The sequence below is a fragment of the Brienomyrus brachyistius genome, chromosome 8, assembly GCF_023856365.1.
Source record: "Brienomyrus brachyistius isolate T26 chromosome 8, BBRACH_0.4, whole genome shotgun sequence".
Taxonomy (NCBI): Eukaryota; Metazoa; Chordata; class Actinopteri; order Osteoglossiformes; family Mormyridae; genus Brienomyrus; species Brienomyrus brachyistius.
The window spans coordinates 29,577,231-29,684,506 of NC_064540.1; the positions used below are offsets into that span (position 1 = coordinate 29,577,231).

Consider the following 107,276-nt stretch of genomic DNA (forward strand, 5'->3'; position numbering starts at 1 on the left):
GGAGGATCATCTGTTCATAACAACAATGTTTTACAGACAACAATCTGTGATAATTCGTTTTTTTTATATATTACTTGATATGTTAACTAACTGCGGAAGTGGGATCAAAATATACGTCTTTGTGGTCATAAAATTTTCTCAGAAATAATATGGCTGTTATCTGACATACATTTATAGGTATATGTGCTCATAGGTTTCTCAGGTTTTATTGGTTAAGTTGCACTCTAGTTCTCCTGTGCGGTTTGCATGTTTATCCACTCTCCTCTGTGCTTCCATATCATTTTGCATGTTGGTAAAGACATCTTGGTTTTCTAATGCTTGCATAAGCAGAACTGACATTTAGTTTTGAGCACGTAGGGAAAAAATGTGGTCTGACTATATTGCTGGTGTCAGCTTTGTAAGGATGTTTTTGCCTTTTATTTGCAGGATTTTTTAATTTTTAAATTATCTGGTCACTAAATAAGCTTTCCTGGAGATCAGTAGCTTTCTTTGGGGATTTCTAACAACCAACAGTGAGGAGTTTATTTACATAATTTAGTAGGCATAATGATTTATCAATAATGGTAAACACAAGAAAAACAAGTCTAAACTGTATATGAACTTCCATTTCAGTAGAAAAGTACTGTGTGAAAATTATAAAATGAAGTAAGGATGAATGTATTGTACAAATGAATCAGTAATGTTTAAAAACCTGCAAATAGATAAAATACAAAAATAAAGGAAATTTTCAGTGTCTGTGGTTTGATAAAGATCTTTACCCACTAGGGGGCAAAGAGGGGGTGGGTAGGGAAGTAAAAAAAAAATGGGTCGGAACTGAAATAGCAAACAGGAAAAAAGTGGTTATAGTTCTAGAGGAGTTACAACAGTACCCACAGAAAAATACATATGAAAAAAGTGTCTTGTTGCAAAAAAGTCACAAATACATTTTATTTTCTATTCTGGGATTGTTTGATTTTTTAAAAAGGTTTCCTACTGTCACCACATCTCTGCAGGCACATTTTAATTCATCATTAGAATATTTTTGCGGAACATTCAGATTCACCCAAGCCTTCAAGAAAAAAACTGCATATAATTAAATGCTTACTAATAATGAAGAAATAATTATACTACCATCAACTAGTGAATTCCTATTTTCTCCATACAACAGCTACAGAGAGGAATTGTTAAGTGAATTAACAGTAAATTGCCCATGGTGAGTCACTATGCGGGTATCCTGTCATGGACAGGCATCCTTTCCAGTGTTCCCCATGCCTTGTGGATGGAATATATAGCAAGTTAAATTAAGAGGTATTGCTGCATTTGGATGTGTGCTACATGGGAAACACTTTCATTACATGACTGTTATTGACTTAACCCAAGCTTATTTCACGTGCATATGTATTTCCCTTTTAATGATTAAATAATACTCTGTTGTCCACATTCACTGAAAGGCTTCTTACATCAGTTGTCTCACTGATACTTGAAAATAATTTGCTGAAAATAAAATCAATATATTATGATGAATATTACTGATAACACTATTTTTCTTGCCAAAGTATACTGACCAATAATGTAATATTAGCCATAAAGATTAATACACACTACCGACAAATTTAGACCTTTTTTCTACCAACTAAAATGCAGAAAAGCCTCAGCTATCTAAAATGGTTTCCCTGGGCTCTAGACAAACAGGTGCTTCATAACTGCTGCTTCAGGTTTAACAAAGCCTGTCCTCAATGAGCTGTCAGGCAGTAGGCAGACAGAAGCAAAACAATCCACACACGTCACCTTCACTCTGCAGGGAAGACAAAGGTAGAAAGCCTGAAAGCAGAGGGGAAAAGGTGCAGAAGCTTCTGTTGGCTCCTATAGTTGCTAGGTGACAAGCAATTGACAAAAAATAAGAATTTTAGACAGAAAATAGTAGGATGGATTGGAAGAGAATGTGAGCAAGAAGGGGAAAGAGGAAGAGCAAAAGGAGAAAAAGAAATGGAAAGGTCCCTAATCCCAGAACAGAGGTAGTCGGATATCTCCATGGAAACAGGCACAAAGCCCTGTGGTTTCCTATTGATGGCTAATTGTATTCTTCACAGCTCTTTTGTTAATTGTTGTCTGCCCAGCTCCCACTTCCTGCTGGGTTGTTACACAAAGGCAGGAACAGAGGGGATTAGAAATGGCACATCGGCTTTAGGCTCTCACCCTGAGCTGCAGTGGCTCACTATATACAGGGAAAAAGGAGAGAAAGACGTAAAACACACATTAATGCTTGTAGGGCTGGGACATATTTGGCTTTATCCTGTAAAAGTTTCTTTAATGGGTGCGGTGGCCACATAATACTGAAAATGGACAAAATGTGGAACCATTTTTGTTTTAAATTTTGAGATAAGTTAATGTAGCTTTGCAGTTTCTCCGCTTTAGGATTACATCGTTAATTTTACAGTTTATTATGTTCATTGGTATAATTGACGTAATTAAAAATCAGATCAGTACAATCAAAAATATGCAGCACATGTTGGCGTAATATGCAACACATAGTGGTGAAATATAAGTAACCAATGAGGAAAGAAAAAACTGCTAATAAGCTGTTTTTTTAGATACATCCATCCATCTTCTATACCCACTTATCCTATGCAGGGCTGTGGGGGTCCAGAGCTTATCCCAGAACTTACAGGCTCCAGTCAGGGAATAACCAAGGACAGGGAGCCAACTCATCACACATACGGACAATTTGCCAACTCCAATTCACCTTAGTATATTTTTGGACTGTGGGGGAAACCACACTAATGAAGAGGAACCCCCACGATTACATGGGGAGAACATGCAAACTCACAGGCCAGGCCAGAAACTCAAGCCCTGATCTCAGAGGTGTAATGCAACTATGCTAACCACTGCATCACTGTGCCACCCCTGATGTAGTTAAAACTAAAGGACTTTAAATTTAACTCCCAGGATTAGGTCTAACTTCTTGTATTTCTGAAAAAGAGGTCACTAACTTGCATTGCTTCCATATACCATATAATTCGACTGTATGCATAAGAAATCTTTTTTATATACAGTATATAACGAAAAATAGTGCTCCTGAAGACTTGAATTTTTAATATTAGAAAAAAGGCTTTGTACATTATATATAATTCATACATATAATATGAATCTTGTGAATTACAAAAAATAGGGGTAGTACTGAGACGACTAAATCCAGCGGAAAAATGTCGCGGATATCACTGTTTAGAATGAACTTTCTACATTTTAGCCTGGAGTGAAAAGTCCTGCCCCTTTAAGAGGGAGGTGAGTCGTTTGGAGAGCGAATGTGGGAAACAAAATACCAGAAAGTCTGGGGAGGTTGGGGTAACTGGCTGTGTGTGGCGAGCTGATGTTTGTTAATAAGAGCAGTTACTGTCAGTTGCTTTCTGGCTGATAGGAGTTGAAGGGACATCCAGGTGTTAGGGGGATCTTTGTTTTGCATGTTACAAAATAACAGCTCATTTAGATAAACACCGGGGGAAACGACAGAACGGGTTTCTCAGGAGTGGTAAGTTCAAACGCTGGAGTAGCAGCGATAGTCTTAACTTCTCCTCTTGTTAATTATTTGATATCAGTCACTCGCAAAAAAAGAAAAGTTTTGACTAAATAGCTTAATATAGCTTTAACATCGCGATCACAAAATAATGATGAGTATTCGTAAATTAAAATGCTTGAAACCATTCTAGACAGTTTTCTTGCATGGAATTACTTTCATGTTAGGCTTATCAGTTTAAGGGGACATCGCTTACTGTTTAAGAATGCAAATAACGATTAATCTCTGCTTTAAAACACAAACATCTTTGTATTCTGTTTTCATTTGTAAAAAAATGTGTCGGATACTCTAACCAGTTAATCAGCAATACCATCATAATTGCAATAGTAATTGCTGTAAAATACTCTGAACTTTAAATGCAAGTTTTTTTTCTAGAATTCAATCTTGCAATAATATAAACTGGTTTCACGAAGATAAACACAGATCAAGTGAATGACTAAGTATCTTACAGAATAAGTTATTTCTAACGACAGTTGCTATCACTTGTTTAGGTAACTGCGTTTGAAACAACACCAGCTGTAGATTAAACATCCTTGTGACGAGTTGTTTTAATGTGTTATTTCGAAATGTTATTTGAAATCATGTGCAGCAACAGTCAATATTTTGCCGGTCGTATTGTAGCCTACTATATATAGCATCACGTAAAAAATGTGACGCACTATTGAATAACGTAGCCAATACGAAAGTTGTAGCCATATTGAGTGCGTAGATGGCGAGGCTAGTGAGTTTGTTACAGTCTCGTGATATACCGCGCTTTTCACGTTATTATGTATTCATATTGACGAGTTTGTACCAAGAGGTGAGTAAACAGAAACGGGCTAAAGCTGGTGGATGGTATGTTTCTGACCCGATTGACAGTAATGCTCTCCCGTCAGTTTTGGGTAAACGACTCCGGCACCTGAGTCTCGCGCTCCTACTGTTCCCGAGCATGTTGTCGGCTTTTTAAAAAGGAAGTTGGCAAAGTGGCTGCAAGTGTTGGCTTTACAGACTCTGGCTGTGCACAGAGTGAGCTGTCACCGGGGAGTCTCTGACCTTTCCCCACCACTCTCATTTTCAGTCATTCCCTATCCCTTCCCCTGCCTTACGTTTGCTTGAAAGCAGAAACGCAAAATATAAACAATGCAAGTATAGCGAAGCAGCCAAGCGGGACTTCAGTCCCTCCCTTTAGATCAATACCAGCCTTTGTCGTGCTTGGTGAATATGAATATGTCTAGACCTAGACCACGATGAAGAAAGAGTTTAACGTTATGATTTTTTTTGCCTGAAAATGACAAAAGGCTACTCGGACTGCAACCAGTGTGATTAAAATGTAAACTAAGAAATAAACATTTTATCTTTCATATAGATTTCCAGATGTCCATTGTTTCAACAACTTTTGTGTCCCTATATTTCTCTTACTATAGATGTGACACTTTTTAAATAAGAACAAGAACGTTCAGTGAGTGACGAACTGAATGGTTGTTGATTTGGGTTATTGGTTCGAAATTCTTCCAAAACAGTTCTTTCCAGTAGATAAAACTGACAAAGATTACTGAACATATTGTTTGTTATTCTGTTACTGAAACCTGTATATGTCATTCAATATGAGTTCTCATACATGTTTTGTAATTTGTACTTAGGTTTATTTTTTTAGTTTACAGTGCAAAAAGAGTAGACCGTGTCAAGCAGACTAAGTAAGATCTCTCTGCTGCTGTCTATAGCAATGTCCATTTCCAGTGCTCTGTTGAAATAAGAAGGAGAGGATGAGATCTACAATGATCAGAAGTCCAAATCCCGTGGCTGGTGGACTGATTTCACAATTGGGCTCTTGAGAAGTGCCCTTAACCCCAAGTGCTCCAGGGACTGGTGGAACTCTGTCACTTGTATGTCATTTCAGACTAAAGTGCAAAAATTAATAAATGGAAAACCTGGCTGTTTGGCTAACTGTAAATTTATATTAGATATCACTGCAGGGCAAAAGCAAAATGGCAAAAAGACAAATTCTGCAATCATTTAGATTCTAAAACTATAGTTTATTATCTTTTGTTGTTTAAACACTGCAAAAATGACGTAGGTGGTATTATTGTCTACCTTTCTCCATTATTTGGAAAAAAAGTTTTTGTTAATGACTGCATACCAGACTGAATAAATATTAGGAGCTAAATCCTCTACCTTTCTTGATTTGAATGGAGAATGCATATTATTATTAGCCTAGTATTTAAAGTAAATATATACATACACACACACAATCATGTCTGATACTTTTAGCCAAAGTAGATTGTTTAGTTCATAATTCTTTCTTTAGTCATACATATACATCTTCAGCCACTTGTTGGTTGTGTTTAATTTCTTTTGCAAGTAATCTTGATTGATTGCATTTTGAAGTAAGATAAAATATTTTGTTCTTATTCCATGTCTACAATCTTTTGCATTCTAATGGAAAACTTTGCAATGTGAAGAACCACTCAAAAAGCGCAGCAGTTTGTGAATTTGGTGTTTATGGCATTTTTGTAGCTGGAGATGGAAAAATTACTGGTGACAATTCCTGCATGTTCTCACTTGCTGTTTGATATTTGTTAATTGCCTTCTGTGTGTGTGTAGCAAGCTCTTTTGTGGTAAGGCTTATCATTGTGGCGTTTTTTTCAATAGCAGACTCTAAAGGCTGATTTATATTTCTGCGTAAAAGTTGTATGCCATAGGTATGGCATAGCTGCATATCCTACGTTGTAACCTGAGGTGCACCTCCTCAGAAATGTAACTTCAGGCATCAAGCGTCAGGCTACGGTGTAGGGTACATGGGTACCAATTAGCCTTAAAAGAGCAGTTAGGACACAAGCTACTATTGTTGGTAAAAGTATAACAATTTAGAAACACTTAAGAATAATTAATGGCAGTAATGGCATAAAAGTTTTCTGTAATAAATCTTCAAAATAACAAATCATTTAAATTCACAAAACACAAAACTTTTAACTAAAATATAAACTATAAATGTGAAAACTCAATCCAAAACATGTATAATTGAAGGTTTATTATGCAGAACAGATAACCATATTTCCTCTTTGTATTAAAAAAATTAATTTACTGATCAAGAGTGAAACTTTGTGTGATGATAGATGTTAGCATTATCTTTATATCTTTCATTTCCTTGTTTACTAACAGAGAAACAGATGTAAAGCAATTAACACAGCTTAATAGATACATTTTTGTTATTTATCAGGCTGTTCACAAAGTGCTGAAAATGTGGAATAATCACTGATCCTGATTTTGATAAGACCTAAAAAGATTTGCCCCCCCACCCCCACCTGCTCAGTCACCCACCTCCCCTCTCCATTTATAAACCAACCCCCACCCAAGAATTACACAGGAAATCAGAAACAGTGTGGTAATAATGGAACATAGTCTTTAGACACATTGTAGCAAGCAGAAAACAAGTACAGCAAGGTATACATAAGTTTGCTTGCATTGTCCTTGAATATATACTTCCCTCAGTTTTATCAGGTGAGTAATATTTAATGGCATGAATAACCATGATAATTCAGCGGGGAAAAACAGCGCTCTTTCTAGGTTGTACTAATTGTGACGTATCTTTAGACAGCATTAACTATATCATAAATATGATGTACATGTCTTAAATTATTAAATTATTGCATTTACTGCAGTGAATTTCTCACACAATATGAATTAGTTGCATTGACAGAGATTCTTTATTAATTGCAATATTATAATGCTTGTTTATTTTTTTTTATTTATTTTATCCTGAATTTGAAATTGCATTTCAGCAATTGGACTTTAGTAGTAGTAAGTTCAATACAAAGTCGCACCAGTATCTTCAGACAGATATGCACATTACGAATAATATGTACATATAGATAAACACAGTACGAATAATACATGAACAATGGAATCACTGAAATTTTGTCTCCAGTTTTCCTTTCCAAAGTGAAAAGTATTTACAGAATTTAAAGAATTGACAGTTTTAATTGTTTTTTGTTTTAATAAAATTAGGTGATTTAAGAAATAAAGCAGCATAGTTTCTTCAGATACTGTACGGCTTTTCTTGCTGTGTAGGAAATTGGGCAAGGCAATGCAGAGCTACACTAAACTTCTGAATTAATATACTTAAGAATGTAGGACTTTCTAATGTCTGACATCGCGCAAAGGTTTTTTTGACAAATGAAATACATTATCTAATATATTAAATTATTAGATAATGCATTATTTCATTTAATTAGCCAACTGTAAGTTGTATTTGTAATTTCTTATTTCAGTATATTATACTTGCAAGTGATGTCAAAAATTAGACTAAGTCAGAAAATCTACACAGGAAAGGGGGTTATTTCACATCATATGCTGTTTTTGAATTAATTTCCTTTTTAAACTACATAACTGCTTTTGACTGAACAGAAATGTAGAAGCTAAAATTATTAAAATTGTTTTTGTAATTAAATGGAGCATACATTTTTGTAAAAATTATATATAATTTTATTTATAGCATCTCGACCTTAAATGTTATTTCTATAGTTTCTAGATTATAATTTATTAACTTCAGATATTATTGCTAAGAGAAAAATAGACACTAAAACAATAAAAAAAATTTTTGAAAGAAGTAATGGTTAATTATGCTGGGCATTTTATGTAATGGTAGGTGAGCAAACTCAGTTACTGAGGTTGTACAGCAACGACTGTAGCAGGTTCATTACAGACTACGCTCATTCTTTACAGGTTTGCATAATCGGTTAAGCGTCTAAGGAAACAAGCAGAAATGTAAACACTGGTGTAAATGCTAGTATGGATCTTTCAAAACATGTCCAAAAATTGCATCATGCAAAAATGCATATTTGCAGACAGCATAATTTAATGTGGTTTTACAGTAACTCTAAATGCATGCCTTTTAGAAGAAGATTGTTCAATTTTAAATAAATAAAGAAAAAGTTTTTAAAACGTTTCAGGTAAATGCATCATGTTTGGCAAGGTTTATAAAATGTTATTTCATTTTTATTTTTGTTTTGTTGATTGCCGCTTAGCTGAGAATAAATTATTAGCATTACATTTTTTTCAATATACTTTAGCATTTCTGTATTCACTAATTCATTATTCTCTTAAATTTAATATAATCCCTAGACCTACAGTAATTGCATTTAATAACTTTCAATAAGACAAGGATATTAAGTTCCATGAATTTTTATTTTATATTTCAATGTTTTATATTAATGTTTTGTTTCTTTAAATGTATAGCATGGCAAACATCCCTCTCACATTTATATTGTAATGAAATGTATGATAACTTAAATATAATTGAAATTAACCTTTGTTTCTGTTTTTAGCATATCAAGGAAAAACTCACTTTTTCCTCTCTGTTATATCTTAGTCAAGCTGGTTATGTGTAGCTTTTCAATATTATCATTACGCTTCTATTTTAGACGGATCAGTGTTATCTTATATGCACAATTTGCCTATTTATGCATTTATAAAACAGTAATTAAAGGCCTTTTATTTCAGACCATGAAAATGCTATATAAATAAAAGATAAAACACATTGTTTAAACTGTTAGTAATTTAATTTTTTCTAAATTACAATTTCATACTGAACCTTTTGGCAATTTAATAAGCTTTTGTAAGTAATACTTATCTCTATAAGACAACAGTCAATGGTAAACATTTTTTATTCAAAGTGTTTGCTGTGCTTAATTAAAATTCAATTCATACTGTGAAAATTACATATCTATGACTTTAATTCTTAAAGCTTAGATTATTGAAAATATATAATATAATATACAATAATGTAATATATAGTAAAATATTCAGTGAAATATAATGGAAAATGTAATGCATTATGTTAGACAAATGTTAGTCCGACCCTATCTCTTTCGCTGCTTTCATCTCATGTACATGACACAGTTCAAAGAGATATACGCTCATTTTAGATGCAGAATAATTAGCACCAAGAGCAAGATGTAACAAATATTTTGAACCTGTTTATGTGTTTTAGTTGGAAAAGTTTGAAAAAAGCATTTTTGTCAGCCCTTCCATTTTTGATGCTTGGTTATGAATCAGGTGTGGCTGGGACATGTCTGTTTCACAACATCTACTATAAATCTACTTGATTAGCATGATACGATAAGGGCAGACATAAAAAGTCCCGGTAATGAAATTGAAAATGATTTATTTGCACAATTTGACAAAGCCTGCCTGCTGAACAGTCACTGTTCCAGCTGCTACTTAAAGGCTGCTCACTCCCAGCCGCAAAATGTATCCAGGAACCTCAAACCTAAAATTTCAAGAAACAATAAATCTTGGAAAAGTTTCTGATTATTGAAGAATCCATCTTTCAACTGCTTCTCCTGGTCAAGAGTGCGGTGGCTGGAGCCTATCCCAGGTAGCAAAGGACATGATGCTTTGGTACTTGTACCCTGTATGGGATTATTTAAATATCCAATATTAAATACTTAAGTCATCTAATGAACAGTTAGTAGTGTTATAGAATTGTGCATATTTAGTTGGATGCCATAGCGGAATATAAATTATAGAAAAGGCTGCATGATATCTTGAAGAACAGGAGAGATTCCGGATACTACAATTTGGATTTAGGAGCCCATCTCTGCTCATTCAGTAATGATGTTTGTGTACAGTACACAAATTTTTGAGGGTGGTAGTTTGCACAGGAAACCCTGTTTTTTAACACCATATGGTGAAGTGAGAACACTTTGACAGCCAGCTGCCCCTGCCTTCTCTGATTTTACTGTTATCATTCACACAGATTTCTTCATGTCACAGCAGTCCCATATTATTTTAGAGAAGCAAAATTATAGACTAAGAAAACATATTGCCTCTTGTTTGTGTTAGGGTCATAATGACAGTTTCCTTAGCAGGTAGTAGAAGTTGAAGTATAAATATTAAGGGCATGCACAGGCTTTTGGTTATTTTTCCATGTGATGTGAACATTTAAATGTATGTAGATGAAAGTATGTAGATGAAAGATGGATAACTGACTGATAATTGCCTTATTCACAATGAGGAAAGCAAAGCTGAAATATTGATGTGATATGACTTTGTTTAACAGATAATCTTTTATTTTCCATTTATGATCTCCAGCTCTGATTTTTTGACTGGTCAAATGGCATAGTAATTTATATTTACAGAACTTGAAATGTGGCTGCACTTGTTCTTGTTATAAAAAGATGGAGCTAAAAAATAAACTAAGGAAATGTAACAGTTACAAAATGAATGTAAGAGCCAACCTTTCTATCAGATTAACTAAAATTCTGAACAATAATTATGAATTTTGATTCAGTAAAGTATGTTTTCCAAATAGACTTGTGCTCTTGCCCTGGTTTTTCATATTTGTATGACATAATCAAATTAATACTTATGCTAAACTTCTGGTCTTGTCTTAATCTACTGTATTTATAATAATTTAGTAATAGATTTAAACATGGGAGGTGTTCTTCTGGCCCAAGAAGTAGAACCGGTTTGTGGTTCTATGTTTATGCATTATTTTTTTTTTTGCCTCCTGCCCGGACATGTAGAGCCTGTGCTTATCCTCTTCAGCAGTGAGTCTCCATGAAATCTAGGGAACAGTCAATAAGTATACAAGATTAATTTGCTGGTTGTTCTGTTCTTATTATTCTGTAATTTATACATTTCCGAAAAATGAATGTCATTATCAATATTAATCATTGTAATCATCATTGTCGGTATTTTAAAGATTATAGAAGGTCAAGTTCTAAAGAGTTTTTTCCCAAGACTTCTTATACACACAATGTGATGTTTCACTCATATATTGCTAGTACTTTATAACCATAAAATACTAAAAATAAATTTCAATAGAATATCTGATAGCATGACATGATATTCATGCTGTCTATCATCACTGTAGCACTAGAGTATAATTATAAAATTATTTTAATACCAGAGGCCACACACACAGAGGTCAATTCAGTCTTTATTTGGAACATTATCCTCATGGATGTTATGTCATCAGATTTGACCCTAGGGTTAAATTTCACATGTTTAAGTAAGTCAAGTGCATGTATTTTATACTCGGTAGTGTGATTTGATATGTCTACAGTACCAGTCAAAATACACTCAATATTCTTTGCTAACATATACATTTGCAGTATGTATACCGTCTGAGTGCCTTTATTATCAAGAAAATGTTATCTTTTCATCAAAGTAACCTCCTATTACTTTCTACAAGGGATATTACATACTACTCTGTTTCATGGGAAGAAACTGTTAATTTGTGTATTTAAAGTTAAAGGACAGCCTAGAATTTGACTGCCATCACCAAACAACCAGTTAATAGGATGTCAGACATGCACTGTTACATAGTCTTTCCATGTTATAAAGGAAACTTGTTTTATTTAATTAATAATTGATACTTTATTGATCCCCTGTAGGGAAATTATCTTTACGCCTCCCCTCAACTTGCTCCAAGTTGACCGCGAAGGGCTGCCACCCGTAGCCGCGCCCAGGGAGCTGGGGGTTAAGGGTCTTGCTCAAGGACCCATAATTATTTAAATTATGTTTTAATTTATAGTTGTTCACTCAACTTTCCAATGCTTAACAAGAATTTAAAAAATCTGCCATTTGTGAAATAAATGGAAAAGTGATAAATCCTGGGTGTGCAAAAACTTCTGACTGATAGTTTATGCCAGTGATAAATGGTAAAATATATCTGGACCAAAATCGACATATTCAAAATGGTCACTATAATCACAATCACTATATACCCAGATTATCTCTTGTTCCATTTCCAACTCTCATGAGTTCTAACTGTTATGAGCTACCATCTTAAGTCATCCTACCCTTCATTGCAGAACATGGAGAATTAGGAAGAGCAGTAGTTCAGAAGTACCTGTTGCATTCCTTACTTCATAAAGAGCTGAGCTGGTCTCCATGGAGATTCAAAGACTACTCAGGCTCTGTCTTGAAAGCTAATATTTACTTTTCTAACAAGGTGATTATCATTGTCATCTTTCAGTTTATGACCCATCTCCACCATATTAAATACACAATGCTGCATGCATATACAACTCACTGAAGAAATGACCCTGAATTTTGATTTGATTTGAAGTCTTAAAGCATTCATATTCTTTTTTTCTTTAAAAAAAAAATAAGGGATGTGGCAGCTGGAGGGTTGTAGACAATCACAAACATGTTCTTCAGGCACATGCTTTACGCCTGTTCTTTTGTTTTAGTTCTTTATTATAAGTTTATTTAAGTTCTTCATTCATATCCCACCTTGAATCTTAAATGAATGGCCACAGTATGTTTTCTGGAGCACAGTAAACAAGAAAAACAGAAGGGTGAAAAGGTGTTTGTGAAAGGCAGAAAAGACACAGCAGAGAACTATTTTTCTTATGAGTGCATATCCACAAATGTATGTTATATACGGAAATACCTGAGCTGAACTTGTTTTATTTAGATATATCTGCATGTGTTTTTATTTAGGCAGACCACATAGAAGAACTGAAAACTTGCTGAAATTAAAGTTTTGTATGTTTATCATACCTTGGTGTCACTTTACACAGAGGTTTATTTAGTTAGAAGGAAATTTGGGAGGTGTGGTTTATTGCGCAGTGTTTCATCTATTCAGTTTTCCTTTTGTCAGTCATTTGAATTTTTTTTTTTTAAATTTTTGCTACATAGGGAAAACGGAATAAAATTATTACAGGGACTATTCTGGGGCTGTCCCCAAAAGTGATTAGGAAAAAAGATAACCAGTCTATTATTATCACCTGAACCAATGTTTCCAGTGTAAACTTTTGTGTTTGTGTGTTACTAGCCACATAAACATCGCTGATTTTTTTCCTTTATTGATTCATGTAGTATATTTATGCCAGGGCATAGATTATATTTATTAAGAACTGAATGGCTTTCCCTTTTTGCGCTAGCCCATACTTATTTGCTTAGGCAGTTTTTTTTAACTAAAGCTTGTGCATTTATCTGAAAAATCATTTTTGTCTACCTATCTTAGCATGGTGACAACAGAAAAATTCTAAATATGTATAGTATGTATATATATGAAAATGGAAGTTTTAAATATATAGGAGCAGCACATATAAGTGTATATGTTTTGCTCTTTATTCAAGGGAGTTGAGATCAGTAAACAACTGTCTAGATCAGTCTTCCTTGTCAACTCTATTTCCTGGCATGCAATTGTGTCCCCTTTTTTGTTTATATATTTACATAAACAGCTTGTAAGCACAGAATACACTAATGTTTAGTTGGTGAATTGTTTGAGTGGTGCCTACTCATTTCATGCAAATGGTTCTCTGTTTTCTTTGGGGCTACTCTTCTTTACCTTATTCCTATGCTATCATCCTTTTTAGGCAAGACATTTCTAGCTGACCATGATGCAAATTCCAACTCCCCCCGTCTCCCTGACTTATAATATACCAAGGAGGAACCATCTACAATGTAAAATAAATACCTGGGGGTATACCCCCCCCCCCGCCAATCGGCATACTATAATGAAGGGAATCTTTCCCCCCACCACCTTTTGGCAAAATATACAGTTGCCATTTTGTAGCTTTTCAGAGTATTAACTTTATAAAAGTAGCTCTCAACAGATTGAGACTATTTTCAAGAGATCATGATATTGTGTTGTATTACAAGCTCTGTTTGGGGTAAGGGGTAGATAAAATGAAATTACTGATTAATAGAATGCACTGCCATTTTGAACAAATCTTGGAAGGCAGAAGTTTCGTGGACCCAAAATAAATAATGAACTTTATAGGTTTGTTCAGATTTTTATGCCGATCTCAACTGGATATTGTCTATTTTAGTGTATGTAGTAGTGATGAAGCTATAGTTTGTCAGCTGGTCAGATTCACTTAGTTTGGTATAGACTAATACACCATATAAGGTAAGTATTAGGCATTTCTATGCTTGAATGATTTTGGATTTATAAGGAGTGTACCCCAGAGTTTTATGTCTGGACAGCGCATGTGGAGGGAAATTCAACAGGTGACAGCACTGACTTTCACAGAGCAAAGGTCAACCAAGAAAGAGTAAAAGAAGAACAGGAAGTAGTTGTTATAGCAGTTATAGTGAGCAGTTGTATGAGGAGGTGCATCGGTACCCAACTATCTAATTGTCCATTTTTTATACTGTCCAGACACCATATCACAATATATAATGCATTTTGAAACTGTGACGATATAATTCATCTAGCTGTGGACAGGGGTTAGCCTAAGGGTGTTGCAAGGATTCCAAAATATTGCGGTATGCCATATTACCTTTATACCACCCAAGCCTATTAGGAACTTTAAAACCGTTCATAAAAAGTTTACCTAAGTCATGACACTGCTTGTATTTGTGTTTGTTTCAATGTACCTGATGGATGTGACCATCCATGTGTAGTATGAACACGTGGATGGTAAACTCTTGCAGATATGGGAAGTATGAATTGCCCTTTAGTGTCGCCATCTCTTAATGATATCCCCACCTTTGATCCAGCTATATCTGTGAACCGTCAAATGCCAGACAGTCTCAGTAAAATGTGTTAGTCTGCAGGGAGTTTGTAAAGGACTATTCTCACAGGCATGCCAGGCCTCCCAAGAGGCACAGCCTCTGATAACAATCAGAAGTGGTCAAGCGACACAGGAAAGGGTGGTACAGCCCTGCTCCCAGGTCCCCACAGACTTTGCAACTGAGATTAAAGACTGACTGTGGTTGCGATTAAAAAAATAACTTAAAAATGTTGTTAGTTCTCATTGCGGGCTAATTTTGCTTGGGCTGTCTGTTGATCATAACCACTTTCGTCTGCCTCATTCTTAGGGATGTAACGATACACTCAACTCACAATTCAATATGATTCACGATTCTGAGTTCACGATGCGATTTTCTCACGATTTTTTAGCAGAATGAGCTGCAAATAAATTTATTAAAAAATATGACTTTATTTTTCTAAACTGTGCAAAGCGTCTCCTCTTCTTAACAGTGCAACTGAAATTGAATAAAATACTGTTTTAAAAAAATCCCAAATCAAATTAAGTAAATAAAAAGAAAGCTTTAAATGAATAAACTGCTTTTTAGTGTGATTTTCCCTTTTAATAATCTTCGCTCACTGTGGTGCTGTTGGACAGCCTGAAATATGTTCATTGTGCTACTTATGTATGGTATCAGTCTTTTACAATGTTTGCACACAGATTTTTTCTTGCCTGTGCTTTTCCTATGTTTTCGTTTGTGATTACCGGAAAGCTAAAATGCTGCCACACCGACGATATAAGATCAGGCGGTGCGTCCATCCATCCATTCTCTGAAACTGCTTAATCCCAACTGGGGTCGCGGGGGGGGACCGGAGACTATCACAGGAACAATGGGCACAGACAGGAACCAACCCCGGGCAGTCGCCTACATACCACAGGGCGTACACACTCACATGCACACAACTACAAGGCCAATTTAGACTCACCAATCAACCTATCCTGCACGTTTTTGGATCAATGGGAGGAAACTGGAGCCCCCGACAAAAACAGGGAGAGCATGCGAACTCCACACAGAATGGACCCTGTTCCAGGCGCTAACCACTACACCACCATGGTGCCCGATCGTGCGTCCTCAATTTCAGATTCAGATTCACTCGTCATCTCGCATTCGGTCAAAACCAAAAATTGACGTCGACGTGAATACGCGGTGACATCTAACGTCAAACTGAAGTTGTGAAATCAAATGTAATATTAAACCAGTTTTTTATGTAAAAGTACTGTGAAGTACTCCTAAAGTAGCGATTCATTTTCCACATCAGCTGTATATATATTTAAATTGGCATACATTTACATCGATTTTTAACTGATTTGCGATTCATTGTTACATGCCTACTCATTCTGGAACACACTGAAGGACAGTTAGGCTGGCTTCAGAAATTGAGCTGAATGGGTGTATGAATTTATGCAAGTCTTATGTATTGTTAATTAAGAATGTAATCACTTTTTCCTGTTAAATTCAAATATTGTTCAATGTGATCAATACATTTTGCTCTGCTGTTTTTCTTCTCCCCTTTTGACGTTCCACTTGAATTGTTGCACTACTGAGTTTTCTGCTGTTTAATGCTTTTGTCCATCTTATGGCTATTGATCACACTTCCTCTGTTGGTTTTCCATGACAATTATATATGCAGTGTTTTATTCTGTAGTCTTTTCTCATAAAAAAATAACGGAGGGATATTGATTCGTACATTTTTTCCCACCATTGCTTTTTAATTTTAGGCTTTCATAGGGAGGTATTTTATACCCAGCACGGTCCAGCTTGCTAGATCTGAGGCACCTGATCACTAAGCTCTATGACAGAATTTGCTTTTTCTTAAAAGTGGCCAGGTTGAGTCTGCCCAGACAATGCATTGCTGTTTTCCATGCAAAATAGGCAACTGATGGGTTTCATAAACAAACTGTGGACCATATGTAGAGATAGTGAGTGCTTCAAGGTTCATCAGATCTGATAGAGACAGCAGTGTATTTGGGGTGGAGTCTGTTGCCTTATTATCACTCTTCATATAGCAGAACTTCTGCCAAGTATTATTTTAATTTCTAGATAATTGTAAGAATATTACATTACAGGTATATTCTTTTTAATATACCTGTTTCAGTGTTTTTCCACATAGTTTCTTTTCCTTTTAAATCGGAACGGTGAAGAAATAAAAGATAATTCTACATAAATTACATGTTTTTTTCGCATGATCTCTTGCTGACTTGCTGACTTTGCTACTCCTAGGAAAATAAAAAACTAAAACATTGACACATTTTAGGTAGCCTTTGTCTGGTCAGCAGTACTAGCTTGGCCTGCTGAATAAAGTACTCCGGCAGGAGCCAGTTGTCATCCACTTGTCAACAGGATGATATTGGTGGCATTTGTAAAACATGCATTTCTGTGGCTTGACAGGAGATCTTTGGTTTTTATTGCAGGATGTGTGAGCCCAGTCCCTCAGCACTGCATCTCCTGGCCAGTAATGATGTAACCATGGTGGGCATGGGTGTGAAGATGGAAGAGGAAGGCCCAGGTGATATCAGCAGCGGAGAGGTTGGGAGGGAGCTCCAGAGAGCTTCGCCCTGCAGCTGGCTGACACGCCCACTGGCCGAGCAGGCAGATTTTCAGCTGAGGATGTTACACTCACCCTCGGTAAAAGAGGCAATGTCATCATTCTAATCTAGTTCAGATTTCACTTTAAAATGAAAGACTAGTTTATAAAGATATAGAGATTGATATGTTATCTATAATATATTTTTTCTGAAGGTAGAATTGTTTGTGTTGTTTCAAAGGCCATCACTGGGATTGTCATGAAACCACAGGGGACATCACTGGGCACATCCCCACAAGGGGACGGCTCTCCTAGAAAAGAACGGACCCATGGACACAGCCCTCCTGGCAAAGATGGAGGCATTCGGAGTTTTGACAAGTTGGACCTCCAGCATAGCGTTAGTGAGGGTGAGCTATCGACATTCCATGCACTGTTCATGCTACATGTAACATACAAGGACCAAACCTTAGTGCCTCAACATTAAAATTTAGCCTACTTTTTTACACAGTAGTACAAAGAAATGGTTCCCACAGCTTTGTCAGAATAACAGGTTTTTATCACACTGTGGGGACATGTGGTCCCCATGGTGTAATATATACATAACACTCACTCACTCACTCACTCACTCACTCACTCACTCACTCTCAGACACACAGACACACACACACACACACACACACACACAGGATTTGTTTATTGTGTTTTTACTCTGATATGGAGATAAAAGTTGCTTGAAAAAAAGACATTTTTATTTTTGATATAATTTTCTCTGAGATTTTTCTCATTCGACGAGTTTGACCATTACCCTAATTCCTGTCCATTTTATGTGCTTTTACTTTCATTCTTTTGCTGCATGTGGCTGCACAGTAATGCCCACGATTGAAAAACTTCTGAATTCAGACTTGAGAGAGACATTTTTGGTGAAGAATGCCCAGGGTAGTACAAGTTTGAAAGGTGAGAGGCCACCGCACTCCTCAAATATGCACCAAGGTCCTCCTGGAACACAGGGTACACTGAAATGATTTGTCTGTTCTGTCTGATTCTCTGTATGTCAGCTTATTTTTCAGACTGATTGTTATCTGATCTTTAACTAAATATGAATGTTAGATAAAGGAACCTGAGTGAGTAAATATCGCATAAATGTTAATTTTCCATATGAAGTCATTCAACAGCTAATATTTCCATGCAACTAGTTATACTGACTGTTGGGATTCACTGCATCTGTACTCATCAATCAGTCTCCCTCATAGCCAAACAAGTGACATTTGTAGGTTTATATAAAAGACTTGCTTATTTTAGGTGTTGCTAAAATATCTCAATATAATTTGTGTTTGCATTTTGACAGTACATTATTCTCATGCTGATAGAAGAACCTTCTGCTCAGGGCACTGGCCAGATATTTCCCTGCAAAATTAATAATTTTAATCATATCAAGTTATCCAGGTTCGAATGTAGCACAGCGTCATCAAACCCTGCTTCATTATTGCCATGAGGTTCTTACTGTGTTTGGTCTTTATTAGCAGGGCCGTTGCATTATTTGTATTATTTTGTCTTTGCTTCCATTAACCCAACTATGCTTTTCTGTGGGAAGGTACTCCAGAGAGTCTAGCGGAGAAGGAGTTGCAGCTGCTGGTGATGATCAACCAGCTGTCAAGCCTGCGGGACCAGCTACTGGGTGCTCACTCTGAACAAAGGAACATGGCGGCCCTGCTCCTCGAAAAACAGCAACAGCAGATGGAGCTGGCCAGGCAGCAGCAGGAGCAGGTGAGTTTATCTGATACCTACTGGCCTATCCCTGAAAGACCTGGGTGACGTTTATGCTTAATTTTGGCCAATCTTGAAAGTGATTTATTCAGCTTTATCTGTGCTATTGGGGCAAATAAGTTTAACCTAAAGCTTTATTTCTGCCACAGTGAATCCTGCATGTAAAATCCAAGCAGTGGAGAGTGATGAATTAATCCTTGCATTTTCGCACAGATTGCCAAGCAGCAGCAGCAGCTTATCCAGCAGCAACACAAGATCAATCTCTTACAGCAGCAGATTCAAGTAAGATATTTTAAAATGTTAAATAATTTTTGCTTATATTTTATCTATAGCACTTTACAAAGTATACTATACATTTACATATACTATACATAGAGTCAGTTCTGCTACCATGTGTATCATCACACCGCAAATCAGTTCCAGCACGATTATTATTTTTTGTAACCACGTCCAATACAATGCAGAATCGCATTTGTATTTGCACAATTTTCAGCCACAGAGAAAAGCAATGCACGAACTGCAACATATGGTCTTGGCGAGAAACACTACTTGAACGCAAAAACAGCTATCCAAGTGAACTATAATGATGTCCAATTCATAACAAGTCATTCTTTTGAACCAGTTTTTCTCGGTGAAAAGCTCAAACTGGTTTTCAAATCTACAAGAATCAAACTTTTTTTACATTCACATACTGCAGCAGTCAAAATCTTCAGATTCTAAACATCAAAAGGAATCATAGGAACACCAAGCAACCTTTTTTGATTCACTTGCATTTATTTTTCATAGACAGTAGACATGTTGCTTTTAGTGCTACTTTGCGTCTACCGCCTGTGGCTCACTACTCCCGGCTCTCGACACGTCAGCGAATTCAGCATGTTCAATTGAAGCAATTATTAGGAAATTCTAATGAGACCCAAGGGAGATGTTTATGATTTAATTTATTATCAAGTATTATTATTTCTTATTTAAAATCCATGTAATTACATCATTGACCACTGGTATCACTGTTTATTATTATTTAATTAATTTCATTTGGTGTAATTTTAATTTTAATGAGCGAGAGGCTTTTCAGGAGCACTTTAGTTGTGTTGTAGCAGGACTGGCTATATATTTTGTACTTTTTTTGTATATATTTTCCCATTCATATCGCCAGGTATTTAATGTGGGTTTACTGGCTTGTGAGTATAACATCTGTTCCACTCTTAGGAGTTTTAGTCCTAGTTCCACCTATGGAAGAGAGCTATGAAATGTGCTATACTTATGCCTTATGCAAGCAGAGGCTACTGAACAATTGCTTACTCGTGGGAAAAACTACTATGGTCCAATAGATCCATGAACCTGGCCACTTTGTCTGAACTGAGGCAGTTAGATCCACACTCCACCATTGACAGCATCATGACATTTGTTAATGCTCTTCATGTTATGAACACAAGGACTTTTGTTTTGCTATGCTGTCTGGCTTGGCCCTTTGGGACCTTTTTGTGTGACCATGGACCATCCTGCTTGTCTACCCTCTTCTAGCAGGTGAACATGCCTTATGTGATGATCCCTGCCTTTCACCATAACTCGCAGCCCCTGTCAGTCACCTCAGAGCCTCAGATGGGCCTTCCCCTGCAGCCCATTCCCTGTAAACCAGGCAAGTAGTCCTCTGTATTCTTCATATCACACACAAACACACACACAATTAATTCATTCATTCATTCATTCATTTATATTGTGGAACCTGAAAAGGTATTCTTTTGTCAAATGCACATACTCCAATGAAAATTTTGCCTTCTTCAGACAATGCTCCTCCCTTAAATTAACCATAAAGGTTTTCTTATACTTTATCGTTATGATGAAAACAAAGTTTACTTGAAAGCATACACATCCTTCGTGGTGCTTCGTGATGTTAAAGTTACCTAGAGCTTGTTATTTAGGTTTAAGCAGCAGTTTATTTTGGTTGTACTGTTGTGAAGTGCAATTTTTTTGATACTGGGTTGTTCCTTGTAACCAACTGTCACGATGATTAGATCAGGCTGGCAAATTATTTGACATTAAATAACAGATGTTGGCACAGTTCCTGTAGAACGTCATGAAAATATCCATTTGTTTATATATATGTATGTGTGAGTAAATTATTTTACTATATTGAAATCCCAGGGATATTTGTCCTCACGAACTTAAAAAAAAAAACAACTAAAGAAGCTGAGAATTTCAGAATATTTTTAAAAAGCTCTTGATTTTTAAAAATCCTTCATAATCAAGTATGTGATGCAAACAGATTCAGAATCAAACTAGTCTTGGACGGTATACCGGTTCATACCTAAAATTGTGTTTTATTATTGTTATGAACTTTTCTTACACCGCAGTACCGGTTCAAATGGCCTACACAGCGTTCAGAAAGTGGCGCAGCTGGGAACTTTTTAAGGGGGGACCTTTTTCACTGCTGCATCACTAAATATGTACCGCAAAAGATCAGAAACGGAAAATATAGCTGACGCTGAAGTTGAAATTTATGAGATACTGGGACTGTCAAAAAATCGATTCTCAGATACAAATTTTTAATATCGATTAGTATCTGATTACTCTTTCACTATTATTGATACCAACAGTGCCGTTTTCGCCTCATTCGCCACACTACACACAGCACCCCTACAGCGCAGGCATACATGCACACACTCGCTCAGCCCCTCCCCTCCTCTCAATAGCCGCTGAACACATTCGTGCTGATTAATACACACATATCGAGTTGGCGGAACAATGCATATGGTGCAGTTGAAGGCACTTCGAAGCTGCTTTAGTAAAAAAATAAAATAAAAAAGAAACACAGTAGTACCATTTGGAAGTACAGATGCTCCTCTACTACGAACATTCAACTGTCAAACATACCAGCAAAGATGACGGTAAGTCCAAATCGTGTTCATTGGGCTCCCATTTCCTGTCCGCAACATCACCAGTTCCGCCTAGTACGACTTCTGGCCGCTACTCCCGCCACGCAGCAGCGTAGCGTGCGTACTCCCAGCATCCTAGTTCTTTGTACTTGTGTATAACCTTAATTATGTTGAATAACGACTTACGAACATTTCAAGTCACGTACGGCCATTCGGAACGTATCTCATTCGTAAGTAGACGAGCGTGTGTGTTTCGCAGACAAGCATGGAAAGGCTGATATCGATACACTTATACAAACAGTGCTACAAAGTTGTGGTGACAATGTCAAGTAGCACGTCAAACTTGGCGAAGCACCTTAAAGACCGACATCCCAGTCTTTATGAGAAATTTTGCGAGGTCAGTTAAGTTAAGTTCGCGTTCCAGCAACACTGAACTATTAAACACTTATCAAAAATGTTAACTCGGATTTAACATTAGCAATTTATCTATAAGCAGTTAGCCACCAAACATGCTAGCCGTATGTTATCATTAAGGTAGTGGATAGGCACAATGGCTAATAATAAAATGCATTCATCCATCCATCTTCCAAACCGCTTATCCTACTTGGTTGCGGGGAGCCCAGAGCCTATCCCGGAAGCAATGAACACGAGGCAGGGCACACTCACACACCAATTACTCACACATGCACGCCTATGGGCAATTTAGCAAGTCCAATTAGCCTCAGCATGTTTTTGGACTGTGGGGGGAAATCAGAGTACCCAGAGGAAACCCCACAATGACATGGGGAGAACATGCAAACTCCACACATATGTAACCCAGGCGGAGATTCGAACCTGGGTCCCAGAGATGTGAGTCAACAGTGCTAACCACTGCACCACTATGCCGTCCCCTAATAATAAAATAATATAGTTAATGTTGGAACAATGCAAAAACGTAAAACAAAAATGTGTCCTGTAAAATCCTGTTAAATGTGATAAATGCTCAGTGGTACTTTAAAAAAAATACTGACTTATACCGTGAAACGGATACAACTTTGAAAAATACCGTGATAAATTTTTGGTCATACTGCCCAGCTCTAAGTCTAACTAGTTCAGCACACAATAAAAGGACTGGGTCAATTTCATTATTTGTTAGATATTTTTCTCTTTCTCCAAAATTCATTGGAAGCAGAATTGCATATTTTTAAAGAAACAGTGGAGGCTGTTGGTGTCCAGCAGTTCCACTTAATTTTAGAGGAAGAGCATTTTACCTGAAGGCACTGATTAGGTAAGTCACCCTGAATGTGTTTCATGATATCCTTTTCTAGCAGAGTTTTTATTACAGGAAAAAATACAGTTCTTCATTAGTGTGTGATGCTTTTAAATTTTCTCTGCACTTTTCAGTTGACTATCCAGTGCAGTTTCTTCCTAACCCGCACTCTGCTCCTGCAAAGCGGTCCAGTGGTGCAGTGCACAAACAGGTATTATTATAAATTATAATCAGAAATCGTAGCGGGATATGGCTCTTGGTTTCTGATATTTTGTGCAATATATATGCAGTTTGGGAAGAACTATGTACAGTACTTTGGATCATCAGCCTGGATAAATGTGTCCATGGCAAGCTTGTCTGTGTCCGTGATAAAAAAAAAATTATAATAATAAAATAAAAAAACATTAGATAGGACATTTATAAACACCATATCCATGGTAAAGGTTTAATTTTGAACAATGTTCATCACAATTTGTCATGGTATTAACACCTAACACCAGAATGCATTTGAATGCTGTGTTACCTCACTATGCTGGAGGAGTGGTGGCACTGAGACTAGGGATCTGTGCCAACAATCGCAAGATTGCTGGTTCAAATCCCGTGAATGCCTCGAGTGATTCTACCCCACTGGGCCCTTGAACAAGGCCCTTAAACTGCAACTGCTTCATTCTGGGTATGATGTTAATTTACATCCAGCACTATAAGGAGATCCTCCAACTCCAACGGGGAAAAACTTGGTGGTTGGTGGCCACCAGAAAAAAAACTCACACTAGTGTGGTGCCAAGGTATCACCCTCCACATGGCTGCATTCAGGTTCTCATCCCTGAGGTGGTTTGTTGTGTGGTGGGTGCGGCAATGCACTGTAATCAGTGCATGCTCCTTACTTCCTCCTCCTTTGAATGAATGCTATGAATTAACATTTATATGACACTTAAAAGATGCCCAAATATACCACCAATTCAAAAGCTATCAAATATCAAGGGCCCAACAGCAATATTAATCTGCCAGCCACAGGATTCAAACCTGCGACTCCCGGACACACACACACACAGAGTGCTGAGCCACAGAGCCACACACCACCTTTTATTAAATTGCTGCTTTATAGATTTGTTTATGCAAATGACTGTCAATTAATAATGGAATACTTCCAGATGAATCATTGGGCTTAATGGCCTACAGAAGCATACAATAACCATACAGATTGTTGTTGTACATTTGGTAGCATTTATATAGAATTATGGGTAGTGACAGAATTTCAGAACGTGACAGGTGAAAGTGGTTGTTCTTGAATGTGACATGAATTGACACATCCTCAGTTTGGTTCAAAGGAAGCTAATCAGCCACTCAACTTGACCTCCAAGCCAAAAGGACTCGATATGGGCAAGACAACTAGTGGGCAAACCCTGGAAATGGCCTCCATACCCCTGCAGAGCAGCTTTGGACCGCGTGACCTACAGCTCAGCTCCCCTCGATCTGGACTCAGCCTAAGTTAGTGTCGGCACCTCTCATTTGACCCAGTACCTCCTGAGTTTCTTTACTTTTTAACTTGATTTAGAAGTAATGTTCCTTTATGCTACATTGATTTATTTTTTATGCTGTACCGTTTTGTTAAAATACAGCATTGAAAAGAATTCAGATAAGACAGAATAAAATTTCTCTCACAGTGCATACCCAATTGCTTATCGTTGCTTGCCACTTTCATTCAGCAATTTTAATTCTGCTATTAGAGCGGCAAGTTGTTGTTGATGGACCACTGCCTGCCGCATGAAATATGAATTTGTCATGCAGGCTTCTTGGGTGAGGGAGACGTAGTGAGCCAGACTCTACACGATGCTCAGCAGCTTCTGAGGGGCCATGTGGCTTTAGGGAGAGACACTGATAATGGCAGAAAGGTGAGTTGGTTATTTGTAGGCTCTTCTCACTCCCTGCCCTCAACAACAGAGCTCTGCCTGACAGTTAGACCACCATAAGTATCACATTGATTTCATCATAGACATACATATGTAACCTGTGAGCTGATCATAGAACCTGAAGTCAGTATATATCACTGTCAGGTGAAGCACTTCATTTTCATATGGCCTCATCTGAAGAACAGACTGACTCTAGTCTTCTATTATCAAAGAGTACTGTAATGTATAAAATAATGTTTGTGTTTTTTGTCCATGCCTTACTTCCTTCTCTTGTCCTGCTTTTATCTTTTCTGACCACTAGTACCAATATTGAAAAAACTGTGTGAAGTACAGGTTTCTCTTGCTATTCTCTTTTCCTGCTCAATAGGATGAGAAATAATCAGTTTCAATTAAATGACTATAGTGGTTCTGTTGACACCCACACTGTATATTTTTTTATCCCCATTGCCTTTTGGAAATGGCATTTTGGTGTCCCTGTGCTGCATATGCTACAGATTTCTCGAGGTGTACAGTTAACACATGAAGAGAGAAAGGAAGATGACCAGGTTCACCAACCCAAAGAGGACCATCCCAGCAGTGATTCGGAGGGTAAGATCTAAACATTGTGCATACAGCCAAACAGTTTTGGATGCTAAATGTTATTTTAAAAAGAATAACATGAAGATCTAAATCAACTATGAGTGTTGAGATAAAAGAAGTATAGGAAATTTTAGAAATATTAGTAGTTTTCCTAATATATAGCACTAATGAACCATGAGCTAAAAATGTGGACAGTTAGTGCTTATCTGAATAGTGAATTGAAAGTGTTGTGGCTGTGCCAGGATACAAATGAGATTGTGTGGTAGGGGCCGTGTCTGCTCCAGGAGTCAGTGGCTTTGCTGAGGTCCACACGCCCTCCTCAGGACACATCAAAAGACCTATGAATGCCTTCATGGTTTGGGCGAAGGATGAGCGCCGCCGCATCCTGCAAGCGTTTCCAGATATGCACAACTCCAGCATTAGCAAGATCTTGGGTATGTTGGTAGCCTGATTCTAGCTGGACTTCTGCCTAGTTCCACTTCTTTAGCTCTGGCAAAATGGCACAACTTACAAAAATCAGCATTAGTTACAACATATTCAATGATTCTTTTTGTTAAGGATACTTTCATGTTTTTAGTTTTCTCCTGGTCCTTTGCATCCATGCTGATCTATCTTTACTATACACTGCTGTGTTGCCCACACCACATAGGCTTCATACGCCTTGTTCTCTGCTCCTTTCTCACTTTTGGTTCCTGTCTTTGTATTTTTTGTATTTTTTTTGTTGATGTTGGTGTTAAGCTTAAACAGTCCATTCTGAATGTCGCTTCATGCCTAATTGTCAATACAGCCCTATTCTGAGTGTAACACCTGCTGCTATTGTGGGCACAGTAGGGCATGCTAGAGCATGATCCTCCACCTGCTTCCCCGAAGCAGGCAAACTGTCAAGATCAGTTATATTCAAACTAAGGCAAAATATGACTTTTTTATGCATCTCTACCATACTTATCTATCTTAAATTAATGTCATAATGTTCAGTTTATTTTAAATAAAACCGAATATTTGTTAGCATGAGTTTTACATACTCAGCCTAGCCCAACAGTGAATGAAGGATTTTCAGATTAACAGCTGTGCAAAGACAGTCACTGCATATTTGTCTGTGAAGTCAATTATAATGTACAACTGGGTTCTCAAAGATAGCACATCTGCCCAGACAGTAGTGTATGTTTGGAATAAAGGTGCATCGCTTGCTTCTCTGAAGAGGAAAGAAACCTGTGCTGCTGCTAGCTAAAATTTCCAGATTATCTTAAACTTTTGGTTCTCTGTAATGAGGAAAGTGAGCTTCCTGTAACTGGTAGAATTGTAGAGTAAACTACTTGTAAAATACTTCAAATTTAAATACTGGTCCACAGGTCCACTGCCCCAGGCTGCTCGACTACCAAACACTGGCCCCTGCCACTCTTAAACTGAGTCTGCTAAATGGACTGACTCCCCAGTCAGCACACTGAAACTAAAGTCTATTTTGTCTGCATTGCACATTCCTCTCACCCATTTACATCTTTCCCATCTAATCATCGGTTTAATCATGTATTTTTTTTTTGCTGTATCTTATATATGTGTCTAGATTTCACTGTCATTTATCTTAGTATGTCTTATGTTTATATACCTTGCATAGAGGGCTGAGTTTTGACAGTGATGGCCTCATATGATTGGATTCCGATTCACAATCACAAGCTAATGCTTCGATTCAATTCAATTCAATTTGATTTGATTCCAATTTGATATCAATTTCATGGGAATGATGCACGAAATATAGCAGCTTTCCTTTTTTGGAGAAATTTATAAAAATCACTAAATGAAACAATTTTGCAAACGCAGTGTCATTGGAAACAAACTGAAAACCAATAAGGAAAGGTCAAAGGCTTGTATACCAAAATCTTTTTTATGTGAGGAACATATGGGTATAGCTCTTTAAAAGCAGAACTAACCTCTCTTTCAAAGCACAAAAAAATTATTGAAAAGAATAGCTTAAAATCAAGTCTAAAACTAACATGCTTCAGAAAGATTTTACCTTGAAGAAATGTGCTAAAGTATAAATTAGAACATTTTTATTTGAAGGATTCATGGGTATTGCTTAGAACAGGGAATTGGCCCTGACCTCATAATTCAATATGATTTAGATTCTCACGTGCCTGATTTGATTCGGTTTCAGTTTTATTCGATTTACGTTTAAGACACTAATGTGCGATCAAACCAGATATGTTGTAAAAACAACAACAACAGGCACACCACGGTAGCATTAACATTGCAGAACAAAGCAACATACCAACAAGACAAAAATAAGATAATGAAAGGCAATATGTAATATGTAATTAAGATTCAGAGTACTTTATCGATTAAAAATACATATATTTTTGCATTGCATAAATGACATTAACACAAAGACACAAGATAGGCAATAAGGTAGACATAACACAGAATTACAAATTAGAAAAACTCCTATCAATTACAAGCTACAATAATAGATTAAAAATGTGCTAAATAAATATACATGTTATAATAGCATTAAATTTATTCTTGTACGTATCCTGAACACACTAAAATATTTTGTCCACACTTTTCCCTCTGCAATTCTTGTACCCAGCCAGAAATAAAATATACCTCCAGACTTCTAATCACTTTCATTTGCTTCCGTGTTACCCACCACATTTGAAGAAACAGATTATTAATATTCTTGTAACTGACATCGGCTCATATTCAATAATATCCATTTTCTCTTTACATTGTTTGTTGTTTTCATTTTATTTAATAACGTTATTTTGCATCAACATAAGCAGTGTACTGAATATAACAGGTGTGAGAATAAAGGCATACTTGACTTGCTTGCATTCACGTGCTCAGTGTAATCCATTGTCATGACTGATGATCACCAAGATGGTGACACAAGGTAAATACACTCAATACTATTGCAACCCTCCTATAGGTGAGAGTGAAAATAGCGTCAACAGAACTGATAAAAGAAAAACTGAGTGAAAATATTTTCAGTCACGAGGAAAAGACTTAAATTCACAAAATCTCAAAACTGATCTAGTTAATCAACATTGAATTGTGAAAATCAGGATCGCAATTAATCATTAAATCAATTGTTCCTCACCCCTGCTTACATGTCCATATGCTATTTATTACTTTTGTTGCACTGTGACCAGTAAGTAATGATGCTTAATCTTGGTTTAATATCCATGTATCATAAAGTTGATATGATACTTTAGCTTGACTTTTGACTTTGATCCTCACACTTTTGATTGATATTGCTCAATATTTGTTTTTTTTTTTTTTTTTAAACAACAATTTGCAGCAAGTAATGCTCATTTTTAAATTAGTCATATAGAAGTGGATGAGTTTCGGTGATAGTGACTTTAGTCTGTGCGAATAACCACCAACCTGAAACAACCTGCAACCCTTAGGCTCACGCTGGAAGGCTATGTCCAACCAGGAAAAGCAGCCTTATTATGAGGAGCAGGCTCGGCTCAGCCGCCAGCACCTGGAGCGTTACCCCGACTACAAGTACAAGCCTCGTCCAAAGCGCACCTGCATAGTGGAGGGCCGGAGGCTACGTGTGGGCGAGTACAAAGCCATGATGAAGAGTCGTCGTCAAGAACAGCGTGGCACCTACACAGCCAGGTGAGGTTTCTTTTCCTATCTGCAACATGTGGAAAATAAACATACAAAACAAATTATTACATAGGACAAGCTGTATCCGTTCATTTTCCAAACTGCTTGTCCTACTGGGTTGCGGGGGGTTCGGAGCCTATCCTGGAAGCAATGGGGGGGGGGGGGGGGGGGAGGGGAACCTGGAACCTGGAACCTGCAGTACCTGGAGGAAATCCCAGGACGACATGGGGAGTACATGCAAACTCCGCAGACATGTGACCCAGGCGGGGACTCGAACCCTGGTCCCAGAGGTGTGAGGCAACAGTGCTAGCCACTGCACCACCATGCCGCCCTGGGAAAGCATCACTACACTTATTTATGTGTATGCATAGTCTGAACTAGAGCTGTATCGATAATGCAATTAATCATTATATTTCAACTGTCATGTGTTTTCATTGGTATTTTGAACCTTTTCATCGATTTTATTAATTTATTGCAGCACCACTGAACTGACCAAGTTGAATCTTTTATTTTACACGGATTTTTTCAATATTTGTTGAATTCTTTGTGTTTTCCCCCCACATTTGCTGTTTTAGAAACAGATATGCGCACTTTATATATGCACAAAGAAATGCATAGTTTATACAACTGAGTGAAAACTTTAAGATACTGACTCATCCTTGGTAGTTATAGGTATTTAATGTTTTTAAGTAAATTTGGCCTGTTTTAAATTTTAGTAGTTCTGTAATTTCAATATTGGCGTATTACCCATCGAGACACAATGGTAATATTGTGATGCATCGTGATGAATTGTGATACAGGTATCATTTTAAGTATTGTATCACGAGCTAGTTGGCAACACCCAGCACTGGTCTGAACTTATACCCAAAAAGTAACACTAAAAGGAATTATCATTTTATTTTCTAATGAATTTTTCAAATATTTTGAGCATGGTATTCAGTCTTTAGCTAATTTTAATATGTCATTTAACAAATAAGTTTAAGCAATATGCTTTTTTTGTGGATTAAAAACCATTATGAATATACACTATGTGGACAAAAGTATTGGGTCACACCTATTAGTCTTTGAATTCGGGTGTTTTAATTAAGACCAATTGCCACAGGTGTATAAAGTCTAGCACCTAGCCATGCAGTCAGGTCTATGAACATTTGTGAAAAATTAAGTCATTCTGAAGAACCCAGTGGATTCAAGCACCGTACTGTCATAGGATGTGGCCTTTGCAATAAATAAGTTTGTGAAATGTCTTCACTGTTAGATATTCCACGGTCAACTGTGAGTGGTATTATTTTAAACTGGAAGCTTTTAGGAACAGCAGACCACAAAGTGGCACACAACATAAAGTAACAGAGTGGGGTCAACAAGTGCATAATGCATAAAAGTTGCCAATGCTCTGTTGACTCTAACTGCAGAGTTCTCTATTTCCTTTGGAATTAACTCCAGCACAAAAACTGTGTGCTGGGAGCTTCTTGGAATGGGTTTCCATGGCCAAGCAGCTGCATGCAGACCTCACATCACCAAGCACAATGCCGAGTGTTGGATGGAGTGGTGTAAAGCATGATGCCACTGAACTCTAGAACCAGAGTTCTGTGGAGTGATGAATCAGGCTTCCCTGTCTGGCAGTCTGATGGATCAGTGTGGGTCTGGCAGATACCAATAGAAAGTTATCTGCCAAACTGCATTGTGCCAACTGTAAAGTTTATAGGAGGAGGGGTAATGGTATGGGGTTGTTTTTCAGGGGTAGGGCTAGGCCCTTTAGTTGCAATAAAGGGAATTCTTAATTCTTCAACATGCCAAGACATTTTGGGCAATTTTATGCTTCCAACTTGGCAATAATTTAGGGAAGGCCCTTTCTGTCCCAGCATGACTGTGCCCCAGTGCACAAAGCAAGGTTCATAAAGGCATGGTTGGTTGAGTTTGGTCTGGAAGAACTTAAGTGACTTTGATAACTTCTAACTACTTTCCCTATGGCTACAAAATCTATGACTAGAAAACTTATTTTTAAAGAGTATTTAAAAAATAATTTATTTATTTGACCTTTGGGATGAACTAGAACACAGATTGTGAGCCAGGCCTTCATCCCAACACCAGTGCCTGACCTCACTAATGCTCTTCTGGATGAATGGTAAAAAGTTCCCACAGACACACTCCAAAATCTTGTGGAAGCCTTCCCAGAAGAGTGGTAGCCGTGGTAGCTGCAAAGGAGGGACCAACTCATTTTGATGCTTATTGATTTTGAATGGGATGTCATAAGTTCTTGTAGATGTAATGGCTAGGTGTGCCAGTACTTTGTCAATGTAGTATATAACTTGGGTATAAAAATACTCCGTAGAGATTTACTGAAAATGAGATATTTATGTGTATTATAGCAGAGTGTCTCAACCTTTCCATCCAGATGGACCAGCTCAGGAGAAGGGGAGTTTACGTCTGTTCACAGATTGTGTTTTCGTCTGTGTCCATGCAGTGGCCCATTATGGACCAAACTGCATTTCCTTGCTATAGTTCCACTCTCCAACAGAGCATGCTAACAGCCTGGCCTTAGGCCTTGGACTAGTGCTTGAGAAACCCAGAAGCATTTGTAACCCCACTAATCTCAAGGACATCATCATTGATTCTCAGCAATGTATACTTCTTGTAAAGTAATCATTTAACATTTTTTTTATATATATTTGCAGCTTTTCAATTGGTGCCACTTAGACTTAGTAATAGTGTTTTACCTATTGTGCTCAGTTTTGCAGCGTAACATTTTACTAGTATTATTTAACTATAATGCACTATACATTGATTTTTTTAATGCTGCTTGAATGAATAGCTGAACTGGTTTACCCATGAATACAAAACCTATGACTCAGTTATTTTAGAGGTTTTTAAAAAATTCATCCATGCGCATATATTTTGTTTTAAAACATTTTTTTTCATCTAATTCTCAATTACATCTCATTTTTTATACTGTGATTTGAAAACAGTTATCAGTTATTTTTTTTAAATCCTTTTTCCTGTATTAGCCAATCAGAGCCACCACTGCACTACCCCACCAGCGACATCCATTATCCTAGTCCCCCCGAGTCTATGACAGGGGTTCACCTGCCCCCCACACTGATGAAGCACTACCTGCCTAGTGGACTGGAGGCCTCGCCGGCACAAGCCATGGAGACCCCCAGCAGTATTGTGGAGAGACACCCCTACAGTGAAGGAGATGAGAGTGATTCTGGGGAGCGCAGTGAGGGAGAGCTTGTGGTTTTGACTGACTGAGTGCAAGTAAATGCTTGGTTTGGGGACATAGGCAGGAGTACAGCTTATTGGCTCCAGTGTCTATCAGATTCACACCTGTGGATCAAAATGCCAAATATTTCTGACTTTTGAGTGTGAAGATGTTGCTGTTGAATGAGAACACATGTTCCAAAGGATACTTTGTTTTTATTTATTTATTTTTTTGTCATTTTTCAGAATCTTATTGGAGGTACGGGAAACAGTACCTTTTGATTTTAAATAAAAGTGCCACTTGGATGAAGAAGGGCTTGCTGATGTTACTACTCTCAAATTCCATTATATTTGCTATTCCATTTTTGCAGTCATGAATTTGAGGTTGTGTTGTTGCTAAGGAACACCTCAGTGCTATAAACCAATGTACAAACGTACAGAATATGAAGCAATTCAAACATTATTACGCAGGACAACAAAAAAAAAAACTTTTTTAAAATCATCAGACCAAGACACATTTTTTCAAATCAGTTTTTCACTCTGATTCCATATCTGTTTTCAGTTTTCCTCTGTCACGTCAACTTTTTGAGTTATGAGTAATGCTAGTTAATACTGTACTTGCAAGTATTGTGTACTAAAACAGAAGCATCACTGTAGTTAAAATATCTTTAGAGCAAAATCAAATAGCCAGTGGGCATAAATAAATTGAAAAGTGTTTATTAACCACCGTTGTTTCTTCAAAAACGCTTTGAGTTTGATTTCCTTGTGTACACCATGTCTGGATTGTCGCGGTACATTATCCAGCAGTAGACGGCCATCAAGCTTTCCAGAAACCTTGGCATCGATGCTCCATTGACCGAATATCTTGATGAAAACGTTCTCCTTGCTCATCACTCACCATACCAAAATTCTCTGGAAAGAACTTTAAATGGGAGTACAAGAAGTATATTTTCAACAGCCCAGTTTCTGGTATGAATCAGGCAGATACACTTGGTTTGGAATTACCATTATGCAGTAGGACTACATTCAGATTTCTTTTTGATGAATCAATGAAGAGACGCCATTCAGATGGAACTTGTTCTTGTGACAAACTGTTGAAGAGTCCATTGATGTCATGACAATAGCACAGAGCTGTCAGCAGTGAAGAACATAGTCAAGTTATGATTTCGTTTTATATAGTTAGTTACAGTAACACCCTTTGCAACTGTTTCTACTTGCGCTTTGAATCTAAAAGTTCTGCTCTATCTTATGATAGATTTAGATCATGAACAAGATCATTAAGCTCTGCTTGTGTAAAAATCTCTGGTTCTGAATCTTTATCAGCCATGTAATCGGTATCGGGTGATTCTGCACTGTAACCAGCTGCACCTTCTCCGTACTCCTCATCACCTTCTACAAAATCAAGACCATCATGTGGTGGTACAGGAACAGGCAATGATTCGTCATGAAGAACAGGCCTGATTGCAGAATCTAGGCTGGGATATACAATTTTGTGCTTAGTTTTAGCTGAGAATCCAATTGTATTCATGCGGCAAAAGTAGCAGTCATTGACATCATCTCGCAGTTCCCTCCACACCATCGGGATTCCAAATGGCATTGCTGCCTTTTGCCAATTTAGCCAGTCATGCAGACCATTTGAACAACTGGTACAGATGACATGTGGAGCCCAAGATTTATCTTGGTCTCCAAGTGGACAGCCAAAGTATAATTTGTATGTCTTCTTAAGATCTGCAGTGATTGGGTGACGTTGTGCTTTCATTGTGAATGAATCACACACTTAACAGAAACTGTATGAATGATTAATGCAATTTCTAGACATGATAACAACTGAAAGCCAACACAGTTGATGCTGTCACCCCCACCTTCGAATTCCAGGATGATGACCCAGAATTCCAACTCAAGAGTTAGATTTAGTATTTCTTTTGCAACAATTTGAGAAATACTTAAAAATTCGTCAAGAAGCTTATGACAGCAAAACGAAACCTGAGGCACAATTACCTTTCCCCCCAAACTAAGTGGTATACACAAGACGTGTGTATGTGCACTAGGTCAAATGAATTATACTCAAATCGCAACTAGACAAGTGTCAATAAAACACAAGTCAATATCTAGTCACTTAGAGAAAGGTGAAGCTGTCTATAAGATAAAAAAAACACAGACAACTCTTGTAATACACTTAGGCAGACTACATGTACATAATGTACAGAATTGTTAAAATGTTACAGCTTTAGCTTCATCACAAAACTTGACATGCTAGAGAAAAACTAAACACAGATTTGAAATCAGCATTAAAAATGCTACAAAACCCCAGATAGTTACCTCTGATGAAAATGACCTGTTAACCTGTGTTATTGTTATGATTATTTAAATAATAATAATAAGCAGCACATGTAGATGCTCAATGTCTCTTTTGTCTATAATTTCATATAAATAGTTTATTAATAAAATCCATGTCCAAACATGTAGAACAGGAAACAGCTAATTTGTCAAATATTGGGTCAAAAAAATTACATTACAACCTAATAGGAGAACACACTCTATACATCCAGCGTGAAATGAACATGGCTTCTTTGTACAGTTCTTGGAGTTTGTGCGCTTTGTATTTCCTCATAAATCACAGAGAGCACTTTGACAGTTGCAAGTTTTTATTACATACAGCACTTTCCAGGGTTCAGTAAGATAGGTGCTTTGCAGAATAGATTTATTGATGTTGTGTCCTTGTTCTAGGATAAAACTAAAACGATAGGTATATGGGGGAATAGAATTTAAGGCTCTTTTTCTTTTGGAACTGATATTTCATTGGTTTTATGGCTTAATACTCTCTCTGTTTGTTACACCATAACTTCGCATGTATTTTTGCCTCTTACTGTCAAGGGGGTGCAGACCTTCTTCTGGAGCATTAGGGCAAATGCTCAAAAGTGAAGCATTTGCATCCTAACTTCCACCCATCCATCCATCCTTTATACCTGCTTGTCTTATGCAGGGTTGTGGTGGTCTGGAGTATATCCTAGAGTACAAGACAGGGAACAGCATACTAACCTTCACTGATTAAATTATTGTGCAGGGCCTGAAGTGTGCTTGAGTACTGCAAAATGCTCCTGATCTTCTAAATACCTCAATATGCAGTTTTTACAAAATGTGTTCATTTTATCATTTATATGTGTATGAAATCACATGTAAGAATAAACTCCATCATCCCAAAAATGTATGTTTGTTTACAGCTTCCTTTAGAGTCCCCACATTAACTCACTTCACTGATTGGCTATAAGCAGTTAGAAGGATGGATTCTTCACCAAGTTTTATTTGATTTATATATGCAGTATACATTGACAGTCAATATAGAATCAGGATGCCACCATGGTCCTAGCAGAGTGAAGTAAGTGTCTGGGCAAGTTAAATGTGCTTTATAATAAGTTGGATTATTAATATGGTTATAAAAAGCACATCATGCTAAAATGTAAAGTTTTGATTCTGTTTATTTCCAAATGCGATTTTTTTTTACCAGTTCTCAGAAAAATGATACACAAATCAATTTATAGAATATCTAGTTATTAAAAAACAAACAAACCAGGCCAAACATATCACTGTGCTGGTGTGGTTAAGAATATAAATATTGGATTTTCCATTAAGCAAGTTTATCCGTATAAATGACCAGTTATACTCCTGATACAGCTATTAAGGTTTCCCTCAACACATGATGCATATGTTTAGACCTAAATTCTTTTCAACAATGTCTTGCTGTTGCATGCCTGCTCTAGCCCAAAATATGTTCAGGTGTCTTGTGTAAGAGCCTGGTAACAACAATGAATTGGCCTTGTTGGAATAGTGTAACAGATGGTAGTAAACCACTTCTGTTATAGTCAGGAAAAAATGTCAGAACATGTTTTGACAGTTTAAACCTTTCGATGTACATATAGACATAGATTTCTATTTTGTTTATAATAGTTTATGTTATTTGAAAGTTTACATTTTCTGTGATTTCAAGATTGTGTGTTTTTTGAATGTAATAAAAATATTTGTATCATGATAGTTGTCACTTTGGTCTTTTGTTTATGATGGTATCTAAAGTATATTCTGAATTGCATCTGTGAAATACCCACATGTACAAAAGGGCTATATGTTGGATAATACTATCAACAAAGCAACAAAAAATGTTAATATTCCGTATCCTGGAGAAATACTGTGAAGGACACTTGAAATGGGGGACCTGTGGAACGGATTGTATATAAATGTACTGTACTTGTATAGAGTATCATTGAAAACAGACTTCCTTAGTATACTTTTGCAGGTCCAAAGAATTAAATATAGGTCAAGGCAAAGAAGAGCAAAAGAAATTTATTTTCTTGACAAAGAATATATTGTCCTGTAAGAACTAATCTTGGTTTTAACAAGAAAAACTATACATTGTATGTTCATCTGCTGATGGATTTATGAACTTTTTTTAAACAACTAAATATGAAAACAAATTGATGATTTATAGAGTTCTCATGTTCTCTCTGTATTTGTCAAGGTTTTCTCCAGTACTCTGACTTCCTCCTGGAGCTCAAAGACATGCAGTTTACATGAGTTCACAAGCAGTGTATGAGAGAACTATAGATTGTTATTTCTTTGTGGACATCTACTTCCTCATTCCCTGTGCTTCCAGGGTTAAGCTACAGACTCTGCTGCGGTGGCCTTTATTGTAGTCATATTGACTAGCTACATTTGATTAATAGTTCTTTTATTATTAACAAGAGAAAACTATAGAAAAATGGATAAATTACAATTTTCTAACATTAAATCTGGATCAGGATCAACAGGTGAATGGTTAATATTGCATAAATAAAGCTTTTGTACAGGTCTGCGTTTATTGCATTTATTGTATAGAGAAAACATGAGATTTTGGAACAATTCTACTTCCACAAACAGGAAAACTCAAAAAGTATGTAAAAGATCTTTGAAAATTGCAGACACAGAGTCTTGGTGTGAAGCTGAGTCAAATTTTTAGATAAATCGCACCAGGACAAATCACACGCAGACTCAGACATTTGATCTTCTTAGCATGATAACTCAAAAATTATTTGTTGAGTATTTTCCAAACTTTGCAGATACATTATATGGGTGATGATCTGGCACTGTTTTAATTTTTAGACAAAGTGCACTAAAACTAAAACAACACCGCTTTGTGGCAGCAAAGGGAACAATGACTGCAGATGCTTGATCTTGTAAACTCTAGTTGACCCTATAATGCTGTTTACTCTATTTGATCTTCCATGGATCTTATTACCACTTCACAAAAATGTTATATGGTTGAAAAGGTACATCTGATACACCTAAGACCCCAAACTGAAGCAGTAGCACTAGATGGCAGTAGAAGACAGAAATGGAGGCTTGTGAACAGTCACCTAAGTCATCTAAATAACTTTCAACTGACTCAAAGCAGCGAGCCCTGACAGTTTCTGCACATATTTTAAAAGCCTGCTGCGACAGCAGATGTCTTCACTGACGTTTTGAATCACTCTCTGAAAGAGTCAACTGTCCCAGCAAACATGATCCCAGCCAAAGCAGACTGCCTTAATGATTACTGCAAAGATACATTTGCCCCATCTCAATGAAGTGCTTTGAGTGGCTGGTGTTGAAATACTTTAAGGATATCTTACCGGATAGCCTAGACCTACCTTACAATTTGCTTACTACCAACAGGTCACAGGAAATGCCATCTCCACCACTCTGTGTGACCTATAAAATAGAAATTGCTATGCCAGACTGCTGTTTGTGCACTAGAGCTCAGACTACAACATAATCCTTCCATCCCTGCTTGTTGCTAAGCTCCTACATTTGGGGCTTAGCTCCTCATTCTACAACTGGATGCTGGACTCCACAATCAACTTTATTGTCATTCAAACCTCTTGACATGATAAGAACAAAAGATAGTTTCTTAAGTCTCAGAGTGTGCAGCGTGGCTATGGTAACAAGTGATATGTTGCAACATCAAGGCATGTTACCACAGTGCAAAATTTTCAATATTTGGGTGGTGGAGCAGTTTAACAGTCTGACTGCAGTTGGACAGAAGCTGTTTCTCAGTCTGGATGTTTTTGCCTGGATGCAGCGCAGCCTCCATCCCGATGGCAAGGGGATGAATGGTTCATGTGCAGAGTAGGTGGAGTCATGAAGGATGCAGGTGGCTTTTTCCCTGCATCTAGTGGTGTATATATTCCCGATGGGTGGAAAGCTGCACTCGATGGTCCTCTGGGAAGATTTTACCATCCTCTGTAACGCCCCCTTCTCTGCCACAGTGCAGCTGCCATACCACATGATGAGGCAGGAGGTCAGGACAGACACTACCACACATCTGTAAAAGGACCTGAGGGCATCAGCCTCCAGTCCTGCTCTCTTCAGCTTCCTCATGAAATAGAGGTGGTGGTGGGCCTTCTTAATGATAGCCTCAGTGTTGGTGCGCCAGATGAAGGTGTTGGTCAGGTGTACCCCATGACCATGTCCACAGCAGCTCCATCTAGGTAAAGTGGAAGGGGGGCAGTGCCAGTCATGTGGAAATCCGCAACCATCTCCTTGGTCTTCTAGATGTTGAGAATGAGGTTGTTGTCCCTGCACCACCGTATCAGGTCCTTCACCTCCAACCTGTACGCCATCTCGTCCCCAAGGGTGATGAGTCCTACCATTGCTGTGTCATCTGCAAACTTCACCACAAGGTTGTTCTTGTAGTGACCTCTGTTGTAATTAGTCATTAATGTGTACAGCAGTGGGCTGAGCACACAGCCCTGGGGGGAGCCAGTGCTCAGGTGGATAGTGGAGGATATGTTGTAATTAATCCTTACTCTCTGTGGCATGTAGGTCAGGAAATCCATGACCCAGTTACACAGGTATGAGGAGGTACTCAATGCTGCCAGCTTGGTCACAGGCTTTTGTGTAATGATGGTGTTAAATGCAGAGCTTAAGCCCAAAAACAGCAGCCTCACGTAGGAGTCCTTATACTCCAGGTGACAGAGGGCCTGGAGTATCACAGCAGAGATGGGGTCAGCTGTGGACCAGTTTCACCTGTACTCGTACTGGTGAGAGTCTTCAGCCACATTGATGGTCTGAAGTAGGCATCACCAGCCTCTCAAAGCACTTCATGATTATAGGGGTGAGTGCAACCGGGCGGTAATCGTTGAGGCACAAAGCTGCGGAGGTCTTTGGCACAGGGATGATTGTGAATGTCTTGAGGCATGATGGGACTATGGCCTGGGACAGCGAAAAAATGTCCGTCCGGACCTCAGACAACTGGTGTACACAGTCCCTCAGAACCTTGCCTGGAATCCCATCAGGGCCTGAGGCCTTCCTAGGGTTGCCCTTCTGCAGCGTTCTCCTGACCTCCGCTGTTGTTACGCTGATTTCTGGGGGCTCATTGGGGGAAGGGGTGAACCATGTGGTGTTAGAGGCCTCAAAACGAGCGTAGAAGGCACTCAAGGTGTCAGGGAGACCAGACACTGTGCGTCACTCTTCTTGTAGGTAGTGATACCCTTCCACATACTTTGTGGGTCATTTGAATTGAAATGGCCCTGGATCTTGAGAGCATATATGGACTTTGCTCTGCTTATGCCCACCGACAAGTTCCTTCTGGCTGCTCTGAATGCTACTGCATCACCATCCCTAAATGTAGCATCATGGATTCTCAGCAGGGAGTGCACTTCTGTATTCAGTCAAGGTTTTTGGTTCATTTGGATGGTGATGGACTTGTGGTCACATCCTCTATACACTTCCTGATGTAGCTTAGGACTGATCCCAGCAGCCTCTACAGCAGAGGCAGCCAATCTTATTTACAAAGGGCCATTTTGTATGCAGGTTTTCACTGCAACTCCTTAATTAGATTACTAATTAGAGGACTGATTGGCTGAAGAGTGAAGAGCTGACCTACAGGATATCCCAAAAACCTGCACAAACACTGGCCCTTTGCGGATAAGATTGGCCACCCCTGCTCTACAGCATTCCCAGCAGCCTCCAAGTGTCCACCCAAGAAACTAACTGACCACCACTTGGATTCCAATCAGACAGGCCATTCCTCCCAATCACACTTTTCCAGGTTTTGCTGTTATTACCCACGTGAGCGTTAGTCCCTCAGCAGAACAATGGAGTCCCCAGAAGGGATGCCATCCAGCACCCCCTCCAAGGTCTCCAAAAAGGCCAGATACTCTGAACTGGTGTTTGGTGCATACTCACAGAAAGTTAGAGCCCTTCCCCTGACTCAAAGCTGAAGAAAGATAACCCTCTCATTCACCGGGGTGAGCTCCGACATACTGTCATTGAACCATAAGTAGATCCACACCTGCCCGGCACCTCTCACTATGAACAATTCCAGGGTGAAATAGGATCCAGCCCCTCTCCAGGAGTTTGGTTCAAAAGCCCGAGCTGTGCATCAAGGTGAGCCCGACTATATCTAATTGGTATCTCTTTACCTCCCTCACCAGCTCAGGCTCTATGTTCCATGTGCTGAGAACCAATTTTGGTAACTAGAGATTGGTCTCCCGCCTTCAACAGCCACCTGGTGTACACTGCACCTGACCTCCATAGCTCCACCTGATGTGGTGGGCCCGTAGGAGGGTGAACCCACGTTACCCATTCAGGCTATGCCCAGTCGAGCCCCATGGGTGGAGGCCTGTGGCCTGCACTACAAAGCGGGATTACTGGCTTATCGGGGTAACAGATCTTGCTTAAGCTCAAAGCTGCAGGGATTTTAGTAACTGTAGCAGCTTGGATCAAAAACTGGTTAACTGACAGGAAACAGCAAGTAGTTATTAGAGGCACAATGTCACAGTGGGACTGCATTCATAGTGGGGTACCGCAGGGTTCAATTTTAGGACCACTATCATTCCTAATTTACATTAATGATATAGACACCAATGCATATAGTAAACTGGCTAAATTTGCAGACAACACCAAGGTGGGTGGTGTAGCTGATCTAGCAGCGGAAAGGCTACAATGGGATCTGGATTTAATTACCGACTGGGTTGATACACAGTGAGCAGAAATATAAAGTACAGTTAATTTATGGGTTCTATTGAAATAAAGGTAGCTGATTATGAGAAAGACTTCGGTGTATATGTTGATCCTTTCATGTCCCACTCTCGCCAGTGTGGGGAAACAATAAAAAAGGCCAATAGGATGTTGGGTTACATCTCTAAATGTGTGGAGTTTAAGTCAAAGGAGGTGATGCTATGATTATATAATTCCTTACTAAGACCCCACCTAGAATATTGTGTGCAGGTTTGATCACCATACCTTAAGAAGGACATTGCTGCCTTGGAAAAGGTACAACGTAGGGCTACGAAAATGATTCCTGGTCTTAGAAGAATGTCTTATAAGGAGAGGTTGACTGAGCTGAATCTGTTTAGCCTCAAGTAAAGGAGAATAAGGGGGGACATGATCTAGATGCATAAGATTCTAACGGGTCTGGATGCTGTTCAGCCAAATGGCTATTTCAATATTAGTTTAAATACTAGAACTCGTGGCCATAAGTGAAAATTAGCAGGAGAACATTTTAGTGTAGTGCAAGCTAAAACCCTGGGTTCCTTTAAATCAGAGCTAGATAAGATTTTAACAACTCTGAGCTGTTAGTTAAGTTCTCCCCAAACGAGCTTGATGGGCTGAATGGCCTCCTCTCGTTTGTAAATTTCTTATGTTCTTATGACTAATGCAGTGTTCAAGAAGAGCAGATATTCTGGTCTCTTGTCAGATAGGAAGATTGGATCAGCAACTGAGTGGTTTCTGTCCAGAGGGGCATAAATAGCAGAAATTTTGGCATGAAAAAATTGAAGGAAGGCATTATAGGTGTTGGGGAAAGCTCCCGGCGTTTCCACCCCAACTCCACCTTTTATTGAGACAACACACTTTATAGTTTTTACTTGCAAGGGTACCCACACTCTCTGCAATGCAAACTACAGCAGAATGTGTTACAAAGGGTGGTTCCCCTTGACTCCTTTATTTATAGTCAGTGGGAGGCGCAAGAGTCATGCAGAATAGGGAGGTGAGAGAAAGTTCTGGTTTTGCTAAGGTGGGAATGCTATTATTAATATAATCTAAAGTATGAGGCTAGGGAAAAACAAAATAATGTATATACATATTTACATTCATTGCTGATCATACAGGAGTGATAACAGAATGATTAATAACAGTTTCTTCAACCTAACAGTCCCTCCTGTTTATCATGACAGTATGATCAGAAGCATCAGTATTGTACAAGTTGCAAAAGCATTTCCAGTACAACCGTCATTTAGATCACATCATCATCATCCTAACTGTGGAGTACAGAAAACCATCAGGAGTCGTTCCTCCTGTTTATCATAGAAAAACATCTAATTCCGTTACTTCAGGTCCGAGCCCTGCACGGGTGCTTTCGGCTCAGCCATCATTATGAATTACATGTCTTCTTCATCGCTATCGCTGGAAACAGGCTCTGTCTCCATATTCAGAGTAAGGGAGAGAAACATTGTACTGTGCGTCCGAAAAGCGGCATTAAGAGCTTGATTAATAAACATTTTCAAACATGGTATAACATTTATAAAACAACAGAAAAACAAAATAAAAAACAAAACAAAAGGTAGGCACATTTTCATCAGTATGGACCACCATGTTCCTGTAACAAACCAGTCCAGCCAGGAGGACTGCGGTTGACTGTCCATGGTCATCACTTTTTGTAAGTCACGGAGGCGGTCGAGGGCAATTGTCATATTAGGTGAGTGCACATGTCAGGAATGTAAGTGCAGCACGTTTGATTCAGGAGGACACATACTCCTCCTTGTGCAGCTGTCAGTAGGTCTAATGCCATACGATTCTGGATTACCATCTGTCTGGTTATGTCCAATTGTTCGTTTTGTTGTTGATCAATTAGTATCGAACTATTTATGAAAAGACATAGTCTATAATTTAGAGTTTCTACTCGCAGCATGAGCTTTCCGACTCCTGCCCAGGGGAATAGGGACAGCGCAACTTTACTGCCTGTTCCCCACAGTTTATGTTCAGGGGGTAAGTCTGTTCCCCACAAACTGTCATGGGGTTGTATTGATATCGAACGCTTCCTCCTGCTTCTGATGGAAACCTTACTTCCCTGTGCTATCAGGAAGGTGTGATCTGAAACAAAAATAGGAGCGCACACTCCAAACCAGTTCGGTGGTAGGACAAAGTATGCACGAGGTCCGCATAACCAAGCCACTCCGTCCACCCAATAAGTTCCATTACTGGGCCCCAAGAACGAGACAGGAGAGCCGTACATGCTGCTAACGAAGGTCGTGTCACAATTCGTGGTATTGCCTCCGATCCACCTAGTGCCATTATTCTGTTTGTAGCATGTGTAGCATGTAGTATGTGGTTGGGTCTTGATATATTAGTTCAGAAAAGGGGAATGATACATTGGTTTTAGTTACGGTGAAATCCACCCAAAAGTCTTGGAGACATGTGCCGTTTTGGAACCCAGGGTCATCTGGGTATATTAGAACATAAGAACATAAGAACTATACAGACGAGACAGAAGTCTGCTTTTCTTATTTCGCAAGTCATGGAAGTGTAGGGCGGTGTAGGAACTGTGGAATCAGGCATAGTTATTTTAATAAAGACATCCTACAAGGTACACCACGGCCCAAGCTTATAGCGTCTACTATCATGATTTGAGAGGCTAGATGGAGTACCATGTTAAGTTGACAATGGTAACTGAGATGCAGCCTGCATGCAGGGAGACTAGAGAGTGACTATAGTACCCCATTTAACCGTTGGTCCTTATTTTTTAAGAATTTTGACAGAATAAAGCCTTAGTTATTTTAATAAATACGTTTTTTTCCAGTACATGGTTGTTCATACTCGTGTGCACAAACACACACACACATCGGTGGTCAGGGGCTTTAGAGTTTAACTTTAGGTTAGAAAAATTGGCTCAACACTATTAGTTTATATGAGGATGGGGTGTTTGCAACAGTCACAGTCCTAGTAGGCAAGCATAACATGCCAAAAAAACATCTCTTTCATTTATTTCAAAGCAGACACTTTGTGCAAAAGTTGTTTCCTCATTGCCCAAACGGCTACCAGAATTGGATGGTCCTTAAAGACCTTTCATAAGACTTGGAGGCCCTGTCCTGAGGTTTATCAAAGAACAGGTTCTTACACTATAGGAGACTGATGCTGTTTAAGTACTTGATGGGATGACCCCGGCAATGAAATTTGTAACATTTCAAGGTGTATATTTTAAAAGAATGAAGTGCCTGGCCAGTAAGAGAGGCATGGTATCGGATGGTGGAATGTCGAACAGGTTTGTTATTAACAAGGATTAGAGGAGGCAGAACTATGTTTTGGCTCTGCTCTCTCGATTATCTGAGTTCTGTACAGACATATTCAAAGCCATTGAGCAGGACATCAACCAATTCTGGTGGCCTATGAAGTACCTAAATGATTCCATAAAGAACTGGCCAACTAAAATGCAGAGGTTAATTTTTTCTTCATAGTGGGCACTACAAACAGAGGAAGCATCAAGTGAAAATAACAGTTAATTACTTCAGCCAGGTGAGGCTAGTCTCCAGATGCTATGCTTATTTCAGTGGCCAATTAATCTAGTTCCTACACAAGTGTTTTATCACAGTGGTCTGACCAGGGCTTACATGAGTATAAATGAAGTACATGATAAAGGATATTCTTACACACACACACACACAGTGGACAAAAAACCTTAGCAATGAAAAATAAGGAAAAACAGTCAGAGGTACCTTGAGTTCCTAACCATATAGTCGAGTTCATGGTGATAAATGAAGAAAATTAACGCATCCCAAGAAGGGTGTCCTGCAACTGGGATATGATTAGTGATGAGCTTTTGATTTTGCATTATCAGTCAACTTGTGATTTTATTTACACGGCCCACAACATGTTTATATTACATTATTCAACCAACAAGCGGCCTGTGAAGGGACAAGCTTGAGCAGAGCTCAAGCTGGACTTGACAAAATAACAGTAAAGTAATTCACCAGCCAGAGAACTGAGGACATGACATGTGTTAATTGCAAATGAAATTTAGTTTAATAAACAAAAAAGTGTATTAAATAAATAAGTGGAATTTCCACTGCAGTTAGAGTGTACATTAGTCATTTTAACCCCCCCCCAAAAAAAAATAAATAAAAAAAATAATTCAAAATCATTCACAGATAGCAAACTGGTAAAGACATCAGATATGCAGTTGCACATTTTGAATTAATATTTCCCCCAAAAGTAATGTGCTTGTCATTATGGTGAAAGTAAGTGGTAGGTATACTCGTGGGTGGAAATTTGTTTCTGATCATACATTTCTAAAATACAGTACAGATGTCCAATTGCTGTGACTAAGAAAGTAAGGATGCTGTACGGAGTTTCTAGAGGACATTTTACTGGAGATGCACAAACTTCTTATGCATGACTTTTCAAAAAACTGGTGTGACCTCAGCTTCTACAACGAGCTCCTTTACTTAAGAAACAAATAACACATAATTACAAAGCGCAAAGCTACAATTGGATTGGGGGCATCATTCCACTCTTTCTTCTTTCAAGATTGCTCTAAAATCTGAAAATCCTCCAAGGAGAATTACCAAATGACAAGTCTCTCTTCTTACAGCAAAGCCCACAGGACATCAAGAGAAGCTAATTGCTGAAGACCAACTTTAGATTGATTTTGAGAATTTTGACTAACTTGCCTTTATCTGTAAATGTGGGAATTTTCAACACTGCATACCTATTTAACATGGGAAGAGAAAAGAACTGAACAACAATCTCTTCTCAGTAGGTAACCAAGCAGGGGTTTACTAAGAAAAATGAGTATGCTTAGGTGGACAAACTTGATTAAAGAAACACCCCAACCACATTGCTCCTCCCAGTTATTCCTCCTCAGTTACCACACTAATAATCTGTTACTTCATCCATACTTCCCTTAAAAACATTACCCTCATAGTGGCCCTATCCATATCCTCTTCTTAGAGAAAATGGATCTGCTACCACTGTCAGACATCCTTGCTTTTTATTCCGGAATTTTCAGAGCCATGACTTCTGGCTTGATCTTGAAGTACTGGTTAAACCGCAATGCTGCATACCTGCATGACAGGGCAAATGAAGACATAAGTGTGATTTAATGATTTATAACCATTTTCCCCAAATAGATAGCCAAAAATCATAATAGTGTTAAGATCAAACACCACAAAACTAGATAAAATACTTTTAAATCCTTTAACTGTATTACATGCAACGCACACAAACAATTTGCGGTACCACTTTTACAATAAGGTTCCCTATTGTCACTTATAAATGGAAGTAACTCATTAATAAAAAAAGGGTGTATTTTAAACTTCTTTATAATTGTCTATTACAGATTTACATGGTGATACAACCTAATTAATAACCTGATTAGTCTTACTGTAAAGTGGTACTTGATTTGTATGGTGATATATTTTTTTTGCTCAATTGTTTTGTTTTTCATTTTATTCTCTGTAAATCCTGCCCTGGATCATTTAAATGCTTTTATTACATAAATAAATTGTAATATATTGAAACTAACTACCTCAGAAGCAAAGCAGAATGGCTAAATGACGTTTTAGACAATGAGGTTTTATAATGAGTCTTTCTTGAAATCAACATTGATATGTCAATTAGTCAGTGAGAATGATCCACACTTATCTAACGACAAATCCATATACAATTTCTGCTTTGGCTTTCCCCTTTAATCAAAACAACTTTGTAAATAAGAAAATATGTAACCAATACATAAGGTGTAAATGTTACAATTATTAGTATCAGGGACTGATAGTTTAGAATACATTGCTGATAAAAAAATGCAATCAATTGCCTAGCCCAGACAAACTTATATGCTACACCGTAGTCTGTGATGTATAATTCTAAACCAATTACCAGTCAATGCCACCCAAACCCACACATTGACACCATCATGTGTAAAATGGTTACCAATTAGGCAAGTATTCTTGTCACTGAGTTTCACTGACCTATTGTCTGTATGAAACAATGTGCACTAAAACACAGGACAAATAATACCCATTGTTAATGGTTCAAAATTTTGTCTTTTAGGTGTTTTCACACTTAAGTTCTGGAACTTGGTCCCTGTTTACAAGTTCCTGAGCCACCTCAACTGGAGACTATTATAGTTTCCAGCCACTTTCGTATGTCGCTTTCACACCGCACGACAGGAACTGTGAACTTTTATAGAAAATAAGCATGGGAGATACAAAAAGCTTGTGGGTTAAACTTCATACGTATATAAATTCATATGACATTACACTGCTACCCCAAAAAACATGATGATGATGAACAAATCATTTTGTTGTTTGTTAGTTACTGGGGTAATCATTCGCAATCAAAATGGGACACGGTCACATTGACAACATTTTAGTTATACAACATGTTTATAATTCTTATTAAATCTGTCCAGCAGATCGAGCTTTATATATACATATATATATAAGTGCTACCAAGTTTCACCGTTGGCACTGGCTATATTAGACCAAAGTGTAACCGTTAGTGTTCGAACAAAAAGTACCTGAAGAAAGAACTAAAAAAGAACTGCCTCCAAGGAACTGCAATCAGATAAAGTTCCTATGTGTCATGCCCGGCTCGTACGATCCTCGTGTGTGCCACACCCCCCTGATTATCCACATGTGCTTCCCCGATCGTACCCAGCTTTTCCTTGTTATTTCGCCGTCTTTTCTTTATCAGTCCATGTCTTGCCCTGCCTGGTTGCCCATCATTGATGTTTGTCGATGTCCGTACCAGCCTTCTGTCTTGCCCCTTTAATAAATCCCCAGTTTCCCCCGATTTTCGCCTCCTTGCCTGCTTCCTGCCCGCTTGCCTGCCTGTCACTCACCGCGATCCTGACAGAATGACAGACATACCAAAGAGAAGAAATCAGAGGAGAAGGAGGACACCGGAGGCGCCGATGATCAGCCTGGGAGCCTGCTATCTCACCGCGGCTTTGCTCCCGGCTGAGAATGAGGAGGAACCCCTCCTGATCCGGGAAGTGCTGAGGTTCACCTCGGAGGACACCACCGCTGCTAAGCTGCTTGCATGGGCAGCTCCCCCCTCCCTGGGAGCGTGCCCCATTGCCACGGAGCTACCGCCGCCCCTCGAGCGGTATTTTTACCGGTCAGCCTGACTAGCCAACAAGGGGGACAGCGTGGTGAGAGACTCCATCCCATGGGTGCCCCGGACTCATAAAGGGGCCATGCCCGTCTTGCCTGCACAGGTTCTACCAGTCCCGCCGCCTGCAGCAGCTATGCCCGAGGCGCTGCCTCCGCCTGCTACAGCTGCTACGCATGAGGCGCTGCCCCGCCTCTGCCTGCTGCAGGCGCTGCGCCCCAGCTGGAGGGCCCGGCTATGCTGGCCATCGCCGATCGGGTCTTCACCCTCCAGGGACCTTACTGGTGGGTGATGGAGGAACCGGCTATGCAGGACTCCCCGGAGGTGGACCAGCTCACCGCACAGCTGCGGTGTAGCTTTGCCGTGTTCTCTCCCGCCTCATCTCAAGGCGACTGGGAGAGGATATCAGAGGACCTGAGGAGGCTGCTCCTGTTAAGGAGAGCGCAGCCGCCTCCGCCTCCTGCCGCTACGCCCGAGCAACCGCCTCCGGCCGCTATGCTCGAGCAGCCGCCTCCGCCTGCAACTCCGCAGCCCGAGCAACCGCCTGCGCCACCTGCTGCAGCTCAGCCCGAGGCGCTTCCTCTGCCTCCATCTGTGACTGTACGCCCTCTAGCTCTGGTCCCTGAGGAGGCCCTAGAGAGCCCGATCACCGCTCTTCCCTCTGTTGAGGTAGAAGAGCTTGAGTGGGACCCCTCGGGGACCTCCTTGCTGTCTCCTCCACCCAGGCGAGATCGACCCCAGCCTAGACCCCGCATGTCAGTGTCCCGGAAGGGGAGAGGACACAGGCGCGGGGTTAGGGTTCCACCCACCCTGCCCCCTGGCTCGCCCTCGCTCGCCTTGACTAGGGCTCGGGGGGCACCTACGGGTCCTGGGGCTCCAGGTCGGCGGTCACCTGCAGGTCCCCCTCCAAAGCCTCGTCGCCCTACCTCGGTCCTGCCTCCGACTCCTTGTCGGTCGCCTGCTGGTTCCCCTACTCCGGCGCGTCGGTGGACATTCCCTGGGCCTGCTATGGCTTCGCCTTCGCCTGCTACGGCTCCCCCTCCCTCCTTGCCTTCCCCGGTTTTCCCTTCAGCCCCCTCTCACCTTCCCGGGTGCCCTCGCCGACTTCCTCCTCGTCGCCTGTGTCTGTCCCTCGCCCTACCTCTGCCCCTCTGAGATCCCCTCCTGCTCTGGCCTCCCGGCCGCCTGCGGCCCCTTTGGCTGCTACCCATCGCCCGCTGGGGCTTCCTTATGCTCCCCTTTTCCCCCCGACCTTTTCTCCCTGTTCTCCCGTCTCTGTCCCTCCTCTGTTTGCTCCTCGTCCCTTTGTTCCTCCTCCATTCACTCCTGGCCCTTTTGTTCCACCTGTTCCCTCAGTGTTTCCCTTCCTCATCTGTCTGTTCACGTTCCCTGTCCTATGTAAGATCCTGTCCCACTTCCTGTTCCTGTTTCAGTTTTGTTCCCGATGCCCTGTTAATGGTCCTGTTCTTGTTTTCTGGGCCCTGTATCCCTGGTCTTGTCTATCGCGTCCCCTGAAGCGCGCCCGGAGTGCGCGCCTTTGGGGGGGGGTTCTGTCATGCCCGGCTCGTACGTTCCTCGTGTGTGCCACGCCCCCCTGATAATTCATGTGTGCTACCCCAATCGTACCCAGCTGTTCTTTGTTATTTCACCCTGTCTTTTCTTTATCAGTCCATGTCTTGCCCTGCCTGGTTGTCCGTCATTGAAGTTAGTACCAGCCTTCTGTCTTGCCACTTTAAGAAATCCCCAGTTTCCCCCCATTTTCTCCTCCTTGCCTGCTTCCTGCCCGCTTGCCTGCCCGTCACTCACCGCGATCCTGACACTGTGGTGTGAACACAAGAAAAACTCCTAGTTTTCCTCCTAGGTTTCTCTAGTTCTTGGAAAAACGTCCTGTGGTGTGAAAGCACCCAAAGATTTGCGTTTCACAATCTATCTGGAAACGAATTCAGTGTTAGCCAGCTGAGGGCGAAATATTCTTGGTTGCTTTTGTCTTTGCGCCCTTGTCCATCTGTTCCTCTCTTGCAGAAGTACATGCATTTCAACTTAAGATAGTATGAACACATTACTTCCTTTGAACCTATGTTTTAACTATTTTTAACTGAACAATTATTTTTTGTATTTTTTTTTTACTGATTCACATACTAGGCATGTTGACACTTGAATCTAGCCTAATGGTAGTATATTTGTATATACTAATACATTTCAGTATAATTATATAATTATTCACATGCATGCTGGACTGAAGCATTTATTTCTAGGTGTATAATAAATGCAAAAAGCTCTGCTTTCTTAAAAAAATGCAATATTGCATTTGGCTATATAGAGGTATTTGACTTAATACAGCTCACCAGAGCACGTAGCTGGAAATGTTCTTAGAAGCACTTACGTCACTGATAGAATGTGCATAAGGGTGATTTATATGAGACACACCCATATTATGATGTATCTCCACCTATAGTGCACGTCTGATTTGAGTATGTGTAAATTCCAGGTTTGAGCTGATGGTAGAATGCATGTAAAGCCTAGTTTGTACTTCACTTTTCCTCGTATACTTTCGGCCTGCTTACAATTATGGGCACAGAAGTCTGTGCTGATTCTACATTTGGCAGTGGATGCAAATGGCTGCGGTCGGGGACCTGTTTCAGAAAGCAGGATTTTCTTGCTTAGTTGAATAACTTGTCTGATGTAAGATAAATGTGAGTAAAGGAAGATAAAGTCTATTTAAACTGAAAATCCAACTAAATCCAACAAGCTAAGTAAGAAATCCTTTTTAAATCAGGAGAGGACAGATGCATCGCAAGAAACACAAATACAAGTAGTCTAGTGAAACAGGTAAACCTTTTTGAAAGTGATTAGTTTAGGCTTGGGTGGTATAAAAGTAATATAGCAAATCATGGCATTTTGAAATCCTTCAGACAATAATAGCCAGAACCTGACCGGCAGCTTGGTTTCATCACAAAGATTTTAAAATGCCGGAATAGCGCTGCTTTTGACAATACTGCTTATTGTGATATAATGTCTGGACAGAACAAAAAAAATAGATAAGTGGGTAACTCTGCACCTCCTTATACATCTGATAACTGTTACAGCAAGTATTCTTCCTCTATGTTTTCTTGGTTTACCTCTGACCATCACTCACTCCTGCACTGCCCAAAAGCACATGTGGAAAAGTCAAGTATGAACTGGCCTTAAATGAAAGAAGCTCATGTAGTAGTTCTGAGTAAACCAGCATGTTCTTTCTTTTTAATGATGAACCAAAGAGTTGCCTTTGACTCAGGGAATACAATGTTTATTGCTGCCACTAAACAATGTCACTACAATTTTGGTGCCATTTTCCTTAAGTCTCAAAGATCCAGATCTTCATCCATACAGTGTTTGCAAATACAGTTAAACACAGACGGCAAGACCCTTACCCAAGGAAGTCAAAATCAATAGTGGAATACTTGGCCTGGATGATAGCCCAAAATCCCCAAAAGAAATGAGATGCCTGCAAGGAGAGAATAAAACAAAAAACAATTAAATTAAATTTTTCAGTTGCCTTCACTCTGTTACTGAAAAGAAAAATGGGACACACTAGCCCTGTAATATTTTTCTATTTTCTCTTTGCCAAAGTATTTCTGAAAAGTAATTAATACCAAATACCAATTGTTTCCTTCAATTCCTTGAACAATCTTGCAAAACCACTTATGATATATGATGTTTTATCCCTAGTCCATTCTGATGTTAATAGCAACTTGATAAAAAAACAGTAGATATAAACAGTCAACTTAAAACATAGACAGGTGGTAAGAATGACAGTGATATATGAAATCTGTATATATAGAAGACAGATCACACAAAAATTTACATGACATTGAAAAAGCATATGAGATGCCCTAATGAATGATCACTAAAAAGTGCTATTAGATCTTTATTGGCATTCATGCACTCACCAAGGCAAATTTGTTAACTTGGACAAAGAGTGTTTCCAGCTCACAGTCAGTCACTGCCTCCCGCTTCTTGGTAAAGTGCTTATAGGCCAGCAGGTAAGTGTTCAGCCACTCCAGCTGCATTTCCCTGTTGGGGTACAGGCCATAATCCAGCTCGCTCATACCTGACACGGGGAAGACATCCACATATTGCATGTGGCCAGTTGCATTTTGACTGAATATAAAAATTCATAGTATTCATAATATAAAATATTCCTATCTGTAGTTTATTTTCACATACCTGCAAACTCATTGAAATGGTTCCCAATGTCAAATGCCTGATAGTTGTAACTTGAGTATTCATAGTCTATAAACCTAACATGGCCTTAAAGGAAAAAAAGCAATCACTATCACCTCGGTGGCACAATTATACAGTAGTATGAAAACAAGAGAGATTAAAGATGAATTTGCTTACCTTCCTTAGAATTATGAATTATATTTTTGCACAGTAGGTCATTGTGACAGAGAACAACAGGGGATCCCAACTGAGAAAGGTGCTCTTTCATCCAGGCCATTTCCTGTTCCAGTACAGCTTTATCTGGCAATTCCTGTTTAATTCTACATGACACAGAAAAAATATATAATTTAAGCTTTAAGTGGCACAAATAAAAAATGTCATTAGAATGCTGTCACATCTGTTTTCCCAAAAATGTTGGGAGTCTTGAACTCTCTCTGCATGTTCAACAGTTTCAAAGGGGGCTCTAGGTCTACCCAAGTGTTGCTTTACACTAGCTGAAACCATCTGGAAAATTTACTAATCAATCAATATATAAAATCATTCCAAGCTTTACATTACAAGGGTATAAGGGGAAAATCTTTTTTGTTTAGCTAAACTTTAGTTATTTTCCAACAGAAACAAATCTCTCTTCTATAGTGTTATAAATTTTGTGCTCTGTATGAATTTAATACCTGCAGAATCCCCTGTGCAAAAGAACCCGTTGCGGTTTTGAGCACAGAGGACACTGAAATGACTAATGCTGCATATGACCAAATACACTTTACATTTTAAGTATTATTAAGATATATCTTCAGATTTGATGACATTTTGAAAGTGCAGCTGAAAAACTGGAAACATTTTGGCACATAATAATAGTTACCTGGTGTTTGAAGTGTGCTCTATGAACTCGGTAGCCACGAGGGAGAAATACTTGCGCATCTTTATCCATAGGTTAGGTTTCGGGATGCAGCCATTGTGGGCATGAATGGCATGGATGCGAGCCATCTCTGCCGCAATCAGCCTATCAAAAGGTAAAGGAGGTACGGAATTCTTAACCCCTACCTCACCTGTAATGTATCATTACCCAACATATCAGCTGAATCATCATCCTAAAGGAGCACACTTTCTTAGTCATGACCCAGGTTCACCTCTTTCTTGGGCTCAGTGAAAACACGCTGGGCTACAACAAGTGATGTCCCAAGCATTGTCAAAGATCAGAATCAGGGCCAATCCAGGATTTTTTTTAATTGATCAGTATAAGCTACCGAAACCCAATCCAAAGCTGGATCTATTTACTTTGCCATATTTGCATAATTTACATCAGTTGCGCAGATGGGCTGCAAGAGCCTGATTGGGAGGTATTTTCTGCAAAAAACATAAAAAAAAAATGAAATTCATAAAATGAAAATACAATCTCCACTTTGCCATTTAGTTTTCAATGCACAAAAATCCTGCCAAAATGAATGCATGACACAGCAATCGCACACGCTGATTGAATAAGCCACATTTCCAAATGGAACGTAGAGTTCTTATTCATCTTGGGTAAGGCAAATGGTACCGGACCGTGGAGCATTTTGTGCCGGGCAGCGGCGAACGGATAACAGAGGCCGTTTTATTTTGGAAAAAACTTCCATTTGTGGCTCAAAAGTGGCGATAAGGCAACGCACTTGGTGATTACAGTAAAATACCCATATAGTGGACTTGTTTATAATGGAATATCATCTATAACGGACGAGGTCCGCTGGTCCCAGCCGTGCGCTTTTAAGAACATGCAGCAAAAGCATCGGGTATAGTGGACTTGCATATAATGGAATTTCGCTTATAACGAAGAAACAATTTGGTCCCCAGGGCAACTTTTAGCTGTAGTTTTGTTCGGCTATAACGAACAAGCAGACTCTGTCTACAAGGCACGTGGCGTGCCAGTGATATCCAGCGCAGATACGTAGTCGGGATTATTAATAGTCACGTATCTGGTCAGGTAAAGTTGGATTACTACATGTACAATATAATAATCTACATCACAAGTGTGTCTGCTGGGGTGTGACATGAGTAAATGGTGTCCTGTAGTTGTGTTCTGAGCATATAGCAACTCTGGATATAATGGGCTGTTTTGCCAGGTCCCTTGAAGTCTGTTATAATTGTATTTTACTGAAGTTACATATTGGGCACCTCATTATCTTTCTTACATGTTTCCGCTCACAACCCAACCAGGCTAGTAAGAGGGAAACAAGCTCAGGGCTTTCACTAATTCAGCGAGATGATGAGTTGTATTTTTACGCACTTTGTTTTTTGTTGTTTGTATACCGGTCTGTGAAAATACTGTTTTACATTAAATTGGTTCATGGTGCAAAAAAGTTGGAAATCATTACATGTCTCCGCACGTCTCTTAACACGCCCTCCTCTTCCTCCGACCCCCGGTCCGCAGACATGTTAACGGAATAAAACTGATCCGTGGTGGCAAAAAGGTTGGGGACCTCTGTTATTGGCTACCTAGCTTGAGACATGGCAGTCCGGACCAGGCTAATTTCAGTGATTCCTTACAATGGCATACCTGCATAACTGTGTGCTACAGTTTAAAAATTCGATTCATGTTTTATTTCACATTTTCAAAATGTCTTAACTATAAACTGTGTAGCATGTGCCACTGCGAACCCTCCCCTCTAAGGAAGCTGGGAATAACTTGAGCCATAAAATAAGACGCTATGATTAAGAAGCTAAATGAGTAGCTAACTAAGCCCACATGTGACTTTAGTTTGGATAACATGGGCGACCTTGCGTAAGGAACACCAGGACAACGGAATTGGCAAAACCACAAATGCAACAGTGATCCATAGCTCTGCCCACTACCCCGTTCCAATTAACATATTTCCATGCTGTGAATTGGAAAATGAAAAGACAAAAAGGTTTTTCATATTTATTTTTTTATTTTTCACATCTAACTCATACATGAGTGGAAAATTAAAACACAAATGGTGTTATTTCAATTTAATTTTCATTTTGGCAGGATTTGTTGTCCATAGAATTTGAAAACTAAACGGCAAAGTGGAGACTGCATTTTCATTTAATTGCTTTAATTTTATTTTTTTTGTTGCTGAAAATACCTCCCATAGCCCGAGGCACATGGCTGGAAACTACAAACTATCGAGATGTAAGTCATGTGGAAATTCATTAAACTGGAAAGTCAAAGTAGCCAATCAGCTACCTGCAATGTTTGTTGCTACCTCCTCTCGAAAGGATGACATTGCAGAGTGTTGTTTCATACAACAAATCTAATGAAATACTTGCAGAAACATCATAGGGAAGAATATTGTGAAATCGCAAGGCTTACTCAGATGAAGGTACTGACACTATATGTGAATGTATGTTTTAAATATTTATAATATGGAATCAGTACTCTGAGTCGGCATATATAAATATTGAATAGATCGGACTGGATCAAGGCACCAGAAAAGTAGATTGGGACATCCCTAGTTACAACCACCTCACACACATTATTAATAATACTATTTTAGTTTCCAGGGCTACGTATCAAATATGCATGGAGTGCATAGCTTTTTTTTTTTTTAATGAAAATTATTTTTGGTCATATGTGTAAGAAGTGGAAAATTGAAAACTATACACCCCATGCTTCCATAATGCTATAACATTCACAAAAAGATAAAAAGAGAAAAAAAACTGTAAAAAGTCAGCTGCATATCAGGATTTAACAATGTCAAAGAGTTTATTTTACGATGTAATCCTCCTCTTCAAAAGTCAAGAAGTTTAATGGTATCCCTGTACCATGCCATCTTACCGGAGTAGCACAGGGTCCCTCACATCCTGCGTCCCCAGTGCATCTCCCTCCATGAATTCATAACAAATGCCATTCTGGAAAGTGCAGTAAAGGCGGGGAGCACAGCCATTGGCATGAAGCACCTGAAAACTCTTCAGTTCATGGTCTCTGTCCACTATAAGCTCAGTCTTGTTGCCATAGACCCGTACGAGGACCATGTCCTCTGGGGATTCTTCCAAGAAGCAGCCAACAAGTTTATTGGTGGTCCCATCGGTAAAGAGCTGGAAAACAATAGTAGTCTGGGCGTAATTGCGCAAAACACAAATCTGCATCAAAAATGCCATCAGAACAATACCAGGGAGCTGCAAAGCGTGACAATCACAGTTTACACATGGTCTTGCACTAGGGGGAATACTGTCTTAAGACCAGTGTTTCAATTAAAATTCAATTCAATTCTGACAGCCTTCAAGCGATAGCTTCTTGCCTGCTTCCCCATCCAGCACATCTTATGACCAGCATGAAGAGTTTCAGTCCCTTCATCCTCACATTTAGCTGATGTGTAAACTACTTCTCCCCTTCCCCCCTCACCCGTGCCCTCATCCTTCACTACCAAACTGGCTCATCAGTCGATGAGACTACGACTCTGCATCAAAGATAGCTGTCAGCAGCAAATGGCTAGCCCAAAAAAAGTATTGCTTCACCCTGCCTGTTCATCCTCTAAGAACATGATGAAGGACTTTGTTGCTGTGAACAATAAGCTGTACTTAACATCAGGAAGACAAAGAAGATCCACTGTGCTGGTAAGGCCCTCTGTCCAATAATTATACAGGGAGAAAATGGAGAGGTGGTGCCTATCTACAAATACCTAGAAGTGGATCTCAATAATAAACTGGACTGAGCAAACACCACAAAAGCACTCTATAAGAACGGACAGGTCAGGTTACTTTCTGAGGAGGCTCAGGTATACTAATATGTGTAACAGACTTGCCTAGCCATATTTTACCACTTATTGGTAGCGAGTGCCATTTTCCTAGATATTTAGGAGATTTTATCAGCAGATTAAATTCAAAAAAGGGCAAAACTATATCCACTATAAGCTCAGTCTTGTTGCCATAGACCCGTACGAGGACCATGTCCTCTGGGGATTCTTCCAAGAAGTAGCCAACAAGTTTATTGGTGGTCCCATCGGTCCCACCTGTTCTTAATAAAATCTTACCAATATATTGTGTTTCAATCAGCTAATGGTTATATAAACAAACTGATCATTAACAAAAATGCCTCAAGTTTTCTTCAAAAGGCACTGAAATAGGTGGTTAGTTAACACAAAATTCCAGGCATACAAAAGCCTGCTGTTCCTTATAAACACCCCCCCCCCCCAAAAAAAAAAAATACATTAGCAATATAACAATAACAATAACTTTATTTTAACTGAAATCTGAGACTTCCTCCAAATGGGACAATAACCCCCATATACTCAAACCAAGAAATTATTTCATGTAAGGAACACAAATATTTTCATGCCAAGAATGCAAAAATGAGGCAGTTACCATGTAGGCTGTTCCACGAACCCAGCCTCAATTAGACAATACCTTCTTTGTTGGCTTTTTATTTATAATTTTAATACCATAACTGAACAAATACAATATGGTTTTACACATTTATTCAGAAAAGTAGATGCTACATGTAATCTTTGACCAATGGTTTGATTATGTATTAAAAACAATTATTCAATTATTAACAATTATTCAAGTACAGTATTCTCAAGATGACAATAAATATAATATTTTCCTTCATCATTTAAATTATATGGAAAAAATGTTGGAAAAAGATTCAACAACAGATATTTTTCAACCGAGTTAGTATGTTTCACCATTTATGACTTCTAGAATCAAGGCTGAAACAGAGAGGGATGGGAATGTGACCTTCCAACAGAAACTATTTTGGAAAGGTACTATCTAAGCTTGGCATTTACAGTAGCTTTTTCCTTTACTCAATCACAACTTCTTGAGTTGTGATGTAACAGACTCTCCCTGTCTCTCACGTAGGTAACTTTAATCCTGCTGAAATACAGATAGTTATATTGTAATATGACACAGAGCTCCAATGAAGACTGGCAGTGTTCTGCAACAGTGGCTCAGCCCCAATTTACAGCTCAGGAGTCCCGGAAGCTGATCAAGCAAAAACTCCAAACACTAACTTGACAGACAAAAGCAGTACTGTTTATACATACAATTGCCACTTTGAGAAACCTGAGCTATTTTCAGCTGTACTACAAAATTCATACTTATTATTCATTTAATGATTGCTCATGTAAATTTAAAACTACCGAGCTAAGTCTTTGCAAAACTAGTGTTAGAGTTAGAGTTATAGGGAAGTGAATAATAATGAGAAAATAGAAATGAATAATAGAAAATAACAAAAGTGTACATTTGAGGGAGTTTACACTTAAAAGGTCAGAATAATATATTAGGCTACTTGTTAACCACTTTCAGTAATCACTGAAATTGCATCTCACAATAGACAAATTGTACCTGGCTAGGTCAGCCTAGAATACAATATAATTTTTTTTCCCCAAGTAAAGCACAGGTTCAGGACAGGGCATGTTCATATTTTTAGCCAAATTAACCGACTGCAGATATCATTCTACAAGTAACACAAGTAGGACATTCAATATGCAGTGAAGTAATGTGATAATTTGGTACACGCTAATGAAACTGGTTAGGGTAAAGAAATAGCCAAATACGTGAATAAATAATCTAATAATTCAAGACGAAAATAGTGAAGAATAAAAACATAAATTATTTACAGTAGTTATCACATGCATTTGAAAAAATGCGCCGAACCGATAAAAAAAACACACACATTTTGAAAAATAAATTTTTTGCTTTAGGGTGTAATTCAAACACGTTTGCTTACTTATGCGAATAGACTTTCGGGAATAATTCGGTGAACTATACGTATCACCTCTGAACCCTAACATCACATCGCTACCATCTAGGTTCTGACGTAGATGCTGCCGAAAGGCAAGGCATCTGTAAGAAAATATTTTTTCAATTTAACTGCATTTTGCTTGGTGGGCAACGTAAAAAACAATATTTATATTGACATTACAGACAAGTACAAATAAAGGAAACAAAATGCTATAATAAAGGCACTCTTCGTGGTTTCCATAACTTACACAGGACGGCTGGCGCGGATATTAACTATGTTTCAGAGGATAGTATTCAAATACATCTGAGGATAAATAAATTGCATTACTTTAGCCGGGCTGAAAATTAGATGAATGCATTAGAAACGACAAGCCGGCTTCGAGTGTCGGCATACTGACGCATTAGTGTGAAGCCACAAAATTATGAGCCTACCTTGGTTCTGACGAAACAGATGTCCCATGATGGTCGAAGCTGCTGAATCAATTTCATTGCTCCATCTATAACGTTATGCTCATCAACAAAAACTGGGATTTTTCTGATTGCCGGCGAACCAACAGGCACGTGGATCTCAGTTTCCATACTGCGGTTTCTCCTCGTCTTTGTATTTCTCTAAACTGTGCTCCGCTGTGGAATGCAAGAGACGAGGCGGGTGTAGTTATAACATCACTTTAACGAGAGGGAATGAGTGTGAGGGAATCTTTCAGTCGGGTGCTTATTATTCTCGGTTATAACCGGCAAACATAGGTTGGCGAATGCAACCAAGTCCTATGGGGGCTTGTCGTACGTCTTCTTCCTGCTTGGCACCACCCTCATCGAATCACCCGACAGCCAGTTCTGTAGACGACAGGGATGGTAAACGCCCCCTTCTCTAGTCTCGGGTTGAGAAATGGCGAGATATTTTCCATCCAGTGCTGAGACACTGGCTCCCTCTTTTTCCAGTCTTTGGTTTCATGTTAAAAGCCGCAGGCGAATGCAACTTCGATCTGATTCTAAGAGTGCAAACTGTCACTTTTCATTACTTTACAGATAGAAAAAGGTAGAGCTGATGCAATACAAAAACTACTCAGATTGTGCAAAACATTAAAGTGAAATAAGGTGCATAAAACACCTATTAAAATCATCAAGCATTATCAACAGCTAATAGGCTAACCCAACCCACTACAAATGCGCATGCGGAAAGTCCTTATTTAACACCGTGGCGTGTAGTGCTATACTGCGCATGCGATGTTTTAGCACAGGGTGTAGTGCAAACCGAAAATATGTCTTTTACTGATTAGCTGGATATTAGGATATTCTATCAAGGTTAATATAAGAAAAGTCTTATTCCAATATTCCGCAATATTACATGGTACTGATAATTTACGCTTCTGACCTAGCCTACTCCGCCACAGCAGTCTAACTCCAAAGCCTTGTAACAAAGAAGTCCCACCTGGCGGAAACAAAATCCTGCAAAATAGTTCCGCCATTTTGTCTGATTTCGATTCTTTGGCGAGCTCCCCACACTATGGGAGGTATTTTCTGCAAAAAATAAAAAGAAAATATAATCTCCACTTTGCCAGAGGCAGAACTTCATTTCGATATTTCATTTCTCCGATTTGTGTGACCTAGAAGTTATTGAGTATTGCACTTAATAAGTATGCATGCAGATGTTGTACGTATTTGAAATCAACACAATGGCATATACGTTAATTTAATCAAAGTCTTGTTTAACTCTGGCAAGACATGAGTGCAGTGATTTCCACCACATTACAGCAGATGGGTATCCAGGCTTGCTCTGAAATGAGCGTTAGGAGATTCTGTGTTCAGCATGAATTGCAGCGAAAAAGACACGTATCAGACACAGAACTAGAGAGAGTTGAGATATATGAGGTAAGATTTCATTTAGGTTTTCACATTTTATTCATTTGTAATTTATTTATTTATTTTCCCCACAATATCTTTATTTGAATTTTTTGCAGCGATAAGTGATGCACCCTTAAACATTCCTGCGATATGTCACACCACAAAAATTTGCTGCCTTATTACAATTAAAGCAAAACTAAACAAAGTCACATAAAGAGCATCAACCAACATGCTTCTCCTGCTTTTTAAATTGTTAGATCCTATTAAATTGTAGGTGGGGCGCTGAACTAGTTCAGGTGGAGTTTGTTGTCGCTATGGGGTGTCTATAAGAACACTTAGGACAGGGCACGACAGTAGTGATGGGAATTCCGGCTCTTTTAAGAGAGCCGGGTCTTTCGGCTCCCAAGTGGCTCTTCAGATTTGTTTGGTGCTTAAATGAATTTATTACCAAAAATAATGTAAAATTATTAGTGAAATGAATTACTAACATACAATTTTTACTAACACACAATATTCCTGCGGTCACCCATTTTGTCGCGCGCGACTCCTTCCCTCCTGTTTCTCTGTGCGCAGTGTTGCCAATTATTTTCAATGGAAAGTAGCTAAAGTCTGCTCGAAAAGTCGCCAAATGTCGCTAGATGACGTCGTGCGTATATTTGCATATTGACGTAATCACGTCGTATTTGCATTCTTCGTGTTTTCCCTAATCCTTCCTCACGTGTCCAATATAAAACTGTTATCAATTGCGTTACATATTTTCTGCCAGACAACACAACGGAACTTAACCAGCAGTTACATCCTCTGCAATGAAATAATAAGAAAAAAATAATAAATAAGAAAAAATAAGAAGAAACGGTCAAATTAAATAGTTTTATTTCAAGCAAAGGAGAAGCAGGTAAGTGATTGGTCCGTGGCAACACCGTTTACACATGCGCAGCTCATTCACATCTATGTCAGCGAGAAGGGTCCAGCTGCAGACGACTGTAAAGTGGAGCTCCACAGGAAATATGTCACCTCCACAGGAAACACGTGATCTTTAAGAACGCAAAGTGGGGCTAATCTTTACGACGTAAATTGGATCTCCACAGGAAACACGCGATCTCCACTCTGTTACAGTACAACGTCAGTTGTAAAATTCTGGCGAATAAACACGTTTTTGTTCATTATACAAAAGTTTGTATATGTGTGTATATATATATATATATATATACACACATATACAAACTTTTGACATATATATATGTCACGATCGGTGGTTGCGATCGCCGGGTGAAGCGGGTGATCTCACGGGCAGGAAGCAGGCAGGCAGGCGGAATACGGGGAAAAACGGGGATTTATTGACAAAACCAAAGGGGTACACGCTTTGGCAGGACCAAAGGGGGCAAAACGCAGGCACTGACATCAACAGACATCAGTAACATCAATGACGGACAATGAACTAAGGCAAGACATGGACTGAAATAGACAGGACTGGGCGAATATAATCGGACACAGCTGGGCAAGATCAGGGAATCATAATCAGGGGGCGTGGCACACACGAGGATCGGACGAGTATATATATATATATATATATATATATATATATATGTGACACTCTTTTCTTGACTGGGGTTCGTTAGGCTTCGAGGTTTATTTAGGAATGAGGCCGGAGACTGTATAGGGATGTATATGTATATATATATGTATATATATATATATATATATAATTTACTCCCCTGATATAAAATAACAAGAACATATAGCTCCGCTCAGCGCTACGTATTTCCCGCTGCTTTTCTTCTCCCCTCTCCCGCGCCAACTCTCTCCTTTTATTTCCTCCGTCACCTCATCTCACCCCCGCGCTCCATCCGCAAGCCCCAACAAAGCAGACCCTCTTCCCCCTCAACACCAAATTACTCTTACATATATATAGATACAAGTCATAAGATATCTTAAGTGTTATAAACATACACTAATGTATATATAAAAAACAATATTATATATGTACATATAAATATATATATCTGGTCTGATCTAGTATGTGTTTATATATGTCATAAGATATCTTAACTGTTATAAACATACACATATATATATAGAAAATAATTATATATATATATATATATATATATATATATATATATATACACACACACACACTACATACACTAGTTGTATAAATGATGATCGACATGTAATAATTATATTCAATCAACTGTTAAATTTATTTAGACGGCAACAACGAACAGGATGAAATAAAAAAAATAATAATCAATCAACACACTCATGTGCCAGTAATTTAATCATTCTTACAACAGACAGCATTAACCCGAAGGCCCCACTGGTCAACACAGGCCTGTAAAAATAATTCCATGTCCTTTTGGACCTGAAAACCAAAGAGGAATGGCTCCTTGGATTCTATGTTGTCTCCATCCAGCACATCCCTTCTGGTGGTGCTCTTCCGTCATGGTCACATATTTGGCAATGGTTATTTTCCCACTGAATAGAGCCTCATTCCTCTTAATCCACTCCATAGCAATGTGTAGATCAGAGACGATTGCTGGTTTCTGTCAGAAGCATAGGAAGAAACGTTATTATAACACTTTTTCAGAAGTAAAACAATTTACTGTTAAAAGTAAGGTTTAAAGTGTGCACTGACTAGACTGAGTTCCACAGATTTGCGCTTTCTTATTCTGAATACAGGTGCATGTTCACCTTTCAGCACAGCCTCTGATTCCTTTGTCTAGTGTGCAAATACCTTCCCATAACTTATAATGGAGAAATACTGATATTGATAATGTGTCTTAAATTTGATTGAAACATGAAATCAAACAGATACATACACACTGACTTTCAGAGATCGAAGTTTTCCATTAGCAGCAGGCACCACCATTTCCGCAATTTCGGCATGTCTAACTATTAAAAATCAATTTAGTGCATTTAGTGTCATTTAGTGACTTCTTTGCACACATACTTTAATGCTCTCTAAAAAAAGCTACTTACTATGGTATAATAAAAGGGAGCATCCAGCACCACATATAAAGCAGACTGTCAATTAAAAAATAAATGTGAATGTTCATGACTTATTCTCAAAAGCATCTTGATAGTCCAAAAATATCTGAATGACGAATCTTACCATCAACATGTAGATGCCACAGTCAACCCCAAAGTCTTGGCTTGGAAACCCCTTTATTATCACAATGGGATAAAACACTCTTTAATCACATTTAATCAATATATCTGTATTAGAAAATCTCGATATAATCACACACATGATCACATACCTCCAACTCAAAGCCATTCATTTCAGACCACTCCCCTGGACTGATATTCTCTGCAAGCTTCCTGTTATTTTAAGATATAACATACAGAAATTACTGCTAGTACAAATAAAGTATTAATTGTTAACAACTGTTAACTGTTAATGCTGCAACAGCATGCTCTTTATAAACAGGCTTAAAAACACAGCCTGTACACAATTAGCAAAATGTGAAAGTACATTCATATATCTTGATCAACCTCTACAGAAGTTCTGTAATTTCTGTTTCATCATATTTTAACATTTACAGCACTTAGCTGACACATTTATTCATTCTGAAATGCACTGCCCAATTATAACGACAATTTAATGACATAATTTGATAACTACAGTATATCGGATAAACCAATTCTACTGTCAGAACTCATCTTCTAGGTATTTTAATACTATTATTTAAATATCTGATTTAACATCTGATGAATCACCTTTTAATCAAAAGGCTGTACTCCACATTACAGGTCTTTCAAGTAAGCATGTGAATTCACTAAATAAACTGAAGACATGCTGAACACAAAATATATCAGATCGTGATCTTAAATGTACTTATCCTGGAACACTGAACAGGTTCCTGCACACTAACATAAACAGAAAATTGACCTCAAGAGTAACACATATTGATGGCCACCAAATCCTGTCCTTTTCTTAGCACATCATGAGTCGAGAAAGAACATTTCTTTTTTTACCTGGCTTCATCACCTAAGAGACAGTTACTCAAGGTGTTAAGCAATGCCATTGCAAAAACAGTCAGTCAATGATTCACAGTAGTTTCCCATGGCTTAAACTGAGTAAATTAAAGCTGTACCAAGATGTAACTGACACAATTACAATAGAATCTTAAAATCCTAACATCGTCAGACTTTTGGGCTTTTATTCGGTTAAGTGTATTGTATGGTATTGATGTGCTCCTACATACACAAAGCTGAAAATTCCCAGGAGTCCATAGTGGGAACACAATAATGTCCTTCCTCTCTGCATCATTCTGAAATGGAGATCAATATTTTACATGAAGTACTCTTACACTAGTTCTAAATAATAGTCACCCAGGAAAATTTGTACTTACAGGAAGGGACTGAAGTGGCTCACAGTTTTAGGGAGGAAGCCAAGTCCGGGTGACATAAAGATCAATGTATATGCTGATCCTCTATAAAATAGCACATAGCATATTTGTATAAACCATTCAAAAATTTAAAAAGGTATAAATGGTCAAATGGTGGAAAGTGTTTTTAAGTTTTTCCGAACAACAATAAGGCTACATTGAGTGCATCTGACCAAATTTGTGTTTATGTCTGCTTCAGTCATCACAGTTGGAGATGGCAGCACATATAAGTGTTCTACCACAACTGCAGAGGGTACGGCAGGTGGCAGGCTTGTTGCTGCAGAGGATACAGCGGGTGGCAGGCTTGTTGCTGCAGAGGGTACAGCAAGTGAAAGACGCTGACACAGCACTAAATGCCTTTCCATGTCAACCCGGCGAATAACTGTTCTTTTGCACAAAGGGCAGTGATATAGTCCCTTGTCCCGGCATGGTAGTGTGCACCGCCGTATAATTTTGTCTGTAACCAAAAAATATACTAGTATAAATCAACTGAATGAAATTATATTTAACCAATTTATTCCATACTGATAGCATGCATATGAAAAGGGTCTAAGTAAAATATTAAAAGCCTCTAAAATAAACTGAAAACCTGAGACAAATCACAGAGATCAACAAACGATGTTTATTAAAAACAATGCTTATTACTATCTACTTATCATGCTGGTGAAATTATTAAAAGAATTTGTTATAAAGATTATCGAAAATATGTAGTGAAAATCAACAAACTCACTGCGCATGAAATCGGATGCAACATACCTTGAAAAAGCAAAGAAGCTTTGAAACGGGGATCCATGTTTACAATTTGGTTTATAAAACAATGTTCCTTTTAATGTAATGGCAACTGTAATATCAGAAAACACAATACAAAGTGTAAGGATTACTGCGCCTACGGCTTCTAACTAAATACACGTAACTGTCAGATGGTTAATAAGACTTTGCAGCAAAACGAGCAAAAATACCTTTTTTTTTTTTTTAAAGTAAACATTAAACGTTTTCATGGAAAGCCAGCTCTATATGACAAGTGCTAAAACAGCTCGTCAAGCAACATAACGTTAGACTCAAATATTGTGTGCACACAAGATTATTTTTATATGTTTGTTGCTTCGCTTAACTTACTTCAGATTCGAAGACTTGGTCCAGACTCTCTCTTGGTACAAACACAGTGGAGATCGCGTGTTTCCTGTGGAGCTCCACTTTACGTTCTTAAAGATCACGTGTTTCCTGTGGAGGTGACATATTTCCTGTGGAGCTCCACTCTACAGTCATCTGCAGCTGGACCCTCTTGGATGACAGTTGCCGTGCGGTTACGGGAATTTGCTGCTCCTTTCAGCCGGAGCTAGCGCTCACTGATCAGAGCAGACACAGGAAGATGAGTAACTGTACCGGGAAAGCAAGACCTCACGCTTACAAGACAGTACTGGCAACATTTGGAAAGTTGCTAAGGTTTGTCCAAAAGTCGCTAGATTTGTCGCTAGGCGCTTTTTTGAAAAAAAGTCGTCAAGGGTGTTATGTTATGAGTATAGTTCGGGAAGAACTCAGTTACCCAGGGGGCAACGGGGTAAGCAGTATGGGTAAGGAATGTAGCACTGATGGCGGTACTAAAAATGTAGTATAAATAAAGTGCGTTAAAAGGAGTTTACACGCCTCGTCTGCTGATTATAAAAATAAGCAAGACAACACATGGTGTCAGAAGTGACCATGAGCGGCTGAGGACATACAATTCGCCACGGGAAAAAAAAAAAAAAAGTAAAGAAAATATGCGTTAAACGATTGATATGCTAACGAAGTGTGCTACATCGTGTGAAGGCTGTAAGCTGCAGTAAAAGCATAGCGGGAACGAGGGACAGATAGGTCAAGTGAAAGAGGATCTTCTGCCCGTGATAGTGGATAACAGGCAACAGAAAAGGGCTGTGGAAATCCAGATACCCCGACGTGCAGCTATGGAAAAGCTAAGTCCGCCCGCGTCTAAGCAATTGACCGGTAATCTTGCTGATAATTGGAAGCGCTTTAAGCAAAGGTTTAATATATATTTAACAGCAAGCGGAACAGGGGGTGATGATGAAAAATTGAAAGCTCATATCCTTTTGCATGTTATACGGGAAGATGCTTTGGATATATATAATAGCTTTCAGCTGGACGAAGCTAATCTGACTTTGGCGAATGTAATGACAAAGTTTGAAGAGTACTTCGTGCCAAGACAGAATGTGACCTTTGAAAGGTACAAGTTTTTCACCCATGACCAAAAGCAGGGAGTACCTTTTGATCAGTACTTAGCAGAGCTTCACACATTAAGCAAAACATGTGAATTTGGAACCCTGAGAGACTCACTAGTGAGAGACAGGATTGTCTGTGGAACAGTGGACAATGCACTGAGAGAAAGACTGCTCAGAGAGACTAGACTTACGCTGGATAAGTGTGTCAGTATGTGCAGAGCAGCAGAAACTACACAAGCCCAAGCAAGAGAGCTCCAGAGAGGTGAAACAACAGTGCATGCAATGTATAAGGAAGGAAAGAAAAAGAAAACATTTACCAAACAAAAAGATAAATCTGCAGAGTTCAGATGTGGTAAACGTGGAAACAGTCACAAACCAAAATCATGCCCAGCATTTCGGAAATCCTGTAACAACTGTGGGAAAAGTAATCACTACACCAAATGTTGCAAAGCAGCACCAAAACAGAAAGTTCACACAGTTGATGAGGGAGACGAGGATGATGAGGAGTTCTTTGTTGATGAAGTACACACCTGTACAATGGAGAAAGAGGAATGGGTTGTACCTACTATCTCACTTGTACCAAGAGGTTGTACCAACTATCTCACTGACAGACCACAGTACGTCAGGCTGAAGGACATCATGTCTGACACTGTGGTCAGCAGCACAGGAGCACCACAGGGAACTGTGCTGTCCCCTCTTCTTTTCACCCTGTACACCTCTGACTTCTGCTATAATTCTGAATTATGCCATATTCAGAAGTTTGCAGACGACACAGCCATCATGGGGTGTATCTGGGAGGATCAGGAAGAGGAGTACAGAAGTCTGGTGAGGAATTTCGTTACATGGAGTCACACAAACCACCTGCAACTCAACACCTCAAAGACCAAGGAACTGGTTGTGGACTTCGGGAGGTCCAGAGAAGGTCCACTGCCGGTTCAGATAGAGGGGGAGGAGGTGGAGGTGGTCAACAAATACAAGTATCTCGGGCTGTGGGTGGACAACAAACTGGACTGGTCATGCAACACAGAGCACCTGTATAAAAAAGCCCAAAGCCGACTGTACTTCCTCAGGAGACTGAGGTCTTTTAACATCTGCAGGAAGCTCCTGAGGATGTTTTACCAGTCAGTGGTTGCTGGAGTACTTTTCTATGCTGTGGTGTGTTGGGGGAGCAGCACAGCAAAGAAGGACTCATCCAGGCTGGAAAAACTGATCAGGAAGGCTAGCTCTGTGGTCGGCATGAAGCTGGACACTATGGCGATAGTGGCAGAGAAAAGGACACTAAAAAAATTGCTGGACATTATGGACAATGCTGGGCATCCTCTGCACACGGCCATAAACAACCAGAGGAGTCTGTTCAGTGACAGGTTGCTTCTCCCAAAGACAAGGACCAACAGACTTAAAATGCTCCTTTGTCCCATATGCCATCAAGCTGTTTAACTCCTCTCTGGAGGGGAGAGGGAGGGGAAACAGGTGGACAAAGGAGGGGGGGACAACTAAGCTGTAGTGCCTCTTCACTTCACTGTGCAATACTCTTGTGCAATACCTTTGGTTTTTGGTTCAATACTGGAAATGTGCAATACTTTTGGTTTTTTGGTTCAATACTGGGAATGTGCAATTCCCTTGTATTCTCTTATTCCTATTTATTCTATTTATCCCTTTTGTATTTTATTTTTCTTTGCATCTATATATGTATATATATAACATTTGCTCACGTTGTTATTTTTTTTGTAACTTCTGTCGGTGCTGTGCTCTTGGAATCCGAATTTCCCAGAGGAATCTATCCGAGGGAATAATAAAGTTTCTATCTATCTATCTATCTCTATCTATCTATTGAAATTAATGAGACAATAATTCCGTTCAAGTTAGATACAGGTGCCCAGGTAAACTTATTATCTTGGGAACATTACAAAGTTCTGACAAAAAAGAGCAAAATTCTTCCTGTGAAAACAAAGGTGACTGGATACACAGGAGAGCGAGTTCCTGTTAAAGGTGAATGTGTTGCAACATTCAAATACAGAAATCGACAGATACGAGCACAGCTGCTGATTGTGGATAAGAGTCTACAACCAATCCTAGGACTCAGTGCATGCATAAAGCTCAACTTGGTTAAAAGAGTGTTTGTAGTCACATCACCCGATGCTGCAAATGATCAGGATTCACTCATGGAAGAGTATAAAGACTGTTTTGAGGGACTCGGATGTCTCCCAGGAGAACATAAAATTCGTGTGGATAAAAATGTGCCACCTGTTGTGCATCCTTGTAGGAAAATCCCATTTGCACTGCGGGAAAAACTAAAAGACGAACTGGCACGCATGGAACAACTACAGGTCATCAAGAAAATAGATGAGCCAACTGAATGGGTCAGCTCGCTGGTTATTCTGCAAAAGAAAACAGGTGCTCTCAGAACATGCTTGGATCCAAGGGATTTAAATAAAGCTATTAAAAGAGAACATTTCAAATTACCAACCAGAGAAGAAATCATGGCACAGTTTGCTGGAGCTAAGTGGTTCAGTAAACTAGACGCCTCATCAGGTTTCTGGCAGCTGAGACTAGACGAGAAGAGCTCGAGGCTGTGTACGTTCAACACACCGGAGGGCAGGTACAGGTTTCTTCGTCTGCCATACGGCATCTTATCAGCCCCTGAAGTCTATCATAAGACCATTCATATGATTTTTGAGCACATACCAGGAGTAGAGACCATGATGGATGACATCATAGTGTGGGGGACTACTAGAGAAGAACACGACAAAAGACTGAGACAAGTGTTAGACAAGATAACAGAAGTGAATCTGAAACTTAACAAAGACAAATGTGAGTTTGGAGTGAAAACACTTACCTTTGTGGGAGATGTTGTCAGTCAAGAGGGGGTGAAGCCAGATCCGAGGAAAACGTCAGCAATAGACAACATGGAAAGACCGAACAACAAGGATGAGGTCAGAAGGTTCCTAGGAATGGTCACCTATCTTGCCAGGTTTGTCCCACAACTGTCAACCTTATCAGCACCTCTCAGGAGTCTGCTTGAACAAAAGAATGAATGGATCTGGTCCTATGAGCAGGAACAATGCTTTCAAAAACTGAAAGAGATTCTCACACAAGAGCCGGTGTTGAAGTTTTACGACCCAAAGAAAAGTACCAGGATCTCAGCAGATGCGTCACAATACGGACTGGGTGCGGTGCTGTTGCAGCAACACGAGGAACAGTGGCTACCTGTAGCCTACGCATCCAGAGCCTTAACGAGCGCAGAGTCACGATACGCTCAAATAGAAAAGGAGCTGTTAGCGAGCATGTATGCATGTGAGCGTTTTCATCAGTATGTCTATGGTCAAACATTTGAAGTAGAAACTGACCATAAACCTCTGGTGTCTATCATGTCCAAACCTCTGAATGACTGTCCAGTACGGATACAGCGTATGTTAATCAGATTGCAAAAATATGACGTGCACATGATATATACGAAAGGAAAGTACATGTACACAGCTGACACCTAATCTAGAGCAGTGGATAAGGAGGAACATGAGGACAGTGAGAAGAGTGCAGAAATACAGGCATACGTTGACATGGTAATGACATCTCTGCCAGTAACTGCTGACAGGACAGAACAAATACGAAGAGAGACAGATACAGATGAAATTATGAAAGAACTCAAGAGCACAATACAGAAAGGATGGCCGGAAAACAAGAAGGACTGCTCTGAGAAAATCCAAGACTACTGGAACTGCAGAGGAGAGCTCACAGTGGTAGATGACATAGTGATGAAAGGGAGCAAGTTTGTCATTCCATCCTCACTATGTAAACAAATGCTCCAAAAGATACACGAAGGTCATCTTGGAGAGGTCAAGTGCAAACGCAGGGCTAGGGAGGTAATGTACTGGCCAAGAATCAATCATGACATCAGCCAGACAACAGCCTCATGTGAACTTTGCTGCACCTACAGGCCAAAACAACAATCATCCAGTACCACACAGACCTTATTACAAGGTAGGAACTGACCTGTTTGATTACGATGGGAAAAGTTACATAGAGGTCACTGACTACTTTTCAAACTATCCTGAAGTTGGGTTACTGCAGTCTACATCAAGTAAAGCAGTGATCAGTTACTTCAAGACTGTTTTTGCCAGGCATGGTGTCCCATGCATACTGTTCTCAGATAATGGGCCCCAGTTTTCTAGCTGTGAATTTGCCGCCTTTTCCCAAAGAATGGGAGTTTCGACATTCAACATCAAGTCCAACCTATCCAAAGTCCAACGGCTTGGCAGAAAGCTCAGTCAAAATAGTAAAAACACTGATGAAGAAAGCACAGGATAGAGATGACTGTCAGAAGAGCTTACTGATTTATAGGAGTACACCCCTACAGAATGGACTATCACCAGCCCAGATGCTGATGGGTAGGCGCATTCGTTCCAACCTACCAGTAAATGAGGACTTGCTGACGCCAAGTACTGCACATAAAGACAGAAAAATAAAGGCGGGACAAAAGGCGAAACAAAAACAGCTGTATGATCGCACAGCGAAGCACCTGCCTTCCCTGAAGCCAGGAGACAAGGTGCATCTAAGAGACATTTCTACAGGCACATGGAGACAACAAGGACAGGTGGAGGCGGAAGTAGCTCCACGTTCGTATAGGATCCAGATGGAGAGTGGATTATCCTTGAGAAGAAATCGAGTAGATCTTCAGTTACAGCCAGATGGAAGAGACACAGCAGTTCAGGAGACAATTCAGAAGGACATGGATAAATCTACAGAGTCAACTGACAATGGGCAAGAAAATGTGGAATGTGGCTTGAAAGTAGAACCTGTGTCACCTGCTGCTGAGACTTTCTAAAATGGTGAAATCACCACACGTCAGGCCTAGGAGGCATGTTCAGCCACCTAAGAGACTGATTGAGAGTTGTTAAGGAGTCTTAAGTGTTGCAAGTTGCTCCAATAAGGAGTAATATTAAAAAAAAAAAGAAATGGGTGCTTTTGTTTTGAAGCTTAGAGAGCTGCTTGTTATTATTATTATTAGTGTTCAGAAAAAGGAAAAGTTTGTTCAAATTAAAAGAGTTATTTACAAGTAAAGTTAAAATGCTCACCAGTAAGGCTATTCCCTAAAGGGTAAATATTATTTTTCTTTATAGGGAGAAAGATGTTATGTTATGAGTATAGTTCGGGAAGAACTCAGTTACCCAGGGGGCAACGGGGTAAGCAGTATGGGTAAGGAATGTAGCACTGATGGCGGTACTAAAAATGTAGTATAAATAAAGTGCGTTAAAAGGAGTTTACACGCCTCGTCTGCTGATTATAAAAATAAGCAAGACAACACAAAGGGGGTCTGAAAAGCCGCTAAATCTAGCGACAAAGTCGCTAAGTTGGCAACACTGTCTGTGCGTGCAATTGCTGTATTTGTGGATGCGTTCGACTTCACGCAGCCGTTTGCAGCACTGGCTTAAAGCAATGCATTTTGGTCCCAACGCAATGCATCATGGTTAGAATTTTTTTCTTCGACTTCAGCCAGCGCTGCAAAACGTCACCACCCGTAACCATGTCACATGGTACAAAAACCTCACGAGAGCAAGACGACTTAAGATTTTTTTTCCTTTCAAAGAACTTTATTTAGAACAAAACAATGACAAACTCAAACAGTTACTTATCAAAATTTACATAACAATATATCATACCTACTTTGGTTTTACATCGAAATCAAAAGCATATTATTGCAAGGATATAATCGGCATGTTACCATCAAATAAAGAAAAGTGCAACTAATTATAATTATTAAAAAAAAGAAAAACAAAAAAAGAACAAAAAAAAACAAAAATAAAGAAGATAAGGGGGGTCATGATGGTAATCAAAAGTAAGGTTCTATAAGCAAGACATATATCTCAATTAAACAGGTAAGAAAGATCAAGCTCCTCTAAGAGTGAAAACAATTTAGTTGCCTGGGGCTTATCAATTAGCTTAAGAGATTTAAGCAGCAGTGAGAGTTCGTTTTTAAGAGCATACAATGAAAGGGGGGGATTTAGCATATTGGCATTTATGAATGTAGTATTTTGTTATAATAATAAGATTGTTAATTAAAAATTCACTATTTTTATCCTTGAGGATTACACCAATTTGAATATTATGAAAAGACCAAAAATCAACATTTCTAGACCACGACGATATTAAATCATGGAGAGATTTCCATAAATGTTGGACAGTCGCACACCCATAAAACAAGTGTTCTGTTGTTTCCAAAGCTGTTTTACAAATGTAACAGTTGTCTGACACAAATTTAAATCTTTCTCTCATAAACTCATTAGAGGGGTAAATATTTTTCGTAGTTTTAAAATTAACTTCTTTAAATTTTGGGGGGATCGGAAATTTTAAATATTTTGTTCTGATCCATGAGATCTCCGATTTATTATAATCCTTAAGAATAAATGAGTGTTTTGTCCTACCTGGATATAAAGTTTTAACCAAGTACTTCCTCAAAAAATGGTTATTGCATTTCTCATTAATAAGGTCAAGGCCATCTAATTTAATTGTATGTAAATTTGGAGGTGGTAAATTTAGGATATTATTCTTTATTGCATTAATAAAAATCAGCGGGATGTTCTCTGTAACTTTATTATAGAGCTCAATTGAGCAGCTCAAGCCATATTTCTCGTTAAACCTGTTCAATTTAAGTATTTTCCCATTTTCATCCGTTATGTGTAAGACAGACCAAATTTGTTTTATCCTCCATTCTTCCACAAACAGGGATTTCCCCCGATTCAATATCACCCTATTGTTCCATAATGGAATGTTATGGGGGCTAAAATTATGTTTGAACATTAATTTCCAGTTTAACTTGTTGATGAAATTTGGAGAGTTTTATGGGCAGTTTAGAGATTTCAAAATTGCATACTAAAAGGAATTGGATTCCTCCAACTTTATTGAAAATGAGAGATGGTATCAAGAACCAAATCTTATTATCATTTCTTAAGAAGGAACGGAGCCAATTAACCTTCAACATTCCATTCATTATTTCAAAATCGATTGCTTTCATACCCCCCTCTTCATAGTTTTTTATCAAGTTCATATTTCTGATATATTGATGTTTGTTTCTCCATATGAAATTAAAATTCATCTTATTGATTTCTTTTATGATCCTTGGTGGGATGGCTAGGGAATACGCTGGATAGATTAACCTAGAAAAGGATTCGACCTTGGTTATCAATGTCCTACCGAACAACGTTAAATCTCTCTGTAGCCAATTGTTTAAAATAGTTTTGTACTTGTCAATTGTGTTCTGAATATTCTTTTTTTCACTATCAGCCACGCATTTGGTTATCCAGATTCCAAGATATTTGATTTCATTTTTGACAGGAATACTATACAGGGAAGAGTGAGAGCATTTATGGATACTCATGAGTTCACATTTATCCAGGTTCAGGCGTAGGCCAGAAGCATCAGAAAAAATCTTCACTGTATCTAAGGCCAGTGGAATTTGTTCTTTATCCTTTAGAAAGATTGTTGTATCATCGGCAAGCTGACTTATAATTAATTTGTGGTCATTTATGTCTAATCCTTTAATGTTCGAGGTTGTAACAGTAATAGCAAGTAATTCAGTGGCTACAATGAATAAAAGAGGTGAGATGCTACAGCCCTGCCTGATGCCTCTTTCCACCCTGAACCTGGGACATGTGCCTTCAGAAAGAGAAACACAGCTATTGATATCAGTGTATAACATAGTGATCATATCCAGAAATGCGGTGCCAAAACCAAAATGTTTAAATGTCGTAATAATAAAATAATGTTCTATAGAATCAAATGCTTTATGGAAATCCAAGAACAGCATAAAACCATCATCTTTAATTAGGTAATTATAGTCAAGAAGGGCTTCCGGGATAGGCTCCGGACCCCCCGCGACCCAGTAGGATAAGCGGTTTGGAAAATGGATGGATGGATGGATGGATGGATGGATGGATAGTCAAGAAGGTCCAAAACCAAGTGGATATTATTTTGGATCAACTGTCCTGATTGCGTTGGGATAATTATTTCAGAAATACCTGTTTTTAGTCTTGTTGTTAAAACTTTTGTAAAGATTTTGTAGTCCGTATTTAAGAGTGTAATAGGTCTTAGATTACTCAGTTTTTTCTTATCTTTTCCAGGTTTAGGAATCAATTGCTATCAAAGAAGAAAGTGACATTTTGTTCTGAATATGATGACTTGTAGAGGTTGCTGTAAAAAGTAAATACTTCAATTCAAATGCGTTTAGGGTCTGTATATTCCTCTCCGTCAATTACTAAATTACAAATTGAATTATATTCGTCTACGTTTTTCTAGGTTGCAAAAATAGGCAGTGTTCTTCTCACCCTCTTCTATCCACTTAGCTTTGGATCGCAGATAAGCACCCTTGGCTCTGTAAAAGTACATTTCGCCCAATTTAGATTGTAAGTTATTATTTTTTTCTTTTTCATCTTCAGTCCAATCCAATTTACTGTAAAGAATCATAAATTCTCTTACTACATTTGTTTCCTCTTCTTTCCTTTGTTTGTTTAATTTTTTACTAAATGCAATTGAGGATTTTCTGACACTGAATTTAAGATATTCCCACTTGGATATCGCTGTACTTATGGCATCATCATTCTGGATATCTAAGATAAATTTTTTAATAGAATTACAATACTTCTCATTTCTTAGCAGCTGAGAATTTAATTTCCAATAATCCTTAAACTTGTTGTGTTGGTCTTTACTTTGTAATCTTAGAATAATGGAACAGTGGTCACTTAAGGGACCATTAGAGATCTTTGTTTCCTTAACATACTGTAAAATTGAATTGGATACCAACCAATAATCAATACGTGATCTGCTTTGACCATTAGATTTGTGCCAGGTGAATTGTTTGACATCTTTGTTTAACAATCTCCATATATCTATCAATTTATTATCATTTGCAAAATTTCCAATTATCGGGTTTTTATGTTCTATTGAATATTTCGAAGGCCATCTATCCATCCATTCATCAGGAGTCACACTGAAATCACCACCAACTACTATGTAATCAGAGGGGAATATAGTATTAAGGTCCTTTATAACAGTATATATTTGATGCAGCAGGTTCTTATTCTTTTGCTCATTGTTGTATCCATAAACATTAATCAAAATAATCAGAGTATCATCAATATTCAACACACAAGCAACCCAATGTCCATCTTTGTCCGCTCTGTTGCACAAAAATCTACCAGGACATCTATTGAAACAAATAGCAACCCCAGCCGACCTGTTTGTACCATGACTGAAGAAAATTTGATCACCCCATTGTTGTGACCAAAACTTCACATCAGACTCATCAGAGTGAGTTTCTTGGAGAAAAAAACTGTTTGCCTGTTGTCCCTTGCAAAACAAAAAAACAGCTTTCCGCTTAATAGAGTCTTTAAGTCCCCTTGTGTTAAAGGAAAAGAAAGAAATGTTAGTTTTTAACTGGAACACAGAACACATGAACAATTTTAAAGAAAAAGTTTAGGAGGTAGAGTAGAAAAGTCTTGAGGTTAAAGTCCCATTATCCGAAATGATCCACTGTGCTGTATATTCCTTTCATATTCAAGTGTCAGTCCGTACCTGGGGTCTCATCCCTGATGTGTTTGCCTTCAATGAACCCAAACGGGCCCCTAAAGCCTGCAGCCTTGCCTTCCTTCCGAGCCTTGTCGATTTTTGGCCACAAAGCTTGTCTGGATCTCCAGTCCTTTGGGGTCAGCTCTTCAGTAAAGCGGATCCCTTCTTCTTTGCAAACGGGAGAAGCCTTCGTTCGCCTCCAGATGTCATCTCTTCAGATGTCGTCTCACAACATAATAATGATTTGTCGCTGTTTATTCTCTGCCGCTCTCCCCACTCTATGGACAACATCAACAGCTTCTTCCATCTTAATCTTTAGATCCGGGGCAATCCTTCCGAGAAGTTCCACCACTTCTTCTCTGATATTTTCATTTATTTTCTCATTTTTCCCTTTGATACGGAGACACCATTGTCTTTTGTATCTTTCTTGGTTCAGTACCCGGCCTTTAATGTTATCATTATCTTTTTTGAGTAATTGTCTCTCTCTTTCCAGGTGTTGTATTTTCGTTTTGCATTCTTGTATCTCCTCTGAGTTAAACTGCACCGATTTAGCTATGGAAGCTAGCATGGCACTATGTTGTTGCATCTGTTTGCTAACTTCATCCATGCGGTCATCGACACGTTTTCCAAGAGACTCGATAGCTTTTAGAACAGTATCCATGGATGTGTTGGAGTCACTATCTGTAGGCGTACCTTTTGCTTTCTTCTCTGAATGCGTTTTTTTCTGGAGTATTTCCGGGGGTTGTTAGCAATCTGTCCCTTTTGTTGCTGCTAGGATTAGCCGTTTCCAACAGGCTTGAGTAGTCATGCTCACTATTCCTTTGGGTTGTAAACGAGAGGTTCTTCACTGCCTGAGGTTTCATGTTGTTGTTTTTCTTCATGTTCGGACTGTAGCCTTATCAATATACTTCAAAGGAGTGGAATATACAACTTCAAAATTATAACATCGAGACTTAGGCTAGGAGCTCCGACGCGTGCGACTGCTCAATCCGCCATCTTGTCGAAACCCCTCCGACTTAAGACTTAAAGCCCAAATCGAACGCACCCTGTAGCACCGCCCCTCCCCTTCTTGCTCAGTGCAGACACGCATCGTGTAGTTGACCAATCTGTGCATCTTAAAAAAAAAAAGAGAAAGAAAAAAAGTGGACTGCCCAGTAAAGTACAGTCTATGCACTAACAATGACAAATTATAACACTAAATTTTCATGCTACGGTATCTGTACAAGGGATACTGAGTACATGTAAAATATTCAGGCATAATACAACAACAGAATCACACATTACCAACAACTAACAGAGTCATGATAACATAAACTTTACTGAAGCTTACTCCTAACACAATTACTATTTTCTGTAGCCTAATACACTGCAGCGTGGCGATACGGCCATCAATACACAAATGACTTTACAACTCTACCAAGCGATAAACTAAAATGTGCTTTCTTTCTATACTTAATTAACGGAAACAAGTTAGATATACAAAACTTTATATCGAGTTACGCACACAAGGAATTAAGGAAGACTTCACAACTAAATAAACTAAAGTATCTTCAGAAACCAGCACGTCTGGGTTGTTTCATCTCGTTCGCAGCTCTGAAGCTCCGCACTCCGATTTGCTGAGAGATCGCGTGACCTGCTTTAGTCGATGGAAAGTCTTAAAGGCTCTCGTATGCATAAATAATATATAGATACAATTTCAGGTCTTGTGGAGTCGTTAAAAAAAGTATTAATAATAATCACAATCCTGGAAACTGCAGTACCCATATCAATCAATTGTTGAATTAGTCGTCTGTCAAATTCGATTCCTCAACATATTTAATAGAGGGCCTCCATATCCGTTCAAATATTTGCTGCTTAGCCTTCAGTATGTAAGTTATCCTTTCTAATGGTGGGCTTGACATAATCTGTTTCAACCATTGAGAGATATGTGGTTTATGAATCCTTTTCCATAATAATTCAATACATTTTTTGGCATTAAACAAGTTGAGGTCTATAAATGCCTGTTCATATTTATTATAGTTACCTTTCTCTGGATATAAACCCAACAGAAAAAGCTTAGGGTCCAGTAGAATTGGTTTTGAAAAAATCTTTTCAATTGTGTCTCTTACCTCCTCCCAGACCTTGTTAATCATTCTACACTGCCAGACACAATGAAACAATGTCCCTCTTTCTTCGGTACACTTTGTACATATGTCTATTCCATTCAATTCAATTCAATTTTATTTATATAGCGCTTTTAAGAACAGTCATTGTCACAAAGCACTTTACATTTAACCAGTCAGAACCCCACCAAGCAAGCCTGAGGTGAAAGTGGCAAGGAAAAACTCCCTCTAGCAGAAAGAAACCTTGAGAGAAACCTAGACATTTCAAGAAGTGGTGCTAGCAGTATGTTCTTGAATTTTTTTGTACAAATCAGAAGACCATCTGGTCCTGCCCTTTTCCCTGATTTCAAATTACCTATGGCAGTCACAGTTTCTTCTTTGGTAAAATTTAAATCCAAGTCCTCTTTGTTATCATTCGGGATGTATGATATAGGTAATTCATTTAAAAATGTATTCATATTTTGTACATTAATATCATTATTTCTACCTTGTAATTTTTTTTATAGTAGTCTCTGAAGATGTTGTTTATTTCTATGTGATCCACCACAGCATTCTCATTTGATAAAAAGATTGTTATTAATGTTTTGGTTTCTAATTGTTTTATTTGCCATGCTAATAATTTTCCAGATTTATCGCCCTGTTCCTAAAATGAGGAGACTAGAGGCAGCTCTAAAAGCAGACTGTTTGTCATATTCAGTTCTAAAAAGTAGCAATTCTTTTCCCAATTGTGGATTATTATCTACATAATTTTTTTCTTGAAGAGTCCTAATTTAAGTTTTTTTTATCTCTAATTTTAATCTCTCCTCTTGTACTTTTTAAAATTTTGAACCTGTATAACTTATAATATGTCCTCCGAGGAAAGCTTTAAATACTTCCCACCTAATGCATGCTGATGTTTGTGTTGTGTTAATTTTGAAGAACTCCTTTATCTGTTTTCCTATATACTTTACAAATTTTTCATCTTGTAACCATTTATGCTGAAAATACCATCCAGGAAGGTCCTTTGTCAATCTTTCATCCTTATATACCAAACAATATGCCGCATGGTCTTAGACTACAATATTATCATAGAAACTATTGTGAATTTTTGACTGTATTTCTAATGAAATTTTAAAATAATCTATTTTTGAAAATGTCTGGAACATAGTAGAGTAATAGGAGTAGGTTTTGGCCTGTGGGTTCCGTTCTCTCCATATATCTTAAATTTTTACTGAAGCGGTGAATAGTTGTTCTGCATCCATTGTGTGATTGATCTATTCCTGTGGATCTATCCATTTTAGGATTTAATGTACAATTGAAGTCTCCTCCTATTATATAGGATCCTCCAAACGTTGACAAAGTAAGAAACAGGTCTACGTAAAATTTTCGATCATCTATATTGGGACCATACACGCTCACTAAATTTAGGTTTTTTTAATAATAAGGTACATTGGACTATTAAGCATCTGTCCGATTTATGCTTTATTACATTTTTCACTTGAAATGGGATTGTTTTATGTATGAGGATCATAACACCTCACGCCCGAGATGTGAATGAAGCTGTGTACACACTACCTTGCTATATCCACTTAATGTTTTCCCCTCCTCTTCCAAAAGATGAGTTTCCTGTAGAAACACTATCCCGGATTCTATTTCTTTAATTTTATTCATAACTTGGTTTATTTTTCTAAGCTACTGTAGGCCTCTGCAGTTCCAAGATACAAAATTAAGTTTTACTCCCTGAGACATCTCCAACAAAGTAAGATCCTATTGACCCATAATACAAAATCAAATTCACAGAGAAGCATGACAAACCTGGGTTTACGAACCCCCTTCCAACAAAATTTGCAGATGACACCAAGGTGGGTGGTGTAGCAGATACTGAATTAGCGGCTCAGCAGCTACAGCGGGATCTTGATTTAATTAGTGACTGGGCCGATACCTGGCAGATGAAATTTAACGTAGACAAATGTAAGGTACTCCATGTAGGGAGCAGAAATATAAAGTACAGGTATTTTATGGGTCCCACTGAAATAAAGGTAGCTGATCATGAAAAAGACCTTGGTGTGTATGTTGATGCTTCCATGTCCCATTCTCGCCAGTGTGGGGAAGCAATAAAGAATATTAGGATGTTGGGGTATATCTCCAGGTGTGTGGAGTATAAGTCAAGGGAGGTAATGCTAAGATTATACAATTCCTTGGTGAGACCTCACCTAGAATATTGTGTGCAGGTTTGGTCACCATATCTTAAAAAGGACATTGTGGCCTTAGAAAAGGTGCAGCGTAGGGCCACAAAAAATTATTCCTGGTCTTAGAGGAATGTCATACGAGGAAAGGTTACTTGAGCTAAATCTGTTCAGTCTCAAGCAAAGGAGACTGAGGGGGGACATGATCCAGGTATATAAGATTCTAACAGGTTTGGATGCTGTTCAACCAAATAGTTACTTCAGCATTAGTTTAAATACACGAACTCGTGGCCATAGGTGGAAATTAGCGGGAGAACGTTTCAAGATGGATTTAAGGAAGCACTTCTTTACACAGCGTGTAGTCAGAGTATGGAATAGCCTTCCTGATAATGTAGTGCAAGCTGAATCCTTGGGTTCCTTTAAATCAGAGCTAGATAAGATTTTAATGACTCTGAGCTATTAGTTTAGTTCTCCCCAAGCGAGCTTGATGGGCCGAATGGCCTCCTCTCGTTTGTATAGTTCTTATGTTCTTATTATGTTCTTATGTGTGAGGCATGTGTGGGGTCATCCACAATGCTGATGGCTTTGCGGGATGCTGCATGTGGTGTAGATGTTTGTAACAGAGGGGATCTTCTTGGCTGTCCTCACAATAGTGAGTGCAACGGGACGATAGTCATTGACGCAGGACACTGAAGACTTCTTTGGCACGGGGATGATGGTGGCGGTTTTGAAGCATGTTGGGATGACTGTGGTGCTCAGAGAGATGTTGAAGATGTTTGTGAGAACATCTGCCAGCTGTTCTGCACATCCTCTGAGCACACAACCAAGGATGTTGTCTGGTCCAGCAGCTTTCCGCGGATTGACTCTAAGTAGAGTTTTCCTCACATCAGCCACGGTCAGACAGAGCACCAGGTCGTTTGGAGGTGCGATGGACTTCCTCACTCCTATGATGTTTTGGGCTTCAAACAATGCATAGAAGTTATTCAGCACGTCTGGAAGGGAGGCCTCACCATCACAGGCAGGTGGAGATGCCCTGTAGTTGGTGATGGCCTGGATGCCCTGCCACATGCGCCGAACATCCCCATTGTCCTTGAAGTGGCTGTGTATTTTCTGGGCGTGGGCACACTTTGCTGCTCTGATTGCCCTGGACAGGTTGGCCCTTGTTGTTCTCAGGGCAGCCTGGTCATCTGGCCCTGCAGCTACCGCCCCTTGTCTTCCAGGGTTCCCTCTGGCTCCCTGTTTCCAGCCCCTTTGCCTCCTTGCCCTCGGTCTTTGTGCCCCCTGTGTCTGCTCCCCGTCCCTCTGAGCCTTCGTTTCCCTCCTGGTCCCTTCGTTCCTCCCATTGGTATTTCCCCTGTTTCTCTGTTTTTGGTGCCCTTGTGTCTGTTTGCCTTCCCTGTTCTTTGTCAGTGGTTGTCTGGCTTGTTGTCTCTGTGTCTGTTCTGCATGTCTGTCTTGTTCCCGGTGCTCTGTTAATGTCTTACTTTTCTCTTTCAGGTCGTGTGTCCCCGGTCCTGTTCCTCGCTCCCCATGGGCAGAGTGTGCGCCTTTGGGGGGGGGGGTTATGTCATGCTCCACTCATCCTACCCTTTCGTTGGCCATGCCCCCTCATCTACCCCGTGTGGATTCCCTGTGTTCATCAGCTGTTTCTCGTTGTTGTGATTAGTCCTGTGTATTTCAGACCGTGGTCGAGTATGTATCCCCAGTTCTGTTATTGACATCTTTCTGTCTGTTGTGCTCCGATTTCTGAATAAAACCCTTTTATTTATCCCAATCCTGTTGCCTTTTCCTGTTTCCCCACTCCGCTCTGCATCAGTCAGAACACTATGTAATATTGACAGTGATAATAGGTCTATGTGATATTGACAGTGACACATTCTCTAATATACCGCTCTTATTGCTAAAATACAGGGGAAACCGATTTGCCCAGTGGCCAGGCAAAGTAGTTTCTCCTGCTATAAGGTACAAACATTAATTACCAGGTACTATACTGAGCACACTAATCTGTCTATAGGTCTATGTGATATTGACAGTGCCACTAATTTATATACAACTGTAACACATAAGCATTGATTCTAATGCGCCAGTTCCAGTATACTACACATATATGGGTGTGTGTGGAGTTTGCATGTTCCTTATGGTTTTGTTTTCAGGACATTCTGGGCTACTCAGATATGTCATAATTTAATGCATAAATGCTGACAGTCTTGATATCATCATCCTTTAGAGGAAAAACTACTTGTGCAAAATTTTCTGCAGCATTGAAATATTTTAATGAATGACTATCCTATTGAGGCAGCATGGTGGTGCAGTGGTTAGCACTGTTGCCTCACACCTCTGGGACCCGGGTTTGAGTCTCCGCCTGGGTCACATGTGTGTGGAATTTGTAAGAACTCTCCATGTCATCTTGGGATTTCCTCTGGGTACTCCGGTTTCCCCCCACAGTCCAAAAACATGCTGAGGCTAATTGGACTTGCTAAATTGCCCATAGGTGTGCATGTGTGAGTGAATGGTGTGTGTGTGCCCTGCGATAGGCTGGTCCCCCATCCTGGGTTCTTCCCTGCCTTGTGCCTGTTGTTTCCGGGATAGGCTCCGGACCCTCCACAACCCAGTAGGATAAGCGGTTTGGAAAACAGATGGATGAATAGAAGGATGCCCCCTCCTAGAGCCAACACCTTATCGTGGTGGAGGAGTTCGCGTGTTCCAATGATCCCAGGAGTTAAGTTGCCTGGGGCTTTATGCCCCTGGTAGGGCCATCCTGGGTGAGGAACCATACAAAGTGTGGCTCTCAAGGCAGGTACAGCCCGAAGAAGGCATGTGAGTCCCCCCTCCAATGGGCTCACCACCTGTAGGAGGGGCCATAGGGGTTGGGTGCAGTGCGAGTTGGGCAGTGGCCAAAGGCGGGAACCTTGGCGGTCCAATCCTTGGCTACAAAAGCTGGCTCTAGGGACATGGAATGTCGCTTCTCTGACAGGGAAGGAGCCTGAACTACTGTGTGAGGTTGTAAAGTTCCGACCAGATATAATCAGGCTCACCTCAAGGCACGGCTTGGGCTCTGGAACCAGTCTCCTCGAGGGAGGGTGGACAAGCTGAATAAGGAGGACTTTTTAGCCTGTGGGACTCCAGAGGCAGCTGGCAGGTACCGATAAGCTAAGCAGAATACGGATTCAGTGGTCACTGAGGCAAAAACTCGGGTGTAGGAGGAGGTTGGCAAGGCCACAGAAAACTACTTCCAGATGGCTTTGAGGAGATTCTGGTCCACCATCCCGCAGCTCTGGGCAAGAAAGCGGTGCATCATCAACACTGTTTATGGTGGGGACCTCAACTCGGGACGTTTTTGGTCGGTGGAGGGAATACTTCAAAGACATCCTCAATCCCACCGACACGCCTTCCAATGAAGAAGCAGAGTCTGGGGACTTGGGGGTGGACTCCCCTATCTCTAGGGTGGAGGTTACTGAGGTGGTTGAAAAGCTCCTCGGTGGCCGGGCCCTGGGTGTGGATGAGATCCGCCCAGGGTTCCTTAAGGCTATTGACACTGAGGTGCTGTCCGGTTGACACGCATCTACAGCATTGCATGGACATCGGGGGCAGTGCCTCTGGACTGGCAGACCGGGGTGGTGGTCCCCCTCTTTAAGAAAGGGGACTGGAGGGTGTTCTCCAACTATAGGGGGATCACACTCCTCAGCCTCCCTGGTAAGGTGTATTCGGGGGGTTCTGGAGAGGAGGGTCTGTTGGATTGTAGAACCTTGGATTCAGGAGGAGCAGTGTGGTTTTTGCCCTGGCTATGGAACAGTGGACCGGCTCTATACTCTCCGCAGGGTCTTGGAGGGTTTATGGGAGTTTGCACAACCAGTCTACATGTGTTTTGTGGACTTGGATAAGGCATTCGACCGTGTCCCTCAGGGAGTCCTGTGGGGAGTGCTCCGGGAGTATGGTGGGCCAGGCTTCCTTATAAGGGTGGTTCGGTCCCTTTATGACTGGTGTCGGACTCGTTTCCAGTGAGGGTTGGTCTTCATCAGGACTGCCCTTTGTCACCGATTCTGTTCATAGATTTTATGGACAGAATTTCTAGGCACTGCTGGGCATTGAAGGTGTACGGTTAGGTGACCTCAGGATTGCAGATGATGTGGTTCTGTTGGCTTCATCGGACCATGACCTTCAACTCTCACTGGGACAGTTCACAGCTGAGTGTGAAGAGGCTGGGATGAGAATCAGCACCTCCAAATTCGAGATCATGGTCCTCAGCCAGAAAATGGTAGAATGCTCTCTTTGGCTTGGGGAGGGGGGTCCTCCCCCAAGTGGAGGAGCTTATCTCGGGGACTTGTTCATGAGTGAGGAAAGGATGGAACAGGAGATTGACAGGCAGATCGGTGCGGCGTCAGCAGTGATGCAGGTGCTGCATCGATCTGTCATGGTGAAGAAAGTACTGAGCCAAAAGGCAAAGGTCTCGATTTACCAGTCGATATACGTTCCTACCCTCACCTATGGTCATGAGCTATGGATAGTGACCGAAAAAATGAGATCGCGAATATAAGCGACTGAAATGAGTTTTCTCCGCAGGATGGCTGGGCTCTGCCTTAGAGATAGGGTGAGGAGCTTGGTCATTCGGGAGGGACTCAGAGTAGGGCCACTGCTCCTCCGCATTGAGAGGTGCCAGATGAGGTGGCTCGGGCATCTGCTTAGGATGCCTCCCGGACGCCACCCCGGTGAGGTGTTCTGGGCATGTCCCACTGGGAGGAGACCCCGAGGAAAACCCAGGACATACTGGAGGGACTTTGGGTCAGTCCATGCCAAATCAACCAGGGGCTCCATGGGCATCATTCCTGATTTTGATGAAAACATAGTATTTTGATCCTTATAGAGAACACTGAAAATTCCCCAAGTTTTATTGAAAAATTATGATGCAGTCCAAAGTTATGTCCCTTTCAAATTTTAGTGCCACGCTCCTTTTTTGGGCTCGTGAATCGCGCATATAATTTGTAAGGGTTTTCAGGAGACCATATCTTCATTTCTAAGCATGCTAGAGAGCTGAACATTGCTCTCCTGGCATACTTTTCCCCGCTCTTTCAGAATCTGAAATCATTAAGATTAAGCTTAGGGGAAGCACTTCAAAGTTATGGACCTGCAAAAATCAGTTTTTGGTTCAACCCCAGACACTTTTTTCGGATTCTGACCCCAAGCTGTGGGGTCACCACCACACCTACATCCAATATTCTTCTATGGTTTTGTTATTTGAGGAAGATACTGCAAGCAAATGCAAATTTATTCTAAATAACCATTTATTCTTTGATATATTGCCATCTGAAAATGGTCACAGGTGAGAAACCCTATACAGGACCCCATACTTCGGGGGCGTGGTTGACTGTGTAGATAGTTAATGATGGGAATGAAACTTATACAGTTGAAAGAAGTATATCTGAACTGTAAATGCTGAAAATATAACTCAAATCTCAACTCAAATCCTTCAGCATATAGTATTCCAGTTAAAAAAATAGCATTTGGCATGCATCAGCCCCACCCCCTGCAAATAACTTCCAAGCAATATGGCCCTTTACATTTCAGACGTCTATGAACTAATGCTGGCTGATGCTGTCAAAATAATTTTTACACTAAATCAAGGTATTAGGTAGGCAACTAAAACTGAGTTAGGTGCCAAACATGGGGCCTAGACATGGTTTTCATTACGACTGCCAACCATGGTGTTCACAGGTGTGGCTTGTTAGGGAGTCAATGGATTGACCAAAGAATATCTAAGAACTGTGAACATGGCTTCTCATTAATTCAATGATGCTACTAGTAGGTTTTTCAAATTTAAGATCTGATTTAAGTATCTCTGACTGACGGTGCTCCTTCTCATTAGAGTCACATTTCAAGAGCTGTATTCTCAAAAATGACCTCTTGGCAGCTGAACGGAAAGACTTGAAAATGTCATATTTGACCCTGGGAGTTTATACTGAAACTGATCTGTCATCTTACTGTACTCTGCTATCAAAATTCTCTTCAGATGTGACTGCAGCTAAAACTGCCTTTTACAAAGAAAAACTAGAACTATCCTCACGTGATCCTCGCAAACTCCATAACATCTATTCATCACTACTCAACCCTCCACCACCTTCTGCTTCATCCTCCCTGACTGCTGAAGATTTTTCCAACTTCTTAGAAGATTGACGGAATCTGTCAGACATTCTCTCCCTCCTCATCCACATCACTACACACTAAGGATTTCTCTCCCCCCTCACTGGCCCAGTTTTCCAGTCTGAGATGAAAGTTCTCATCTTCCAATCCTACCACCTGCCCACTTGATCCAGTTCCTTCCGCATTGCTTCAGACAATCTCTCTAGACCTTCTCCCCTTCATCACCACTATCATTAATGGCTCGATAACCTCCGGTCATGTACCAACAGCATTCAAAATAGCCAGGGTCATTCCCATCTTAAAAAAACCTACTCTAAATCCCTCGGACACTTGCAACTACCGACCAGTGTCGCTTCTTTTGTTCCTTTCAAAAATCCTCAAATGTACTGTCTACAACCAGCTCTCTCTTTATCTCTCTCAGAACAACCTCCAGGATCCTAATCAGTCTGGCTTCAAAGCAGCTCATTCTACAGAGAGTGCCCTCTTAGCAGTCACTGAGAAGCTACATGCTGTGAGATCAGTCAAACTGTCATCTGTCCTCATCCTTCTTGACCTATCAGCAGCATTTGACACGGTCAACCACAAGACTCTCCTGTCCATCCTTAGGAGTCTTGGCATTGGTGGCTTGGCATGGCATTGGCTTGCTTCCTACCTAGAAGGCCAAACATAGCAAGTGACATGAAATGGATTCACATCTACCCCACGTTGTCTTCACCGGTGTCCTGCAGGGCTCGGTTCTTGGCCCTCTCTTGTTCTCCCTCTATACTAAATCTCTTGGTGAGGTCATATCCTCATGCGATGGCTCCAGCCACACAGTAAGACCTGGGGTCAGTATTTGTATGTGTTTTCTACATTACAGGTAAAACCTATGAATTATTGTATTGTCTTTGGGGTTAGGTGTAGTGTATGTGGGTATATATTTTGATATTGTAGGGTTGTGTGTAGTGATTGTTTAATCTTTTTGTTTGTAATTACTTTGGTTGTGGGGGATGGTCTTATTCAGTATAAAGGTGTGGCTGAGGGTGGAGGTATCTTAAAGGACAACCCCTGGAGTAGGCGCGAACCATGTGCTGCCATGGCAAGAGGGGGAATTGGGGTTTAGTTCTGTTTTGCTTTGTTTAGGTATATGTAATGCTTATTTGGTTTATCCCTTTTGTGTGTGAATTGGTTTGGCCAAACCACTATATATGTTCCCTCATGTTTCCTTATTAAAAGAAGGTCAGTTTGCTTCAGTTACTTTGTAATGTTATGTTGACCTCTTTTATGGGCCCAATTATTAAGGTTTTGAGTTTGTTATTGTTTGTATTTTGGGGGTCAATAAAGCCCTATTTCTTTAAGTACCTGTGTTTGCCGCCTTACTGCTTGGTCCCTCACACCTCACATCGCTTCTTTTACCACTGCTATGCCGATGACACTCAACTCATCCTCTCCTTCCCTCCCTCCGACACTCATGTCTCCACTAAGATCTCTGCATGCTTGGCAGACATCTCATCTTGGATGACCGCTCACCAACTAAAACTCAACACTAGTAAAAACTGCTTTACATCCCTGCTGACTCATCCCCCCTCCAGGACCTTGCAATCTCCTTTGACAACTCCCTGATCCGTCCTTCGGTTTCTGCTCGCAACCTTGGGGTTACCATGGACGATCGTTTGTCCTTTTCCTCACATATCACCAGTCTTTCTCGCTCTTGTCGGTTTCTCCTCTTTAATATCAGGAGGATACTCGTCCAGTCCCTCGTCATCTCACGCCTTGACTACTGCAACTCGCTTCTAGCGGGTTTACCACTGAGCACCATCTGACCCCTCCAACTGATTCAGAATGCAGCTGCTCGTCTTGTTTTCAACTTTCCCAAGTTCTCCCACACCACTCCTTTGCTGCTCTCTCTTCACTGGCTTCCTGTAGCTGCCCACATCAGATTCAAAACACTGATGCTTGCATACAAAGCCAAAAATGGTCTGGCACCATACTACCTAAAAGACCTCATCACACCCCGCACTGCACCACGATCTCTTTCTCTGATTACCAGTGTTAGGTTGAAGAAAGCATTTAAACAGCAAACTTTTAGAAGGAATAGGCCGAAAGGCGAAATAAGTAAGTCCTGGAGCTCGGCCATATGTGGCAGGTTTGTTTGAACAACGCGGTCTAAATGATAGCCCGAAGTGGCCAGCACTTGCCGCATGTGCACTCACGCAGACATCCATTTCAAAATGGCGGCACCAACGGAGCACCTGTTATTTTAAATAAACCCCTATAACCATAATGTTTTTTAAGTAATGAAGCACTTTGCTGCCAATGTGAATAATGAAGTAAAGCGCTCTAAACATTTCAATAACAAGAATCATGGAATAACGTGGTTAATTCTTGTTTAAATGAGCACATGCTCTCTCTCTGTCTTGCTCTCCAATAGCACATGCGCGTAGAGACACAAAGTATTTTCTTTAAAGAGCCGACTCGTGGCATCAAGCAGCTGTCAAAATGGAAACAAAATGGCTACCAGAATTTGTTGCCATGAGGCTAACAGCCCGTTTAACCGATGGTCCTGGGTGGGAGAAGCACACAGCAAGCAGCCCTCATCCTGACAGACAGCAGGGGGTTCATTTGAAGCCGGCACCCGACGATATTTCGCCGCATGTGGGTAAGTACATCGCCGGCTACTTTCAGTTGTTGAAAAAAAAAAATGTTCTCAGAATCAAACGATCAGCACTCAGTGCCACAATAAAAGATTTATTTTGCAGAAATTTCTGTGTTCTGTCTAGGCGCAGCCATCTTCGTCTTAGCTTGGCTTTCTTAAGTCTTATCTTCGTTTTGATTGGCTATTTTTGGAAAGCTTTTATTCTGCGCTTTCTGATTGGCTGATTGAGGCAAGTGGACAAGATATCGTCTAGAAAGCGAAGCAGCCTTTTTGACCAGTGGCTGCAACCGAGCGCGAAATTGCCCAGGACTGAATAAACTGAAGGTGAGTTTAATACTTAATGAAGTGAGACCAGCAGGACGTAATACTATACTATTTCATCCCGGTGTCGTCGCTTCGTTTGCCGCATGCATTGCATTGACATACGACTCAACTCGTCGACTTATTCACACAGTACAGATGCACATGGATCAGACCAGTAGCAAACGATCGATATCTTCGTTCGTTCGAGCCAACATCGGCCGAAAATTGGTGAAAAATATGGGGAGATATTGCATGACACTGATTTTGTTTGAAAGCTAAGGCCGACAGCTTATTTCCAAAGTGAAATTTTCTGACAAAAAAACGACAAAACGCTGGAGCATCTGAACTCGCTGATCTAGGTGTGTGTGTAGGCTAGCTACTATTACTAGCCATATAATGTACAGCGATGACGTCCAGATCAGCCGAGCCTGTTTACAAAAAATTAACACGTGTTCCAAGTTAACCCATTCCCAATACCATGCGTGAAAATTCAGTCTTTCTTATTTGACACAAAATGCTTCTGTCTAAAAACTTTGAGATATCACTATTTCATAGTGTCTAAGGATTGGGAACCACTGTTTATGAACCTACATCAGTTTGGCTCAGAGGCATTGTATTTTGAAAGAGACTTTTAGTTGGTAACTTGGAGTGGTTGTTTTTTTCATGAGTACTAGTATTTCATGGGCATGACATGAGTGTACCTGGTAGGATTATGGAATTATTTTGATTTAGGAGACCACTGAATTTACTAAATGAAGAAGCTACATGCAGACAGTTGTAGGTTCCTTTAACATGTCTAATAGGGTGTGAAATAAATAAATGAAGTCATAGACATAATTTCCTTTATGTTAACCAATCATTTAAAAAAATAAAATTAATGGTTAAAAGTCTTATTTCAGACACTGGTAAGCCGACCTCTTGTTGATGAAACCATTACTTGATAATTGAGCACTGCAACTGACCAGTACATCAGTCATTAATCAACATAATCTGAGAATGAGATACATTTGGTGTCCTCAGTAACAGACTGCTACTACTACTTAGTACTACTACTGTATGATGAAAAATAACCCAGAGTTTCTGTCAGTAAAATATGGTGGAATGAGGCCTCTAAGATGCCTGAAAAAAGGACTATTAAAGGGTCTACATTTCAAAATTTCCTCAGAAGGACCCCTACAACCCCCTGAAATTGGTTTATGTCTCATGTCTCGGAGTTTGCGTGTCGAGTTTCCCTGAACAATGGTAGCCACCTACTTTCAAAGTGGTAGCCTCCTTTTCTTGAAACTAATGAACCCCCTGAGACAGCACATTAACTCTAACTCTATTTCTTAATCTGTCTTATTTGTAAATAGTATAAAATAATCTATTTCTAATTTAAATAAAAGTCGATCTCTAACACCACAGCCCCGGATTGTTTAGCTACATTTAGCTAAATTTATCTATGTCTGCTTAATCAAAAGCACTATAACTTGAAAAGATGTATGACACATTAGTATACATTTTTAAACAATAACATATAAGGAATAAAACCAATTTAGTTTATTTTAGATGAGCTGGACGGCATTATTTAATTGCCTTTAATAGCTGTAAGAACTAGTGAACGATATATAGCAACATCAAAAACATTTTAAAAACTTTGTACTATGTTCTGTCATGATAGATAGGCTAGATAGGAAGAGGGGTTTTTCTTATCGTGTAGCAGCGGGCGGCCTGCATATAAGCGGCCAACAGGGAAGAATTTAGGCCACATTTAGCTCTTTTTGTTATAGTGCTATTTTAAATTAGTATGAATGTATTATAAATCATTTAAGAAATAAGAATTTAGGAAGAATCTAAACAACCGTGTATCAGCCTCAGTAATGGTTCGACAAACAGCTGAGCCACTAATGTGATAAACAAGGAATAAAAACCGATAATTAACTTGGTTATAATAATTAAGTATAAAATATATAAAAGTTTAAGGACTAAAGCACTCGAGAAACAGCTGAGACACTAACACCGTAAAAAAGTAATAAAATATAAAAAAGTTTCTGGAACAGTTTAACAGTTATTTCGACCTTTTTTTAAGAAGATGTACATGATTATTTAATACATGTAATATAAGAAATAGTGTCAAAAGCATATTTTTTAAAACTGGCCATAGTTCATCCGATGGTAAAGATGGGTGCTGTAGCTAGCGCCACCCTGCTGGTGAGTGTATCTGCCATGTGTAAAACCCCCCCACAGAGGGGAGAGCGGTCTAACACCCCCCCCCCAAAAGTTTCCCTTTATTAAGAGCCCAGCTGGCAAGCAAAAATACAGATACAACTGAAAGCCTGAGACATATATTGACGATCAACTTTCAAAGCGACGGTGGAAATGCTACACTGGAGGTATGTTAAATTTATTTTACCATATTTTACAATTGTTTGAATTGTCGCTATTGTGAAAACATTTTATTTTTGACCAAGAATTTTCCACGATGTCAAGCTTGAGTAAGCCCCGTGAAACAGAGGATTGGAATAGCGGTAGGTTTTCGAACATATCAATGGGTTTACTGTTTTAAAATTGTGGAAAGACTGAATGTGCTTATGCTCACTGTTGCAGATAACGAAGCTGACCTGTTAAACCGCCAACGGTTATTTTCAGAGATAATCATGTAGGGCTTGTTCCCTGACAAGTTAGCCATAAGCGGAAAAGAATGGATGGTTTTAATGGTATGTGGAACAATATTGCTTACCCATGTCGTTGATTTTTTTGTATGAAATGCTTAAAGACTGATTTTGTCATTTTCGTCCCCCAAGTCATTGCCAGTGATGAATTGTTGATCGCTGCAGCTAAAAAAATTGAAGCAGATCTAACAATAGAAACAACTTCAACCGATGGTGTACAGCTGGAATCTACGTGACCGGGGACTCCCACGACATGAAGCGTGACACCAGCCCAAGGGGGATCTGCGGGAAGGGAACACGTGCCTTATCGGGACCCCCACAGAGGACACAAGATTGGGATATTGACCCATTAACACCTTGGCATTGGCCTGTTGTGAGTTCCCTAGACGGCGCTGTCTCCCGAGATGAGTGGCTGAAGGGGCTCAAAGTAGCTTTTTTCCTTTTTCAGGATCAGATGTATGATTTTTTGGTGGATTTGTCTGACCAGATCTAAAGAATAAGCATGGGCATGTCTGAAAAGCGAAGGCAGTGGAGTTTTGATGGGGCTGGGGAATCTAGAAGGATGCATATAAATTATGACGACGATGGTGAAACGCCGGTGAACCCTGATCTGCTTTGGTTGGTTGCTGAACTGAATGACGGACAACCATCTGAAATTAACCCCTTCATGCTCACCTTAATAAATGATTTGATTGAGAAAGGTACTGATGAAGCGGTCAATGCTATGGACTATGTTAATATGGATGACGCTATAGGAAATGTAGACGGGCAGTCACAAAATGCACGTGTCTTTGAATATGGAAATGGCTGCCAACCACGTGGCTGGTACTGGTGGTAGGGGCGACAGCGGACTGAACACCCATGTACAAATGCTTGATGCAGATGGCGGATTGGCCATGCACTCTGAACTGCATCAGATGATTGCAGAACTAAATGATGAGCATCCGGATGAATTTAACTCTATCTTACAAAACTTATTAAATGATTTAAATGATGATGATGGAGCTGCAGCGGCGCAGGTAAATCCAGAAATTATGGATGCTGATAATGCGGTACAACAGCAACATGGCGGGGGTGCAGCTGATGGTGATGTAGATGTTAATGTAATACGCAGGCCACAGTTTAACAACACTGAAATAAGGCAGTACTTTCATTTTGATGGAATTCTGCTCTCAGCATGATGACATAGTAGACGATCACAGGGCGGTTATACAGACATTCCAAAATTTTGTGGACAGAGTGAATGCTTTAGCGGGGTCGGAGGATGTCATACAGGTGGAACTGCAGGAGGATTCAACTAAAAACACAGCCATACATATTTGAGGTGAGATCGATCTAAATGATCTGCTATCTATGGTAGACAACCTTTCTCAGAGTAATACCGAGGTTTTCTGCAATGAAATGCTGGAGCTGGTCATTCAGATTATTCATAATCGAAATGGTGGCGCAGCCAAACGACAGAAATTAACAAAGCTTTTAAAGTCTGACATTTTGCAAAAGAAGCTCAGATGTCTCATTGTTTCTGAAAACTCTGACAATAATCTATGCTTTGCTTACTGTGTAGTCCGCCTCTTAAACCCTGACATGGCCCATGAGGTTACTGAGATAGAACCTAAACGTTTGCAGAAATCAGTAGGTCTAACTGAGACTGACATGGTCTCATTTTCAAACATAGCAGAGTTTGAGCTAATGCTTGGGGTCAAAATTGTGTTGTGGTACCGCTATGACATTTTTAAGAAATTTCAGACAAATCCCCAGCCTTGTGATAAAACAATCTTTCTGTACCTTCAAGATCAACATTATTTCGGCATAAAATGCTTGACGGCGGTTTTTGGGGGGTCATATATCTGTGATTATTGTTACGCATCGTTCAGTGTTAAAGCACATCACAAATGCGAGTATTACTGCAACGTGTGTCTCAGTCCCAAGTGCCATAATCACTGCAGAGAGTACATACATTGTTAGGATTGTGGGTCATTCTGTCGCTCACGATATTGCTTTGAGCAGCACAAAATCTCAAAACAGCAACCAGACAGTGGTTTTTATTGAAGTATTGCGACAAGTGTAAACGGCGATACACCGTCACTAAAAATAATCCAAAGGCTCATAAATGTAAAGCTAATACGAGATGCATTTTTTGTAAAGAGGACTCGGCACATGACAGTTAGCATCAGTGCTTTATTGAGCCCTTGAAGACTGAGGACTTGACAGACTGCTGTGTTTTATGATTTTGAATGCAGACAAGATGAGGGGACGCACATAGCTAATTACATCTGTTGCATTGAATTTGCGGGCAATTGTTGATCCGCTAAGGGGGACGGTTGTGTGGCCAAATTTTAGTACCACAACCGTAAATACAAGGGGTACACATTCATAGCGCACAACTCTAAAGGCTATGACAGTTACCTGCTTATGAAATATATAGTTGAAAATGGTGTCACCCCCCACATTATCACACAGGACAGCAAACTGCTCTGTGTGACAGACGAAGACTTTAGCCAAAGATACATTGACTGACTTTGCTTTCTGCCCATGAAGCTGAGAGCATTCCCTGCAGCTCTGGGTTTTGAAAGCGAAAGGAACGGCTATTTTCCACATTTTTGAAACACCGTTGAAAATCTAAATTACATCGAACCCTACCCATGATGGAAAAGGAGAAAAGAGAGTTTATGGAGTGGTTTATGGAGTGGTACGGCACTGTTGTTGGCGAGGTGTTCAACTTTAGGAAAGAAATGGCAGAGTACTGTAAAAACGATCTTGTCATCTTAAGAGACAGGTTCATGCATTTTAATGTTCAGGGGTGAGATTATCAAAAGCTATAATCTAGGCCCTTTTCAATGTATCACCATAGCCTCAGTGTGCATGAAACAGTTTTGCATGAAATTTTTGCCTGAAAATACCGTCGCGCTAACCACTCCAGATAATTACATCAAGCAACAAAAGGCATACTCCACGCCATCTATTCAGTGGCTGAAATTCATCGCCCATGGCGAAAAACTGGAGATTCAGCACACGCTCTGTAAAGGGGAGGTGAAAATGGCACCCTACTATCTCGATGGCTATGCTGAAATTGATGGGGTTCGTACAGCATACAAATTTGTTGGGTGTGTTTTTCACGAGTGCCCGGAATGCTCTGATTCAAACGCATTGAACCCGGTAACAAAACTACGTTTTGGGGACATGCATCAGCAGTTTCAATATGAGATTTTTACCCTTAAATACACATATAATCTCAATGTACATGTTATTTGGTAACACAAATAGAATAAACTGAAGGCTGAAAATGCAAATGTACAGGTATTCTTGAGGGACTTTGACTTACCAGAGTACATAGATCCTCGGGACGCATTGTTTACGGGTAGAACTAATACCTTGCAATTGTACTACATAGCAGAGTGCGATGAGCACATACATTCCTACGACTTCACGAGCCTTTACCCCTCGGTCAACAAGTTTAAGGAATACCCGGTAGGCCAACCCATAATTATTTACCGCGATTTTGACAGTGTTGAAAACTATTTTGGAGTGATCAAGGCCAAAGTTTACCCACCGAGAGGTCTTTACCTACCGGTTCTGCCTTACAGGTCCGGTAGTAAACTCATGTTCACACTTTGCAGAACATGCTGTGAAACCGAGACGCTGGGGGTCTGTAATCATTCATATGAGCAGAGAGCTCTGATCGGCACGTGGTGCAGTGTCAAAATCAACAAGACTGTTAAAAAGGGCTACAAAATTGCCAAGATTTACGAGGTCTGGCATTTCCCCGACAGGACAGCCACACTCTTTGCTTACTCTATTACCACCCATTTAAAGGGAAAACAGGAGGTTTCGGGCTATCCCTCTTGGGTAAAGAGTGCTGAGGATAAAGAGAGATACATTCAGACTTACTTTGAGAAGGAGGGCATCCATTTGAACCCTGAAAACAACGGGATTAACAAAGTGAAACGCCAAATTTCCACATTTTTTTAAACAGCCTTTGGGGAAAAGTTTGGTCAGAGAATAAATCAGGCAAGCACGACACTCATCAAAGATCCTGATGAGTTTCTCATGTTCATTTTTTCAAAGCTGGGTGATGTGTCTCACTTTTCCTTTCTGAATGATAATGTGGCAATAGTCCAATGGCGGAACATAAAGGTGTTCCCTAGCACACCGCGGCACGTCAATGCATTTATTGCTGCATTCACTACCACGTATGCTACGTTTCAGCTGTACAACCTCATGAATCGCTTGGGGTGGCGCACACTGTATCATTATACAGACTTGGTCATTTTTGTCAGCATCCCGGATGACTGGATGCCACCTTTGGGCGACTTTCTCTGGGAACTAACAAGCGAGTTGGACCCAGATGACCACGTTGTGGAATTTGTCTCAGAGGGACCCAAAACTTATGGCTACAGAACAGCAAAGGGCAAAACAAGCATGAAAATGAAGGAAATCACACTGCATAACACCAATTCAAAAGGAGTTAACATCGCATCCCTCACAACCCTGGTTCACGACTTTGTGAGTAACCCATGTGACCCCCCTAGAGAGATCAGGACATCTATGCAGCAAATTGTAAGATAAAAGATTACAAGATAAAAGGGGCTTCCTTTTGAAAAATAAGACAGTCAGCAAGTGTTTCAAGGTTGTGTACACTAAGCAGCAGCTACTGCCTGACTACACAACATTAACTTATGGATTCTAGTGACGGGTTCTACAATAGACTTCAGCACCCATTCTCATGTATTATATCGGGACCGAGAAACTGTGGCAAGTCGCATTTCATTAAAAGACTGCTGGAAAATGTCGATTGTACATTGTCCAGAGTGCCTGAAAATGTTGTATGGTATTGTAGGATTACAAATTTATAAAATGTTAAATCTAGCTTCCAACGTAATAGTACACAAACTGAACAAGTTATGTACATTGGGTTTTACATTTTGAGGTAAAATTGGTGACATTCTAAGAAGATCAAGTCTTGTACCCCAGGTGTCAGAGACATTAACCTTTTGTCTTTATGTACTTCCTGACCACTGGGTAGGGTCCCACAGTCAATGGGAATGCTAATCTCAAGGCTAGACTGTGCCTTTGTCTCTATGAGAATGTAAAGGTTTGGGTGATACTGTCAGGCTGATTAGATTAGCACCTATGCATTTGAAAGCCATTGTTATGCTGAGGAGATCAGGGCTGGGGAACTTCCGTTACCAGGCTGACTCCTGTACTAGACTATGCTTTGTTTAAGTGGTCTCCACCTCTTTGTATCCTCCCCCTCTTGTAAAGTATAAACTCTCCAGAGCTGAGTTTTTTAGTCAGACTTGGATGACTACAGCGACGCTCGGCGAGTTCTCAATAAAGAGTAACTTCTGCTTGAATGATATCCCAACGTCTCCTGGTCTCTGAAAAAGTTCCCAACAGTTTTGGTGCCGTGACCCGGATAGAGCTGCTCACCTGAATCCAGATTGAAACTTCAAGCTCAAAGATCTGACATCATTCCAGACTGAATCTTTTTGTACAACCAAGGATTGGTGAGTTCCACTCTATCCAAAAGAACCTTTAAGACCAGTACAAATTTGTTATCCTCTGCGCCGTCAGGGAAGAGTTAACATACTGCTGTAGGGTTTGGTTAACTAAGGTATCCTCTAAAAGTTTCTGTTTAGAGATGGTGATCCTCTGTTCAGGCAGGGAAGATTAGCCTTACGTGCTAATATTTGTGTGTTATCCTCTGTTCAGGCAGGGAAGGTTAGCCTTACGTGCTAATATTTGTGTGTTATCCTCTGTTCAGGCAGGGAAGATTAGCCTTACGTGCTAATATTTGTGTGTTATCCTCTGTTCAGGCAGGGAAGATTAGCCTTACATGCTAATATTTGTGTTATCCTCTGTTGATCAGAGAAGTTTTAGTGTTTTTTGATTGTGTGGTAACAAACAGATGCACAAAAATGTTTAAGAAGAATGCTAGTCTGATCCCCACAACTAAAAAAGGTGGTCTTGCAACTCCTTCATGGTCTGATAGTGAATTCAAATCACTGTTAGGAGTGCAGATGGACCTAATAGTAACTGAGAAAGTTAGACCAGAACTAATTCAGAAGTATAAGATCCATCCTGACAAGACTTGGTCTGTAGATGAGTGCAAAAAGATATTAGGAGCATGCATTCGTAAGAAAAATGTGAAAGGCATTATCTGCTGTCATAGAGAATTTGGTTTAATGCTAAGTACACAACAGTCTCAGCATATCTCAGAGCTAGAGGAACAGATCCAGGAGCTCCGTGCTAGGGTATCCTCTTTGACGAAGAAACTGAACTGCAACCAAGCGTTAGCAAGAACTGATGTAGATAAAGTTAGTCAGTCTGATAACAACTATCCTGACTTACAAGCTTTCTTTGACACAGATGTAGCCATTCAGTCAGTAACTGATGGGCCTGTAGATTCAGTGAATGTATGTGGTGCTAGAAAGAGATCTCAGGGAATTGACAGAATTGCAAGGGTTACTCCCAACTCTTCTGTTGTCAAAGTCCAAACTGTTGCTAAACCACTAGGACCTAAGGATATAGAGAGACTATCCCAGAGCTTACCCTCAACACGCACTAATTTTTCTGAATTTAGAAGAGCTTTGATCAGTAAAATGCGTCTCTACAACATGTCATTAGAAGAAGTCACACAGCTGATGTCACAAATTCTAACTGAGTCTGAATTCAACCGTTTTGAGTCTGCTGTTACGTCTGAACTACAACATGCCAGCAAAAGTGATGTGAGAGAGGGTGTCTTGAAAATTCTTAAGAACATCATGGGACCCAAGGTAGACTGGTCCAGGATTACTAACTGTGTGCAGAAGAAAGAAGAATCTGTAAATGAATACACTGAACGGTTTTGTCAGTCAGCTGTAACTTACAGTGGCATAGTAGAGGATTCTGAAAGTGTGCTTGATGATAAGGGACCCCTAGTCCGCATCTGGTCAGATGGCCTTATAGCCGAGTATAGAAAAGCATTGCCATTTCTAGATCTAACTTGGTCTACCATGACTCTCAGAAGTAATCTCGACAGGTTAGCTGCATGGGAAAGGGATGTTGATGTTAAGGCAAAGGTGAAAGTCACAGCAGCGTCGTTTAGCACAACAGATCAAGACAATAGATGGCCTAAAAGAGAAAGCAAATGTAACTACTGTGGAAAACTAGGACATTGGGAGAAAAGGTGTCGGAAGAAGTTGCAAGATGGTAGAAGAAATACTATGCATAATTCTATTCCTTCTCAGCCTGCCTACAACCCTGAAGTAGTTCCGCCATTGTCTACTGAAACTTTAGGACAGCTTGCTCAGGCTCTTCTAAGGGCACAACAGGAACAGGAAAAAAACTAATTGTTGGGGCTGTGAGTAGCTACCTTTCCCCTGTAATCCATCACAATGACAAAAGAATTTTTGTGAAAGGTAGCATACAAGAGAAAGAAATTGACTTTTTGCTTGATACAGGTGCAGAAATTACAGTAATTCCTACTAAATTGGCTAGAGATTTAAACATCCCATACAAGAAAACTAAACTGTGTTTAACTGGTGTAATAGGTGAAGATTCTGTTTTGTATGAAACTCCGCCCATAGAAGTACAATTAGGCCCAAAAACTTTGACTACAAAATTGCTATGTGCTCCATTAAATACAGGTGCAATTCTAGGCATGGATCTACTGAAACAAGTACATCTAACTTTAGACATGTCTTCAGAATCTGCTAGCATAAAAATTTCCTCAGCACAAGTTTCTACTGATAATGCAGCCACTCCTGAGTTTGCTTTCTTGCAGAATCATCCTATTTGGGCTAAAGACAAGGATGATTGTGGTTTTCTGACAGGTGTAGAACCAGTCAAATTAACAGGAACTCCACCTCCTGTTACCAAACAATATCCAATCAGTAAAGAAGCTTTACAGGGAGTTAAACCTATTGTAGAAAAATTGCTGAAACAAGGTGTGCTAGTTAAAACTAACAGTCCCTGTAACTCACCCATATGGCCCATCAAGAAAGCCAATGGGACATGGAGACTGACCATAGACTACAGAGTAGCCAATAAACACATTGATAAAATCACCCCCCTAGTAGCAGATCCGTCTACTATTTGTAATGGCTTACCATTAGATTGTAAAGTTTTTTCAGTAATTGATATGTCTAATGGATTCTTTTCTATCCCTTTGCACTCCGACAGCCAGGCATGGTTAGCTTTCACAGTTGACTATGAGCAATACCAGTGGACTCGTCTGCCACAAGGTTTTCAAAATTCTCCGACCATATACCATCAGGCTGTCAGACGTGATTTGTGTGACCCAGAGTGTCCAGTCAAACAATCCACTATGATTCAATATGTTGATGATATTTTGATTGCCTCAACAGATCATGTTGTTCATCAAATTGAATTGGCAGCATTGTTAGACTATTTGCATGCAAAAGGACACAAATGCAGCCTTCACAAAGCTCAAGTTGCAAAAAACCAAGTCACTTTTCTGGGTCAAACAATTGGCACAGGGCATAGACCTATTACACAGGATAGAGCCGCTTCAGTCAGAGCAATACCTCCGCCTACTACCATTAAAACACTCAGATCATTTTTAGGAACAGCTGGTTACTGTAGACCCTGGATTGAGGACTATGCCGTGATTGCTCAACCGCTCTATGACTTGTTGAAAGGCCAGACTAAAGATTCTGATAATGTTTGTATGGATGAAATTCATCTCAAAGCTTTCAATGCTTTGAAGAGAGCATTATGTCAAGCACCCGCCTTAGGAATTGCACAATCTGATAGGCCCTTTGTGCTTTATGTTCATGAACACTTAGGCTTTATGACTGCATGTCTAATGCAAGATCATGGGGGCAGTTTACGCCCAATTCATTACTATTCTGGTAAACTTGATATAGTCGCTCAAGGTATGGGCCCATGTCTTAGAGCCGTGCAAGCAGTTCATCTAGCGCTTCAAGCTTCATCAGGAATGGTGTTAGGACAGACCGTAAATGTAAGATGCCCTCATGCAGTGTCTGCACTAATGAATCAAGCAAAAGTCACTTCTGTCACCTCTTCTCGTTGGGGAAATTGGTTAACGACCCTCACAGCCCCGAACATTATTTTACAGCGTGCGTCAGTTACAAATCCATCTACATGTATGATGTCTGCAATGACTGGAGTTGTGTTAGAGGATGAAGGAGAAATGACTCACGACTGTGTTACACTTACATGCACTCCCACAAGGGAAGTAGCAGAAACTCCTATAGAGAATGCAGAATTGGAGTTGTTTGTTGATGGTTCAGCTCAAGTTATTGAAGGCCATAAACGAGCAGCTTATGCAGTAACTTCCATCACTGAAGTGGTAGCTTCAGGTCGTCTTCCAGATCATTTTTCAGCTCAAGCTGCAGAACTAGTAGCCTTAACTAGAGCATGCACGCTAGCTTCAGGGTTAGTTGCAAATATCTACACTGATTCCAGGTATGCTTTTGGAGTAATTCATGATTTTGGTGTCAGTTGGCAGAGTAGACAGTTTCTAACTTCTGCTGGATCCCCCATTAAGCATGCGGGATTAGTAAAAGATCTAATGTTTGCTATGAAACTTCCAAAGAAATTAGCTGTGATCAAAGTGAAAGCACATCTCACTACTAACACAATGGAAGCTAAAGGTAATGCTCTTGCTGATGTAGCTGCTAAACAAGCTTGTTTCTATGCAACTGTACAAGTGTGTTCAGGTAGTATAGCACAGAAGACCGTTCTGCCTCCTGAATCAATCATTGATCTGTACAAAAACGTCCCTCTATATGAAGCATGGACATGGTTGGACAAAGGAGCCACAGTGGATTCATCTGGCTGCTGGACCAAAGGGGGAAAGTATGTCGCTCCCGAATCATTGCTGCCATATTTGGCTCAACAAATCCACAATTTAGGTCACAGTGGTCCAGCGACGATGAATCACAGGTTCTCAAATCAATGGTGGAATCCAAAATTCAGAATTGTAGCCATCGAAACAGTCAAGAGATGCGTTACATGTCAGAAAAATAATGATGTGCCAGCAGTAACTACAGCAGCAACACATACTCCAGCTCCACCAGGACCATTTCGTCACTTGCAAGTTGATTACATATCGTTACCTCCTTGCAAAGGAAAAACTGACGTCTTGGTAGTAATAGACAAATTCTCAAGATGGATAGAAGCTTATCCAACAGGACGTGCTACGGCTGCACATACTGCTAAATGTCTTGTTATGGATTTCATTCCCAGATGGGGATTACCAGATTACATCAACTCAGATCAAGGAAAACACTTCACAGGACAGGTAGTCAGGGAAGTGTCTAAAATGTTGAAGATTAAGTGGAATCTTCACTGCCCATACCGACCACAAGCATCAGGACAGGTTGAATGAGCAAACAGGACAATCAAAGCCAGGCTAATCAAAATGCATCAGGAAGGAGTACCATGGGTTGAAGTGCTGCCGGCGGTACTGTGTAGTATGAGAGCATCACCTAATAGATCAGTAGGACTGAGCCCTCATGAGATTATTACTGGACGCCCAATGGAAATGCCAGGTGTGATTGATCTTAGAAAGGCTGATGTACACTTTGCTTCAGATGCCCTGATTGCTTACTGTGAAAACCTCACAAAGGCAGTGCAAAGTGCCAGAGAGAGAGTTGAGTCGTGTTGGCAGACTCCACCAGAAGGTGGACACACAATCATCCCAGGTCAGTGGGTCATGATAAAATCATTTAGGAACAAGCCATTAGAGCCTAAGTGGCACGGGCCACATCAAGTGATGTTAATTACAGCAGCTGCAGTGTTGTGTCAGGGAAGGAAAACTTGGACTCACATGTCACATTGTAAAGTTGTTCCCCCACCTGCAGGGATAGGATAGGACACACAGACCAGTGAGGAGCCCAGGGAAGAACCGAATGCAACAGGCATCGGGGGCCAAACCCTGTGGTGAAGACTCCCTCATAGGCCTTCCCCATTCATTAGTCCATCCTTACCTCACTGTTCTTTAGGTGTCACGGGAATTAAGAAACAGGGAAAGAAGGAACAAGAATAGCAGACACAGATTGAACAGAGGATACCACCCGAGGGTTTGAAGTATTTTACAACAGATACTGCTTTGTCGTCCTTTGTTTTCTTTCTTACTCTGTGCAGATACCACTTGATGGATGTCCCGAGACCCATACACGCTGACCTCGTCACCTACAAAGGAAGCCACAACTTCTGACAGACAACTAGACTCACTACCGAGCCAACTGTCACAGAAGAGAAAAAAAAAATAAAAAATACACAACGCAGAGTATCAAATACAAGATCTTCAGTCATCCATCAACATGATCAAGATTGCCGTACTTGTAACAAAATTACAGCAGATGACTGAAGATAATTCTTCATGGTTCGGAAACATGTTAGGGAAACCCTGGCTGTGGATCAAGGAAATAGCAATTCTGCTGTTGTTTTTCCTACTGGTGTGCTATCTATGCGTCCACAGTATCAAGTGTTTCATTCAACAAATAACCCACACCCATCAAGAAGAATTGGCCGCTCCAACCAGAAAAGACTATTATCCATAAGAACTTCACAGACACTAGCTAAATGTTTGTTTATATGTCATCATGGCATTCATCACTGCAATCAACAACAGAACAAGTGCTATGTGCCTGTAACGATCACAAGTTACAAGAATTAAATGTCTAAATTTGTATTTGGTGAGAGTTATTAGAACTCTCAAAGGGGGAACTGTAGGATTACACATTTATAAAATGTTAAATCTAGCTTCCAACGTAATAGTACACAAACTGAACAAGTTATGTACATTGGGTTTTACATTTTGAGGTAAAATTGGTGACATTCTAAGAAGATCAAGTCTTGTACCCTAGGTGTCAGAGACATTAACCTTTTGTCTTTATGTACTTCCTGACCACTGGGTAGGGTCCCACAGTCAATGGGAATTCTAATCTCAAGGCTAGACTGTGCCTTTGTCTCTATGAGAATGTAAAGGTTTGGGTGATACTGTCAGGCTGATTAAATTAGCACCTATGCATTTGAAAGCCACTGTTATGCTGAGGAGATCAGGGCTGGGGAACTTCCGTTACCAGGCTGACTCCTGTACTAGACTATGCTTTGTTTAAGTGGTCTCCACCTCTTTGTATCCTCCCCCTCTTGTAAAGTATAAACTCTCCAGAGCTGAGTTTTTTAGTCAGACTTGGATGACTACAGCGACGCTCGGCGAGTTCTCAATAAAGAGTAACTTCTGCTTGAATGATATCCCAACGTCTCCTGGTCTCTGAAAAAGTTCCCAACAGTATTATTCCTGCTGGCAACCATTGTATGATGATTTGTTGCGCTAAATAAAGAACATTAAATTTGTGGAAAGAATACAAGAGTTTTTGTGTGACAATGAACTTTTGCTGTCAAAATTTTTTCTAGAAGTTTTCAAAGACGTGACAAAAGTCCCTTACGGGTATCTTTTGATGGATTTAAAAGCGGTGATGCCCGAGGACTGTAGACTCAGAACAGGAATGCTTCCACCCTAGTGGCTGGCTGCTCATGTGCTCAAGAAAAACTATTAATCATGTCAGCACGTATAAAAAAAAACTATAGTGCCCTGAAAGCTTTATTTGACAGTAACGCTAGACACAGAAAGAAAATTTTAAAGACAGCATCACCGGGTTTGCTGAACACTCTGTGAAATAGCTTTGAACGTACTGTATGGTAACATCCCGTTAACCAAAGAACAGATTGTACAACTAAAAGCAAAAGAGCGGTATTAAACTACTGGCAAGCAAACGGGCCTCGTTTAAAAAAAATAAGGTGGCTATTATCCAAACCAGTGGGGGTTCTTCTACCCCTGCTAAGTGTCATGCTACCGTTTCTCACCAGTTTTTTTCAACAGTGCTAAGTAAATGGAGTACGCTACGAAAATGTATCTGGTTCCTAAGATGCAGCTTGAAAAACTGCTAACAGCTCCTAAAGATACGTTAAGGCAGATAGCTGAAACGAACTGGACATTACAATACGCAACATTTTATCAAGAATGGATGTTGTTAACCATGTAAAGGTCTGCTTGTACACAATTGTGCTACAGAGATATTTGATTTGGTCAGGCAAGGTGATAATGAGCCCGTATCTTTCACACTTCCCCCTGTAGAGGCTGTCGTTGATAATGCAGGGGCGGCACGTGCCACTGTTGCTGATGATGCTGGGGACACCATCATGGAAGACTTTATTAAAAATGTTGCATCATGTAACAAGAAGGTTGAATATATGATCGGCAAAATGCTTGAAAACTCTGCTGTCACTGCGTGGAATCAGTGCGGGGTGTTTGTTTTTAATGGTAAAACTATCACGGGGTCCCATATGCTCGATTTGCTTAAAAACATTATCAACCCGCATAATGTGAACGTGGAGAGAAGACCTGTAGGATGTGGCGAATTTCTACAAGGATTGGCAAGACTCAACATGCCTTGCACCCTTATACCCAACCAAGATGTCTGCCATCTCACAGAAGCGATCAAGAACAAGGACCACACCGAGGAGCCGCATGACAGTACACCCTGAGATATTAGTCGGTCAACGCGGAC

General features: G+C 39.8%; 2 protein-coding genes across 10 annotated transcripts; one reads left to right on the forward strand and one right to left on the reverse strand.

The window, feature by feature from the left end:
• The first annotated feature begins 3,284 nt into the window (after positions 1-3,284).
• LOC125747355 (transcription factor SOX-13-like) lies at positions 3,285-36,758 on the forward strand. Of its 8 annotated transcripts, none has more exons than XM_049022538.1 (14): positions 3,285-3,505; positions 17,437-17,650; positions 17,791-17,956; positions 18,417-18,503; positions 19,141-19,313; positions 19,527-19,595; positions 20,835-20,949; positions 23,570-23,646; positions 24,752-24,923; positions 25,224-25,327; positions 25,840-25,933; positions 26,191-26,358; positions 29,326-29,542; positions 32,536-36,758. In XM_049022538.1, the coding sequence occupies exons 2-14, from the start codon at positions 17,438-17,440 to the stop codon at positions 32,780-32,782; spliced, it is 1,902 nt and encodes a 633-aa protein (XP_048878495.1). In that variant the 5' UTR covers positions 3,285-3,505; position 17,437; the 3' UTR covers positions 32,783-36,758. The 8 variants fall into 8 exon arrangements, with proteins under 8 accessions (XP_048878495.1, XP_048878502.1, XP_048878501.1 ...); XM_049022545.1 differs by having other exon boundaries at positions 32,978-36,758; XM_049022544.1 differs by having other exon boundaries at positions 26,248-26,358.
• Positions 36,759-44,694: 7,936 nt separating this feature from the next.
• Positions 44,695-61,266, reverse strand: etnk2 (ethanolamine kinase 2). 2 transcript variants are annotated; one of them, XM_049022578.1, is made up of 9 exons: positions 61,164-61,266; positions 60,167-60,568; positions 56,826-57,085; positions 53,913-54,053; positions 53,231-53,373; positions 53,057-53,140; positions 52,780-52,940; positions 52,261-52,334; positions 44,695-46,800 (listed from the first exon to the last, which is right to left on the reverse strand). In XM_049022578.1, exons 2-9 carry the CDS (start codon positions 60,311-60,313, stop codon positions 46,728-46,730), a joined length of 1,083 nt encoding a protein of 360 aa, XP_048878535.1. In that variant the 5' UTR covers positions 60,314-60,568; positions 61,164-61,266; the 3' UTR covers positions 44,695-46,727. The 2 variants fall into 2 exon arrangements, with proteins under 2 accessions (XP_048878535.1, XP_048878534.1); XM_049022577.1 differs by lacking the exon at positions 61,164-61,266 and having other exon boundaries at positions 60,167-61,083.
• Positions 61,267-107,276: the final 46,010 nt, after the last annotated feature.

Bases quoted from the DNA above. Each gene is read 5' to 3' on its own strand.
- LOC125747355 (XM_049022538.1), top strand. From the start codon at position 17,438: ATGTGTGAGCCCAGTCCCTCAGCACTGCATCTCCTGGCCAGTAATGAT. The intron at 25,328-25,839 runs GTGAGTTGGTTA...CATATGCTACAG, and splicing joins ACACTGATAATGGCAGAAAG to ATTTCTCGAGGTGTACAGTT. The intron at 25,934-26,190 runs GTAAGATCTAAA...ATTGTGTGGTAG, and splicing joins TCCCAGCAGTGATTCGGAGG to GGGCCGTGTCTGCTCCAGGA.
- etnk2 (XM_049022578.1), bottom strand. From the start codon at position 60,313: ATGGAAACTGAGATCCACGTGCCTGTTGGTTCGCCGGCAATCAGAAAA. The intron at 57,086-60,166 runs GTAGGCTCATAA...ATTGTTTTCCAG, and splicing joins TCTGTTTCGTCAGAACCAAG to CTCTTTACCGATGGGACCAC. The intron at 46,801-52,260 runs GTAAGGGTCTTG...CCTGTCATGCAG, and splicing joins ATTGATTTTGACTTCCTTGG to GTATGCAGCATTGCGGTTTA.